This window comes from Ochlerotatus camptorhynchus, unplaced genomic scaffold (assembly GCF_037179485.1).
Source record: "Ochlerotatus camptorhynchus isolate MF236.1 unplaced genomic scaffold, CSIRO-AGI_Acam_v1.1 ptg000094l, whole genome shotgun sequence".
Lineage (NCBI taxonomy): Eukaryota > Metazoa > Arthropoda > Insecta > Diptera > Culicidae > Ochlerotatus > Ochlerotatus camptorhynchus.
The window spans coordinates 4,126,065-4,250,608 of NW_027040584.1; the positions used below are offsets into that span (position 1 = coordinate 4,126,065).

At 40.5% G+C, this 124,544-nt stretch overlaps 2 protein-coding genes across 2 annotated transcripts; one reads left to right on the forward strand and one right to left on the reverse strand.

Annotated features, from left to right (window-relative positions):
• The first annotated feature begins 2,727 nt into the window (after window positions 1–2,727).
• On the forward strand, window positions 2,728–101,862 carry Sox100B. The gene is made up of 3 exons (XM_065218879.1): window positions 2,728–3,355; window positions 64,066–64,212; window positions 99,797–101,862. The coding sequence occupies exons 1-3, from the start codon at window positions 2,961–2,963 to the stop codon at window positions 101,127–101,129; spliced, it is 1,875 nt and encodes a 624-aa protein (XP_065074951.1). The 5' UTR covers window positions 2,728–2,960; the 3' UTR covers window positions 101,130–101,862.
• Window positions 101,863–111,257: 9,395 nt separating this feature from the next.
• On the reverse strand, window positions 111,258–113,798 carry LOC135698790 (syntaxin-1B-like). The gene is made up of 3 exons (XM_065218923.1): window positions 113,704–113,798; window positions 113,297–113,651; window positions 111,258–111,655 (listed from the first exon to the last, which is right to left on the reverse strand). The coding sequence occupies exons 1-3, from the start codon at window positions 113,785–113,787 to the stop codon at window positions 111,258–111,260; spliced, it is 837 nt and encodes a 278-aa protein (XP_065074995.1). The 5' UTR covers window positions 113,788–113,798.
• Between the last annotated feature and the right edge of the window lie 10,746 nt (window positions 113,799–124,544).

Below are 124,544 nucleotides of genomic sequence, written 5' to 3' on the forward strand. Positions count from 1 at the left end.
TGATATTGCGAGCGCATGAGAGCGAAAAAATATCAATTGATTTCTGATTTTGCCAACACTGATCAACATAAAGGACTTTAAAAAATCTTTGTTGGTGGTTCAATTTTATTAATCACTGATAAATAGTAGCATTGAACTTAAGCCTGAAAGAATACCAGTGAGTCAAAAACAAACACCAAAAATTCTGGAGGGGGTCTAGATAATTCTGGAGGGGCCTGGCCCCCTGACACCGCCCTTAGCTACCCCAATGGTTAAAAGTGACATTTCGAAAGTTATTTCTTATGTTCAAAAATCCCTCTGTTACCAATCGGAGGGTTTTCGAGTAGAACTCAGCCACGGTTGTCAAAATTTAACTTCTTGTCTGTCAGAAATAACCACGCTCGGATAGCAGGGTTAATCAATAACTTTCCATCTGTCAAATTTTAACCAAAGGTTAAAAAATACACCAAATGGTTCAGAGCCTTAAAGTAGCAAAAGTTGAGTTCACGAGGTTTCCTAGATAAAAGTTTCCTTAACGAAAGAAAGGTTCCAGCACGAGAGCTACAAATCTTCATAGATTTATCATTGCTGTTATTTTATGCTGGAGATTGATTTATGCTATCTTAACAGTAATCATAATTAATAACTACTCACAGATGCACCATCTACAGCATAAATTTAACAGCAACGTAGAAACCAAATTGGTAATGATCTGTAAAACGCCAGAGGTACTCTGAGTTGAACGCATAAAGCGAATCCATATAGGTACATATGTATCTTTTTATTGGTATTTTTTCTTTTTTGAATTTAAGTTTCATCATATCCATAATTTTGCTCTTATCTAGCCTCGTACTTGAGACTTAAGAAGGGCGACCGAGTGCCTCGGAGAAAGGAGAAAGGTGGAGGTTTTGATTTGGTTACTTACTAGAAGTTTGGGAACTTCGTTTGGCCCGAGGTTTTGCCCGCGAATGTTTAGAATTTTTTTTAGAAATTGTTCAGGGTATTTCCTGAAATTTGGGAAAGTAAAGTATGATATGAGATAAATAAAAGAACAAAAATTATGGTGCTTGGAAAATATTGACAGAACTTTTGGAAATGAATCGCATGAATGTAGATGTTCAGCTGTAGAGTACGGTGCTGCTCATAATGCAGCATCGATAAACTTCAAATGTTTTCCAACGTACCATATCAACTAGATTAGCAAATAATAGGGACCTAGAATGAGGAACTAGAAATTGTCTCTTGGGCCTGGTTTTGACCAGATCAGCAACCGATTATAGATTAAAAAAAAAACTCCACGGAAAAACAAACGTCAGGTTCGATCACACGCATAGCCTACTCCTCCAAACTCGCCAGAACTTCGCCCAATAGAAAAATTCTGGGCGATTATGAAGGGCAAGCTCCGGAAAAAAGGGAAGGTCTTCAAAAACGAAAAGGATTTGAAGAAAGAGTGGATGAACGTGTATAAGAAATATGGCGCCAGTGTTGCACAGGATTTGATGGGTAGCGTTAAGTTCAAGGTGCGTGCAAAAATATAGCTAATATGTGTTTATTTATTCCCTGAGTGTTTCAAAAATATCCGACTTCAAATGAATTTTTTGAGATCATTTTTGTCTGTTGGTTTTTTTTTCAAGTACAGTCTTTAATCATTATCTAGTCATTTTCGCCCGAAAACGCCAAGCGATTCCCTTCCTTCGCTTCTATCACCAATCTCTCAGTCAGTCAACGCAATTTTTCTCTCTTTTCTTCGTCTGTTCCTACCTTAGGCAGGACAGAACACCTGGATTCTTTTTATTCATCTTCGCAGGATCTTCATTCGCTCCTGCAGTCATTGTTGAATATCATCCACGCTGAATCAATAGAAACAGTTCTGCCAGTAATTTTGTACACATTCAAAACAAAAATTAAAACAATCACAAACTTGAAAATCAACCAATCAGCGACTGGATCAAAAACTGGATCCAAATCCCAAGTTGTCTCCCCCTAGGTTCCTCCAAACTAAGCCAGCTACGGTGGACGATTTGTATGACTACTTGTACACTGCGTATCTCTTCAATGCTAGGTATATTCGCGTTGCCGCGGTTATGCGGCAATTTTCAAACGAATTGCGATACTAATACTCAACTCTCGCACAAGAAGCGGCGATGATGGCGCAATTGGCACATGTTTAGCAATAAAATTAATACTTGGAAGGATGATTTTTTAAGCAATGCATTTTGTAGCATAGCATCTGTAAGTGCACACTTAGAATTAACTAAATTACTAATTTGGAGTTTATTAAACTCTTCTTTTGGATATACTGACCATACGTGGCATGAATTTATACACGCAAATCAAATGGCATAAATATATGATCCAAGTGTAGATTTCTTACATCTGCTGCAATCTGTAATAGAATCCTACATTTTCCGGCTGGGTGCAGCACACACTTTTTCAACTTCTCAATTTTTAAAATTTAGATTTAAATATAAATGCTCAAACACCATCAGCTTATGTGCTCAATCCCATACATGATTGTTCATAGCAATCAAGAAAACGGAAAGACGCCTCAAAAGCGATTCCGAATTTACATACACTCACACACACGCACATACCATCTTACGCTCCCTTCGTTAGTAACCCAGCCCGCGCGGGTCTATCGGATCGCCTTCGCGCAGCTTCAGCGAGCTCAGTTTCGTTCGAGACACTGCCCGGATCAAGACGCGGTGTGCGCGCGTGGTTGTAGGATAGAAATTGTTTGAATCAAGCGATTCTTGTAAAATATCACCACCGAGGGGCTCGACGATTCACGAATATATTGCGGGTTGTGGTTCGCGAGTGACGTACACACGCTAGGATCGTCGCGTTGTGACAAGTGTCTCGGTTTGTGGGGTGTTTGTGCATGTGCGATTCAATTACAATAGAATCCAGTGTTCTTGGAGTGCACATATAGTGAGTGACAACAGCCAAACTAGGCGACGACGAGAAGGCGAAAAGAGAACATGAATAGCAGCACCACGACCACCACCATTCGCCACCATCAGGATTCGCTGACCTTGGATGACATGAAGGCGTTGGGGAGGCGGGAGAATCTCGTCGCCAAGATGTCCAACAACGGTAGCAACAGCGGTGCTAATAATAACAATGTTGCGTTAATTAACAATAACAACAACAATAGTACAGCAAGCAATAATAACAAAGTGACCATCGGTGGCAGCAATGTGACGTTTGCGACGGCAGCGGCATCGGCTACTGCTGCTGTGGCGGCTGCTGCGGCGGCAGTGGCGTCGGAGATCGAAGACAACAAGCTCGGCGCCAACGATAAGGAGAAGCTCACCAAAGCGGTGATGAAGGTGTTCGAGGAGTACAAGTGGACTCCGCCTACTAATGTTGTCAAGTAAGTCAGTCGGGGTGGGGGAGGGGATTTAAACGAACGATCGAATGATCGATCGCTATTGGGCCGTGTGTGCTGATCGATGGAAGCGTTCTCCATTGGTTTTGTTTTGTTTCATATCAATTTGCTGACCGTGCGATGATTATTAATTAGATGAATTGTGATTGACATGCTCAATCGTTAATAACAGAAAGCAGAGAACAATTTACTGTGTTATCTTATTTTTTGCTTACGGTTAGAAATAGCGAGGTGCGCTGAAACCAAGGAATTATTAAATGCAACGGAAGTACTAGCGTACGCAGAAGAGGAGAGAGAGCAACTCCCTAACTGATTCCACCGTTTGTGTATTTGTATCTTTGGGACAACGCGTTGCGTGGATCCGTATGCATATAAGCGACTTTTAATAGTCTAAAAGCAATCTACTGCAAATTTTGCTCAAACGATTAATAGATTAGCAGAAGGAGCTGGTGTCTTCGAAAAAGTTTCTCATCGTTATTTTCTGTACTGCCTATAATCGATAACGCTAATCGCATATCAGTCCCATCCTTAAATGCAATCGTCCAGAGGTCAAGTTGCAGTTCTGCTTTAAGAATCGTATAGCTAGTGTACCTGGTAAACATGAAATTTGAAATAGTCTGCGACCCTGATATGATCATTCTTCTTTGAAGATTGATCATTCTTCTTGAAGTGTGTAGGATAGGCCTACATTTTGCCGAAGACATCATATCAAGAAGACTGGCAACTTTGCCAGACAGCGACAGATACAGTAGAGCAGCACTTGAGTGAAGGTGGAAGTAACGTATAGAAAAATAAGCTAATACACAAACCTTTCTTCTGAGGATGTAATAATTGCTATAAAATTCGTTCGAAGCATTTACTTTTGAGCGACAGATGACGCAATTGTACCTGCCTCATAGCGGTCGTACGAGAAAATGGGAAAGTTGCCAGTCTTCTTGATATGTTGTCTTCGATTTTGTTCTAATTTTTGAACAATTCGAAATTGACGACCTTGTATAGAGTTTTTTGACGTCGTTTCTCTATCTACAGTATGTCCACTCATTTGGCTGAATAAAGTTCCCTGAGTTTTCCAGGTCTTTCCATAACTTTGGCGGATAATTCCCAAGTTTACAATGAGAAAGCTATTTATGAAATGCGTTTAAACATTTCATTTGTTTGCTGAGATTCAGCTAAGCATTATCCGAGACTCAGCAAACAAATGTCACTTTTGTTAAGATCTCAGTACCGAGATTTGCACAGCCGAGCTCGGTAGAAAAAACTAAGTGTGTAAGTCTAAGGTTTAAAGGTGTTCACGAGAATTCCATTTATTTTAAAGCAAAACCGAGATCTTCATTAGAATTGAGAGCTTTAGGGAAGCTCCGAGAACATCAAGACAGATCGTAGAATTAAAGGGCAGTTGAAAAAATTGAGGAGCCTCATAGCCTAGTCAGTAAAGGTACGGTATTACCAAGCCGGAGGCGGTGGGTTCGATTCCGGTTCCGGTCGATGGAATCTTTCGGGTTGGAAATTTTCTCGACTTCCCTGGGCATAGAGTACCATTGTGCTTGCAAATATATTTCAAATATATTACAAATTCATGCATTGGTATTGGCATCGAAAGCTCTCAATTAATAACTGAGGAAGTGCATTTAGAACACTAAGTTGAGAACACGTAATAAGCTCATAAGCACTAAGCAATAAGCTTGAAATTCGAATAATAAGAAGAAGAAGTAAAAAAAAATCAACGAAATTGCAGAAATCTTAAAGGTTTCAAGAAAATTTGCGGAAACTTCGGTTTGCTCAGAGAAAATTTCTGGAACGCAATAAAAATTAAATTAACATCCGGAAAATCTAAGAGCATGTCAAGGGTGTAATATCATAGAAATATCAAGATCCAAAAAAATCCCAAAATTTAGCTAAGTTGATTAGAGTACATCAACGGAGTTCCATTAATTAAAAAGATTCGAGAACTTTTAGCAAGCACCGATATTTTCAAGAAACTCCAGAAAACTACTAAGAAAATTTGATATTTTTAGATTGTTTTGTTATATTCAGTGAAGTACTTTGAGGACGATCAGATGACATCAGAAAAATCCCATTAACTTAAGAAAATTAGCAGCGACTTACAAGGAGTTCCTTTGAATTATGGGATATTCCGAGAATTCTATGATTGATCGGAAAACTTTAGAAGATGTAGGGAATTATAAATATATATCAGAAAATTTACCGGAACATTTGATCAATTAAGGAAAATTAAGGTAAGCATAGAAAACTTTAGGGCTGGACTTTTCAGGGAAAATTAGTAATTTATGGCTCTAGAATTTCAGGGGAGTTTAATTCTATTAGTTTTACTAAATTAGTGGAAAATTTCAATAAGTTCCCAAATTTTCGGAGAACTTGAGAGATGTTAAGAAAATTATTTAGGTTTTCATATAAGTCCAAAAGTTCACGGAAGCTTAAACATTTTTAGAACAGTTCAGTTAAATTCAGGGTAGTACAACAAGCTTCATGAGAACTGCAAACACTTTAGAGAAGTTTCGAGAACTTGAAAAAAGATATTGAACGTCAAGAAATAACCGATATCCTCAGAGCAGTGAATTGTTAAACTTTAGAGAAGATTCATGATCGTTAGGAAAATTGTGGAAACTTTAGGAAGTCCGAAAAAGTTTAGAGAAGTTAAAAACAATGATGAGATGTATTGCGAGCATCAGGCTAGTTTCTCAAACTACAAGAGAACAAAAGGCAGTTTCATTAACTTCAGGAATATTTAGGGAACTTTCAAGTTGTTCAGAAGACCTCAGAACAGTCGATTGCATATTCAACGGAGATTTATTATGCAAATTCGCTTGGAGTTCTCCTCATCATTCGCTCGTATTCTCCGTGTTGTTATATTGTCTCCTATAACTCCGCAAAGTGTCACCAAGTGAGCCTAGTAAATAAACGAACTAGTTAAAAAAAAAGACAATATCATACATTTCTGGTCAGGATAATTGCACGCGAACTTCAGGAATGGTCCAAGAGCAACATAAACAAATCTTCAGGGCAGTTCCATTTATTTCAAGTCAATTGTAGTAACTTAATAGTAGCTCCGAAAACCTCAACAAACAGCAAAGTTACGAGAGCATCTGGAAATTGGCGGAACATCAAGAGAATGCGGGAACAGTTTTAGAAAAGTTCCGAAAACTTCAGAGCAAGTTCGAAAACTCAAGAAAAAATGCAAGTCCTCAGTAAAGATCATGGGAGTCATGGGTGCCCGCGCTACGACGGACCAAATTTTCGCGATTCAGCAGGTTCTGCAGAAATGCCGCGAATACAACGTGCGTACACATTATTTGTTCATCGATTTCAAATCCGCATACGACACAATCGATCGAGATCAGCTATGCATGAGTACGGATTTCCGGATAAATTGACGCGATTGGTCAAGGCAACGATCGATCGAGTGATGTGCGTTGTACGAGTATCAGGGACACTCTCGAGTCCCTTTGAATGTCGAAGAGGGATACGGCAATGTGATGGACTTTCGTGTCTGCTATTCAACAACGTGTTAGAAGGTGTGATCAGAAAAGCTAGGAGTGGCACGATCTTCAGGAAGTCCATCCAGCTTCTTGGCTTCGCCGATGACATCGACATTATGGCACGGAACTTTGAGACGGTGGCGGAAACGTACATCAGACTGAAGGCTGAAGCTAGGTGGATTGGATTGGCTTTGAACATCGAAATTCTAGGGAAGACAATGTTAGCCTCCCACCCCGAGTTCTGATTGACAGTGACGAAATCGAGGTGGTCGATGAGTTCGTATATTTGGGCTCACTGGTGACCGCCGAAAATGATACCAGCAGAGAAATTCAAAGACGCATTATGGCAGGGAATCGTGAGGACGCTCCGGTCAAATAAAAATCGCCGCCACACGAAGTTGACTGTCTACAAGACGCTGATTAGACCTACGGCCACGAGACCTGAACTGTGCTCGTGGAGGTTTCGAACGGAAGGTGTTGCGTACCACCTACGGTGGAGTGCAGATGGATGATGGAATGTGGAGGAGGCGAATAAACCACGAATTGCACCAGCTACTAGGAGAATCATCCATCGTCCACGCTGCAAAAATTGGGCGACTACGGGGGGCATGTCGTAAGAATGCCGGACGATGAACCAGTATTTTTTTTCTAAAAAGTGACCCAACAGAAACAAGAAGAAGAGGCGCGCAGTGGGCAAGCTGGATCGACCAAGTTGAAGGGGACCTGCGGACCCTTTGCAAACTACGAGGCTGGTGACGTATCATCAGCATCAAGGCCTTAGTCTGATTGGTAAGGTAAGTTCAGCAAAGTTCAGAAAATTTCAAGGCAGTTCTATTAGTTTCAGACAACTGAAAAAACCTTCGAGGTAGTTCAGTAATTTCCTGCGAAAGTTAATGGTTAATTTTATTAACATTAGATACGTTTAATGCACTTTGAGGGAAGATCAGATAACTTTAAAGCAGTTACATTAATTTCAAAAAGTTGCAGGTACCTAGTAGGAACTAAGGAAATTCCAGAGAATTTCAGAGATATTCCGAAAACTGGAGAACTGCATTAACTCCAGGAAAGTTCCATAAATTTCAGGATGATTGCCGAGACATTAAGCTTCTTAGACATTCATCGCGCCTGAAGTTTTACGAACCTCAAACCCCAATCTAAGCTAATCCAACACCAACACAGCCAGTTCTTGGAAGCACCATGGAAAATGATTGATATGCCTCAATCATTTGTCTTGTCTATTTGATATATGTTGCACATCAAAGATGCGTCACACATGCCAAAGCCGCCAGGCCTACTGTGCAGCATTTAAGGGGTAAGATGACTCAGAAAACATGGGGCCTGTTTATCGAAGATTTAAACACGATACTGCAGAATCGTGCACATCTCGTACCGTAAGCTCCGTTTTTGATTATTATATGATTCGTTGGTCGTTGGAAGCATCTAAGCTAGAAAGGTGCACTAAACTAAGGACACGGGATATAGATCAATAGATCAATTTACTGGTCGCAGTAGTGTTTGTTCCCGATCAGAGGAAAAAAAAGCTATTAAGGTTAAGTTATGCTCCATTTTCCACGGACGGTTGGGACATGAGCACTAACCCACTAACTATTGTCCTAGCCTTTAATGGTTTATGGCTTTAGCGTCATTACTCGCTTTCTGAAAAGTTAAGAGGAAAAGGAAAGGAAAAGAAGAAGGACAAACGAGAAAGATTATTTATACTCTATGAACATAAACAATATTTTTGATTTGAAAATACAATAGTAAAATTCATAACGGGACCACTACCTGAGTCTTGTCACTATCAACAAGGCATCATAAGTAGCATTACCTCTCACCCCAGCAGGCCTGGGTTCAATCCCAGTCGGCGCCGCCGGGATGTTCTGAGGCATAACATCTCTGATCACGCCTTCCTTCGGAAGGGAAGTAGAGCCGTTGGTCCCCGGTTCATGAGTTGATGGGTCGATAGGTAGAGTCCAGGTGTGGGAGCTGCCTCCCTGGCGTCGGTAGCATTGATGCTCAGCATGGGAAACAAAATCGACGGAAAACAAATCAAGGAAAAAACTAAAATGTGTTCCTTTGATTACAGAACTCACCAAGTGTTGTCAATTTAACCTAAAGGGGGCTTGGCATGGGTTGTTGTAGAAGTCTAAATTGTAGGTGGACCGCTTGACGAAGACCAACATAAACTAGTCCGGTTTGTGGCAGAGCTTGCACGGAATGTCCTCGATATGAGATAAAATATGTTAGGATGTAGTCGATTTTTGATGTGCATTAGCAATCTTTTTCGTGGTGAATAGTCAGGTTCAGCGCTGCGAATCAACGATTATGGGACAAATGATGGGACGTCGAGAGCCCCATGGTGGTTCTACTTGGCTTCGGAACAGCATTTCAGCGGCAAATAACAGTGACGTAAAACTAGATAGATTGAGATGCAGCTCTCGCAGAACTTCTCCCGTCTCTGAGGAACTGGGAATCGTATCCTGGGCTTTGTTTTGACCAGATCAGCAACTGATTATGAAAAAGAAACTCCCATGGAGTCACGGTCGATCACACGCATAGCCTACTGTCACGCCAAAACGGTCGTTATATCAGTGGAAGATTCATGTTTTCTCCTGTCGAAAACATAGACAAAGTTTAGTTTATATCGAAAATTGTTGCGTTAGATTTCACCTTTTTTGGACGGTTTCACATGGAACTGCCTTAGGCGCAGCTATAAAGCAAGACCATGCTGGAGGCAGCTGGGTTCAAACATCGGTCCAGTCTAGGATCTTTTCGGGTTGGAAATTTTTTCGACTTCCCTGGGCATACAGTATGATTGTTCTTGCCACACAATATATTTATAGACAAATTTTCAGTGGGCGTCAGATTAGGGGCTATTCATAAACTACGTAGACCGATTTTTAGAGGTTTTAGACCCCCCTCACCCCGTATAGACAGTCGTCCATACATTTTTTTTTTGGAAATTTGTATGGAATGTAGACATTTGTCAACCTCCTCGCCCCCCCCCCCCCCCCCCAAGAGTCTACGTAGTATATGAACAGCTTATTATTAGTTTTAATAGGCTGCTGCGGTTGTCAGTTGCGTTGATTTTTTTTTCTATGAAATGGAAATTCTCACAGAAACTAAGTCGAGAGCCGGCATTTCTAGACCAACAATTGAAATAGGCGGAACAACCAAACGTAAACAATGGCTTTAAACGCTAATTGCTCGAGAATCAAACCACATCCAAGCAATCTAACACCATCATCTGATAGAGCAAACTTCCTTTATCGAATGGCATTGTTAGTGGCAAACATACTTTTGAACATAAAAACCAATAAATGATCCATAAAATATTGGAAAACGTTCCATAAAAAACATCCAAATGATCCATAAAACTTCGGAGAAAATCCTGTGAATGAACCATAAAAAATATCAATATGATCCATATTTAATGTAAAATTTAGCAACACAATTGTAAAAATGTACTGCTAAATTTCTAAGCAATGAGCATTGAAATTGTACGAATTACCCATAAACATATTGAAATTGATCCATAATACATTCAGCAGTGAACTTTAATCTAAAGAAAGTGATCCATAGAAAATCATGTTTGGGCACTTAAAAAAAAAAAACCATGCCATGTTCGGATTAATGAAAGCAACTTCCTCAGAGCAGTCTCGTTTTGGACAGCTTGAAGCTGAAATAGGTTTTATTAAACTAAAATCTAAACCAATCTTAATGCTTATAATAAAACCTATTTCAGCTTCAAGCTGTCCAAAACGAGACTGCTCTGAGGAAGTTGCTTTCATTAATCCGAACATTCTTGAAGAACAACATCGGATATAACCTCAAAATGTCAGAGGGATCAACACCACCGTTGAGTGAAGGACAGAACAGCGATAGAAGTAGATGATATGGTCCAGTGTGATGTCTGCGATTTCTGGACCCATTATAGTAGTGCTAGTAAGACAACAGCTATAAAGGAGGTTCCGTAGACGTGCTCTAAGTGCACAAATATGCTGAAGGTGGCAAAAGGAACCAAGAAGTCTGTCCCAAAGAAACCACCTAGCAGAAATAATAGAGCGAGGAGTGATGCCGCAACCGAATCTGGAAAAGGAAGTACCAATGAGGTCAGCCTGGAAAAATCCCTAGAGCAGTTGCTGCAGGAGAAAAGCGCAAATAAGAATGCGCTGGAGGAAGAGAAAATCCTCCATGAAAAGCGATAGGAGGCTGAGCGGGAGATTTTCAAACCTAGAGTTATCTTCCGTCACTCTTTCAACAAAGATTTGGCTAGATTTAGCATTTAGGGATTCAATTATTATTTTAGTTAAGCACGCAAACGATGTAGAATGAGCTACTTACTAGTTACTTAGGGTAAATCATGTATATAGCGTTTAGGAACAAATTGTAGGTTACCAGATTTTAGGATCAAATTGTAGTATCTAGATTAAGCAAATATAGGGTTATTAAATTCAATAATTGCACGAATTCCACCTCCAACTAACCTACTTCAGTAGCTACATAGAGGTAACTTTAAGACCAGAAGGTCCCGAAGAAATGTGCTCAACTTTTTGACTAAGCTCTGGTACTATCTTCGGTCCCAAGCTTATCGATGCACCCCTATAAAACACGAACCCCTCATTTTACCTGTCAAACTTTCATAGCGAATCAAAACAAACATTGTGTAGTACTAGAATTTTGACTAGCATGGGGTACGTTAATCGATTTGCTTGGGACCAATAGGCAAGTCAAGTAGTGAGCCAATTTAAAATCGTTAGTTTCGTATTGATTGTTGGTAGCTAGTTCACTACAAATAACTATAATTTAATTAAACGATAGGTATATTAACAAATTTAGGCAATTAAAATAATTTAGCTGTAAAACGTTTTTTAGATGGTTTGGAATTGTATCTTCTTTTGCTCTTTTTTTCTCGTTCATACTCCGACCTATCTAAGGTTTGGTTCAACGGAACTGTGAGTTCACAGTTCCGTTGAACCAAACCTGACGTCTGTCATTTCTGACAGCGACCGTTACCGTAGCTCTCTGAATCTCCCACAGGGTTGTCACTGGGTTTTTCGGTACAGGGTTATCCCGATATTCCGTACAGCGATGATCCATAAATTAGACGTATATTATTCACGTTTTGGACACTGTATTATTAATTTTGATCCATAAACCATGAAAAATTGCTCCATTAATGCTTAACTACTTAGATTTACTGTCCTGCCGTGTTTTTTGGTAGATGTGCGGAGCGATGGTCAAGCGTCTAGAATTAGCTTCCAAAAGAAGCTTCTATAATAATCTTCTTAAGAAAAATGAAAAAGAAATGTTAATTTTATGGATCATACCTAGGGTAGGTGTTCCAGTTGTTGGTAGACGTGCTTATTTTGGTGTGTTCTATTTATAGTCTATATCGAGGGGGGCGACACATCCAAATCTCAATTCTAGATGCTCAACAGATCTACCCCTAGCGAATCAATCTTCGAAAAATATTCTTTCATTTCTCGCATCTACTTGCATCGCACCTCATCTTTTTACAGGAAATCTTCAGAATCGTCATCAATCTTCTTTCTATCTACTCAGCGTGCGCGCAGCTAGCCGAAACAAAACACAATTTTTCCTGCATCGTAGCCAGAGTCGCTCCCCTCGGTCTATAAACATATGTTTTTTTTAATTTGATCAAACTTTGGAAAATTGCTACATTACTGCGTAGCTACTCAGGTTTACTGTTCTGCCCGTGTTTTTTTGTCAGAAGAGCAGAACGATGGGCGAGTGTCTAGAATAAGCTTCTTAGTTTCTAAATGAAGCTTCCATAGGAAGCTTCTTAAGAATATTATTGTAGAATCTTCTTTTGGAAGCTAATTCTAGACGCTTGCCCGTCGCTTCGCACATCTACCTTAAATACACGGGCAAGACAGTAAATATAAATAGATAAGCAGTGGAGCAATTTTTCAAGGTTTATGGATCAAAATTTAAAAAAAAAAATAGTGTCCTAAACATGAATAATATACGTCTAATTTATGGATCATGCCTATATTTTTAAGTGTGCAAACTTGATTTTTTATGGATCACTTTCTTTAGTTTAAGGTTCATTGCTGAATGTTTTATGGATCAATTGCAATATGTTTATGGGTAATTCGTACAATTCCAATGCTCATTATTTAGAAATTTAGTGGTACATTTTTACAATTGTGTTGCTAAATTTCACATAAAATATTGATAATATTGATATTTTTTATGGATGATCCACACTTTTTTAGGGATTTTCTCCGATGTTTTATGGATCATTTGGATGTTTTTAATGGAACGGTTTTCAATATTTTATGGATCGTTTTATCAATTCTAAAGGTGCAAACTTAGGGCTGCCATTATTAGTTTGCGGGGGAGTGTTTTGATTCTTGAGAATGTTGTGCCATTGTTTACGTTTGATAGTTCTGCCTATTTCAATTGTTGGTCTAGATTTAGTCCCAGTGAGGACGCAAAGAAACCAAAATTAGAAGGGACAACATTTTTTTTAAATCCGATTTGATCTAAAACGGGAACAGTGGTGAAAATAGGCGGTAGCATGATTTGTCTTCCAAATAACACCCAACAGGTACATTTAAGATTCTCTCTCTGTATTTTTTTATAAATAGCATGCGTATTCTGTAATCAACATACATTTCAATTGATAGGGGAAATGGCTCTAATTTTGGCCTATAGATCTAATATTGGGCCCATCGCTAAAAATCAGCTATTTATCAATTTTATCTAGATTAACGCGTCATTTGGACGGTAGTAATGGATATTTTTGGTTGCTATTGAAAATTTAGTCGATTGCTGAATTTATGTATGGGCCCAAATTAGGGGCATTTAGGCCGACATAACCTCCATTTCCCCCTAGATTTCCCCTATACTTACTTGCCACATGATTTCTATCTATAAAGCTTAACGTGTTCGTCCAATACCTTCAAGAACACCGAACGCAGTGTAAACATTTCACTTCTTCTAACAAGGTCCAAATCATCGTCACAAAAGGTGCCAAAAACTCCATACCCTCCAATTAAGGTAAATACAAAACTTACGCGGAGAGAGCGACTTGTGCGCGAGTGTCGAATCGAATTCCCCATCAATGTGCAATGCGGGAGGTACAGCATGATCCATGGACCCCAGCCATTCCCAAACCTGTCCCGGTTTTGCCAAGTCATGACCGAAATCAGAAACCCTTTTGCACTGTTGCTTGATTTCGGCTCGCCGGACCGGTCAGTCACTGGCGATGCTGTTGTTCGTTGGAGTCACCCTCACTCTTATCTGTCAATTCAATCACCGCAAGGTGATTAGCGTTTAATAGATTGAAATGTTTTCCTAGGTATTTATCCGTTGCGGAGAATTTTCGCCGCTTTGACTTCAGCTCAACAACAGTCATCTAATCAACAAACATTTTTCAACGGCCACGGCTGGATTAGATGTTTGTTTTTCTCATGATCCCCTGCCGTAGGCGCACAATTAAGCGGAATTAATCCGAAAGGCACCTGCATCCTAAGTAAACATGGCCCACATGGATTACCGGGAAGTCGTCGTAAATTTGAAGGATAAAATTGATAAGCATTTCAAATGAAGCTGTTGATTTTGGTACAATATTTGCCTCTAGTCCGTGACGATCACAGAGCGACGACTTCCGTCTGGGCTCATGTTGATCTTGTTTGGGCAAGTGTCTAAAACCGAAAAAAAAACGGCTTGAATCACCAGCCGCCTCGCACTAGTTTGCATTTGAAAGGCCTTCGAGTTCAGCGCTTTCGGAAGATTCTCAAACAGAATCCACCGGTGACGTGGAAAAAGCCCGGTAGCAGCATCAAGGCGCCTAAACTACAACCCGACTAGTTGACATGCTGCTCACGCGCCTGGCAGTATTTCCTCTCAAACATGCCGCCGCCTTTGTCATTCGAACAGTATTGATTCGGTTCGTGTGTGTCTTGTTTACCTTCAATGGCAGCGGTGCGTCTTGTTTTTTTTTTTTTGGGCAATTGTCAAACTCGGAAGATGGATAAGTGTGCCTTGCCTGATGGAGAACGATCTGCCGGCGGCGAGGATGTGGAACATTCAAACATGATCGACATGGTGTAAATTGTGCAATTCAGATGCAAATTGGGATAAACAGACGTCTGGGGGAACTTATCGGGAGTGGAGCTTTGGCAGCGGAAACCCAAAAGTGGGACGTGGGAGCTTATGTTATATAGATTTCACAGTTTGCACCAACTTGTGTCAGTTTTTCTGTCGCGTAAAAAAATTGTGTTCCATCGGTGACGCGGAATTAAGCGTTGAATTATTTTAATTCGTTACAATATCTATAATTTAATAGAATTAAATGCTATGCTCTAATCTCTTCTACGCCTCATAGAATGTTGACGCAGCTCCATGAATTTAACCTAATTAATTCAGTTTTGGCAACTATACAACCTTCACCTTCAATTATGCGTTATGTTGTTTGAGAATGCGGCAAGTTTAAAAATAGTCAAAACATAGAAATTACATCTGCCTATATTAATTTAACTTTCTTTTGTCGTCTCTCGCGGTTCTCAAACTTGTTTTTTATTTAGTAGTTTTTCACAAAAGGAAATGTTTTTACTGCAGATGCCTTCTAAATGTATTGTTAACAAAGTAGGCGTTGGATTGCTGTCTTGAACACTCCAATCAATTTTCTAGCGTTATTCCATATCAAGGCACTGAAGAGAGCAGTCATACCAAGATTACTTTATCGTTAATAAAACTTGTTCATTGTTAAGTGTTGTCCTGGTTATTTCCTGTCCGCCCCATCCGCACCGTATTCCTTTAGGTTATGGGCTCGTCTACGAAGGAAGGCTCTGGAATTCCGCAGCTAAACGGATCGAACTTTGAGAACTGGCGTTTTCGCGCTCAACTCTACCTGGATGCGGCGGAAGTTTCAGAAGCGCTTACGGGGCAAGTTCCTGGTGCAACGGATGCTGGAAGAGCGAAGTTCATGCAGACAGATCGGAAAGCGAAGTCACTACTGGTCGGATTCCTTTCCGATGAATGTCTTGGCATAGTACGGGACAAGGAGACGGCTCGCGATATGTGGAAGGCACTTGAAGACACCTTCGCGAAGAAGTCTGTGGCAAGTCAGACTCTGTTACGGAAGCAACTGGCAAGACTTCGGATGAAGGAGGGTACTTCAATGCGGCATCATTTCCAGCAGTACGACGACATCGTACGGCAGCTCAAGACCGCTGGTGCGAAATTGGAGGAGAACGATACGGTATCACAGTTATTTTTGACCCTTCCCGACAGCTACGACTCCATGGTAACAGCTTTAGAGAATATAAACGAAAAGGACCTGACGTTGGAAACCGTGAAGCAACGATTGTTGGCGGAGGAATCCAAGCGGTCTGATCGGATGGAAGATTCTTGTGAAGATAGGAGTGCAGCGTTTGTCGGAGGACGAAATAAGAAGACCAAAAAGTTTACCGGAAAATGCCATCGTTGCGGAAAGGTGGGACATATGCAAAAAAGATTGCTATGTTAAGAAGCCAGAAGGTAAGGTGAATGCGGCCGTTAACAGCAAATCAGTTTCATTCATGGTGAACAAGATGCCGACGAAGACGGAACATAAGAGGTCAGTATTCGTTGTGGATTCTGGATGCAGCGACCATCTGGTGAACACTTTGGAATGCATGCAGTCGGTGAGGAAACTCAAACAACCGTTCGGGATCGATGTAGCCAAAGATGGTGTTTCAATTATCGGAAACTACGAAGGTGACGTTACTGGACTATCAAGAGAAGGTGTGAAGTTTGAAATGAAAAATGTGATTTTCGTGCCCGAGCTGAGAGGAAACCTGCTATCCGTGAAGAAGATGTCCCAAGCGGGAATCGACGTACTATTCACAAGCCGTGGTGAAAAGCATCAAGCGATGATGAAAAAGAATGACACAGTAATTAGAGTAGCGCATCTACGAGGTAATTTGTACGAATTGGATTTAAACTTGGACGTGTCAGGAGCTACCGCAAATCTATGCGCATCGGACGCTGGAAAACTCTGGCATCGTCGTTTGGGTCACGCCAGTCAGACCACGATGAACACGTTGGCCCGGTATAGTGTGGCGGAAGGATTTGGTCCGAAGGTCAATGCTATCGGGTTCTGTGACACTTGCGTGCTCGGTAAGCAATGCAGAGAACCCTTCGACGGAACTCGTGAAAGAGCTAGTCGTCTACTAGAGCGGATTCACTCGGACGTGTGTGGACCAATCAATCCTCCGGCCTGGGATGGATCGAAGTATTTTGTTTCATTCATCGACGATTATAGTCACTTTGCGTGTATCTATGTGATGAAGAAGAAGTCCGAGGTTTTTGGTCGTTTTCAAGAATACGAAGCGATGGTGACCGCCCAGTTCGAAAAACGAATCAGCAAGCTAACCGTGGATCAAGGGCGTGAGTACGACTCCAAGGAACAAGAAGCATTCTACAAGCGAAAGGGGATTCAAATCCAGCCAACCGTAGCATATTCTCCGCAACAGAACGGAGTTGCCGAGAGGTTCAATCGAACGCTAATTGAAAAGGTAAGGACATTGCTGATCGACTCGAATATGCCCAAGTACATGTGGTCGGAAGCAGTGCTTACCGGTACGTATATATTAAATCGTTGCCCTACTGCTGCTCTATCGGACAACCGTACGCCTGCTGAGTATTGGACCGGTGTGAAACCTGATCTATCGAAATTGAGGATTTTCGGATGCAAAGCATTTGCATGGGTGCCAGGTCAACTCCAGAAAAAGCTGGACAACAAGAGTCGCGAGGCGGTGATGGTGGGCTATGCTCCCAACGGATACCGCCTTTTTGATAGAACGTCAAGAAAAATCCTCGTAGCCCGTGACATCAAATTTGACGAGATTTCATTACCGTACGCTTTTGAAGACAGTCAAGATTCGAGGGTACCATTGGTGATTCCAATGCTGTATCCGGCCGTCGAAGATGACCAGCAAGCTGAATTGGAAGAGCAGCCAGATGACCAGCAAGTTGAGTTCGAAGACGCGATGCCTGTGCTAAGTGATGACGAGGATGAGGTTGAACTAGACGAACAACCTGAGGAGCAACTTGAAAAACCTGGGGCGCTCCCTTCACAATCAAGAGGTGACGACTGTTCAGAGTCAAACACTAGGCGTGGTGAACGGGAGCGCAGGCTCCCAGGTAAGTTTCTTGACTTTCTAACTGGGTTCAGAGCAACGTCTGCTGGAAAAATTTCAACATTCCCAGATTTCCCGGATTCGTACGATGAAATCAACGCGCGGAATGACCAAAAACTGTGGCTGGATGCAATCGATGAAGAACTGAAATCCCTGGAGGCCAACAAGGTATGGGAATTGGTGCCATGCCCAACCGGCGTCAAACCGCTGCAGTCAAAGTGGATCTTCCGCACGAAAGAGGATGAAGAAGGAAACCCTGTGCGCTATAAAGCAAGGTTGGTCGTCAAAGGTTTCTTGCAAAAAGCCGGTTTGGACTACAATGAAACCTACGCACCTGTGGCAAAGCTGACGACAATCCGTATTGTGCTGGCTGTCGGTGTTCAAAAAGGGTTCCATTTCCACCAAATGGATGTGAAGACGGCGTTTCTTCACGGTGAGCTGCAAGAGAAAATATTCATGGCGGTTCCGAACGGTGCCAAGGCGAGAGCTGGCACGGTGTGCAAATTGAAAAAGAGTCTGTATGGCTTGAAGCAGTCCCCTCGCTGCTGGAACGAGAAGTTCAATCAAGCGCTGCTGAAGTTAGGTTTTATTCGTTCCAAGCACGATTATTGCCTGTACACCCGTACCGACGAGAGGGGGGAAGATGCCATTTTCGTCGTACTATATGTTGATGACCTTCTCATAGCGGGAGCGAAGCTGTCAACAATTTTGAAATTGAAGAACGAATTATCCCGGATGTTCGCCATGACCGACTGTGGAGAGCTTAGCCATTTCCTTGGCATGAAGATACGCTACAATCGACAAGACGGAAAGATGATGCTGTCTCAAGAAGCAAGCCTAGAAAAGATCTTCCAGAAGTTTGGCATGTTGGAATGCAATCCTACAAGGACCCCGATGGAGAAAGGGTTGCAGCTTTATCGTCAAGTTTCCGAAGCTAATGGAGTACCGTATCGTGAGCTACTGGGAAGTTTAATGTACGTGATGGTATCAACGAGATCGGACATTTGCTATCCTGTCGGGTACCTGGGGAGATTCCAAGCTCAACCCGGACAACAGCACTGGACCGCACTCAAGCGAGTAGTGCGTTACCTGAGAGGGACGATGGATCATTGCTTGACTTTAACCCGGGATGTTCAAGCAAAACCACTAGTTGGGTTCGCGGATGCAGACTGGGCTACCGATACCGAGGACAGGAAGTCAGTGAGCGGATTTGTCTTCCAGGTGTTTGGATCGACTGTTGCCTGGTCTAGTAAAAAACAAACGACGGTCGCCACTTCATCAAGTGAAGCAGAGTATGTGGCGTTAAGCGCTGCAGCATCGGAAGCAATATGGTTGATTGGTGTCCTAGGCGATACGTAGATCGAGCCAGTTGCCATATATGAAGACAATCGTGGGTGCATCGGCATGGCTAAGAACGTGGAGAGCAAGAGAGTGAAGCATATTGATATCAAACATCATTTTCTTCGGGATCTTGTCACCGCTGGGAAGCTGCTGATAGAACCAATTGCAAGTGAGAACCAATTAGCTGACTTCTTTACCAAGTCCTTGGACGCTGGCCGATTCGAGGTATTAAGGACGAAGCTAGGAGTATCCAAACGAGAGGGGGTGTTAACAAAGTAGGCGTTGGATTGCTGTCTTGAACACTCCAATCAATTTTCTAGCGTTATTCCATATCAAGACACTGAAGAGAGCAGTCATACCAAGATAACTTTATTGTTAATAAAACTTGTTCATTGTTAAGTGTTGTCCTGGTTATTTCCTGTCCGCCCCATCCGCACCGTATTCCTTTATGTATTTACCTTTCGGTATGTACCGTAATATTTGATAAATAGTAACACATTGTTGAGATATTGTTAAAAATATAACACAGCTTCTTTGCTTAGCTTACCTTAGCTTAGACTGACTGCACATATCAAATGGTTGCTACTCCGTGATTGATCAGAACCAGTGAACTTGCACAATGAATCAACTGAATGGTGCTGGGAATGACTTTGCATTTCCATTGTACAAGTTTCAGTGACCGGCGCCGGCCACGTCCTTGCAATCATGTGGAAGTAGGGAAAGAATGTTAGAGCGACCTTCGTTTACCTCTGCGTCCCCTCAAAGGTCACAGGAGGGATCTTTTGTTAGTAGGTTGGGTTCGTTGGATCAGGATTCACCTTGATAAGGATTGGGATTTGAAATTTCATTCGTTTTCGATTTCAAGCAGCAATGGACGTGAAAATGGAGCATGCCATAAATCTGTATAAATTCGTGTGTTATCTTTTAGAAACTGAAATCTCTTCGAAGTAATGAAACATTTATTTGTCGCATCATTATAGTGGTAAAAAGGAACCATGCGTGGACAATCCGTTCAATATCAGAGCTTAGACTTCAAAAGTGCTGGAACTAAAACGTGCGTGCCAGCTGTGGTTCGTTTTCGTGACAAATGTAACTGGTAATTTAAGGTAAAGGGAGAGAGGTTTTAATTAAAGTATGCTAAGTTGAAGGTTATATATGTATGTAGTATATTTGGAATATACTGATATCAAAAAATCATGCAAGCGTTCAATCGTTATGACCATTGACCATTTTTTAAAATGACAATTATTCCGAATCACCCTGTAATGTATTGATTTATGAAATTTATTGCGAATAAGACTGTGGTGGTGTAGTGGTAAGCGTGATTACCGCTCACCCCAGCTGGCCTGGGGAAGGCAAATTAGTCGACCCTATCAATTCAGTAATGTAAAGGGGCTTGAGTTCTAACCCACGGTCTTCTGCTCGGTAAGCAAAAACGGCCGCTCTAAGGCTACCGTGCCCCTGACACCACAACAAGCTACGGCCGACGATCTTGTAAGTCCGGATGAAAGGAGTTATACAAATGAAATTACGTGACCTCGAAGTCATCATCCAAGCGTAGACATCATATCAAGAAGACTGGCAACTTTGCCAGAATCCAAGCGACAGATACAATAGCGCTGCGCTTGAGTGAAGTTGGAAGCAACGCATAGAAAAATGAGCAAATACACAAACCTTTCTTCTGAGGATGTAATATTTGCTATCCAATTCATTCGAAGCATTTACCATTGAGCGGCAGATGACGCGATTGTACCTGTCTCATAGCGTTCGTATGAGAAAATGGAAGAGTTGCCATTCTTCTTGATTTGTTGTCTTCGATCCAAGCCTTTAATAGATTGGTGGTGGTGATTATGGTGTCTCCTACCACCACCCAACTACACATGTTCAAGCTTACCAAGTTCACGATCTTACTATGTTGTAGTGGTATCTTATGCCAATGAAAACCAATGGCCAATGTACCACCGATGAAAACCATCAAACCAGTGTCAAAATTTCAAAGGGGCGTAATTGCTATTATAAAAAATGACTTAAGCCGTCGATTTCTCGCGTGAGAATAACACCAACAGGTAGAGGAATGTTTTCTCTATCAACCAACGTTGTTAATTTGGAGGGGTGAACTTTAATTTGCCAGAAAACAATGGCTAAAGTCATTGTTTACAAAAGCAATTACGCCCCTATTCAATGCAAGCACTGAAATATCCCCTACTCTAGAAATGGTTTGTGTTCTAGATAAGCTTCGCATCTGCAGTTCTACAGTTCTACTGCAGGCAGGACTCTGCGGTCGTTGTTGCTCATCTGCACGCCCATGGGCTCTTGCCGAACAGCAAATTGCTTAGTTTCGTAATGCGGGAACCGTTGACCCCACCAGATTGAGCAAGGCCTTACTGGCCTTACAAGAACTGATCGGTAGGCCACCCAGATGGATGATGACAGATATGCACCTGCAAAATGGCCGGATTGTTTATGATGGGAATGGAATGTAATCGCACTGATTATTCTATTATCATATGATACTATTAATCCTATACTATTGTGCTAAGGCAATCTAGGCGTAGGTCCAATTCTGATAGAATATTTGAGGTTAATACGTATCGACATACCCTAGAAGTAAAGGAACTTCTATGGCCATCCCTATAAAGTTCTATGCATTTCCCATCGAACTCCATACCCAATTGAAAACAGTGACTGACAAGAATATCTGAGGAAAAACGCAGGGAAAAACGTGAAAATTTCCATCCCGAAGACTCTTGGCAATACCGGGATTTGAACCTGCAAACTGAAACGGATGAGATTTGTTGGTTTTGGCGAGGTTCATGGTGCAGATTGTACTTACAGATTTTTTCTTAGAATTTTTCGAACCAATTGTAAAGTAAATAAAGTAGTCATTCTTAGCAACGAGTAGTCACACTTGTCAACGTGTGCCCTAGCGTGCCGACCAGTGTGCCATGCTGTGTTTCGGCACAGTGTGCAGAGTTGATTACCCCTCGGCTCTTGAACGAGATAGAAAGATGCAGTCTTGAGCATAGTTGTTCAGTCGGACAAAACCCGTGTGGCAGTGGCTAGTTTGGCTCAGAATTAATTCACTGGTGGCGCTAGAGTGCAAATAAACTACTTCAATTTATTTCTCAGGATTGAGACTAGATAGAAGTTTCCTGTTTTCAGCAAAGTTTTTCAATTGGAGGAGACCCGTTTAGTAGTGCCTAGCAGAGCGTCACAATATCAGCTTCAATCGACCAAATCGATGCAACGAAGAGACTGCTGGCTTTCTTTTTCTGTTAAAGTCGAACAGCTTCGCAGCACTCTAGAACCTCAGTCGGCGTGCACAAACAAATGTTCAATCGCTTGTCTCTCTTTCTCCAGTCGCTCCATTGGTCTTCCTTTCAAGCTTCGTCGAAACGGATGAGCGAAAGAGCGCTCAACTTTGATAGTTTTCTCTTTCATGAAACACATCAACAATGACGTATTTGAAGGAAAATGCATTTCTCACGTCAAAACACTTGAAGATTACACGTCATATTTTTAATTTATCTTCCATCCATATACTTATCTAAAAAAAAACGATCGAAAACGGGACATAACGCATTTTAAACAAATTGAAAGAGCGGTGATAGAGTGTTCGTGAAAGGGGATTGAAAGCCATAATGAGGTTTCGTTTAACTAGAAAATCGACGTTAGTTACATTGGCAGCGATGAGCAAAACAACGACGAGAAGTTCCACAGCCAGCCTTTCCTTCTAAGCGTCCTGCTTTATTATTTTCGTTTCTTGCTGATAGTCTAGCTAGGCGTTATAGAAATGAAGCGTCGAACACGTATGTATGAGAGAAACAAAACACGAGTTTATTTTAGAGCTTGGAAATTGTAGAGCCCTGCTCCTCATAGAATTTTGACAGTTCCACGAAATTAGCTTGATAAATTCAGTTTCGGTTACAGCGATAAAAATATTTTGTAAATTTCAACCATTTTTAAATTTGAAATTACACGTTTAACGATCTGAAATTCTATGAATCAAAGCTGAAATTTACACGTTCTTGAAAATTTATATCGTTGCTCGTTGAAAATTAAATCAATTTCAATTGAAATTTTGACTTCCATGGAAATACCTTGGGAAAAATACACATGCATGTAAAATTCAATGCAAATGAATGTATTATTAAATACATTCATGTAAAATTTAAACTAAGGTGAGGAAACACATCAATGTGCCCAATCATGGGAAAAATCGTTTCATTTTGTGTTTACTACTCGCTCACACGCATACAACATCAGAAACGAGCAGTAGCTTATGCGAGCCACACCGATTTCAACACAGAATTGAGCAAAACAGACTGCTGAGGCTTGACTGATTTTAAGATTGATATTTTGAATGATTCCTCACCTATTATTTTTGCATGCTGAGCCTTGTACGATTGCATTATGCTGAATGAGCTGAGTGAAAATTTAGCAGAAAGAATCATTTGTTATTTGCTAGCTTTAAACCTAAATTGACACATTTAAATTGGTATTAACATGGAGAAAAGCATTATATTGTAACACATAAAAACTGCAAAACTGCTGTTGCCAATTCAACTGGTACAAATTCCTGAGCCAAAAACCATCTCACTCGCCTATTTAAATCGTTAGGGCATCTTTAGCGGTGGTCTGATCTAGATCCAAAGTTATGTCACATTTGAACCAGCGAAAATGAAATAGATCAAGCCAAAATAGATCAAACTGTGTGTGCACGCACCGGTTGGTCTAGATTTGGCCGATCTGCTTCAAATGTCAAAACCTACTCACTCCCTGATTTCGGGGTCAGCCATTTTTTAATCTCGTGCGCGTTCGTACACGGTTTTTATCAGGGCAATTACCACGAAATTGACCTCCGATGGCCATTTCCGGGAAAGATGTTTAGCTTTAGCAAAAAGCGTTGAACTGCAAGTAGCTCAAAATGAGCAAGAAATTTCACATTTTGCTTTGCTACATATGAATAAACATTCTTTTATCTATGGACAAAAATTATAAAATTTTCAGATTCATCACATTATCTGTGCTTTTTCATAAATTTTTCGAACGATCTAAAAATACTCGTTCTTTTTTTTTGACAACCATTGCACAAAATTGGACGCAACAAGCACCCCATGAGCAAGCATGGGAAAATTCATTCACTCGCGCGAGCACCACAGAATCAAAATAGCCATCCTCGCCTACAAACAGATTGCCGAACGAATGTAAATTCTTCCTACTAAGTGACTCTGCAGCTCGACTCAGAACTGACAGCAGTAGAAGAAAATAAGGATAAACTGAAAGGCAGCCGAACAATTTTCTCTAGCGAGGGAGAGCCAGATTGAATGCGTAAAATCCGTATGCTAACGATTTAAATAGCCGAGTCAGATACATTTTGGCTCACTGATTTAAATCAGTTGAATTGGCCGCAGCAGATTTATGTTATTTGCGTGACGCTTATGTTTATGTGTTACAGTATAACAGTTTTCTCGATATTAATAGCGATTTGTATGTGTCAATGTATGTTTAAAGCTAGAAAATAAAAAGTGATTCTTTCTGCAAAACTCTCATTCAGCTCACTTAGCAGAATGCAATCGTAAAAGGCTCAGCATGGAAAAAATAATAAGAGAGGAATCATCCACACTACTACACTCAGAATCATTCATATTACGCTCAGCTGTCTGTTTTGCTCAATTCTGCATTCATCGAAGAAAATAGAAGCAATGCGAATACGAACGAAATCAGTGCGGCTCGCACAAGCTGCTGTTCGTTTCTGATGTTGTATGCGTGTGAGTGAGTTGAGAATGCAAAATGGAACGATTTTTCCCATGCTTGCCCATGAGTGGTACTTTGGACATATAGATCATACATTAATATCTTCGGAATCGGTCAACTGGTCCCACAGATATGGCCGGAACAGGTTCCAGTGACCATAAGTCCTGTGAGCACAGGTCTAGAAATGATCAAAAACGATACAAACCTATATTGTGACACATCAAATCGTATGAGAATTAGAAAATATGATCAATAGGAGTCATATTGTGTGCCCAAGGCCTCATTTTCTACACCATGACATTTTCCGGGTACCCCCTTTTGGCGGCCAGCGGACAGAGGAACAAACGTCGGGAATCGGTTAAAAACGCGATGAGAAAAACGTACCGGAGAAATACTCGTTACAACGTGTTCGTTTTATTGCGTGTTATTTACTTGGATGAACAAACATGAATACAAAAGGAAAATTATAACTGTCACTCGCATGTTAATGATGTTGACAATGATGATGACGACCAACATACCAAAAGGCTGTATTCGCGCATAAAACACCGAACTTAGCAGTACTGCCAACACTCCTCCTCGCGAATTCAGCCTTTACCTTCTTCATCCGGTTTACCAACCAGACCCAGCTCCGTAGCGAATTTCTTGACCTTTGCAGCACCTAGCGGTTTTGTCAAGATATCTGCCACCATCATCTCCGACGGACAGTACCTTAACTCCATAGTTCCAGATGACGAAAGCTCACGAGTGTAGTGGTACCGCGTATCGATGTGTTTCGTTCTCTTCTTGTGTTGATCAAGAGCCACAAAGTCGAGACAGCCCTTGTTGTCTTCAAACACTACGGTCGGTTTGACCTGTTCCTCGTTCAACTCCTTCAACAAATTCCGAAGCCACACGACCTCATGCGCAGCCTCGGAGAGCGTGACGTTACTCCGCCTCCATTGTGGACAGAGTCACGCAACCCTGCTTTATACTGGCCCAGCTGACGGTAGCTCCTCCTATACGGAACACATAGCCGCTGCAAGACTTTCTGTCGCTGGTATCGCCTGCCCAGTCAGCGTCGCAGTAGCCCACCAGCTCGAACCTCTCTCCTGCACTACCCAACTTCAGCCTGTAGTCCACTGTATTAGCCAGATAGCGTATGATCCTCTGACTCTCCGTCCAATCAACCTCCGATGGACAACTGACCTTACGGCTCAGAATCCCGACACTAACCGCAATGTCCGGTCGACTGTTCGTTGCGAGATATAAGAGTGAACCGATGAGACTATGGTACTCTTCATTGTCTCTAAGGTTCTTCCCGTCCTTGCTTAACTTGAAATAGCCCGGGTCCATCGGGTACTTGGACCCCTTTACTTCTTCCTTTCCGAAATGCTTGAGTAGTTTCTTGATGAAACACTCCTGGCTGAGACTGTAGAAGCCGCTCTCGTCCTTCTGCACTCGAATCCCCAGAAAGCAAGATATTTCACCAAGCTTCGTGATCTGAATCTTCTCCTGCAGCGCTCGTTCGATGCTTGCAATATCCTCCTCCTGCGCACAAACCACCAAAATATCGTCTACGTATAACAGCAGATAGATCCATCCTCCACTGGCTAGACGCTTCCGGTACAGGCACGAGTCGCTTCCACACTGACTGAATCCAAGTTTCATCAGGATTTGGGTTATCGTTTGATGCCAAACCCTGGCCGCTTGCTTAAGGCCATATATACTCTTCCGCAATCTGCAGACCTGGTGCGCCTTCTTCTGAACTACAAAACCCGGCGGTTGTCGCATGTGGATTTCCTCACTTAACGATCCGTAAAGGTAGGCCGACTTGACATCCAGGTGCTTGACTGTCATTTTCTGCCTTCCTGCAACAGCCAACAACACACGAAGGGTCGACTGCATGGCAACCGGAGCGAAAATCTCCTTATAATCGGTACCGAAACGCTGGGTAAACCCTTGCGCTACGAGTCGCGCTTTGAATCTTTCAACTTCCCCTTCGGCATTCAGCTTCTTCCGGTATACCCACTTGCTGCCAATGATGTTGCGATTGGCCGGTAGGTCTACCAACTCCCACGTACCAGTCGAGATCAAAAACTGGTATTCTTCTTTCATGGCTTTCAGCCACTCCTCCTTTTCGGGTCCACCAATGGCTTCCTTGAAGGTTGCGGGCTCGTTCTGCTCCATCGCTACGAGACCCAACTCGTAGTCCCTGAATCGAACAGGTAGTACATTTCGTGTTGACCTTGGATGCTCTTCCGGTCGCACACATCTCTGTTCTTCACTACCGTGCACTAGTTCTTCTTCTTCTTCAGAATACTGTTCTTCGGCACTTTCATACTCGAGCATATCGTTTTCATGAACAGGCGCTTCGTCGATCCTCACTAACGGTATTAGTTCCACAGTTGATTCAACTGGCTCAACGTTTTCGTCACGACTCACTTTTTCGTCCAAGTTTGTGTTCATTCGAAATTCTTCCACAAATTTCACATCACGACTTATTGTGATACGATCACTACCCATATCAAGAAAACGATACGCCTTATGCTGGTTTGAGTAACCAACAAACACCATTTTCTTCGACTTCACTTCCATCTTCTTTCTTCTCTCCGCTGGAATCTGTACCCATGCTTCGCAGCCGAAGATCCTGAAGTGCTCCAACGACGGCTTCTTGCTGTACCAGCGCTCGAACGGACTCATGCCGATGGACTTGGATGGCAAGCGGTTCTGAATGTAGGTCGCCGTTAAAACTGCTTCTCCCCAGAATCGCTGATCTAATCCTGCCTCCAGCAGCATACACATCGTCATCTCCTTCAGGTGGCGGTTTTTCCTTTCCGCCACCCCGTTTTGTTGGGGGGAATACGGAGCCGTGAACTGACTCACGATTCCCTCGCCCTGGAGGGAAGACTGTAGCTCCTTTCCGGTGTATTCACCGCCCCCATCGGACTGCAAAATACGCGGGGTCTTCCCGATCTGCGTTTTGCAAAACTGCACGAACTGCTTAATCTTCTCCGCGGCTTCGGATTTGCACCGCAGTAGATAGACGAATGTCATACGAGTGTGGTCATCGATCAATGAGAGAAAATACTTATTTCCGCTGGGCGTACTAGTCATCGGCCCACTCAGATCGGTATGCACTAGATCAAGCTTGTCTCTAGTGCCGCGATCAGCCTGCTTTGGGAACGGAACACGGGACATTTTTCCCTTGAAACAACATTGGCAAACCGACTTATCACCACAATCAACCAACTTCATCCCCTCCGCATGACCGTTTGTCGGAATTGCCCGGACTACATCGAGATCCCAATGGCCTAGCCGGCGATGCCAGGTATGCTGGCAGTTCGGAGTGTGGATTGATTGGACACTTAGCAAAGCTTGCTCTGGAGTGCACAATCTGTACAGGCTACCGTGGCGCAATGCCACCGACGTAACCCTTCCTTGCTAGTGTACTTGAAACCCTTACTTGCAAGTGTACTTACCGAAATCAATCCGCTTGCCAATTTCGGAACGCAAAGCACATCATGCAGCACACTATCAACAGGTTCGGCCCGTTCTCCATCTGCCAACATCACGCTTATGCCCTTGGTTTCACTGAATGTCTGGAAGAACTTCCTGTCACCAGTCATGTGACGGGATGCTCCGCTGTCGACGAACCACCACGACGGCTCTCCGTTGCCGACCATCCAAGCAAGGGGTCCATCCGCAACACTCGCTTTCTTTGCTTTTGCTTCATCGTCTTTCTTCGGCTGACTCGATTCATCCTGCTTCTTGCCGGAATTCCCAGCAACCTCCTTCTTCCAAGCGTGACAGTTCCGCTTCAAGTGGCCACTCTTCTTGCAGTGAAAACAGGTACGGGTTTCTTTATTTCCGTCACTTGCACCACCGCGCTGCTTTCGGAAATCCGTACGTAAAGCCTTTTCACCACCTCCGCCACCAGCAGCAGATCCGCTTCTCACTCGCCGCTTTTCAGCCTCGGCGAGCAGCTTTGACTTTACCAAATCAAGAGTCAATTCGTCGGCTGGCCGCTGCTCCAACGCCGTTGCCAGCGGGTCATAAGAGTCAGGATGCGAACAAAGAAGCATCGCCACCTGCCATTTCTTCGGGATCTCTTCTCCGGCATCCGCGATACGTTGCAGCAAATCCGTGAATTGCTGCAGATGTTGCTCCATATCGCCTTCTTCTCCGAGCTCCAATCGTGTGAGCTTCTTCAGAAGGTATACCTCCGAACCTTTATCGTGGTAGTCCTTTAGTGCCCGCCATACTTCCTTGGCACTGGCGCAGTTGCGGACGATGCTGGTTTGGCTATCCTCGATGCACAAACAAATCGTGGCTCGGGCTTTCATGTCGGCTTTGGTCCATTCAACTGTTACGGGTTCCGGCTTTTCGTCCGTAATAACGTGCCATAGATCATCTCTAATAAGCATCATCTCGATCTTGAACTTCCAGGACTGATAGTTCTGGTTGTTCAGTCGAGGAAGCGAGAAACGTTGGTGCTCCGCCATCTTGCGAAAAAAAAACTCCTTCGCTCACGGGATCACACCGATCACGCACTTCATAAAAAAAACGTAATTAACTTTCCGGCACAACGAAAACTTTAAAACTTTTATCGTGGTTATCACTCTGGGCCCATAACCTTTTGGCAGCCAACGGACAGAGGAACAAACGTCGGGAATCGGATAAAAACGCGATGAGAAAAACGTACCGGAGAAATACTCGTCACAACGTGTTCGTTTTATTGTGTGTTATTTACTTGGATGAACAAACGTGAATACAAAAGGAAAATTATAACTGTTACTCGCATGTTAATGATGTTGACAATGATGATTACGACCAACATACCCAAAGGGTGTATTCGCGCATAAAACACCGAATTAAGCAGTGCTGCCAACACCCCCGAGGAAGTGGTCAAAATCATATTAACTCAAAATCCATCATGCGACGCGTCAAATCACATGAGAACTCTAAACAATTGTCATTGGTGGTTAAATTGAGTATGGTGGACCACATTTGCCCCTCACGGACAAGTTCCGGATACCACCCGGGAGCAAAACAATAACTTCACTGTTTGAAACTAAACTTACAAATTGACAACTCGCCAGGGTTGCCAAAAGGAAATCTGTGTTTTTGTTCAAAAAAATCTTTTCACAGAAAATCTGTGATGATATCTGTGTTGATAATTTATTAATTGAATCCATAAAAAAAAGCATGCATAGATATAAAAGTTTTTGATGATATAATAACACTGAAGTGAACATAATTGTTTGATATTAAACATACCAAGTTTAATCAGTGTTCACTCGGCTGTCGACAGAAGCAGACCGCTCTCAATGTGTGTCACGCGATTGTCTGTTTACTCGTCAGGAACCATTGTGTGGTCCTCCTCATTGTTCTTCATCAGCAGTTCTTTCGGTCGATGCGTCGTCGACTTTGGAAAGCAACTGTTTCGTGATGAGTGTGTGAGTGTTGACCACGTTTTGCTTCCATTGCTGCAATGGAAGCGCTCTGTCCCCGATGGCGTAGCTGCCATACAATGAAACCACTTCAAGCGGCTCCAGTTCTGATGGAGGAGCCTTTTTCGATAGCGGAAGATAAATTGATTATTGTGTTGTACATGTTGACTATAGTTTTAAGATGTATTGTGTAGTGACCAAGAATCCTCGATTCTGTAAAGTTAATTCCTTTGAGCCTTATCAAATAAATAAATAAAAAAAATCTCAAGTTTAATTTATTAAATGTTTGATCATATTTTAAAAATCTGTGTAATCTGTTAAAATCCTAGAAATCTGTAATCTGTGAATACAGAATGTTGGTTTTAAAAAACTCTGGAAAACCTTTAGAAATACAGATTTATCTGTAGTTTTATTAACCCTGCAGCTCGCTCCCATACAAAGTCCCACCTAGGGGCGCTAAGATGGTATTTTTTTCCCAATGTAATCGCATTTATTTAAAATATGAAATTCTGGATTTCGGTTCCATTTGACATGCAGATTACGAATATGAAATAACCGCAAAACCCCTAAAGAACCCAATTGCCGACGAGTTCCGTAACCCGCTATGCCTCAGGTCCCTCTACTGCTGGCTTGTGCGATCCTTATTGGAGTCAAGTTTAGTTGTTTGGTGCCTTTTCCATGCTAGTTGGATCACTAGAATTGAATCCGTTCAACGCAAGTTTGTGAGATATGCTCTTCGTTTCCTCAACTGGGGTGACCCAACAAACTTGCCACCGTACTGAGTACCAATGCTACCGACGCCAGGAAGGCAGCTCCCACACCTGACCCTGCCACCTATAGACCCATCCACTCATGGACCGGGAACCAACGGATTTACTTCCCTTCCCTCCCCCGAAGGAAGGCCTGATCTGTGGTCTAAAAGTCTACCAATCTATTTGTTTATCTTCACGAGGGGTAAACCAAATGAAAATGAGTGTAATAATTTAAATTTATGTATTTCAGCATATTATTTTATTTGAAGACAACAGTGACACGTCAGACGAATTTTCATGTAATGTACAAAATGTAATTAATGAATATAAATTGACTGTTATTTTTGTAATAAGCTCTAACTTCGCACCCCTCGATTGCTGATTGAATTATTGATGCTCACCTTTTTCAACGCTAAGTGCTGCTTGAAGCAATATTTTTCGGGTCACCATTAGAATGTTTGGAATATTTGATTTAGGATAATACCGGTTGGAGCTTACGTCAACAAATTCTTGTAGAGTCTGAAGACATTAATTATTATCTGTAACAAAAGGCTGTCTAAAAGTAAACTGGTATGCCCCTCGCGCGCCGCTAGCACGCCTCTAGTATTGGGAATCGAGAATCTTTGACAGTGGTTTGTTTACACTTCTAAAGAGAACAACTGTTGCAAGTTTGATCAAAGTAGTCGATCGCGTTCAGAAATAACGTCAAATGAAACTCGAAAGAAGAAAAAATATTGTGCACAAACACCTGGAAAATCCGGAGTGGTCCGGTTCCAAGCGACACGGAAACCCTGAGTGTGAAAAGGAATCAGCGGACCTACGAAAAAAGTGGAACCATGGATCGTCAGCTGCGCAGTAAGGTGTTGAAGTGCTTTAAATCCAACCCCGGTCTTTCGATCCGAGATGTGGCCAGAAGCTACAACGCCAAGTTTCAAACGGTACGGAACATCCTTGCTAAGGAACGATACAAGTCGTACAAAGCCAGTAAACATCCGAACCGGCACATGAAGCAGAATTCCGTGGCCAAAAAGCATGCAAAGCTCTTGTACGACCGTGTTTTGACGAAACACAAGGGCTCCACTTTGATCGATGACGAAACATACGTCAAACTCGATTTTAAGCAGCTTTCTGGTCAAAAATTTTACATCGCGGCTGGACGTGGGGATGTGCCGGGAAGATTCAAGTTCGTGTTTGCCGACAAGTTCGCGAAGAAGGCCATGTTTTGGCAAGCGATTTGCAGTCGTTCGTTCGTCACATCCTCGACGATGACATCCCAAGTTTACATCGAAGAATGCCTGAAAAAGCGCGTATTGCCGTTCATCCGCAAGCATAGAGGCAAAGTCATCTTTTGGACCGATTTGGTCAGCTGCTACTACTCCAAGGTGGTTCTGGAGTGGTATACTGTCAACAAGATCGATTTTGTCCCCAAGCTAATGAATCCTCCGAATTACCCGGAATTCGACATCCAGCAAATGCGGACAAAATGGAAGAAATGTCCTGATTCCGTGTCATTTTCCACTATGCGGGCGCTGATGGGCTTCATCAAGAGAAAGGTTCGAGATTTCGTTCGAACTGGAGAAATGTAACCATCTAATGCTGTAACTTGGAAGTTTTAATAAAATTACCGTAAAGCAACCATTAATAGATTTTTTAAACTTATTGAATCACGAATTTAAGGTCTTTTTGTGCGTACCAATTTACTTTTAGTTCGCCTTAAAATCAGAAATTTTTAAATAAGGTTGGGGTGCAAAGTTAAATTTATTAAATTTCTTTATTAAGGCTGAAATGCGAAAGCTTTACGGGGCATCATTTTACTTTTTACAATGTTTCTTAATACTACAGTTGACGACTTGAGTGAGAAACAATCGATAGAACTGTTTCCGCACATCGAAGGTACGTGAGAACATCGGCAATCATCTCTTTTGCCAGATACCCCTCACCATCCTTCCCCAACAGGGGAGTTTGATCAAGGAGATGATCAACCCGACTCGTGCCTTCCTCAAAATTGACCTTTGCTCGCTTCCTACTCTAAAGGGTGATACGGTCAAAATTTGGTCAAGGGAAAACGCGTGTAAATCGGTGAAATCGTTTATTTAAAAAATCAAATTAAATTTCTTTTTCAAGTTCAATTAGTATAAAATTCAGGAAAAATATTCAGTTAGGCTTCCGCTTTTCCAAATCCGAATTGCCGGGCCTTACGCTTGACCCCTGCCATCAGATTTTGTACAGCCACCTTGTCCACCTTCTTCGCCGCAGAAAGCCAGTTTGCCTTGAACTGCTGCTCGCCCTTAGCAGTTTTTTTGGTCTTCTTTAGGTTCCGCTTGACAATAGCCCAGTATTTCTCAATTGGGCGGAGCTCTGGCGTGTTGGGAGGGTTCTTGTCCTTGGGAACCACCTGCACGTTGTTGGCGGCGTACCACTCCATGGCCTTTTTACCGTAATGGTAAGATGCCAAATCCGGCCAAAACAGTACGGAACAACCGTGTTTGTTCAGGAAAGGCAGCAGACGTTTATTCAAACACTCTTTCACGTAAATTTCTTGGTTGACAGTCCCGGAAGCTATAAAAATGCTGCTTTTCAAGCCACAGGTACAGATGGCTTGCCAAACCAGATATTTCTTTGCGAGCTTTGACAGTTTCATGTGCTTGAAAACATCTGCTACCTTTCCCCTTCCTTTTGCCGTATAAAACTCCTGTCCCGGAAGCTGCTTGTAGTCGGCTTTGACGTAGGTTTCGTCGTCCATTACCACGCAGTCAAACTTCGTCAGCATCGTCGTGTACAGCCTCCGGGATCGCGCTTTGGCTGTCGTATTTTGTTTATCATCACGATTTGGAGTCACTACCTTCTTGTAAGTCGATAGTCCGGCTCGTTTTTTGGCTCGATGCACGGTTGTAGACGATACACCCAGCTTATTTGCGGCATCTCGGAGAGAGAGGTTAGGGTTTCGCTTGAAACTACCGGCAACTCTCTTTGTCGTCTCAGCGGCTTCCGGTTTTCGATTTCCCCCCGATCCAGACTTCCTGGCTGTCAACAAATGTTCCCCAAACACTTTAATTACATTTGTAACGGTTGATTTGGCAACTTTTAGCGATTTTGCCAACTTTGCGTGCGAGTAGCTCGGATTTTCGCGATGCGCGAGCAAAATTTTGATACGCTGCTCTTCTTGCTTGGACGGCATTTTGACAACTGAAGAGTGAATTCCAAAATCAAAATAGGAGCAACATTCTACACACACACACCTTCAAAATGAGGGGTGTTCAGGTTTTTTAAATGCAAAATTGAAAGAAATACGTCAAGTTGATATTGACCAAATTTTGACCGTATAACCCTTTAGAATCTCCTCGTGCATCGTACGCGTTAGGCAAAAAGTGTGCGTTTGACTTGCAATGTCGCATTAATGGCCATTCGCTCATTTTCAACTTCTATTCAATTTTCATACTGCCGTACTCTAACGGAACTATCTACCTACCCTCTTCTAAGACCATTCTTTATCTAATGAATGATCACACTAAAGCTTCATTTTAGATAGCATTTCCAGCCAACTCTGAAAATCTCAAATTTCGCGTATGAAGTAAAATAAAAACATTTTGAATGGAACAGAATAATGGTAACTCTAAATTGAATACTGTAATTGATCATATAAAACGTAAACAGTTCGAAAAAGTAGTGCACATTTTTTTTAATATAATGCACATAAATGTAGCGTCAAGTATCACATAAGTTTACATTAAAGATCGTGTAAAGTTAGGAGTCATATTGTGGATTATTCCACATATTGTATGAAAATGGCCATATTTGTATGCAACATTTCTTGCAAGTTGCTAGTTTGCGTGAAATGAAACACAAATTTACACGCATGGATGTTTACATCACCAGTAATATTCAGATTTTTTTTATCTGTGTAAATATGGAAATTAATTCTTACATGAAAGAAAATGGACAAACTATAGTGTCGTTCCCATGATTACTTAGTATATTGAACTGATATTGAACTGATATTGAACTGATATTGAAAGCTGATATCGTCCATTAAATGAAATTGAAAATAATTCCGAAAAATCTACTTTTTCGTAAAGAGAAACTTTTAAAGCTTCCATTGGAGTCTCATAATGAAATGCTATCAAGATTTCTCTTGAAATCTATTAACAACCAACCAATTTTACACTGGTGATCAATGTGCCTCCGAATCACAGTATTTTTTTTAAATGTTTGTGGAGAAATGTAGATTCCACATCTTTATTTGATTTTCTTCTGGTTTTTCCAAACATTTTTTTTTCATATCAAGATGGTAAGAGGAAAAATACGATTCAAACTTCGATGACAGATAATAGGTCACCTCTGATAATAACTGCTGCCCTGGGCCCCCGGATTCTTAATTCCAACCCTGGCTAATCCTAAATAAAACCCTCTTTTCATAAAACTCAATATCGGATTTAAAACATCGATATTGGACCGATATTCATTAATTTAAAATAAACTGTTGTTTTGAATATTAATTCCCTTGATAATGCCAAAGATTTACGATATTGACCACAATGATAGGGTAAATGATAGCATCATCAGGTAGTGACGTCATTTATCTCACCAATTTATCTCACCCCGGACAACGACGAATTTTTTCATCAATCGGATAAAAATTATCGCTAAAAATACACCGCAACTCGTGTAGCTGCAATCAAAGCCGCATTTCTATAAATTATTTCCTATTCAACCACTTCTCGTAATCTGCACAAAAGCCTTGCCTCCGAGAAAGCCGAACAAGCCGAAATCCCAAAACACTCCACGTGCCAGAATGGGTATTGTGTGTTTAATCATCACCCGAATGCGCCCATCATCATCGCCTCCTTTGCTTCGCCGCCGTAGTCAAAACTCAAGTGTCAAACAACAAATATCTAGAGCAATAGGCTAACAACTGGGCTCAAGTTGATGATCAACAACAACAACAACAACAACAACATCAACAACTTGTCCGCGGGATGAACACCGACAATAACATGTGTAAACATTTCGTTTATCTCTGCCTCGTCCAGACCGACCCTTCTCGTGGTCGTCATCGTCGTCTTCGGTATGAAATCATCGATCAACCCAACTGCCATTGCAGTCCAGCATCATCCTCTGTTGGATCCCCTTGGGGTTAAATTGAAATAGAGTGGCCGCTCCACCGCCGCCGGTCATTGTCATTGTGCCGCCGCCGCCGCCGTTGCCGTCGTCGTTGATCAGCACCACGAGATGCCGCCAAAGTGTGCGCCAATAGATCAAACTCGACTGCGGCCGACACCGACGCGACCGACCGACTGCGCCGTCATCTTGGGAAGTTTCGATCAGCGTCGTTGAATCAGCGCGTGTCAGCGAAATCACAATATTTATTACAAATCATTTCGATGCGGGAATTTTCGGAACGATTGCAGCAACCAAGGCGACCTTTTCGAGCCCGAACGGAAATTTCGGTCAAATCCCAAACAGTGCACATACATTTTTGACATGCGAGGCTGAAACCTGTTTATCTCGAGGGAGCTTTACGATTTTCACATGTCTATAAGAAATTTCAAATATTTACCAACCGGCTCTCGCAAAACATGCGGCTACTGGATTTGCTGCAGAATCGAGCAAGGGGTTCGTCGTGCGTCCAATATCGAAGTCACCGTCGCTGTGGACAGGTAGATGAGGTGATCCTTGTCGAGTTCGTGTGTGACAAAAACGATTTCCAAACACTCTTCTCGTGCTGCTTCCCCTGCGCACATGACTCAGCAAATGTGCTAGCCGGGCACACATGTTCCAAAGGGACGCAGCACGGACACACGACCGAATCCAAAGTGTGGTGAGGAGATGCTGAAAACGTCGAAGGAGACACATGCATAAATTTGAACCATTTAGCGCCGAGGTGCTAAATGGGATAAGTGCGGTGGCGATGCGATGCGATCCGACGACGACGACGACCGTTGTGAACGTGATTTGTGCCGAGATGACCTCTCCTGCGAACAGGTCAACCTAAAAGCAGATCTGATTTGTCAGCTTGTTTGAGAGTAAAGGCCCACGCACAATGCATCCGGATTTGATACGTTGTGGAAAAATGCCAGCTGGGTTTACTGTTGAACTGCAAGATGTTCTGCAAATTCATAGGGTGCACGGTGCGTGGGCTTTAAAATTTTAGGCCTATCTGGAATAAGTAAGATTCTCGATCACAGATGAATATATTTTGTAATTTACAACTACCAACTGAGTAGATCCAGGCCAAATAGCGAAAAAAGTAAGCAAATTTTAGATTTTACTTTAAGAATACCATGAAACTTCGCATAATTGTTCGCTAGGGACAATGAACCAAGTTTGTGCTGAAATTCAGACATTTTGACTCACACCTATTTTTCTTTAAATGGCATATTCGATATTTTTCAATAAATCTTAGCACGAAAACGCAGCGGCGTAGCGTGACTTGGTGACACCCGGGGTGGATAGTTTTGTTGTCACCCCCTAACTGACAACCATTTTTGTTCACTGCAAAAAGGCTACTTATCATTTATACGATTATATTTAAATACTTTTTTCCATTTATGATTTTTTTTTTAGAAGTTGTGCTAAAGGTAAAAGAAAGTTATCAGTCCTAATTTAGTAAATGTTAAACATTGAACATCAGCGGTTCCAGTCATAATTGTCACACATTTTCAATTCATCTAAAGACACCACAATATTTTCGAAATTCTGAACCGAAAATGCATCAATTTTATTTTACGATAAATTATTGAAATTTTTGATTGATTTGAAGTGTTTTGAGTTTTATACCGCTATTCAAAGAGTTTTCATGTAGTTTTGCAGGTTTATGAAATTTATCAAGGAATGTTTCAAGTCCTGTAGCAACGATTCAAAAACAATTTCAGGTATCAATTTAACTTTGAGCTGTTTAATTTGTTATTTTGTTTGTTAATTGTGCATTTGATTTATTCTTTTATGTGTAAATTATAACGTAGCAGCGAATGTCCCTTCCCCTTAATTAATTAATAAAATAAAATTTTCCTCGTTCAAGACATCTTAAGATATTTTTTTCCAGTTCGAGGTTTCGAAATTGGTCAAAGCCAAAGGTTTTTAAATTAATTTTGAGTTGCAAAACCGTTTAATTTTTCAAATATATTTATGCTGATGGCTATTAGACTGAATTCCGATGTGATCCGAAGGAGTGATCTAAGCAACTGCGTAAGAAACAAGGGGTAAGTCACTCTGCCACATTGTGCTCAAATCCACAAAAACACACTTCGACATACTTCAAACACTCTTCCACCACATGAAAGGCAAGTTTTTTAATCAATTCTGGCACCACTGCTAATAATAGGTTTGTTTTATAGTCGCTATATTTATAGTCTGGCGGATAAAATTTCGATCTATCAAAAAGCGGAACCAATTCAATATACTGTAGGCCATCAATTATTGAAAAAGTACTATCAACTTTTTTAAACAAAACGTAGATTATTCTTTCCTCGCCAATCGAATGTAAATTACCAGCATCATCGGATAGGGGAAACTTTCCCCAACCTAAATTTTGCGTAGACGAGTCTTGAGTCACGAGAAAACGGTTTCCGAAGTTTTGTTCGCAATAGCTGATGTGCTCTTTTCTGTTGTTGCTCGTGATTTACTCGATTGGTTCCGCTATTTGACAGCTCAATTGGTTCCCGAGATTCTATCCGCCAGGCTATGAACACAGACAAACAGACATAACACTCACAATCACATTCTTCGCAAATAAGGTTTCAGTTCGGAATGTGCTCGCATTTGTCATGGTGGCGCCACTAAACCATCAAACAAGTCAGCACATTTTGAACTTATCAGTGGTGTCAGTTCGTTTTCAGGTCAATTTAGTAGATGTCAGCTCTTGAAATAAGGAGGCAACGCATCAAATCACCTTTCATTATTTCTTGGGAAGGCATCCCACATACTAATCTGACGAATACAGACGCTTACCCGTACAAAGATTTGAGCGGGACGATTTATCTTTAAGATAATTAAGTATAACATTTAACCAGATTAGCAAACAAAAACGAACTGGTTACAGTTACAGATATAAATTCCTTCAACACTTTTTAGTTGCTTCACAGCGATTTAAATGTGAAAAATCTTCGGCGTTCACTTCTTTGTTCACTCTTTTGTCTTCCTCAAATATTCACAAGCATTCCCAGCAATCAAGAGTTCATGAATAATCAACAAAGCATTATAATACACTAGCAACCCCGGAATATGATGCTATCGTAATTTTCAGCAACGTCAGGAATGCATTGAATATGAATAAATGCTGCGTATTGCTCGTTCCGCTTGAATTGCAATATTACGCTACACATTCGTACGTACGTACATCAGATTTTGATAACAAATCATTTAATGAGTGTAATATTGTATCCACTTTTACCATCAATGAGTTCAATAAATCTGATTGGTTGACACATATTATTTTTTTTTGCTGTGTACATATTACAGTGATGGGCGGTGCTAGAAAGGTGTTACATTATCACGATTAAAAGCTTGTTTCAAATTTGAGTAAATCGCATAAAGTAGTTTCCATCTAACGCCAGCAAAAAAAATACTTACTCTTAAGTATATTCTACCCACAATTAAGTTTAATTCACGTAAATTTGAGAATATGCAATTTACCCAAAAGTAGCTTATTGGGCTGAACTATATCGTTGGGTCGAATCTTTCGTTCCTTTTTTTGACAACAATAAAGAGTGCAAATGAGAGGCTGAACTCAATATTAAGTAAAAAGAACTCAAATTTTGGTAAGTATTTTTTCTCCGTGCAGCTTTCCATGCTCGGTAATGGCGGACTGTTTGTATGAATAAATGTATCCTTCACTGTGCTTTTTGATACTAATTGGAGGACTTATTGCGTTTAGCGCTAATCAACAGGATACCCTTTAAAGGGCTTGAGTTCTTTTGAATTTAAAAATTTGATAACCTACATACTTGAGCACAAGAACCTACCTTACTACTTGAACTAGGTTGCCAAATCACGAATGATCTGGTGGTTTGATCGCAGACAGGCGACTCTGAACCTTTCCAGCGTGGAAGTCTTTCGTGGACTGTTAAGGATCATTCTGAAAATCTTGTTTTGGATCCTCTGAATCTATAAGTGGTGGCACTTAGCACAACTCTCCCACATGGGATCGGAATAGCAATTTGCTATCGAGGGTGAGACCAAGGTACTTCACTCAACCATTCAATGAGAGTGCTATCAAGATGGATCTTGACAAAGGCAAACGGAACAAGCCGAGGTGAACTCGAGTGTGGTAACAGAATGGTTTGTGTTTTAGCTGAATTGATACAAATCTTCCAGCTCTTGAAATAGTCGGACAGAACATCCAGGCCTGATTGTAGTTTACTTGCCAGAGCACGGATCACTCGACCTTTATAGATGATGGAGGTGTTATCTGCGAACATTGACAAGATACCACCACCCGGCAGGGGAGGAACGTCTGACGTGAAAATGTTGAATAGGATAGGCCAAAGCAGGCTACCCTGAGGGACCCCTGCATCAACATTGTTCAAGTAGACCTGGAATGATCTGCCCGACAAGTAGTTTTTGAGTAGTTTTATGTCAAACACCTTCTCAACGTCCAATAATGCCACAGCAGATGTTTTTGAAACGGACTTGTTGCGCCTGATGATGTTAGTAACTCTACTTATTTGGTAGATCGTTGAATGACCTTTCCTAAACCCGAATAGCTGCTTGACTTCTTCTTCTTCTTCGCATTTCAAGCTTATTGCATATCGCATATTAGCTTATTGCGTGCTCTCAACTTAGTGTTCTAGATGCACTTCCACAGTTATTAATTGAGAGCTTTCGATGCCTGTACCATTTTTGCATTGATATGATTGTGTGGCAAGTCCAATCATACTTCTATGCCCAGGGAAGTCGAGAAATTTTCCAACCCGAAAAATTCCTAGACCGGACCGGGAATCCAACCCAGCCGCCTCCAGCATAGTCTTGCTTTTGTAGCTGCGCCTTTACCGACTGAGCTAAGGGAATAGCTGCTTGAGTAAGATGTTATTTTCGTTGGAGAGCTCCAGCAACCGGCTGAGTATCAACTTTTCGAATAGGTTCGAGATGGCGAACAAGAGGCTGATGGGGTGATAGCTTTTGGCACTAGTAGGATCTTTGCCAGGCTTGTGTATTGGAATCACTTTGGCTAGCTTCCAGCATGCAGGGAAGTAAAGCCAAGCTCCAAACATTTGTTGAAGATGGTTGAAGAAGTCAATACTCAAGTTTTTCAACTCGAGGTTGACTACACCATCCGCGGCCTTCATGTTGTTAGTGCTTCTAACAGCTGCTATCACCTCATCATGCACTACTACGGGGCTGTCAGCGACTCTAGACATTGCCTCCAGTACGGAAGGCCCATGGGGGCTCACCATGGTTTGGCCAAGATTATGTGAAATCATTGAGCATTGGTCTTTTCAACTTATTTTTAAAAATGTTGGTCATCTTCCAAAATGGTTTTGCACAATCTGGGAGAGAGCGAATCCTGTTGGTAAAATCGTTATTTCTGAGTACCACCATCCTGGCCTGGATAATTTTGGTTGGCCTATTGACATTGGTCGTCTTCAAGTGGGGCAGCCCAGAACGCTGGAACTGCCTACGAATGGTGTTACGGAGCCTGATAAGATCTTTAGTTGGGCTGTCAAGGTTCAGAGTATGACTCACCTGTCTGGATGCTGGTACGTGTTACTCCCTGGCACGGGATATTGCCTCTTCGATGGTTTGCGAACACTGATCGACTTCTTCGAACGACTCCGGTAGGACGTCGTAATCGATTGCTGTGTCCACACAGCGCTGATACTGCTGCCAGTTGACACGATGGTAATTTCGCCGGGAAACTTGAAACCTATTGGCCGAGGAACCTACTTCGACCACCACCGGATAGTGGTCCGAGCTCAGTTCCTGATAGGCGATAGGTTGAGAGATGTTATCGCCAATGTTGCTGATGAAGATGTCGATGGTGGCATGAGCTCTGGATCGACTCAACCGGATGGGAGTGTCCGGACACAGGATGTTGTAGTGGGCTTCCAGCAGATCGTTGTATAAGATTGTGCCGTTCTGGTTTCGCCGACTATTGCCCCAGGCTTGATGCTTGGCGTTCAGGTCGCCAGCGAAGACGTAATTTTGCCGCCGTCGTGTTAGCTTGATGATGTCTCTTCGGAGGTCTGCGGCCGAGACGTACCTAATGTTGGTTTGCTTAGGGCAGTAGACCGCGATGATGGTGATTCGACCAAGCGATGTGCTCACCTCAACTCCGATTGCTTCGATAATTTTCAGCTGGAAGCTTGGTAGTAGCTATGTCGATGTGCCGTTCGTTGAGAAAGTCAACAAACTCGATGTTTTTGCTCTTCAAGGAGAAAGCATTCCAATATAAGATCTTGATGGCTTCACGGTCCATACTTAGTGACAAGGGACAGGGCAGCATGTAGCTGTTCAGATCATTCTCGGCCACGAGCGTCACAAGTTCCTCCGAGGTGAACGGAGAATCGTCGACAGGTTCACCTGAGACAGCACCAGCGTAGGATAAACCAGGGGCGGTGGATGAACCTGGAATTGGCTGGGCCGCAGCAGCAGCGAGACGATGCTGAACTGTCCGACTATTGGGAACCATTTGGATACTCGCAGGATTGGCTTGTTGGTTGTTGAGCGGAAGCGGGGCTAGGTTCGGAACATGTCGACGGGGCTGGAGGTGACCAACCTGGTTGTTGATTGTAGCCTTCCGACGGATATTAATGAGCTCCACTCGCTTGGGATATCCGCGATTGGAGGCTTGGTGGTTTCGACCGCAGTTGACACACGTTGGCACGATGTCATCATCTTGCTCACAGGACGCAGTTGAGTGAGCTCCAGCACATTTGCCGCAGTTTGTCTGCATATGGCAGTTTTTGGTGCCATGGCCATAGGAGAGGCAGTTCATACACTGCGTAACATCACGATGTTGGGGTTTGTAATGCTCCCAACTGATGATGACCTGAAACAGATCCCGGATTTTGGATCTCAGAGTCGCAAAACTGGTGGATCCCTTCGTGAAGTGCACCAGGAACAACTGGTCACGGAAGCTGGTATTGTGGATGGAACGCCGGCTCATCTGGAACACGGCCTCAGGTTGGAGCCCAAGCCGCTCCAGCTCGGACTTCACCACAGCCGCCTCGAACGACGGTAATCCACGCAAAACCACCTTCAGTGGCTTGCTCAATGTCAGATCATGTGTGAAGAAGTCCCCGTTGTTGTCCTTCAGGAAACATCCTATTTGTTTGTACTCCTCCAGGCTGGAGCATATGATTTTGGTACCGATGCTGCAGAGCTTAAAGCGAGGGAGCAGCTTGTGTTTTGCCAGTTCGGCACCCAGCTTGGCAACATCCTTCATCGGCGTAAAAAGCGGGGGAATCCGCTCTCTTCTTGCAATGGGAATGGCGTCACCATCGCCATTTTCTTCCGGGAGTACTGCATACTGGTTAGCTTGCAGTACCTGTTTTCTGGCGGCATCCTGTGACGTGCTGGGCTTGATTAGTACCTTCCTATCGATTGGTGAATATTTTTTTAAATTTCATCTATAAATGACAAAGTTATAAGCGGTTAAAACCTTACACCTTTTCGTGACGGTCGCTATTTTAGATTTTCGATTTACCCCCAGTACCATCCCGTAAGACGTAGTCCTCGTCAAAAAAATCATATCTCGAAAACATCACTCCCAATCAAAATGCTGTCTGAGAAAAAATCTGTTGGAACAATTATGTATAAATGAATATTAAATTCAAGTAATTTTGATAAAAAATAAAAAAAGTGTTTAAAACTTTTAAAAAATACCCTCTTTAATACTTTTTGAATATTTTTCATTTAATTTTTTTTTTTCAAAATATAGGTAATTGTCTGAGAAATTTTCATGATGGTCGCCTAAAAATTTACAAAAGTCTTTAATCAACAGCTGTGACCAAAAATTTAATAAAAATTAAAAAAGTTATAAATTTATAAATTATAAACAAATTACCGACTAACACTTTCAATCAAATTTTAGGACATAGCTTCAGCAAAAAAAAATAAGAAAAATCGAAGGGGACCTCCAAGAAAATGAAGATTTTATTATTATTATTTTTTTTACAATAATTTACTGATTTTTTTCTTTCAGTGTATTTTGTACTCAAAAACATTTAACTACCACCTCATTTTAATCGGATGTTTTCAAATTATGATTGTTTGAAAAAAATTATACTGTTTTTTTAAATACGCCTTTTTGAAAAAGATACCCTTGAGAGAAAATAAAACATATTTAAATGGATCATTTTAGATGGCTGAGTTTTGAACCCACCACAGCTTTCATTTGGCGCTACTGTATACGGACGAACCAATGTAAAATACTGTGGTAGCCACAGTACGGTGCTGTCAAAACCTCAGCATCTTCAATGATCCATTGAAAATGCAACCTTGGGTAGCAGCCATCACATTTCATTGATATTTTCCCTAGTCGGCATGTTGATCAAGAATTACTCAGAAAATCGCCAGCTGATCAATGATTTGTTGTAATATTTTGAAGATCTCCAAATTGAGACTATATATCTGATTACGTTAATGCGTAACCATAAGTAACCACCATTACAGGGCTAAAATAAGCTCAGAAAAATATTTCTGTTGCGCCTTATGAACTCAAAATATTTGAAAATATATGATTTCGTAACTGAGCAGATCCACTCCAAATGACGAATCGAACAGACTCGACCTTCTTCGATTTGCATGAATCATTGTATAATTGTTGGATTTAAGAACATGTTGATGCTACAATTCGACTATTTTAATTTTGAAACTATTTTCAGAATGGCGTGGCAATAAATTGCAACACAAAAAAGTAGCTTCTAATCGAAATAACGTCTGAGAAGAATTTGTAGAGAAAATAAAGTTTTTCTATGAAAAATATACTCAGTCAATTTTGTTTGGTTATTTTTAGTAAATGTCCTAACAAGTGTTATAAACTTTAAACACTCAAAATGTGACTGTTGGATTTTTATGATTAAAAGAAAACCTTATAAAAAATTATGCTTTTGAAACATTGAAAATATTGGACACTTCAAAATTGACAAAAATCGAAATGAAACTGATTTAAAAGATCTCAAACATTGATATCTGTACAAAAATTACATTCTAAAACTAACGAATAAAATATTTGCAAAAAATTGCCAAAGTTTTTGTTCTATGTTTGTAAATTTCAAGGGGCAAGACAACTTTGTATTTAAAAATAAAATTAAATATTTCTAAATATCTACGAAAATATTAAAGTATTTTATTACATTGAAAGGAAGAGCTTTTTGTGCTGTCCAACGGATAAAATTAAAATGTTAAAAAATATTTTGGTAGATTCAGTCAAGGTGTCCCGCTTCCTAGAAAATTTGAAAGTGTCCAAATCATTTAATTTTTAAAAAGTTTTGAAGCAAGAACATTTTGAATTATTACAAAATAACAAAAAAAAACTTACTGTGTATTTTTTTTATCAAGAAAGACTTTTATTGCTCTCTACAGCTTTGTCATAGACTTCATTTAAATTAGATTATTTCCATTTTCGTGTTACGATTTATTGAAAAATATCAAATAGACCATTTTAAAAACAAAACAATGCTAGATCCATTCAGATCAGTTCAAATTGAAATTGCTCTACAATGACGTCTCGTGAATTCAAATTCACGCAACTTTTTATTTTACAAGTACCTCACAATCGGCAACTAAACATCAAACGCATTTATTTACTGTCATCCACTGGCTTCGCGATACATCTTCCACTTCAGTTCGACATTGCTCGACAAATCATTGACCTATCCCACAAAGTTTCATTGCAGTCACTTGTATGTCTGTACCTACATCTAAAATACAAACCAAACATAGCATCGACACCAAGAGCCCAGCCAGCTTCCCAGTAACACTTGTCGTCCGTTCGAAGTTCATAAAGCCATCACACACCGTAAGCGCGCGGCTCGAATTTCAAGTGCGATCGTCCCGATCCAAAATTCTTCCGTAGCATCTCCTTTCTGATGTAAATATCGTTCTGTACATACTTGCTCGCATCTTGCTGTGTCATTATTTTTTTCCAGCTCGGGTCTGGCCTTTTTCACCAAATCAAGTCGAATAATTTGTGTAATTATGATACGCATAGGTCTGAGGCGGAGAGGGCCGAATCGGATAAATTATTACGACCCGTCACCAATCGAGGTTACGACGACAAAGTCGTATTCTGTGTGTGACGTTAGTCCCTAGATGTCACGTTTGATGTAATGTTGAGTTGAGCCACATAGGCCAGTCCCATTTACGAGCGTTGAGTCAATTTTTTGGATAATTTATTGCAGCATTTAGATTTAATTACCGTTTTGGAAATTTGTTTACTCTAATTTATGAAGAATTAATGTCAAATTCAGGAATTTTCAAGCGACTACGTACGATTTCTCTACTCAGCATCAGATTTTTCAAACAAAGTAAGCGTTTTACAAGGATTATTTACATCGACTTGTTTAAGTTTGACAGTTAGGCATTCAATCGTAGCAAGCATCGAGTTTTTTTTATCTCTCTCGTTGATGGGATCAATGTCCTAACACCCCTAGCTGCAGCACTAATGATGGTCAATTTCGTTCACACGGAACGAACTTGCAACACTTCACTTAAAATCCTGGCCTAGGATGGCGATCGTGAGTTTGCCAAATTGATTAGCCAGTTGGCGACTCTCGTTGGGTGGGATCGGCGGTTGACAATAGCTGTCACAAGATGCCGCCTCACCGGTAAAACTTCGTCGCGGTGCATTTTAGTGCACCAGTGCTAATAAGAGCAAATACCACCATCTGCAAAATCCTGTGCACGCAGGTGTGTGCTGCTACTGCACTGACGTTGTGTCAATATTGACAAGTTTGTCAACGTTTGCTCTACCGCTACCGGACGTTCTTTCACAGCTGGCTTAAACAGCCAACTAAGGAATCTAATTTGAATTCTTCGTACCGGTTGTGTATTTGTTGTAATTCTGTTCAAACAGTTTCGTCATAGCCATAACTTTTGCTCCCAGCCATGATTTCACCACTCCATTGTGTTGTGAACGTTACAGTGAGGTGGAAAGTAGGCGCTAGTGAGCACTTTTTTGGTTAAACAAAAACAAATTAGCGCGAAATTGGACGTGCGACAGGGAGCCCCGGCGTGGACATTTACATAAATCACCGCATGGCCATGCATAACCTCACTAAATTTACACCGAATATTTTCATCCGTACGAATAACGTGTCAGACGGGTGGCGGCAAGTGTCAAACGTCTCAAACAAAACAAAGTGCCGGGAGATTTAATGCCACTTTCAATCGGTTGGAACGCTGGCTACGGAAGGCGCGTGTGAGCAAAGTTGTAAACGCCGAATTATTGGGAGAAAATTTTCGACGTCCATAAAATAAACAGCAATAACGAAGGGGCCATCCAGGTGCGTGTGTTTGTATGCGGAGAAATTGATGCTTTTCGAAGGACCGTAAATACCGACCAGATTTTCACGAAGCAGATGCAGGGCGAGGGAGAAAACGTGCTAACGAGAATGTTAAACGTGATTTCTGTTGGTTTCGTTTCTTTTTGAAGGGGAAGGCATTTTCCCACATCAATTTTGCCCTTTTCTGATTACCGCTAACTCTTGAGTCGTTTTCGAGTGTGTATTTTATCACCAGAGGCGCATGAGGCGCAAGTTGTCCTAATTGCCAGAGACAAGTGCTCAATGTTTATTAAGCATGTGATAGATTGCGGTGATTTGTTTACGAAAAATAATGTTAGAGTCACTGGTACTTAGAAAATATAACAGCAGAATTTTCAGTGAAGTTTGATCTTCGTTTTAAGCCTTTTATTATCAGTTAAATTTTTATTCTAATATTCGAATCATGTCATTTGATAGGACTTTTCGTTTTTTCAAGTTCTGAGGATGTTATAAGGCATAACATCTCTGATCACGCCTTCCTTCGGAAGAGAAGTAAAGCCGTCGGCCCCCGGTTCATGAGTTGATGGGTCGATAGGTAGGGTCCAGGCGCGGGAGCTGCCTCCCTGGCGTCGGTAGCATTGGTGCTCTGCACGGAAAACAAGACCAACGGAAATCAAATAAAGGAAAAAACTACTGGTCTTGTATAATAAATGTTATTTGTTAACTGCAGCCACTGCAGCAGGAGCTGGGGGGAGAAGTCGTCGATTCTTCCAGTTCGCCTCCTAGCATCGTGCTATAAGGTACCAGGCGATAACCAGGCTAGTTGATCGATAGCTCGATGACGTCATTTCGTTGGCGTCTGCAATGGGGAATTCTCATAGCAGGCGTTGACGATGGGACGTTGTCGAGTTGTTGAATAGTAACTATCGTGGTAACTCACCGATTACCTGTAGATCTACCAAATTTGGAAAGACGTCTGCATTCAATTGTCTCATATAATAATATTCCGCCCACTATATCACATGAAATTGCGAGTAGCTGAGTGGAATGGAGATAAGTTAAGCATTGGGTACAGGACCAAGTCTCCCCTGGGTGGTGCCAAAAGATGAGCGCAATAGAATCATCAAATTGTCATAAGGCACGGAATGAGACTATTGCATGGCTGGGTAGTCAAAGTCTTCCATTCGTTAGTCATTTCAGGTGGATTAGAACAGGTTTAGGTGGGCGTTGGCCAGATTTGGATTTTTCAGATGTAATCCTGGATAGGACCCTGTCATTGAACGTCGCGTGAAAGTGGAACTTAATGAAGGCCTAAGTACTTTTTCGTAGTGTTTAGTTTTCGGATTTGAAAGACCGTCGGTTACAGTGGCCTGCTTACTGAGCAGAAAAACGCGGTCCCAGGTCTTTACATATCAAAGAGATTTATGGTAAAATCGCTTGTGTATCGTGTATTTTGCGAAACTCGTTGTTGTCGTTGGTTCCGGGTTTGAATGGATACAGAAATTTGAGCAACGGTATTATGTGATAGAAGGGGCTCGGTGGCCTTAGAGCAACCGTTTTTGCTTACTGAGCAGAACATCTTGAGTCTAATCTCAGGCCCATCCACATTCAAGATTCGTCAATCGTTTTATTTGTTAATATGGTAATAACAGCAACTCGGTGATTAAAAAGGTGCTCGTCTGCCTAGTGGCAAACGTTTTTGCTTACTGAGCAGAATACCGTGGGTTTAGTCCCAAGCTCCTTCGCGTTATATGATCGTTAGGACATCAATTCAGCTTATCGTTTACCAAAACGAACCCTGCTGCAAACCCAACCCCCTTGTCCAACATCCCAGTGATTCCTCGTGGAAGTGCAGTGGTGTTCTCGGCTTCCATCAAAGCGAGTGTCATGTCAACACAATCCTTCCCATTCCTTTCTTGACCTGTGTTCGGGTGCGGCCGGCGCTGGTATTGCCTAATTTAAGATCACCAGTTTTTACACATTGAGGATGATTGCTAGTCCCAAGCATCGTCTATTGGTTCTCTGTGTAATTACAGCTGATCTGGCAGTAACAGAGTAGCAACCGTGGGCGGTCAATCAAGCTCAAGCTCAAGCTCAAGCTGCAGCCACTGCAGCAGGAGCTTGTGTTTTGTGTAGGAATAGGAATTTGAGCGAGATTCTCTCTGTTTATACTCTTTAGTATGACGCGCTTGGCATAAATGACCCACAGCGACTCACAAAGAGCTACTGATTCCAATCAATGGCGGTGCGGCTTCTTCCTCCTTCTAAGGATGCTCATGTTGCATGTTGGATGGGTTGTTGCTGGTTCTATCGATGAGCCTCATGTTGCACAGCATTGTTACTCTGTAGGTCTGCAAAGTCTTGCTGATTCTATGGAAAAGTTTTGGTCGATTGAATCCGCGGATTCATGTAACCCTTTCACCAATGAAGAACAGTTGTGCGAAGAAATTGTCTGCTCCACAACCCATCGCAACCAGGATGGTCGTAACATTGTTCAATTGTCCCTGAAAGATTCTGTTCATCAGGTGGAAGACAATCTTTCGATTGCTCTTCGTCGATTCTTCATGCTGGAACAACTGTTCCAGAAAAACCCTGAGTTGAAAAAAAAATATGTAGAGTTCATCAATGAGTACAAATCCTTCGGTCACTGTGTTGTGTTTGATGCTTCGTCGAAGGGTAATGGACCTTTCCTGAATGATGTCTTGATGATCGGACCGGTGGTCCAACATGATATCTTCTCGATCAACCTGCGTTTTCGAAAGCATCGATATGCCTTCTCTGCTGACGTTAGTAAAATGTACCGGCAGATAGCGCTTGCCAGAATCCACACTATTTTGCTTCGAATTTTCTGGAGAAAAATTCAAATCTTCCCTTACAAGTATTGGAATTAACGACAGTAGCCTATGGTACATCTTCTGCGCCATTCTTAGCTTGTTATTGATGATGGTGATCAATTTCCGATCGCTGCCAAGATCGTTCTTGAAGAGTTTTATGTTGATGATGTCCTGTATGGGTCTGAATCCATAGAAGGAGCCATCCAATCTCGAGCTCACGGAGGTTCTCCGTAAAGGGGGATTTCCCATTCATAAGTGGTGTGCGAATAACCCAGCGATTTTGGAGTCGGTTCCAGAAGACGACAGGGGAAAGGTTCTTGTCTTTTGAAGATGCGAATATTAACCAGGCCATCAAGACACTTTGATTTCTTTGGAATCCGACGGAGGATGTCTATCGATTCCACGTGGAACTTCCTAGTTCTCTAAACTATTTGATCCTCTTGGTCTTGTGCACCTGTCATAATAGTTGCTAAGGTGATAATGCTGCAAATCTGGATGAGTAAGCTGAATTGGGATGATGTTCTAGATGGCCAGTTGTTGCAAAATTGGACCATATTTCGTGATTCTCTAAATCAAATTCCCAGGTGCCGTTTATGTTGAAGTTCATGGCTTTGCCGACGCATCTGCCTATGCATATGGAACATGTCTTTATATCCGAACCATAACCCAGGATGTGGTAAAGGTCTCTCTTCTCTAGTAGTAAGTCGAAGGTTATTCCAATCAAAGGATTGACGATTCCCCGATCCGAACTGAGTGCTGCATTGTTGCTAATCAGATTGATCATGAAGGTTCTTCCGGCAATCAAGATTAACTTCCACTCAATCCATTATTGGTCGAATAGTCAGATCGTTCTTGCATGGCTAGAGAAGCGCCTATCTCAACTTGACGTTTTTGTTCGGAACCGAGTTGCAGAAATTCTTGATTATTTTGTTGGCCGAAACAGTCCTTTTCAGGGCTATGAGTTAAGTGGAATTTTAGTCGAGTTTTTTTGTGTGTTCCTGTTGGCATTCCAACAGGGGGAATTGGCCAAATCAGCTGGAACCCTCCGAGCCGAGGATTGCCACACAATCTCCAGTGTCCATGATTGGACACGGTGATTATTTTAATTATCATAGTAACATTTGCACATTCGTGCAATTTTCAATAGTGACATTTTGAAAAATTACAAAGTCTTAATTTTAGCAGATGCGTAGAAATATTTCTGGTCGATAGGTGATAACATTATTGAAATTGGTCCAAGGACAGCTGAGTTATTAACGTTCAAAATCTTTCATAATTTCGTTACAAGTTCCATTTTCGCTTTTCACAAAGTATACCCCTATATAGAAACCACAGACGTAGTCCTACGTCAAAACATAAACTAAATACGTACCAGGTTTTGAACCTGGAACCGTGTATGTAAGACCAATATCCATTTGATAACGGTGATGCATACCTGGGACGGGACTTGACAATCGGGTAGCGATTTCGAGCCAGTTTGTGATTGGTCGATTTGACAGTAGCAATGGTGGAATAAAAAGGAAACAGGGATCGCATCCATCTGGCTGGCAGTGATGCCGGGATCAATGCTGACGTCAATGGCGTTGTTAATTGTTTATATTTGCGAAAGGAAAATTGAACAATCGAGTGCACTGCGTGTTTTAAGCGATGTATATTGTTGTTTGTTTATGGTTGTTTTTATTGTGTTGAGCAAAAATGATATAGAAGCTGCTAAACTGCGGTAGAAACTTCGAATAAAATCCAAATTAAAATAGAAAAATATTTTACATTCCCGGCATCATTGGTCAACTCCGTCAAACACCACGCACAACTTTCCGAAGGGTATTCTTCAAAAACATTAAGAAGAGTGAGAAGCTCGATTGTCAAGTCCCGTCCCGGATGCATACATGCGTGGCTTATTAAAAGTGAAAGTAACCTCGGAATGGGCGTGACTCTCCAGACATTCTGAAATGGGTTGCTGGATCTGCAATAGAACTATCACTTTCTAGAGAGAGTTCTTCCATAATAAGACGGCCGGCCACACACACACACAAGCCCCCCAATGGTTCCGCAAAACCGGGTACAGATAGGCCTTTTTAATTCATCACCAACGTAGAGGACACCACACGAGTTCGAGAGAAAACGCTAACCAAACCGTTTGTTTACACCAGAAGAAGGATTTATCAAAAACGCAAATTTGAGTATCATTAATTGAACATCTTGCAAAATTCCATCAGTAATTGTCTTATTTTACGATTTTCCACACATCTGAACTGATTTGCACCTAACCTGTTCACACACAAGAAATCCGGAAGATCATAACCTCTAAGGCACTATTGGAATTTTGCATTTTTCTTAAAAAAATATTGCTGAATCCTTGCAAAAATGATACAGAATTAATTTTTTCAACTATAGATCTAGTAGTACTAGAATTTAGACTAGAATAGGATACGTTAATCAATTTGCTTGGGACCAATAGGCTAGTCAAGTAGTGAGCCAATTTAAAATCGTTAGTTTCCACCAGTTTGTGGTTACAATTTCAAAGTATGTGACAGATGATAATGGTTCCTGATCTGTCAAATAATAATAATAATAATAATTAAAAAAAAACTGCTTATTTGAATCCAAGCAGCCTGGTGAAGCACTTTCCAACACATCATTCAACGGTGGTGGTCCACGCCGTGGATTCATTCGTATGAAGCTTCTTAATCCTTCTTGATCACCCGTCGAGCCTCTTCAGAATGTCACTCATCGCAGTCTGCATGAAGGTTCCAAAGCTCACCCAAGCAAGGGAACTATAGGTGGCGCTACTTGCGTTGTTATCGTCGGGTTGCTTCTCCTCAAGACGAATCAAAACTGAATGGTACTTATGCGCGGCCACACAGTGTTTAGGTCGCTGCGTGCGGGGCGCGATGGAAATACGTTTAGAAATTATCCTAATTAAAGAAGTACAGTACCGACCGTACACTCATCGTACGGTATAGACCTCTTTCGGTGGATTATTCGTCGGAACCGTGTAGTGATTGAAATGCCGTACCGTCCGCTCAAGGACACAACAGGTTTGGGTTACCGTGGGAACCATATGGATATGGGGCTTAGTTGATATAACGTTTCCAAAATGCTGAGATATGACAACATTGCAAAAATACAATTGCAATTTTACGTACACAGATAACAATATTTTGTAATTTCCAACTACAAACTGGAGCAGGTTTTAGAATATCAAATTTCACGTTTAACGATCAGTGATCCAATGAATTAAAGCTGAAATTCAAACCGTCGCACGGTGGGATGAAATCAAAAAAGTGGAATTTGACCGTATGTTACAAACTATTAAGAGAGCATTTTGATGTCTTCTAGAATGTTTCTTCATTTTTTGAGTACTTTATTTGAGTGGTGAAAGTTTTTGGATAAGGTGGATATACACTTAGATAAAATTGAAGAACATCTACATTGAACATTGTATATGAAGTCAATTAAAGAAACTTTGTCCAAGACGAAAATTTTCTATCCCTCAAGTGGACGAAGTTATATCAATCGGTGGAAACTAACGATTTTAAATTGGCTCACTACTTGACTAGCCTATTGGTCCCAAGCAAATCGATTAACGTACCCTATTCTAGTCGAAATTCTAGTACTATACTATATTTGTTTTGATTTGCTATGAAAAATTGACAGATAATATGAGGGAATATATTTGCCATATTATCATATTAACAATATGATCCACTCTTCAGGGCTGGTAGTGAGTCACTTTTTAGTGACTTGGTCACTTTTTTCAAGCCATTCACTAAAAAGTCTCTTTTTTAAGGTCAAGTCACTAAAGTCACTTTTTCTTGTAATCAATCACTATTTTCAACTTTTTTAGTGTGAATTTATTTCAATATTGATCATTCTTTGCTTTGTGACGTTTAATCGTCTTTCTCTATCTACTCATTTTTCGAAATCAAATTTCCAGAGTTTTTTAGGTTTTTCCAGAACTTTAACGGATAAATTCAAGGCTTATAATAAGAAAACTATTTTTAAAATGCGTTCAAAATATGCTTTTTCTGAAAGATCCAAAATAAAAGTGATTAATTAAAAAAAAATAATCAGTTTTAAAGAAACAACTTTATAATCAAATCCATTGAATGTTGAAGTTTAGCGCTTACTTAATTTACTTAAATTAACTTCACTTCAATAAAGTTAAAAAAAACCTACCAAGATCTAAAAATATTCAATGTCTTGTAGTTTCGTTTTCCATGTACATGTTCAAGATATTGAAAATTTTCAAAGTGCCTGAATTAAGGAAAACATTAAATGATTTATTTCAAGTTCGTAATTAACTTTATGAAAGATTAGAGATCTTCATTGCAGTCCCATTAACTTCACAACAATTGAAGAAAATGAAAATGCTGAGAATTTTAGTAAAGCTCCATATACAAACTACGGTAACATAAGGGAAGTTAACTCACTGAAATTATGGGGAGCTTAACATACTAAAATTTTCAGGAACTTTTATGAAGCTCATAAAATTTCAGAGCACATCACAGGTGTTAAAAGCTAGATCTAGAGATCTTTGGGGAATTTCAGGTCCTAAGAGCAGTTCTTATGACTTTAGTTCAGAAGAGTTCAAACTTGTTGGAGCAGTTTAAATATCTATAATCGTAAATTTAGAAAAATTGAGAACCCTTAAGATGTTCCCAGAATTTCAAGGATGTACAGAGACCATCAAAGAATTTATGAAAACTTCACAGTAGTCCAAAGAATGTCAGGGAAATTTGAGAACATCAAGACAGATCAGAGAATAAAAGGGCAGTTCAATTAATTTCGAGAAAATTGTAGAAACCTTAAGGAAGTTCCGGAAACTTCAGCAAAGCTCCGATAGAACTTCTGGAACGGGATACAAATTATATGAACACCTGGAAAACGTGAGAGTATTTTAAGGGTTTTATGTCATGGAGATTTGAAGAACTTTAAAAAATGCGAAAATTTAGCTAAGTTGATTAGAGAATATCAACGTTCCATAAATTTAAAAAAAATGCGAGAACTTTTAGCAAGCAGCGATAAATATCTTTAAGAAGCTCCAGAAAACTTCGAATTAAGATAGTTTCATTGAGTTTCAGCGAAGTTCCGAGTACTTCGAGGACGATCAAATAGCTTCAGAATAATCTCATCAACTTAAGCAAATTTGCAGCGACTTACAAAGAATTCCGTGGAATTATGGGGTATTCCAAGAATTCTGTGATTCATCCAAAAACGGCAGGAAATTTTGAATATATATATATCAGAAAATTTGCCAGATTATTAAACAAATTTAGAGAACTTCAGGTAAGCATAGTTCAGGGAAAATAAGTGAGCGTTTTTAATGGTTAGAATACTTATGGAAAATTGTAGAAACTTCAAGGCAAATCAATTAATTTCAATAAAATTGCAGGTTTTTAAAATATACTGATCAATTCAGGACTGTCTAGAGAACTTAAATTCACTAATCGTGTAGGTAGTTTTAATAACACCAAGAAAGTCTAGACTATTGAAGAAGTTTTAAATTAGTGTCGATAGTTTAATGAAAGTTGCATGAACTTCAGAAAAATCATGAGAACTTCAGTGGAAATCATAAAACTATATTAATTATTTCGTTCTAATTCCATGGAAACTGCAGGAGCACAAAAGTCCCAGAAATTTAACTTCATATAAATCTATGGAGCTTAAGAGGAGATCCGCGAACTTCAGGAATTTTTATGAACATTAGCAAAATGCGGGAGCATTTGAAAGAAGTTTAGTAAGCTCCGAAAATTGAAGGAATTTCAGGGAGAGTCATTAGTCATTAGTTTCAGAAAATTAGTGGGAAATTTATTGCAGTTCCCAGATTTTCATATAACTTCAGAGACGTTAAAAATTTAATTGAGGTCTTCGCATAAGTTCAGAAGTTCACTAAAGCTTAAACATTTTAAGGACGGTACAATTAAATTCAGCGCAGTACATCAAGCTTCATGAGAACTGCAAAAACGTTAGAGCAGTTTTGAAAATGTCAGAAAAGAACAGAGAACCTCAGAGCAGTTCCATTATCATAAGAGAAGTCACAAAAAGTTTAAAGAATTTAGAGACCTTCAGCGAATTGTTAAACCTTTAGAAGAGATTCATGATCGTTAGAAAAATTAAGGAAACTTTAGGAAGTCCTATAATGTTCAGAGAAGTTTAAAAATTTGATGAGGAGTATTGTGAGTAGGCTAGTTTATTAAACTAGAACAGAACTTCAAGGCAGATTGATTAACTTCAGGAAAAATTTGGGAAGTTCTCAGAATAGTCCATTCCATATTCAATGGAAATTTCGGTGAAGCTTTCCTCCTAATTCAATTTTCTTTTAGTTTTCCTCGAAATTACGGAAAGGTTATCAGAATATTCATTGAATTCATTTCAGATTTCCTTTTGAATCTCACTCCTTCCCTTGGAATTCTACTGACATTGAAAGTCTCCTAAGAATTCATTGACATTTCTACTCACAAATTCCTCAGATTTCTTCTCATAATTTGTTTGGCAAACTCTCCTGAATTTATTTTCCGAATTCTTTTGAAGATGTCCTGGAGTTATTCTCAGATTTAATTGTGATCTTTCTATTAGTATTTTCAAAAAAAAACCAAGGACTTATGCTCCGAATTTATTTGCTCCCACAAACTTTATGAAATTATCCTCAGAATGCCCTTGAAATTTTCCTTTGAATTTCACAGGAGTTGTGCTCCTCAGAAATTCCTAAGAGTTTGCAATAAAATTTACTTTTAATTCAATTCAGCGTCACTTTTTAGTCACTATTTCTACAACTATAAGTTTAATATTTCAAATGAATGTATTTCAGCATTTTATTTTATTTGATGACAACAGTGTCATGTCAGACAAATTTTAAAATAATATACACAATGTTATTAATGAAAATAATTTGACTCTTACTTTCGTAATAAGTGCTATATTCGCACCCCTCGAATGTAATTGAATGATTGTTGCTGACCTTTATCAACGCTAGATGGTGCGTGAAGCAATATTTTGCGCGTCGCCATTACAACATTTGGAAAAGGCATGAATGGATCATATTGTTAATATGATATATTTGATGAGGGGTTCGTGGATTTTCCTATGTTTCGACGGATGTATCGATTAGTTTGGGACGGTCTTGACGATGCTATGGCGTCGGTAGAATTGCAAGTTCTGCATGCTATTTACAACTGGTGTCGTTGATTCACAAGGATTCAGCAAATCTAGGGTTGTAGTGAAGCGATGGCGGTTTTGTTTTGGTTTTGGTGACGTTGTGAAAGGCGTGTGATTTTCCTGAGAACAAGCTCATCTCCTATTGGGAAGATTTCCCAAACGCGTCGCGAGCGCAAGTACGCATCTTTCTAGTGCACCGCGAGTGAAAGCCGGCTCCGTAGCTGCGAAAACCAAGTGAAAAGGGTTGCTGGATCGCCATTGTGGGGAGCAGGAGCTATTTGCTTCCCTGGCTAACCAAAAAGGATCAGGTAAACACCCGCCGTCCTGACTGCGGTGGCTCAGCCAATAGGCCTTTTTAATGCACCACCAACGTAGAGAGCGCCACGCGAGTTCGAGAAGAAACGTCAACCAAACCGTTTGTTTACATCAGAATAACTATTTTTCACAACACAAATTAGAGCATTTTTAATTCAATATCTTGCCAATTTCCATCGGTCATTGTTTTATTGTACGATTTTCCACAGATCTGAACTGATTTGTACCTTAACTATTCACACACAAGAAATCCGGAAGATCATAAACACTAAGGCACTTTTCTAATTTTCCATTTTTCTCAAAAAAAAAAAAAAAAAAATATTCCTGAACACCAGCAGGATCTTTGCAAAAACGTTACAGAATTAAATTTTTCAACTGTAGATCAAGTTTTGGAGCATTTCTGATAAATCAATTTATCAGGAAAAGTAAAAACAGTGTTCCGTTTCCTGTCTCACGGTAGAAATTTCTGCTCACAACACTCTTTTTGACGTTTTCCTATTCATCACCAGAGGTTGAATCGATCGTTTCGTTTCTATTAAAAAGGCGTATAGAGCCAGTCTCGCCACCGCAGTTAATCGTCAAGCAGGACGAAACAGGCAGTACCAGAGGTGGGTTCGCCTGAGCAGAAAACACTACGGTGTCTGCCGGGGTTGCCTACGACGTGTAGGCAATCCGGTGATTCGTCACCAACGTCGCCGGGGGGGTTCCAATAGACGAGCCCCGCTCATCCCCCCGCTAATTGTCAAGGACCGCTGCTAAGCAGCCGAAGAACAAGATCGCTCAGCACAGGCCGTGCTTTGTAGCAGCAGAACCGCCGCCAGACCGTCATCGAAGGGCCCCACCGAACAGCAGCAGCAACAGCGAGGAGAAGGACACAGATAAGTGGATAATAGACGTCTAAAATTGCATTTTCCTTTTGTTGTTTTGTTTCACCCAAATCCGAACGTCTTTGGGGGAAGTACCCTTGCTCGAGGCCGCCGGGGTAAAATCGGGCCAGCTATAGGCTGGCAGGTAAGCCGCAGCTTACAGACTCTATCACCGAACATGATGCAATTCTGCACAACTTGAAGACTGCCTTTTTGAACAACTGGATCATCGATCACCTTGGAATGATTGGGCCATCCTTCATTAATTTGTAACACCATCGATTGAAGAACAGGATCTTTTGAGGTTTCAGCAGTAATCATTTCAGACGCCACTGGGAGACTTGAAGTACAATCGCTGAGAACGGCAGCTTCCATTTGTTCTTACATGGAATTTCATCAAACGTGAAAGGAATTCAGCGTGTCCAAATTCCTCAGTCGACACAAACTGGATGTCAAAGTTGTACGGCATCAATGTGAGAGCCCAGCTTAAAGCATCCTTTGGAACCGTTTTACTGCAAAAACTAGAGCCAAGGCTTCTTTCTCGACTTGACCGTAGTTCTGCTCTGCAGCAGTCAGTTATCTTGATACAAGCGCGAAAGCCTTCACTGATCCATTAGAGAAGCGATGCATAATAACAGCGCCAACCACATCTTTGGATGCGTCACCTGCTTCTATGATTTCCTTGTTCGGGTTGAAGTTTTTTAGTAACAAGTCAGAAGTGAGTAGAGCTTTGAACTTCTCGAATGACTTTTGACATTCCATTCCTACATCAGGTTTTTCTTCAGCAAGCTGTCCATCGGTGCCCTAAGCACCTTCATTTGCTTGACAAAACGTCCATAATAATTGATAGCCCCAAGGTACGATCGAAACCATCTTTGTCGATGATGTGGCCTCGGAACTTGATTTGCGAGATACCAAAACGGCACTTGTCGAATCTAAGGTGGAAAACGTCGTTCCAGAACTTCATTGAGGCTTCGGTCAATTTGTGATTCTTCATCAACCGCGACTTGCAGGTCAAGTTGGAAGAAATACCGGCAGCCAGCCAGGTCAGCAAAAATATCATCTGGATGTGGAAGTGGGTGACCTTCCGATTCTACCGAATAGTGGCCACGAATTCCAACAGAAACGTTGTCGGATTTCCGGACCACAACTATCGGAGTTGTTCAGTCAGAAAACTTCACTGGCGAAATGATTCCGTTTTCTTGCAGTCGTTGAAGTTCGGCATCGACCTTTAGAAGTGCTGCATAAGCCACCGGTCTTCTTGAACAGTACACGGGACGGACGTTGGGCTTCAAATAGAGTTTTACCTTCGCTTTAAACAGTGCATCGACCAAGTGTGCTATGGACAGTGTCTTCCGGTCCAGCGAGTTGAATGGAATCGAACACAGATCAAATAACTTGATTGTTTCAATTCCCAGGATATTCAAATCAGGGTTGATGACACGTAGGCAACTCCTGTATTCTTCACACCTCGGATGGTAAATTCACACCAACAATGCTGATCTTGTCTCCAGAAGCGCTGATTGCCGTTATCTCAGTTTCCTTGAAGCTTGGATTCCGATTGCTTCCCACGTGTGTGTTGATATGACCGTGACATCGTTGCCATTGATTCCAACAGAAACGTATTTCCTCTTGCCTTGAAGATCGATACGCTCGATGGAAATTCCTTTGAACTTGATGAACTCCTTGGGCTTGGATTTTTCGAACTTCTTTCGAGGTTTTGGTTTTGATTCGGAAATTGACCAATTTACCCTTCTTTATGCCCCTTGCGTTTGCACTTATTGCAGTTGTGGTCTTGATAGGGACATTACTTCACAAAATGCATAAACGGCGTTAACGACGGATTTCTCTCTGCTTTAAGTTGTTGAACCGATGGCACTCTTCGACGAGACTTTCCAAGGTGAGCTTTGAAACTTCCGCCGGCGGAGCATTCTCTTCAGCTTCCAGCTTACCGATTGATCGGGTACGGATGGCTGCATTTCGCGGAGACTGTAGACCACAAACAAAACGTTGTGCCGTCCGATAACTTGGAGAGCTTCGCAGTGTTTATCTATGGAGGCAGCAAAGTTTGAAAAATCGTCAGCATCAGTCTTCATGTGTTAAAGGCACAGGAACCGATCGTTGAAAAGGGAGGGCTTGCGACCGTAAAGCGTCTTGAGTTTCTTCACCGTTTCGTCCCGGACAAAATCGCGTGGATGATTTGGCAGGATACTATTGACGTGCCGTTCATCGAACTGGGTGCCAATCTTCCTCAAGAGTAGCCTCAACTTCGCGGGGTCGTCCAGATTCTTGCCGTCGATCTTGAAAACATCTTCGTAGCGGGTGTACCAAGCGTCGAATGATACTCCACCATCAGAATCGTATTAGAAGCATACACGCTAACTTGAATGTACCCATTAATGGTTGAAAAAGACCCATTTTGAAGAAAAGTGGCTTAACTCATTAAATGAGTAAATTTTTTACGCATTAATGAGTATCTGTTACCCATTAATGAGTAATTGTTAATCATTAATGGGTAACAGATACTCATTAATGGGTAAAATTGTTTAATCATTAATGAGTTAAGCCACTTTTCTTCAAAATGGGTCTTTTTTTACTCATTAATGAGTACTTTCAAGTTAGCGTGTAGAGGTAACTCTAAGACCATAAGGTGTCGAAGAAAAGCTCGGGTACTCTGTTCGGTCTCAAGCAAATCGATGCACCCCTCGAAACATAGGAAAATTCACGAACCCCTCTTTTTATATGTCAAACTTTCATAGTGAATCAAAACAAACATAGTGTAGTACTAGAATTTAGACTAGACTGGAGTACGTTAATCGATTTGCTTGGGACCAATAGACTATTCAAGCAGTGAGCCAATTTGAAATCGTTAGTTTCCTCCGGCTGGTAGAAGTCTTCAATTCCTGTGGCCAACGGTTCGTCAACTCTTCCTGGTTGGTTGACCTGACCGGTCCAGTTGATGCGTTGGATCTGTTCTTGTTGAAGGGCTCGTTCAAATCCTGGTTTTACATGATCTGAATTGATTTGAAGTGACTCGAACTTGTCCTCGTCGCTGTTGGTTAACTAGGTCTACATACTTCGAAGGTCCGAACATTAATGAATGTAGAAGATAGTTGTGCCAAATACCTTGATTATGCATAGGCTTCTAAGATGTACGTTTCATGTGATTACTATGCAACAGTTACGAAGATTCTGACCACGTAAAAAAACCATCTCCGGATAGAACAGTGGTTGAGGGTTTGGCTTATCATGGTTAGGATCTGGATTCACATCAAGTTTCGATAGCTTTCGTTTGATTGGATTGTATAAATGACTCTCTTCCCGGTAAGTATTTTTAATTTGTTTGGCGAGTTGATTACAAACAAACTATACACATTCCTCAGTGTCTACTAGATGGAACTCAATTGTTCTTTTGGGCTGTTGATAAACTACGAAGACCGATATGGATGTTTTAAACCGATTGTTAGAGGTGGTCGGGGGCGCACATATGAAAATTCAGAGAGTAACCAACTCTCATTTTAGCAGCACTGACGTTTCGTGCCATTTTTAGAATGTTAAAATTTGGAATTTACGAAAAGCCTTTCAACGTTTTCTAGGCTGTTTGGGGTTTGCCAGCTTCTAATGTTTTAGAGATCTCTCGCTTACACTACTAAGCAATCGAATCTACCTCAGTAGCATAAAGATGCACTTTTTGTAACAGCATAATACAAATTTTCATTCGGTTGAATCGCCAACCAAGCTATCTGCCACGAATAGCCAACCAAGAAAAATTCAATGAAGTTTCATTCCAGCTATTTCACAATGAACCTAAAACCCTCATTACCAATTTCCGCACCATCAACGAATCCCAAACGGTGGTGCCAGATAAGATGGAGTGTGTCTTTATTCCGCTCTATTTACGACGCGGGTCGATCTCGAACCGAGAAGAAGTCGCATTCATTCCCGGCTGATGCTGACTGATGCTGCTATAACCAAACATCAAACCCAGCACAACAACAAGTGTGCCATTCGCATCCGCGTGTCTTCTGCGTCTCCGATGCTATACGTTCACGGACAACCGGGACCTGCATCCAACCGAATCGACCGAAAACAAGTGCATTTTTTGCGGCCCAAACTTCGGGATCTGACAGATTGCTCGCATTTCCTGGGAAGCCGAAAGTGATCAGCGATCGAGAGCAGTTGGCAACACTGGCAGCTACGCAGTTTGATGAGATGAGATCCATTCCGATGATGATGAACACGTGCACCTTCCCGCGTCCCGTCTGACTTCGGCTTGGATTCAGTTCACTTGGGATTAAATGTTGACGATATCCATCGAAGCATTACATACGAACGATCACAAACTCAGCACTTAATTAGCGCACTTCTTTCGTCCGTTTCCCTTGCTACACTAATGATGATGAATATTTCGCCGCAGAAACCACACCGCGCGTAGTATTCCTTTGGATGAGCGAACTAATGATTGCGAATGTTGGTAACTTGGCAGCGACTATTTCTTATTTTCTTTTATCAAACTTGTTCAAAAATAAGTTCAGCTTTGACACCTTTCCGGCTGCAGCGGCAGCCGGTTAAAAGTGAAAATGGTTATTTTTAAGTTGGAAACCGCAAAATAAGCGGAATCCTGCTCGGCTGGGAATGATTTATGATGTAAACAAATGGCTGCCATGGTGATAGTCGACCGCGCGGCGCCATCTTCTGTCGATTTTCGGAACGTTGATTTTTCCAAAGTGGAAAGCGAACACTGACGTGCCACCAATGCCAGATGCGCCGGGTTAGGTCAAGAAACGGCACTAATAAAGTTGATATTAAACATTCACATCGTCATGATCGCCGCCGTCGTTGTGCGGCATTCTTGACAGAATCAGGTCTAGATGGGAAACATATGATCGCCGGCAGCGACAAGACATCCAATATCGTTCGCGGAACGGCTCCCGCTCTCTCTCTCTCTCCCATTTGATATTTAATATTTTTTTTTCTGCTGCGCCAACGAACGTCATCGTCAGCATCGTCATGACCATCGTGATGTGTCCCTTAAGGAGGGATTTTAATTATGCAGGGTACTATTCTGCCATATAGCACGACATTATAATTGAATTTGCCCAGTTCCATCAGCGGATGATCCATCTTCACGTCTACTAAGTAGTTTCATTTCTCGTTCCGCAGATCACCAACAGATAAGAAGAAAAATCACATCAAACGGCCGATGAACGCGTTCATGGTCTGGGCCCAGGCGGCACGACGCGAAATGTCCAAGCAGGAACCGAAGCTCCAGAACTCGGAAATTAGCAAGGATCTGGGCAAGATGTGGAAGTAAGTGTTGGTTTTCAGGCTTTTCGTAAACTGCTGAATATTGTAGAGTTAAGACGATCTTGGTTTCAAAGAATGGGCGGTCGATTCACCATTAAATGTTTAACTATAAGCAAACGTAACTCTTTGGACAACCTAACATTACGGAATTCAGCAATGGCATCTTGTGAACTGGTTTACAAAGTTACAAACAATGTAGCATACCTACACACTTGGAAAAATTGATGTAAATTTAGGAGCTCGAAGACTGAATAGATAATAGATGCGAAATTCAGCTCAATCAAACGTACTTTCGAACTTTTCAGTTTCGGAACACTTAATTTTACAAGACATGTTTGTTTACGTCTCATTCTTTATGTCAAAGATGGATTCCATCACGTGTAAGATTAGGTATTTCTAAGTGTGTATAAGAAAATTGGATTCTTAGGAAACGTCAATACGATCGGATACAGCAAATTTGTGTATTATTCAGTATTCAGTTCCAACCAGGATCGGGTATCACGACCGGGTTTGCTTGTTTTCTGATCTGACAAACGTCAGTTTGCTCGTTTGTTTATCAAAATCTTGGAAGTTTGCATTAAACTACACAATAAGATATAACTAATTTTACATGTGAAGGAATCCATATTTGAATAAGATATAACTTATTTTACATGTGAAGGAATCCATATTTGAAATAACACTGAAAAGTTCGATATTCGAAGGAAAGTATGTTTGATTGAGCTGAATTTCATGTCTGTTATGACTCAATTTTATGTCCAAAATTGACGCTTGTATACCCGCATAAACGCGAACCATCACATGACCTTACCGATAATGGTTATAAATTGTTTATAATCCCTGCTAAACTTCAACTGAAATGGTTATGGAACTTTACATGAACGTTTGTGTGATAAAGTTTTAACCTTATGTATTATGGTTTTTTGGAAGCGGACCTTACACATAATGGGTTGTTAAGAACCATTACCATTCCAAATTCTTGTTTTCTCCATACATTTTCGGAAAGAGAACTATATTAGAACGTTTTTACTTATGGTTTGAGAACATTAATGGTTATGGTTATGGTAGTCAGTAAGGTCTATTAATGGTTTTGTATTATCACTCAACTTTACGTGAAATATATCGTGAATTGGCAATCAGTAATTTACAGGCAACCAATTCGCGATATATTCCACATAAAGTTGATCGATGTTACAAAACCATTCATGGACCTTACTGGCTACCATAACCATTACCATTAATGTTCTCAAACCATAAGTTAAAAGGTTTTAGTATAGTTTTCTTTCCTAAAATGTATGGAGAAAACAAGAATTTTGAATGGTAATGGTTCTTAACAACCCATTATTTGTAAGGTCCACTTCCAAAAAACTATAATACTTAAGGTTAAAACTTTATCATTAAACGTTCATGTAAAGTTCCACAACCATTTCAGTTGAAGTTTAGCAGGGATTTTAAACAATTTTAACCATTTTAGGTAAGGTCAATTTATGGTTCGCACTTATGCGGGTATGCTAGCCCTAATAAAATTTGTATGGTTATTTTGCTTAACGACGTGTTTGGGGTATCATCCAAACCATTTGTGGAAAAGTTCAACAATTTGGGTTATCGTTCGTTTATGGTATTTATTTATTAGGGAGTCTCAGAGCGCCTAACAATTTGCTATAACGACTAGTATTAATTCATTGTGACCCTCTGAAAGCAAAATTGACTGGTTTTATGTGTCAAAGAAATATACAATTTGCCCGAATCTGAAACAGATGACTAATGAGGACACATCTCTATCTAACCACCAGCATATAAAACTCAACAGCATATTCACTATCTTTCGGAGAGTGCATCACTAAGATTTTGGATCACAATTCTTTCTGCATGATGGGTTTGACATTTTCACTCCACAGTGTTCGGACGGTCCTGGATTGGGTCCTGATTGGCCTCCCGGGGTTTGGACTCGCTTGGTGAAGGACTGGCTTGGCGCAAGCCGTTGGAGGTTTGTATGGGGTTGCTGTGGGGTATCCGAACTTCTTGTTCATTGCCTTTTGGCCTTTTCCGTGTTGCACTGTTCAAAAGTTCTGTGGCTGAATTTTCTCAGCTATAACTTTGCAGAATATAGTTTTTAAGTCTAACGTCAATTAAAATAGTTGTTAATTGTTTAAGGGATTGATAGTCTTGCGGCATGATCAGGCTACTGTTTTGTTGGCAACACTGTGTTCTGCAGTGTGACATAGTAGCCATGATTTTTGTGCTCTATTGGCGTTGACGGCACCGTCAAAAAATTTGCTAGCAAATATAGACAGTTCCGGAGTGATTTGAGATTTGGGCGTAATTGTATTTTTAAACAACACGTCAATCTCCGATTTATCGCGAATAAAAGCTCAATTTTGAAAACTAATAACACTATGAGGTAGAGGTATAATTCCTCTATCATTTGGTATAGTTTGTTTATAAGATTGAGCTTTTATTCGCGAGAAATCGGCGATTGACCTGTTTGTTTACAAATACAATTACGCCCAAATCTCAAATCACTCCGGAGTTTCTTATGGTAATAAAAGTCCGCCATGTTTCACGCACAGTCTGACGTTTGCTTATGGATTTTCTCATAGGAGGAAAGAGCTACAGAGTCGCCGTTAACGCCAATTCTACGTGCCGGAAACACCAGTGTTGCCTGCTGGACAGTTGATTGAGCATAATCATGGGACGTTAGTTGCTTGGATCATTAATAGCTGTTGATGCTTATATTCTATCGAAAAGTGGTCTTACACAGAGTTGTGGCTGAGAGAGTTTGCATCGGGCTCAGTTATAGTTTTTGAAGTGGAGCGATACTGTGGATTGATGGATGGATATGAGCAGAATGTTTGGTTTTCCCATAGTAATTTTAGATTTTGCATAAGTCTAATAGCCACTGAGAGAGTAGGTATATCCCATTATTCAGGTTCGTCTGACATACGACAGGTATAGATTGGACTTCGTCTTGTGTATTGATTTTACGTTAATCGGCTGAGCGGCCTTTGATGATTCGAGCAGACGTTTAATATTTTGTGGACAAAATTTAAACGTTGGTTCCAGTCGTTAGGGCTGCTGGGAAGATTACCGAAATTACTTCTATTCAGGTCAATGTCAATATTAATGCTCTTCTGCTAACCAACGATCCTGTCAATGTCAATGTCAATTAGTTATATAATAAGCTTATTAATAGAAATGAGTGTAAATCGATTCTAAACTTTATCTAACTTAACCCAAAAATCACCTTTAAAATACTATACTAGTTTGTAATGTGTTTTGAGTAGGTATCAGAAGCATAAATAAGAATAGTTAATAATAATTACCAGAAATCACAAATGATACAAATTAGTTTCCATAGACTTTTGATAGGACGGTCTTTAATCATTTGTTTGTATGTTGGATTTTCAATCTTTTCAATAACAAGCCTCAAATTTAATGCACTAAAGTTACGTCTCGTATTGGATAATTTTCTATAGGAACTTACATATTAATATTAACAAAATTAATTGTTAAATAACACCTTCTTTTCTTGGTGAAATTTTTCTCTTCACATGATTACAACCTATCTCACATCACATTAAATCTTAATAAGGGTCCTTATATCAAATCCAACGGCATCGTAAAAATGAGTTCAGAGGAGGCAGCTCCTACACCAGGACCATATCTATCGACCCATCAACTTATGAACCGGCGACCAACGGCTTTACTTCCCTTCCGAAGGAAGGCGTGATCAGAGATGTTATGCCTCAGAACATCCCGGCAGCGCCGACTGGGATTGAACCCAGGCCTGCTGGGGTGAGAGATAATCACGCTTACCACTACACCACCGGCGCCGCTTACGGTTGAGAATTAGTTTCTCGAACAATTTGAACAGCGCTGAAAGGAGGCTGATTGGCCTGTAGCTGGAAGGTAGTCATGGATCCTAAGCGGGTTTGCGGATTGGTATGATTTTTGCTACCTTCCAGATACTTGGAAGGTAGTGCAGTTCCAAGCATCTGTTGAAGATATCAGTCAAAAGAATTAGAATCTTGGTGTCGTGGCAGTGAAGATGGTGTACTCAACTACTTCTGCATTACCGATGGATTAAAATATGGTTGCTTCCGTAACATAGTTTCCGCTTGACGATAGATACATTTTGTGATTGGGTGGATCTGAGGACAATTGGGTGGGTTAATGTAACCTGATTGAAGTGCATTTTGGCAAACTTCTCATGGTATATCATCCTTCGAACCTGGTTAAAACATGCGTATACAGGTTTCAAACACATACATAGCCATCTGATTCAGATTTAGCGACATTTTTGGATGCTGCAGGTACGAAGCAAACGAATTCATCGAAGGAAGGATTCGGTTTGTCTTTTCCGTAATAACAAGATGGACGGAATCCTTCCACATCCTGCCAGTTATAGCCGTTCGATCCATCTTTCCATCGTTCGATTGCATCTTTCAAGTTGCAAATGTTAAATAACAATCCTTTTCCTCCCCGATGACCGTGAAGACGTGGCTGGCACCGTTATTAACCTTGAAAGTAATGATTAGTCGATTTGTTCATACTGAGAATGGATTGGAAATCTCAAGCCCCATCTACCCAATGAGGTAAATACAAGGTGGGGAGCAACGCATATTGCCAATGTGTTAGTAGGGAAACAAAACAAAAACAAGTTTAGGCAGGTTTGGTGACGTCACTACTTGAAACTGCACAGCAAAAAAATAATTTTGATATCACGTCAAAGTGGATGCACTACAATCATGTCGAAAATATGGTGTAATATTACTTGCTAAAAAGGACAAAATTATCATTAATACAATGCATGAACTGACATTACATTGCTTTTACTGCATTTGTTTATTTATGTGGTCATAAAAATTACATGAAATTTTCGACATAATTGTAGTGCATCCACTTTGATGTGATATCAAAATTATTTTTTTGCTGTGTGGTTATTCTGTTGTTGTGAAGGAAATTGTGTTTGCTGGTAGTTATTCAATTAAATGTGATTGAATATCACTCAAAATGTTGCAATGGTTCCAGAGCAGCGATTATCAGATAAACCATTTGTGGAATAGTTCTACCATCGGGGTTGCTGCTCGTTTATGATACCTATTTGTTTATTAGGGTCCGTGTTCACCCAGGGGGTGTGTGCTATGAATCTGCCATAGAAACCTGTTTTTATAAAAGTAAGAAAAATGTCATTCAAGAAGAGGTTACAAAGTATGCGTTTGAAACATAAAACCTGTAAATTTTACTTTCTATTAGTCACAATCATGGCATCTAATTATTTCGTAATTAAAAAAAAAACATTGTTTTAGCTGAAATGAGTATTTGCAACCCTGTATATAGTAGTTACAAAAATGCTTCAGTCTTTTTTAATTCTTACTCACTAATGCACTTCTTTGATCCACGTTTGTGGAACTATTTGCATCATTTTGATTTACTTCACCGTTTATTTTTTGTGATTTGAGCCACTGAAGGCTTGACTTCGCCTACGGTTTTTACCTTTTTGTAATTTGCTTTCCAGTATTTGTTTCTTAATATGACGTACTCGAATTGCAACAAGTACATCTTCTGGCAACTGCGGAATCTGATTTCTGCATTGATTTTCGCAAAGTCCTTTTACTTATTTTTTTTTTTCTTTTTAAGCCAATTTCATTTTCTTTTGGTCTAGTTTTATGCATGTACAGGGGTTGTGAGAAATATAGGGTACTACCAAAATTTTGTCCAACTTATGACTGTTGAAACTTCGTTTAATATAGTTCGATTTTTGATCTTCAAGAAACATTCGCCTAGAAAACTAATCAAGTTTTATGGTGAGGCAATGGAAGTGACCATGTTTATCGGATACCGGAGATATTCTGGGTTTCCTGAGGGCATGTCTAAATTGCTAAATTTGTGATGAGTTTTTGTCAGAGTATCCGTTACTAATATGTGTTTTTTGTTCATACGCCAAAAATAGAACCATTTCCAAACCAAATGACGTACGAACAGCTAAAATCGACTCAGAATCAACCGAGATATGGCAATTTCCCTGGAATCGGTCCTGAGGGAGGGTTCTGAGTGCGGTCAGTTCTTTCATTCACTCAAAACATGCCATGTGACACCTCTTTCTTCATGTTTTTTTACCAATAGGCTTTCTATAGACTTTAAATGGAGCATCGACCACATTGGCCACTTCCGGAACCACCGGAGTGCCCTCGGGGGAACCTGTAGTAGGGGACAAATTCATTTTTACAAAAATCATGCCGTGTGACACCTCTTTCTTTATGGTTTTTCATCAGTAGGATTTCTAAAGACTTTAATTGGATTATTGACCACATTGGCCACTTCCGAAACCACCGAAGTACCCCCGGGGAACCTGAAGTAGGGTACAATTTCATTTTTATGCCAAAATATGCCATGCGACACCTCTTTCTTCATGGTTTTTCATCAGTAAGCTTTCTATAGCATTGAATGGATCACAACAACTGGAAAACAGGTTATCAGCTGATTTTCGAAATACTAATACAGATGCAAGTCAACATCAAGGCTATGCTATGATTATCTTGGTCGCAATGTTCATTGTTTACATTTTTCATAACGAATCGCAAAGAATGTATATGCATCTTTGTCTTTTTCTCTTTTTCAATCTAATCTTACTACATACTCACAGCGTGTGAGTGTAGTCACATGAACACAGACAAAAGCAAAATTTGAATATTATGTAAGGATGAACTAAAATGCACCCCTGGAGTAAAATGCGTTGTTTTCGTTGCTTTCCTATTTGAGTGAGGAGCGTGTTCCCACCATCGACGTCTGTAAAAAAGTTGGAAAAATTTTTGATTGACGATTGGTATTAAATACCTATTGAAACAATTCATAAACCGTACGATTCAATTCCCAGACGAGTCCAAGACCAATTCTTCCTTCCGAAAAAATCTTTCTCAATGTTATTATTGAATTTTCAATGTAATAAATGTAATTAATGATCCAATTCAACTTTATAGAAAGCCTACTGATGCAAAACCATGGAGAACGAGCTGTCACATGGCATGTTTTGGTGTAAAAATGAAATTGTCCCCTACTTATGGTTTCCTGGGGGCATTCCGGTTGTTCCGATAGTGGTCAATGTGATCAATGATCCATTTAAAGCCTATAGAAAGCCTACTGATGCAAAACCATGAAGAAAGAGGTGTCGTACGGCATGTTTTGATGTAAACATGCAATTTTCCCCTACTACAGGTTCCCCGGGGCTACTTCGGTGGTTTCGGAAGTGGCCAATGTGGTTAATAATCCAATTAAAGTCCCTCCCTCAGGACCGATTCCAGGGAAATGGCCATATCTTGGTTGATTCTAAGCCGATTTTAGCTCTTGGTGCGTCATTTGCTTTGGAAATGGTTCTATTTTTGGCGTATGAACAAAAAACACAGATTACACTAGTTTACAGCATTTTTGAACTCGGTAAGATGATGATCATTTCCAATGCAAAATCCTACGCTGAATTCAATGCCGTAGTCAGAAAAAAATAAAGTAGAGCCATTTTTGAGATATACAAAAACTTTGATTTTTTGAATTTTGGACAAAAGTACGATTACTAAAATGTCAATATCTTTGGAATTAGTGCACCAATTTTAAATCTTTTTTTTTATGAAAATAAATCTAAATAAATTTGCTATCGTTCACTAGAATATTATGTCTTATTTAAAAATTTAATTTGAAGTCATTTAAAAATTTAAAGCATTTTTTTTTATTTTTCCTGCGAAATTTCCATAAAAATCTTGTTTTAATCAACATTTTTAATGGGATAAAAAGATTCAAAAAATCATTCCATAATTTATTCTTAAAGTCCATTCCAAACCGGAGAAAAAGAGCCTTTAATGGATGAAATCGGTTGGAAATTGTCGAAGTTATGAGCATTTTTGTAAAACACTTAAAAATGTTGCTGAAATACAACAGCTTTAGAGTTCCTTTTCTGGGTGTCGTTGTAAGCATCCAAATCGCATGTAAAGTTTTCATGGGAGATTCTTTTCTCTACATATCAATTTGATTAAGGCATATCAGGACTTAAAACCGAGTTGATACAAAAGAAATTTATTTAGGTTTTATTAAAAATGATTGAGAATCGAATGACTTTGTCTTCGATGTTTTGAACTTGTTTCTCGAATCAGAAACCAACAATAGTCACCCATCATTGCTTCATCCCAAAACCCTTGGTAACGACGTTCCATCATCTTCATTTGTTGGTGAAAACGTTCGCCGTGCTCATCACTCTCGTCACCAAGATTTTCCGGGAAAAAATCCATGTGAGAATGTAGGAAATGTATCTTCAAAGACATATTCACACCTGTGTTCAGTGAAATAAAAGGATTTGAAATTAATTATATGTAACAAACACAATATTTTTGATTTATACCTATTTTCTCATAATTTTTGAGCAATTCATCGACGGCTTCCTCATAATCTGGGCTTCTGAAATTTCCTAAAAAGGTTGTGACAACACGCTGGAACGATTTCCACGCTTCTTCCTCATCTGGTGTCAAAACTGTATTGAATGCGGAATCATTGAGCAGTTTTTTGATCTGTGGGCCAACAAATACACCTTCCTTTATCTTTGCGTCAGATAAATTTGGAAATACTGATTTCAAGTACTGGAATGCCGACCCTTCTTTTTGCAACGATTTGACGAAATTTATGAATAGCCCAAGTTTTATATGTAGTGGTGGAAGTATTATGCGTTCTTTTACCACAAGAGGATCATTTTTAACGTTGTCTTTACCAATAGTGAAATTATCCCGTTTTGGCCAATCTTTTCGGACGTAGTGTTCCTTACGAGCTCGACTGTCCCATTTACACAAAAAACACATATATTTTGTGTATCCCTGTTGCAATCCAGTCAACATGGCAACCACTTTAAGATCGGAACAAATTTTCCAATTGTGTTGATTGTAATTTATCAAATTGAGCAATAGAGCCATTGATTCATACGTTTCCTTCATATTTACGGCATGAGCTAATGGAATAGAAGGTTTCTCATACCCTTGATGCAGTAAAACGGCTTTCAAGCTCAACTTGCTGCTATCGATGAATAAACGCCATTCAGCTGGATCATATGGCTCATCAAACTCTTCAAACAAGCCGTTTACGTCATGGCAAAAACATGCCTTGTCCTTTGTAGAATAATATTTGTCAAATTTCTTGTGACGATTCATGTGACAAGAAATTTTGACCTCCTTGCTCAGCATGTTGTGTTCTTTCAAGCGTGATGCCAGCAATTCGGATTTCTCCTTCGATAAGTCGAGATCTCGCACCAAATCATTAAATTCGGATTGTGTAAACAGTTTTGGGTTTCTTTCCAATTCCACCTCGAAGTCTTCCTCGCATTCCTCCTTGAATTCCTCCACACTTTTTGTAACGGTCGATTCAACAGAGGGCGCTCGTTTCCGCTTTGGATAAACAGGATACGGGACCGAACTTGAATGTGGAACAGGTTTTGTCATAGAAGCCACTTGTGGATACTCAACTGTTTTGTGACGTCCTTGTTGCTTAACTTTTGTCAAGCAGAAATAACAATCCGTTGCATGACAAAACGATCGATGCCATATGGTGGGCATGCCAAAGGACAAATAGCGACTGACAGATAACAAATAAGTGAGTTAGTAAGTAAGACATTAACACTTATCAAAAATAGATGAAGTAAGATAATGTCGATCAGGAAAGAACAAAGCACTACCATGCTGTACATAAATTGTTTATATGAAAGTTATTCAAAAAATCAATTTACCTTGCGCCTGACATCCACCTAGCCAAGCACGTTTTGCACGAACTACATAATACTTTTGGAATCCACGATTCGTCAAAGTCTCCAGGATCAATTTTAAAATAAAGCCTGTATGCAGTTTGCAACGAAGCAGTGAAATTGACCGATTTTGTAAATATATAGTTGCCACACGCGTAACAAAACTTTTGAGGATCATTTTTACACTTGAATTCACGTTTTGTCGTATGCATCGTTAAGCAATGTTAAAGAAAGAAAGCTGTCAAATTGAGTTGGTTGCGTTAAGTCACCCCCCGAGCATCTAGACAGAAAACCTTAGTTTCACGTACCCACTTGCAAATTGTAGATGTCTCCACCGTACGTAAACAATGGGGTCAGCCATCGTTGGTGGCACAATTTTTTTCACATCAGAAAACATGTTTTTGTTTCACTTCATGTGGACGTCGAAAGCAAACCAAGAATAAATTTTGAGTGAGACGTATTACTGGTGTTGCACATTTTAGATCATGATGCTGTCAACAACCATCGAAATATGTTGATCAAATTATGCATTGATTTCTATCTTAAATATCGACTGGAGCAGTACGCCAAAAACTTCGGTGGGATCAAGATTTCACTACGTAAAAAACTTACTAAACTGATACTGTTCCGTGGAGAATGAAGGAGAATTGATTACTGTATAGTTCAATAAACGTCACAATAAAAAAAACTTTATTTATCCACCAGTGGTGTGATCTGGCACTTCTTATTTCTGTAAATTCTGATATTCTTTTTAAAAATTACCCCGAAAGCACCACCCTAATAAAAATGTTCCATACACGAACCATAACCCAAATGGTTTAACCATATGACACATAGTTCGGAACCTGCACAGGTTTTTAAGCACTTTTTATGGTTATTTCCTATGTGGGCACTGGGCAGTAACCCGATTAAAGGGTTTCGTTTATTTCGGTTATGTGGTTGCCGACAAACATCACTTAGTTCCCGGATTTTAGGGTCTTGTTCCGTCCATATATCCGGAACCAGTTAATCGATTGAAAGTCTATTAATTAACATTCTATAGAATCATGGTAGCTTTCATTTGGTTGTTGTTGCGTTCAATTCGGTAGAGTGGTTACCGAGAAATACATGTAAGAAAATTGTCTAACGTGCTCTCTCACACACATAGATAGACAAGACATTTTCCGATCCCGTCGTGCTGAGTCGATTGGAAGACTATTAGAAAAAAATATCAATGTTTTTATAAAAAGTTAAAAAAAAAAACAAAAAACTTAAAAACGAGAAAAAAAAAGTTGATAAAAAAATAAGACCAATTGTAAATTTACTCCACCATTATTCGATTTGACAGAACCAGAGTACCAGAATTTTCGGGGTACATTAGCATTACACTGGAGCTGTTTAGTTGCTCCCGGGGTGCGTTAAGTTCTCGCCGAGCGGTCTCACAAACACTAGCGTAAATTATATTGTTGAAAATATCCCATTTAATTTTGCGTGACAGCTGGTAGTGTTAGTGAAATGCACCGTATGCGTACAAGTCCGCAGAAAGGCTTACTGGAAGTGGTGCATGAACCTAGGAGCGGGACAACGGCCAATCTTAGAACATTCAATTTCCATGATTTTACAAAAAAAATTCATAACTTCGACAATTTCCAACCGATTTCATCCATTAAAGGCTAATTTTCTCCAGTTTTTAATGGACTTTAAGAATAAATTATGGAATGATTTTTTGAATCTTTTTATCCCATTAAAATGTTGATTAAAACAAGATTTTTATGGAAAATTCGCAGGAAAAAAAAAACCATGCTGTAAATTTTTAAATAAATTCAAATTTAAATTTTTAATTAAGACATAATATTCTAGTGAACGATATCAAATTTATTTAGCTTCATTTTCATAAAAAACGAATTAAAATTGGTGCACTAGTTCCAAAGATATTGACTTTTTAGTAATCGTACTTTTGTCCAAAATTCAAAAAATCAAAATTTTTGTATATCTCAAACATGGCTCTACTTTGATTTTTTCTGACCACGGCATTGAATTCAGCGTAGGATTTTGCATTAGAAACGTTGGTCAACCACTAAAGTTCACACTTTTTATGTTGTTTTGTAAACTAGTGTTACTAACGGACAACCTGAGAAAAACTCATCACAAAAAAAGCAATTTAGACATGCCCTCAGGAAACCCGGGATATCTCCGGTATCCGGTAACCATGGTCACTTCCATTGCCCTATCATAACATTTGATTAGTTTTCTAGTCGAATGTTTCTTGAAGATTGAAAATCGAACAATATTTAACGAAGTTACAACAGTCCAAAGTTGGACAAAATTTTGATAGTACCCTATATTTCTCACAACCCCTGTACACTGAAGTCTTTTTTTACAAGGTTTTTCGCGATTCACACGGTACGTTTTTAACGATTTCATTACAACATATCGACTTGATTCCAATCACATTATCCGTTTCAAGCTATAGGTAATCGAATGGCATACTTAGAAAAAAATCACAATTTTTGGTGTAAATACAGAAATTTTTTAAATATCTCTATATGGACCATAGCATGCTATAATTACAAATGGCATCAAAATCTGATTTTTTAAAAACATTTAAGCATGTGAAAAATCAAAAACTCGTAGGTTTTTTTTTACACGGTACGTATCCCCCGTGTAAAAAAAGACCTGAGTGTAGTTGAAACAAGAATCGAGTTGCTCTCCAACTTCTAACCATTACACAACTCATGAACAAATGGATTTAATAGTATGGTTCGTGTCTTGCTTGCCCAGCAAGCATAACCACATTTTTGATGGTGGCATTATTTGTAAAGTATTCATTTGAAAAAATGCTTTGATCCATTGGGACCGTGCTTAACCGTCCATCGGAAACACATGAAAGCTCTCGGTTCTTTCACTTATTTCAACATCCACAGAAGAAACCAAGCACCACCGAGCGGCGATGGAAAAACTGATAGAATCAAAACGTAAATACAAATGGTGACGTAGGAAAAGCGAGAGGAAAAAGTAAATAACACTAATAAGCTGATCGATTTTTGTGTTTTAGTGAGGATTTCCTCACCTTAGTATAGAGCTCATTGCCATCTACCTACGTAGCACTACGAAATGCCAAATGAAGAGCATGACATACTAGGTGGGGTGAAAAGTAACTTCCTTGGGAATTAATTTTTAATGTTTTTTTTGCCTCCGCTTAGCTCGATACACTTATTCCAGCGATTTTCCAACTTCATGATCCCGACCGAAAATTAATTTTCCGGAAGGTCTGCAAAATACTCCTCCGCGGCGTCGATGATTTCCTCACCTGAGCTGAATTTTTTTATTGATAAGCCATTTTTTGAGGTTTGGGAAAAAAAATAATAAACTGAGGTGAGCCAAATCGGGCGAACACGGTGGATGCGGAAGCAATTGGAACCGTAAGTCATTGATTTTAGCCGTGGTTGCGATGCTCTTGTGCGCCAGCGCATTTTCTTGCAAAAAGAAACATTTTTTTCGCTTCATGTGTGGCCGTATTGCAGCGATTTCGGCCTTAAATCGCTCCAATAATGCACAGTCATACTCGCTGTTGATGGTTTTTCCTTTTTCCTAGTTAGTCCACTCGTGCCGGCTTCAGTTCATTGCCGGGCACTCATTCTGTTCTCTGGGGGGTGTAATAGTGGATCCAGGTTTCATCAACAGTTACCAATCGACGCCAAAAATCCACCCGATTCCACATCAGCAAGTCCAAACACTCGTTCGAAGTGCTCTCGCGTTCGTATTTTTGGTCAGGAGTGAGCTTACGCGGCACCCAGCGGCAGGATACCGTTTTCATATGAGGAATCTCGCCCAAAATATGGTGTGTGCCCTCAGTACTAATCTTTGCGGTATCTGTTAGCTCGCCCACCTTCACTTTCCGGTCAGCCAACACCATTTCATTTATTTTTTTTTTTGGCATTATCCTCTATAACCGCATTGGAGGGCCTGCCGCTGCGGACTTGATCGGTAGTGGAAATACGGCCACCACGAAACTCTCGAAACCAATATTTGACGGTGTAATCTGACGAAGCATTAGCCCCATAATATTTATCCAACTTTTCTTCGCCGTTTTGCCTCTGAACAAATAATGTTTTATGAGAGAACGGAAATCGGTTTTAGGTTTTTGGCATGACGAAATGCCAAATGAAGAGCATGATATATCTAGTACTGTGTCTTTGGAAAAGCTACTTCTTCTTTCCTTTATTTAACGTCGGTCTCTGTTCCGCAATCTAGTGCCAATCACCGACGGACATCGATTGCCATCCATTGACGGCAATCGAATGTGCAGGAAGGCAGCTTCCACACCTTCCACACCTGCTTAGGATATCGCACCCATTGACAACAACACACATGGGCCGGGACCAACGGCTTTACTTCCCTTCGTGACCATAGATTTTTATGCCTCAGAAAAATCCCACCGACCTCGGCTGGGATTGAACCCAAACCCAATGGGTGAGAAAGCAGTCACGCTTACCACTACACCACCGGCGCCGGCTCAGAAAAGCTACTTGAAATTATTCAATTGTTTTTGAGTCCAGCACCGCTGTACTAGAGTCGGTGTATAATGAGTCACGCCAAGAGTGAAGCCAAGTCTACCTATTGAACTGTCAAATCGGCTACCTATCGTGCAAAGTAAATAAACATTACGATGCTATGAAAGGTCTACGAAAGGTATTGCAATGAAATATAAAATAAAATTGAAGAAATCATCATAAACACGCTGCGAGCATTAAATGGTCATGGGATACGTTTGGTTTTGATCAGTAATGAGAATTTCTACTATTTTTTGTTAAGATAATTTGACAAAATCACTGATATTATGATTCACTACAGCCGTTATTTTTGGTTCTCGCTAGAAGTCATTTAAAGTTGATGTAGAAGTCCTCTGTTGCCAAGTGAAAAGAAAGGGAATCCTTCGGAAACCGTGATGCGAGTTCAACTGTTTTTCTCTTGGCGTGACTCATTATACACCGACTCTACGCTGTACAATGTCAAGTACACAAGCGCAAAAACCCAAACACGACCGATTGGAATATTGGAAACTACCACAACAACGACCGCCGTTGGCTCTGCTCCTGAACTTGAAACTGCCGTCGTCGTCAGTTCGGCGACGGAAGTACCCAAATATTGTCCCGAAAAAGACCAACAGAAGAGAAGAAAAAAGCTCTGTCAACAATGTCATACTCTGCAAACGTTCTAATCTGCCCGCTCATCAGTCGACATTGAATTTTGGCGACCAGCACGCCACCAAGTGTCTACCGTTAACGACCCAGTCGCTTGAATTGGGTGGGGATGCAACTTTAACTTCAATTTCCCAGCGTACACAAACAGACTAATTGTGCTTCAGTTGGATTTATCCTCCTCTCGAAAAAGCCGGGTGCATCCGTCGCCGTTATATAGAAGAAGATTCACGCCAAGATTAAACTGTAGCAGTTGGAGAAGCGCATACTGCAACAGCCTGGGAAACAAGATAAGATGGTTCTGGTTTATGTTGGGTGGTATTTTATTTCGTTTTGCTTTCTTTTGCTCCGAGTTTGCTTGCTGAGAATGTGTATCAATGTCCAACATCCGGCGGTGGATTACTTTGTTGGGATACTTACATGCATATGCTGCAGCTTAGGACGAGAGCCATTCCAGTGTAAATGGACTGCAGCAACAAGTTTCCTCTTGAGCTGGTGTTGCATAATTCATGCTTTGGAGTCAAGAAAGGGAAAGCAAACAAGAGCCCGATTTTCATTCAAGACTTTTCATGGCAGATGATGCTTATTGCAAATTTGAAAGATAATTTATGCTGGCAAATATCTGAAATTTTGGAAATTCAGATCGAAAAGGCGTGTGTGTGGTCTTCGCAGTCAACAGTAACAGCTGACCATAAATTTCTAAGGCATAAACCTATGTACTAAGTATGCATCCGTTGGTCACATCTGCTTCGATTTACGCTTCTGCCGATGGACATGTGATATGGCTACGATGTGCAAATAAGCAATCTAAAGGAAAATGGAACACGCGACCCGCAGTTGTGTTTGCATTAGCTCTATCATTTGCTGACCATTTTTTTCCGTAGTCCAGAATGTTTGCATGTAATTTATGCCTCTTGCCATATAAACAGTTTGAAGTCCTCACAGTTAAGTACGTTCGCTGGGAATTCTTATACACACCAAAAAATTCTGAATTTTACTGGCGATGTAAACATTCATGCATGCGAACATTCATACATGTAAACTTCCTTTTCACGTAAACTAGCAGCTTGCAAGAAATGTTGAAAACAAAAGTGGACAGTTGCATACAATATATGGAATATTCCTTGACATGTCTCATTAATTTACACGATCTATAATCTAAACTTGTATGATATATGACGCGCCATTTATGTGTATCATAGTAAATTTACACTACTTTTTTTAGCTGTGTATCTTTAACTACACGTAAAACTATTTTCTCTTACATTCAATGTAAGCTTGGATTTATTACATCCTCTGCATATGTTTCATACAACAAATGTGATGGCCGTTCTGGCAATGAACTGCAGCGTACAAGCATGTTTTTCCAGAATTCATATTTTTGCATAAAACCTTCACGAGGTGATTTTCTAAACGCAATGCATTTGGGGAACAAACGTTGTTCGGAAATTAAGCATAAAATTTACAAAATTACTCAAAAAACCCTTCCGGCGACCACAAAACAGGATCATGTCGCGAAACATTGTAAATTCTGCATACTTTTCCTGGTTGGAATCATTGGATGAGATGATTAATGAGATCCTAAAATAAGAGTTCTCTATCATACTAGTTAGCAATATTTATGTATCCAGGGCCTGTAGTGCCCAAGTGAAAAAAAAATCCATTCTAGGCAGCTGTCAGTGAGCAAAACAGTCAGGTTCAATGAGAGATTTTCATATGAATTTAACAGCCTTACGCCTTTACACTCACTGCCCCGCAACAGTCTGAATGATTGGAAAGTAAACAAGTCACTGACAGCAGAACACTCATTTGATTGCACAGCCTGCACGTTTATTATTACCTGTTGCTAGCCACAGATCAACTGATATGTAAACAATGGCTTTAAACGCAAATTTCTCAGGAATCAAAGTACATTGACGCAATCTAGAACCAACATCTGATAAAGCAAACTTCCTTCATTGAATGGTATTGCTAGTTGGCGTGGGTGTGTTTTGATTCTCAAGAAATTTTAGTTTAAAGCCATTGTTTACTAATGGTTGATATGACCTTTTCAATTGTTTATGTAGAATTTCAAAACGGGCGTCTGAGTCGAAAGAGTTAGAGTTTTCTTAACCTTCGTGAGACACCAAAGCGCAACTTTAAAGTGCAATATATTCTTCATTTTTAAACGGATCGGACTGAAATTTTCTGAATTTTAATATTTTAAGGAAATCTTTCCATATAAATATTATTGATAGATTATGTTTCAAGTAGTTGTACAATAAAAAGTGACACTTGAGACATTAGGAACATATCTACCCGGATTTCACTTCTTGGAAAAAATATGAAATTTAACCGACACGCAGTATTCTTCGATACAATCGATGTAAATATTTACATTATTTGACAAATCTCAGGTAATCATGACAGCAGTTGGTCTCTTTTCTTCATTCATATTGCTTTCAATAATCAAACGTCATGATTGCCTGGGTTTTGAAAAAAGGGTAAATATTTACGTTGTTTGTACCAAAGAATTTATAACTCATTTGAAAGGAAATACAATTAAAAGTGCATTGCTCATTAAAAAACCCGTTCCGGTTACACCGAAAACCTACCACCAAGCGAAAGGTATGAATGTGTGGAAATAAGTATATACAAAGGCATAATTTCACTTGTAAAATCATACCAATTCAATGGTTATCGATCATATCAGGCATTTGGCATTTGTAAACAAACTTTCTAAAGCCCTTTACACGCTAACCAATACCATTTTCGGAAAGGTGATAGTTGCCCCTATCCGATGATGTTGTTGGTTTGCGTGGGCGTACTTTTTATTCGCGTGGAAAGGGCCTAAGAAAGTTTGTTTACAACTGAGTACTGCGAACTCAGCCGATTTTATTTTTCAAGTGAGCTGGAAAATATCTTGAAAATCTTCCGAAGTTTCAAATTGTTTTACTGAAACAGCTCACGAAATTGTATATACATGCTGTCAGATGAACTCTTGGCTCCTCCTCCTCTGTTAAAGAAATAACATATACATGGTGATGGGAGTAAATCTGCCCACAAAGCTCACATGACTCTTATAAAGTTTGATTACATTCTTGTTTCAGCAACCCAGTTTATTAATATCAAATAAAACACTTTTTCAAGCATCACTCTCGATGATTTACATTATCCGCCTTCTAAGGTTGATGTTTCGACAGTTTCATAATTATAATTCTTAATTTGTTTTCAGTAGGTGGCAACACCTTTATTTGTGGTTCAAACAGTAACTACCTACGTGACTTCTGAGCTCTTTTGAATGTTTGGCTCCCGTTTGACAGTTTGACTCGGCTCCCAGATAACAAGCATTTTGAGTTAGTTCGCAGTACTCAGGTTTACAAATGCTTTTATGCCGTTATCAAATGTTATGCCTGATATATACTCGAATATAAGTGATTTTGGCCAAGACAGTTGTAGAGAGTTGCCGTATTTGATTGTTCAGTTGTTCAGTATGTCAAAACCGTCATTTGCAATTATCATATTAATTCAGATCAGGCCGCAGAGATGACGCTGCGTCTATCTTTGTGAAACACAAAGCTCTAGAGAGTTGCGGTTTTCAGCGAAGTTGTACAGTATGTGTGATGCTGTTCTTCAGAGATCGAAATTCTCACTCAGCTGTATGATCAGCATTTCCTCACTTAACCTACTTTTCGATGAATTGTAAACCGGTCAAACTTTCATCTTACTTTTTTCACCGATAATTCTCGCATTTGATTCTAAAAACTTGCAATTGGCGTTGACGGCGTTACCATCGATGAACTAAGGGAATTTACGTATTCTCGGCAACCTAAGCAGCGACCTTCTTTCTATAGTCTTTTTCTCTATGGAACGCACAAATGTGCAGTATTGGTTTGTTTACAATCTTTTGCTGCCAGCTGCTCTAACAATTTCAGTCGAAAGAATTGTCAAAAACTGTTTTGAAACGCTTTTACAAAGCTCCAATCTTCTCTAGTGAGAGCGAGTATTGTCGGCAACCAGTTTTTCTTCGGCAACCGTTCCATTTGAACTGCATGTAAATCTGCTGTTCTATTATCGGCAACTCGAAATCAGCTACAATTTGTAGTGCGTGTGTTTCATTTCAAGAAAACCCTGCTAGATTGCTTTTTCTCAGTGGTAAAAATATAGTCAAATTGAAGCTGAAAGCATAAAGAATCGTTTGCATGCATTCAGCGAAGTGTTTTCGTAAGAAAATCCAGTGAAAATAGTGTTTCAATTTGGGTTGCCGAAAATAGTCTGTCATGCCGAAGCCGTCATTTTCCCTATTACATACTCGTATTTATTTTAGTTACCGTGGGGACTAAATTTTTTACCAGCACCGGCTTCTTTCAAATTTACATTGACTTCGATTGTCAAAATGACGTTTCACATTCATCTCATGTTAACGATCAGCTCAAGCTTGATCTTTCTCCGAGTCTTTCTCAGGGTCAGCTGTTTAACATCGCCATTGGATGAAATCTGGAACCAGTCTTGGGTGCAGTGTTGCCAGATTGTTTTCATGATTATCTGTATCAAACAAGGTTGCAAATACTCATTTCAGCTAAAACAATGTTTTTTTTTTAATTATGAAATATTTAGATGCTATTATCATTTTTGAATTGGTAAGATAAAAGAAGAGGTTGCAAAGAATGTGTTTGACATATTAAACCTGCTTATTTCACTTCACGAGAGTCACAATCAGCGATTTTTCACTCACTCACTCACTCACTCACTCACTCACTCAGCGATCAGCAAATCGCTGATTGTGACTCATGGAAAGCAAAATTTACAGGTTTTATGTTTCAAATGTATACTTTGTAACCTCTTCTTGTAAGTTAAAAGTAATACATGTCATCATACCATCTTTTAGTTTTATTATTCGGAAAAACATCATTTTAGCTGAAATGAGTACTTGCAACCTTGGTATGAAATGATTAAAAAATCGGTATTTATCGGTATTCACTATTCGGTATTCACTATTTAAATCGACAGTGAGCAATGAGCATGCATAAGGGCGTAAACGCGATGATCGATTCTCTTCGTCGATTTTCGCCTTTGTTAAGGCTTGGATTGGAACGATTCTCGGTGCGTTTGCTGGTGCATTTGAAAGCCAATACAATCTGTTACAATCTGTGTCCTCGTGTGTGCAAAAATGTACTTCAGAGTTACATTTTCCTCGTGTGTGCAAAAATGTACTGCCGAGGCTCTCAACAAACCGTCTCCCGTCGCAACGAAAACAACATGTGACGAGAGAGAAAAAGACACGCGAGAATAAGATACGAGCGAGAAACAAATGCGACACCCAAAAATCCTGGCGTGCGCAAGGCTCGCGCTGATCTCATGTGCCTCATCTCATGTGCTACGATTAATGCTAGAACTGCAGAGCTCGAAGTTCTGGAAGGTGTAGGTAAGCGAAATACAGGCTGTTGAAACTTGGTTGGTTTGACCGACATTTCATTTGCGTTTGCACAAACCATTCCTATTTTAGAGGAAAGGTAGCATATATTTGCAGTGCTTGAATTCTTGAAATCCTCTAACAGCCAAAGCCATTAATTTGCCGGTTAATTAGAATATTCTTTGTTTATTTTTTCCGGTTCAACACTTAAATGCACTTGCATGACTAACATCTTTCGACACGTTATTTTCAAAATATGTAATGGACAAAAATTCTACAAAAAGTGTATCGGTATTGTTTAGTAAGGGGATTTGACCGTGGCAAGACGTTCACACATTTTCAACGTAATTTAACCATTTAATGCGTTGTTAGAAGGGATGCTACGTATTTTGAATCGATTGTATATCGGAATGTTAAGAATGCAGCAATGTTATGATAAGTCAATGGGTCAAAGAATTTTATGCAGAACATTTTTTTCTTGGCGTATTACCTTTACGCTTTCACTTTTACTTTGTTACCATTACGTTAAAAATGTTCAGATTTTTTTAACGTGCCTCATGTGATCTAGTATTCAGATAATTATATTTCCTTTGCATACTAACAGTGAGTATCGGTACCAATTCCACAAAGCGACCACCAAGCGCCACCATCTACAACAAACTGACCCGAAAGTCGTACAGCCATCGCTACAACCTGCACCAGATAAACCAATCAAATCCAAGGGTGGGGGGAGTTGGCTGTTAAATACGAACAATCGTCACCTACCTCGCATAACTGATTCCAAACGTAAACAAGCCATAAGAAACCTACAGGGTTTACTTACGTTTGAAACCAATTTCATACAAGAATGATCAGTAAGTTGATTTGACAGCACGTCTCCCCCCAGATCAAATCACCATGTTTCCACCAGCATCGGCGCAGCACCGGAATATGGTTCTAAATCTCGTCGCTTCCACTCGCTGGATTTCCATCTATGGTTTAAATTTGGAAAATACCGTGTTGAAAGTTGATCTATCCATTTGAAACAATATGATATTCAAAAACTTAAGGACATTCTTAAGTCATCCTTTTTTTTAGCAACTCTCTAATTCAGATCAGAAGAACATCAGCCAATGCTGGTCTTTTTATATTTAAAGGTTATCTTCCATTTAATTCCACTTTATTAAAGTTGTTATCCAAGACAGATACGTATTTCGACTACAATGTGCAGTCTTCATCAGTGTCATTCCCACAAAAGAACTTATCAAAATCTAACCCCTTAAGTACTCATCCCATAGGTAAACAAGTCAAGATCACAGGTATAACTTGTTTACCTATGGGATGAGTACTTAAGAGGTTAGATTTTGATAAGTTCTTTAGTAGGAATGACACTGATGAAAACTGCACATTGTAGTCGAAATACGTATTGAATTAACTAGTGATAACAGCTGGATGTAGTCACACGAATCAATTTCAACAGCGAAGACATTTTTTTAAAGGGCCTTCTGAACTATTGGTTCTCTGCCAGCTGGAAAGTACCTATTATGTTATGATGGTTTCAATTTGATCAAACAAGCTCAATTGGTTCCAAATCAGGCTGATCAATCTCCCAAAAATTGAGCTAATTTGATGGCGAACTCATTCTGCACTGGCTCTTTGAAGTTTATATGGGAAGTTTATATAAGAAGTGTACTTTTTGTCCTCATCGTTCTAGCCCTACACCATAATGATTTACGTAAAAAGTTGTCCATCGGAGGCAAACCCTCCCCCCCCCCTACGTGAAATTTTCCCAGCAACAACTTTGTTGAAAACCACGTTTTAATTGAATGTCTAGAAAATTAGTTATTAATTAATTTCTAAGTTGATAAATTTCTGGGAGGATTAATCGGCTGCTTTCAGGGCAACACTGCATCTTGCCCTTATGAAATAATAGCCTAGATTGTTTTTCCTATTATTCCAATATTGTCTGCTGAGTAGTAAATGGAGCATGTCAGAAGAACACCATCTTCCTAATCAATTAATAACTAATTATCCTACCGTTCAATTTTTCAATTCCCACATAAACTTCAAAGGGCCAAGTGCAGTATGAGCTCACATCCTAATGAGATCAAATTTTGTGAGAATGATCAGGATCTGATTTTAAATCGTTTGAACTTGGTGGAGCAAAATCATGAACCATGAAAATTCCATTTCCATTGGATCGGTAAAAAATAACACCGCCGGTAATTGATTTGTAATCGTTTAACTCATCTTGTGTGTGTGTGTGTGTGTGTCATCCTCTATCCCTCACCCAGCCGGGGGCGTTGGACAAGTACACTGAACCAAAACATCCGCAATACTTCGAATGATTATTGCATTGCTCGAGCCCTTTAACAATATACATTCGAATTTCGGATGATTTTCTTATGGTTGAATTCGTCGTCAGATGATGAACATCCATATGACTGTCATCCAAATACAGGATGATTTTCGTTTTAAAATTAGCTATAAAACATACGGCACTCAGAGGACAAACATTTAAGAATAGTGTGACATGCAAGTGCTTTTAATTAGATTTATAATTTTATTATCTACAATTCCATACTGAATAGCCATAATAAGCCATTCCATTATGGACACAAAAAATTTTCGTGGTGGAGAAAACCTCCTCCACCACGAATTAGCCAAACATTGGTTTTCATCCTTTACCTATGTTCGTAACAGCTCTGATAGCGATGCATATCCTTCCACCTAGTTTGTCAGCTCCGATCAGCAAATGACGCTCGATAGAATTATTTACATCATCGTTTTGAATGATTTTCGTTATGGGGCTGAACCAATACCATATGCATTTCCATTTAGTATGACAGTCATTCTTCAGAGAGCATTACGCATTTCAACTGAAGGCCCGGTTTCTTCTCATAACAATTTTCATCCTGTAGTCGAGAGGAAAATCATCTGATTTCAAATCAACCGTCATCCGGTAGCAGCTATCATTCGAAAAAGCGATTTCGGTGTTTTGTTTTGAATGGTCTGAGGTTTCATTCGATCAGAGGATGATGTTTGTGTACAGTGTAGAACTGCAAATAATTTGATCAAATCTCATACTCCGTAATGGTGCCCTTTATGTTGTGAAGACTAGTACTTCAAAAAGGGTAACTTTTGAGGCGAGACAGGGTGTCCTCAACAAGTTAAGGGAACAGGATGCACTAGATGTCCACAACAGGTACAGCAAAACATCACATAGACGCCCTTATTCACACTAACTATTCAGGGGATAGAAGGTCAAGAAGAGCCACCGCCGCCAACTATAGCTTGAACCGGGTACCTGGGACTCTCACGATATACCCGCGGCAATGGTCAGCAGACGATGCCCTGTCGGTATTTAGTATGTAATATGTTTTATTTGGATACACAAAATGTTTGAAGTCATGCGTCATCTAAACCATAATTTGCATCACCACAAATACACTTGTCAACAATCTTCAACTGGAACGTAGTCACCAAATCACTTCAACCGCATAAATAAACAGAAATTAAAATTTTCACTCGCGATGCCACAAATTTTTGGTCCGGGAGAAACAATCAAACCACGTAGCGCCAAATCTTCTGATGCTTGCAATTTTGCAAACATGATGAATCATGTTTTCTTTCTTGATTCTAAAACTTCTCGGAAAGCGAGAAAAGTATAACCGTCCGGGAGGCAGAGTGCCAGCGCTAATCCGGCAAATGTAGCCGAAAACTATGAAAGAGAATGCACGCACCAAACAGAGAGCAAATTTAGACACAACCGTATCCAAAGGCGTTCGAAACTCGACTCTTGTAATCGTTTAGCTCATCTTCCGCTTGAAATACTTCTATAAAACCATAATCTCTCAACCCTCAAAAACTGAATACCATCTGGTTCAAATCAATCAGCTGTACCAGCAGCACTAGAGTGTGACAGGACTACTCGATCAACCCAACTAACATTTTCAGCTTTGTAAGCTAACTTTTCCAGCGTTGTGCTGTAAAGTAGCTGAAAAGAAGCTGCAGATACAGCTACAAGCAAAAGCTGGCAAATTAGTTTTGGAGAGCGTTTACTCAACTTTCTCACAACCATTATTCAATTTGTCAGTCGCACTAAATAAAATCAGCCAATAAACGCTAATGTCACTTCTATACACACACTAATCAACTTTCCACTTGTAGCTGCAAAACAAAGCTAACAAAGTGAATATATTACTCATTTGATGGCTTCTACACAACCAACCACTCTTGCTGAATAATATAAACATCAAAAGTGCTTTTTCAACAACTAAACAACCTGTACTCAGTTGATAAACTGTGTTAGAGCAGCTTCGAAAGCATTTTCACAGTCAACAAGGTTTATTTTTAGACGTGTGCAGTTTTACAGCTTTTACTCTGCTCTTTTATAACTAGTCGAGAAAAGTGATTCATGTGCACTATCATAAAGCCTGTACTCAGCGATTTTGTTGTAGAAGGGAACGTAGATTTGTTTACATAAGTTCAAAGTGTTGGCGTAGCACAGTTGGTAGTGTCAAGGTTTGCCAATGAGGTCGTCTCGAGTTCGATTCCAGGTTCCGGTGCAGAGTAAATAATTTGGTCATGACTTGTAACTAATTTCGATTAATTTGATTCACAGCAAAATAAATTTAAAAAATTCCTTCATAAAAAGCGTAAACAGTATTTAACCCGGCTTCAAAAGAAAGCTGTGTAGTGATTATTAGATAACCGGGAAAAGGTTGAATAAGCGCCTTTAAAGTTCACACACAACTAAACAGCAGGATAACAGCTGTATAGAAGCGTTAATGGATATGCAATAAGAGCTTCTCCCGACCGTTCCAACAGCCATAAGTAGCTGACTAAGTTCGCCAGATTTGCTTGTATAGAGGTTGAGTAAAGGTTTCCTCATATCGTATAACGTTTGAATACAGCTTGAGACTGTATAAATGAAATGACTAAAGCGTTTACATTGTGAAAATTGTTAGTTGGGAACAGTTCTCCGTTGTTTTCTTTATCACCAACCAGCCACTTTTAGCTGCACGCAGGACGTAGGTACGCTGCCGATCTCCCTGGAGCTCGTTGAGCTTAGCTCATGAGACACAGCACATGTGACACGAATGAGGCACGTAGGAATAAAAAAGAGACGCGAAATAATTCGTCTCGAAATGTACCAGGCACCTAAGATCTGATTGAAAGCGTGTCTCTATCACGCGGGATGGATGCACGTGTACATTAACTCTGTCTACATTGAACAAATTACAGAAAATTGTTTCGCTTAGCTGTAGCAATGTAAAGAGAAAATCGATGAAGAGAATCGATCATCACGTATACGCCCTTATGCATGCTCACTGACGAATTGTAATTTTTAACAAACTTTTGGACTAAAAACGAAATATGTACTTTCCATGTAAGTCGGAAGAAACTTCTGGGAAATATTTGAATTAGTTTCTTAAGGGGTTACGCCTACATGCAAGACCGAAAAAAAGCGAAAGTTTGGATTTTTTTTTCTCGAAAACGACGCAACATATTGAAAATCGGTTTTCTGCCGTTTATTGAACACACATTAAATGGTACATTTATCAGTCGATGCTGTAAAAACGAGGTCCTGGTGCTCCGCACGGTCGCTCCCCGTGGACGATGTTCTAAAAAACGCTTTTTGCGGTGGCAACTGCGGTTTGTGATGTAATCATCTGAAATAAAAAAAACATGCCAAATCGTTAAGCATGTGTTAAACTAGTCCTTGATCGTTCGGTTTTTTTTTAAATTTTTTTGACAAAATGGCGGCCTTGCAAAGTTTAAGTGCTTAAAATTTGTCTTTGATCGGCTGTAAAAAATCGAAATTAAATGATAGACGAAATCCGAACGATCGTGGACTGCACAAAATAGAACTGAACAGAAATCAAAACGAATCGGACAAATCGAATGCATACATTTCGAGAAATTTTTGGCACCGGTTTTGAAAATATGATTCCGAGATAATCGCGTTATAAGTTTCAACCCAACTAACAATTTTCACAATGTAAACGCTTTACTCATTTCATTTATACAGCCTCAAGCTGTATTCAAACGTTATACGATATGAGGAAACCTTTACTCAACCTCTATACAAGCAAATCTGGCGAACTTAGTCAGCTACTTATGGCTGTTGGAACGGTCGGGAGAAGCTCTTATTGCATATCCATTAACGCTTCTATACAGCTGTTATCCTGCTGTTTAGTTGTGTGTGAACTTGAAAGGCGCTTATTCAACCTTTTCCCGGTTATCCAATAATCACTACACAGCTTTCTCTTGAAGCCGGTTTAAATACTGTTTACGCTTTTTTATGAAGGAATTTATTGAGTTTATTTTGCTGTGAATCAAATTAATCTAAATTAGTTACAAATCATAACCAAATTATTAACCCTGCACCGGAACCTGGAATCGAACTCGAGACGACCTCATTGGCAAACTTTGACACTACCAACTGTGCTACGCCAACACTTTGAACTTATGTAAACAAATCAACATTCCCTTCTACAACAAAATCGCTGAGTAGAGGTTTTATAATAGTGCACATGCATCACTTTTCTCAACTAGTTATAAAAGAGCAGAGTAAAAGCTGTAAAACTGCACACGTCTAAAAATAAACCTAGTTAACTGTGAAAATGCTTCCGAAGTTGCTCTAACACAGTTTATAAGCTGAGTACAGGTTGTTTAGTTGTTGAAAAAGCACTTTTGATGTTTATGTTATTCAGCAAGAGTGGTTGGTCGTGTAGAAGCCATCAAATGAGTAATATATTCACTTTGTTAGCTTTGTTTTGCAGCTACAAGTTGAAAGTTGATTAGTGTGTATATAGAAGTAACATTAGCGGTTATTGGATGATGTTATTCAGTGCGACTGACAAATTGAATAATGGTTGTGAGAAAGTTGAGTAAACGCTCTCCAAAACTATTTTTCTAGCTTTTGCTTGTAGCTGTATCTGCAGCTTCTTTTCAGCTACTTTACAGCACAACGCTGGAAAAGTTGGCTTACAAAGCTGAAAATGTTAGTTGGGAAGTTGGGTTTAGTCCACTATAAGTGAATATTTTTGTACGTCGCATAACTTTCACAATTTTCATCGGATCAACTTGATCTTTTGAGGAAATATTCTTGACTTTATATACTTTCGATTAGGACAATAAAAAAAATCGATTTTTTGAAAGTTTGCAGGTAGGCGTAACCCCTTAATGGTACCGACAAAACTTCCAGACCAAGAATAAAAAAGATTTTGTGGAGGTAGTTTGAAGGAAGTTCTAAAAAATGTCTAAAAAACATCCGATGGAGATCTTTGAAGACAAATATTGAGAAACTTCTGGCAAAAATTTTAAGAAACTTTCGGAAAAATTCCAGAAGCCAGAAAAGTTTGGAAATCGGAAGCCAATCCCGGAGGAGCCATTTCCAGGGGAAGTTAGGAAAAGCTCGGATAGAGAACTCGATAGTTACATCCGGTAGAACATTAATTGAACTTCTTGGAGAAGACGGAAGAAACTTTCATTAGACACTGGGAGAAACTTCCTAATGTAGATTGGAAGAAACTTCTGGAAAAAGTCGGACGCCAGAAGGCTCACGGAACAGTTGAAAGATACTTCAAGGAGAAGATGGGGAAATATCTGAAAGAAATAGATTTCTGGGGGTTGTTAGCACAATATTCTCTGAAGTTCCTCACATTCTCTATTGATCCAGAAATTTTTCCTGATATTCATCAAACATCCCTGAAAATCCCACAATGTTCCTGATGTTTTCGGAACATTCCTGAATTGCACTTCGGAATATCCCATAATTCTTCGGAACTTCCTTGAAAGTTCTTGCAATTTTCCTAAAGTTAATGGGGCTGTTATGAAGTTCTATGATCCTCCTTGAAGTACTCGTAACTTCCCTGATTATTATGGAACTACCGGAAAATCTCTTATCTTCTTCAAAAGTCCCTGGATCTACTTTAGCGCTTTATTTTTTTAATTAATGAACATCTGCATTAAATTTATCTGATCTTCCCGTTTTTTTAAGTTCTCGAAACTGCCGATAAAACACACAGAACTTTCCTTAAAATGTTCTCATAATTTTTTAATGTTCATGTAACTTCCCTTCCGTTTCCAAAATTTTCATGAACCTCTCGGATCTCAACTGAAGTTTTCGGACATTCCTGAGCTTCTTAGAACTCACTTAAAGGTGCAGAAATTTCTTTGAATTTAAATGTACTAATGCTTCCCTAAAGTTAGCTTAATTCCCCTAAAACAAATGGAAGTATCCTGAAAACCATTATATTTCTTTGAAGTTCTTTGGGCTTGTGAAGTTTCCAAAATATTTCAGTTTCCTTAAGTTCATTGGAGTTCTCTGGGCTTTCCTGAGATTCCCGGGTTCTCGGATTTGAACAGTAGTCGATGAAACTGTCTAATTTATCGGAACCTACCCAAAAGTTCGAACTGTTCTGATGTTTCAGAACTTCTGAAAAGTTCCTGAAGTTTTCCTGAAACTAATAGAACCTCAATAAAACTTTGGAAGCATTTCTGAAGTATCGGAGAAGTTGAAAAAAAAACTGACTGGAGAAGACGGAATAACCTTTCGAGCGAAGCCAGAAGAAGCTTCCAAGGGAAGTCGAAATAGCTTTCCGGAAAGAATCGGAACATAATTTACAGGGTAAGGTAGACAGAAATTTCGAAGGGAAGTTTAAAGAAATTTCAGGAAGTTCAAAAATTAACGTTTTTATGGATCTATTTTTCCACTGAATAAAAGTATTTCCCGATTTCCAGAAATTACTGAGATGAGCCATCATCTGTTTCTCGACTCCTTGGTAAACAAAAACTGCGAGGAAATTAAAGCATTAGTTGAAAGAGTATCAAGCTTAAAGAATTTTTGAAGATGATATTTTGTTAGAGCAGGCTCGAACATTTTTATTTTCAGAAAGTTAAAAGTCTCTCACAATAGTTTCCACTAACAGTGCGGGCAAGCAGTAAACATTTTGATTATTAATAAAAAATCGGTGTAAATCGGTATTCTAACTCAAAAATCGGTATTCTGAGCAACACTATCTGTATATCGGTATCAAGTTAGAAAATCGGTATATCTGGCAACGCTGCTCGAGTGTACTCCTAATTGACAGCCGGGCCTCGGCAGCAGGTTTGGGTTCACACTATCTGGCAGTAACTTTTTGTTCACTTCGTTGCAACGGAACCGGAGTACGTCGAAGACATTAATTACACTGAAGATAGTGTCAATGTCATCCAATCCGGTGTTGTATGCCTCCTTGATGGCCAGCTCGATGTACTTCTTTCCCACTACCGATAATTCCAGATTCTGACCCTGCACGTGGTTGGTGATGTTGTGGCGCCATCGTTTGTGGTTTGCTTCCTCTAGGGGACGGTGATCTGCTGGGAAAGGTATTCAACCAGAACGTAAGAATTCCATAAGAAACACTTATGAATTTTAGCCATAAGAAATGAGTGTGAATCTCATTTATCTGCCTTATGAAAAATAATGTTGACAAAAAAAAATAATAAATCGGAGCAGACTGAAACCGGAATATGGACGTTGAGGCTAGGGGGCCCGTGTGTTGACCACTCGTCTTTCAACGCTTGAAAAAATGAAATGGTTAAAGGCGTATAAGAGCAACCTCATATTACCGGAAAATCATTCATAAGTCACGCCTATGAAATTCATATATGTTGTTCATAAGTCGAGCCTTATGAAATTCTTAGGTCTATTTTCCTCAGTGCAAAGATCTTGGCTCATTGGCATCTGAGCAAAGCCAAAACTGTTTATGGGACACCTAGTTTTAAGATCCGCAATTACAAAAATGATGATGTACTAAAAAAAATGGCATGCGATTTGACAGATATCCAAACGTCATTACCATTTTTACCCGCTCGCCATCTGTGAGTCAATCGTCACTTTGATTCTTCAATTGCTTTGTTTGCATTTGATTTTGTTTCTAAAACAATAGAAACGTGCAAATGTCAATGACTCTACCGAGAGGGCAGTATAGCCGGCGCCGGTGGTGTAGTGGTAAGCGTGACTGCTTTCTTACCCCAATGGGTCTGGGTTCAATCCCAGCCGAGGTCGGTGGGATTTTTCTGAGGCATAACAAATCTCTGGTCACGTCTTCCTTCGGAAGAGAAGTAAAGCCGTTGGTCCCGGCCCATGTGTGTTTGAATGGGAGCGATATCGTACGCAGGTGTGGAAGCTGCCTTCCTGCACATTCGATTGCGGTCAATGGATGGCAATCGATGTCCGTCGGTGATTGGCACTAGATTGCGGAACAAAGACCGACGTTAAATAAAGGAAAGAAGAAGAAGAAGAAGAAGAAGAAGAAGAAGAAAGGGTCACGTCTAGAGAGTAAAAATTGATATCCAATGCCATTTGGAAATCGATGTTCAACTCCATTTTGAAATCCAAGATTCACAATTTCAGAAAAAGTGGGACATACTGTAAACTACCCATCAATATTGTACTTTTTCTGTAACCCGATGGCCAGCATCTTGGACTCCAAAATGGCATCGGATATTGAATTTCAGCATCAACGATGTTCCCGTTCCGAAAATCCCATATTGTAGGGTATTTGACACTTTTCTGAAAACCGATGACCGCCAAATTGTATTATCGGCATCTACACTGAACCAAAACATCTGCCATACTTCGAATGATTATTGCATTGCTCGAGCCCTTTAACAATAAGCATTCGAATTTCGGATGATTTTCTTATGGTTGAATTCGTCGTCAGATAATGAATATCCATATGATTGTCATGCAAATACAGGATGGTTTTCGTTTGAAAATTGGCTATAAAACATACGGCACTTAGAGGACAAACATTAAAGAATATTGTGACATGCAAGAGCTTTTAATTAGATTTATAATTTGATTATCTACATTTCCATACTGAATAGCCATAATCTGTCATTCCAATCATGGATACAACAATTCTTCGATGGTAGAGGAACCTTCCTCCACCACGAATTAGCCAAACATTGGTTTTCACGCTTTACCTATGTTCGTAACAGCTCTGATAGCGAAGGCTATGCTTCCACCTCAACTGTCAGCTCAGATCAGCAAATGACGTTCGACAGAATTATTTACATCATCGTTCTGAATGATTTGCGTTATGGGCTGAACCAATGCCACATGCATTTCCATTTAGTATGACAATCATTCTGCAGAGAGTATTACGCATTTCAACTGAAGGCCCTATCCCTTCTCATAACAATTTTCATCCTGTAATCGAGAGGAAAATCATCTGATTTCAAAACAACCGTCATCTGGTTGCAGCTATCATTCGGAAAAGCGATTTCAATGTTTCGTTTTGAATGGTCTGAGGTTTCATTCGATCAGACGATAGTGTTTGTGTACAGTGTATGCGTCGTTTCCGTTAAAGCCCTACAGTAAAAGCAACGTAAGAGTATGGACGTCTGTCAAAAGTTGTTCCAATCGAACCATCAAAATGCACAGCTTTGCTCGATTGGAACAGCTTTTTTTTTCAGTTTTGTGATGACAGTCGTTTCCGTTCGTTCCGAAAAAAAACGACATCTTAAAGGGCTGTTCATTAACTACGAAGATTGTTTAGAGGGGGGGGGGGTGCTTGGAAATTTACCACGGCCTATACTAATTTTAAAAATTGTGTATGGTTAATTGTCTACGCGGGGAGGGTGCAAGAATCACAAAAAAACTGTCTACGTAAATAATGAACAGCCCCTTAGGGTATTTGATACGTTTTCTGAAAATTGCTGGCTGCCATCTTGGATTACAAAATAGTGTGAGCCCGTTCAAGCGATTGAAACCTCAGCAGAATCTTGCTGCAGCGGCTATGAATTTCGAATGCCATCAGATGCGTTTCGATGTTGTCTTTGTTGGGCGTTCGGAGAACCTTGATCTTCCGGTCAGGCCAGTTTGTCCGATATGTCCTACTGTAGTGCCTCTGGATCATTGTATCTTGGTTTGGATTCCACTGCAAGTTGTGTAGTTGCTTCAAAACAAAACATTTGAACTGTCAAATTCATCGGGTTGCCAAACATGCCAATCAATTCACAAGCAAACAATGTCAGTCCGATGACTGGCACCCTCAGTACAGTTGCGGCACACGTGAGACACACTGAGAAAAAAAGTTGACGCAAAATGAGTGAGTAGATTGACCACCATAAGAACATATTTTGGAATCTGCAATAATGTTTCATGAAAACATTATGAAATTTATGATTATGAAATAAATTATTTTGAGGACCCCTTGTACCAACAATCAACACGAAACGACGAAACTATCGATTTGAAATTGGCTCACTACTTGACTAGCCTATTGGTCCCAAGCAAATCGATTAACGTACTCCATTCTTGTTGAAATTCTAGTACTACACTATGTTTGTTTTGATTCTCTATGAAAGTTTGACAGATGAAATGAGGGGTTCGTGGATTTTCCCGAGGGGGGCGACACATCTAAATCTCAATTCTAGATGCCCAAAAAATCTCACACTAGCGAATAAATCTTCGAAAAGCCTTCTTTCTTTTCTCGCAGCTACTTGCATTGCGGATCATCTTTTTGCAGGATATCATCAAAATCGTGATAAATCTTCTTTTTATCTACTCAGTGTACGCGCAGCTTGCCACAGCAAAACACAATATTTCCTGCATCGTAGATAGAGTCGTCCCCCTCGGATTTTCCCATGTTTCGAGGGGTGCATCGATTAGCTTGGGACCGAAGATAGTACCAGAGCTGAGCCAAAAAGTTGAGCACCTTTCTTCGGGACCTTCCACATTCCACAAAGCACCGGTTGTAATTGGTTGATATTGAAAAATTGCCGAAATTGCGTCCGTTTTACTGTAGAATGTAAGAAAGGAAAAGAATTGGACCTATACAACTAGGTAATCTGCATTGTGTTTCAGTTTTTGAAGTTCGAAAATGGCTTGGCTAGTTTTAGGTGGCATTTATTGTACTATGGCCGCGAGATTGCTACTTTCGCACATGATTGTTTCGGTGGCACTGGTAGCGACCTGCTGCTTGGTAACACCAACCGGTGGAAACTAACGATTTTAAAATGGCTTATCACTTGACTAGCCTATTGGTCCCAAGCAAATCGATTAACGTACCCCATTCTAGTCAAAGTTCTAGTACTACACAATGTTTGTTTTGATTCTCTATGAAAGTTTGATGGATAAAATTAGGGGTTCGTGGATTTTACTATGTTTCGAGGGGTGAATCGATTAGCTTGGGACCGAAAATAGTACCAGAGCTGAGCCAAAAAGTTGAGCACGTTTCTTCGGGACCTACTAGTCTTAGAGTTACCTCTATGGTAACACCACTGAAGAAGCGGAACACTTTTGTCGCATGTTCCAGTGTCATTTTAACACTGCCGTTTTCACATCCACGGATAATCAGTGAACAGATTCGTCTCGTTTTTTTCTCGTCCAGTTCGTACATGACATTGGCCACCTCAAACCGTGCATCCGCGTTGTCCTGGTTCGCTGCCAGGTATCCAACGTTGATCTCCGCAGCCGATTTCGATCCCCGGCGACTGTGGATTTAAAATGCAATCAAATGCCTTTCGATATTCCTTTCGCCAAGGTCTTTGCTAAACAGCGGCCTGAGGACTCGGTCCGTTTGTACAGCTGGGTGTTTCAGGATCATTGTCTTGGTTCTCGTCTTGGTTTGGATTCCATTGTTGTGTTGTTTCTTCGCCTTTATAGCACAACATTTGAACTGTCAGAATAACTGAAGTCCCAATCTGATGACTGGAACTCTCGGCACTGCCGGCACACTGATCAAAAGAGTAGGCACAAAATAAGTGTGTAGAGTGACCTCACCTTGATCGGCATCACAACAAATCTATAATTTTCCTGTTCGTCCGTGAGTTTCAGCTAACGAAAAATAATCCAGAATTTGCATGCCTTACAGCAGCTTTTTTCAATATCAATCGAACTGTTTTCATATTGCAGCATAATGAACTCAATTTTAGTTCAGTTTTTTTTTCAAGTTTGGCATTTTGATGTGCACTTATACCATAGAGGTAACTCTAAGACCAGAAGGTCCCGAAGAAACGTGCTCAACTTTTTGGCTCAGCTCTGGTACTCTCTTCGGTCCCAAGCTAATCGATGCATCCCTCGAAACATAGGAAAATCCACGAATCCAGACTTACTTTAGGTGTTGCACAAGGTTCTTTAGCTACGCCAATCTTCATTTGCTACCGATTTAACTCCCACTAAGTAAGAATAATAAGTCATACAAAACTAATCTACATACCATTATACCGATCATCTAACTCCCCCATGTATTCTAGAGATGGCTATCGCATACCTACTTCTTCATCCAAGCAGCTCTACACAGCAATCTCAAACGCTCCAATTACCGTAGTCATTAATCACACGCCTTGGTTTATTTTTATTATTCCTAAACCAATTAACCTTCTACACATTCAATTAAAAAAAAAACATAACGAACAAACTGCCCAGCTTCTGAATTTCGATGTCACATCCACCACCAAGCAGAACGATGAATGTGTACAAGCATGGCGATGATAACGATTGCCAATCCCGATGATCCACGACCGGAAGGTTATGCCACTCAACCGAACAGCATAATCATGCCACATTTTCGCTGTAACAATTAGCCGGAATTGGCTGTCGACGACTGTCACGCTTCGTCGTTGATGATAACAATAATGTTTACATCTCGTTTAGTTTTTGCCATTCCCTAATGATTTAAGCATTGCTGCCCGTTCAATGAGACGTTAAATTTCGATTCGGTCAAAAATGAAGAACAGTTCCGAGTAAGAAAACGTCTTCCTGTCGTCCGTCCAATTTTATTGCATAGCGATTTGTTCCCCTTTTATTTACAAGGCTGTTAGCCAGGGGCTGGTTCACCATTGCATAGCGATAAATGTCATTAGGTAAACATAAACATAGGTAACCCCACAGTGGTATTTTAAATACGATTTAGTTAGTTTGTTCAAACAATTCTTATCGCATTTATCGACTCGCTAGGGGGGAATCCGTCGGCATTGTTTACACACGTGTTCGTCCCTCGGAACCGTGCAGCGAATTCCGTCGCATAAATTAATCAAAAAAAAAACTCTAGAAAGGGTAACTCCAGTCTTGCTGACTCGGCTGGAATTTTTCATGAGATAAAAAGTACACAAAAGTTCCACGTGGTTCTACTCACCGAAAAAAAAAAACAGCTGAAAGCTGCGCAAACAACGAGTCTTCGCGTCTTTGTTGAAACAATATGTCCGCCAACTTGAACTTGTCACACATCTAAACTGACACTTTCCTATTTCGTTCAATTTCAGAAACCTTGCCGCCGAGGACAAGCTGCCCTTCATCGAGCAGGCCGAGAAGCTGCGAATGACACACAAGAGCCAACATCCGGACTACAAGTACCAACCGCGGCGGAAAAAATCCAAAAAGTTCGGCAAACACGGTAAACACTGCTGCGACGACGAATGCGAAGAAACCACCAGTTCACCTCCACCTCCGAAACCACGTGCCAAGAAGAGCGGTACCGCTGGTACCGCTGCAAACAAATCGAAAACGTCAAACCAGCAAAAGCTTACTGCGTCCGTGATGAATTCCGGGTATGATTTCATCAACCAGCAACCGATCGTCAAAGTTGGCCAGACATCGGATCTGCTGACTCCCTCGTCTTCGACATCGTCCGTGGAGCAATATCCGGGCTATTCGACGGCCAGGGACAACGCGACGAAAATGAACCAAAACGAACTGGTTTCGCGCTACTACGGAGTTGTCCCGTGCGAAATGGAGTCATCTTGTAGTCCACAAAGCCCAAGCGGAGCGTCTATGCATTCTTCCACGGAAGGTCAACCCCTCACCCCACCGACAACCCCGTACACCGGACTGACCAATGTCAAGTCCTTTTCGCCACATTCCCGACTGTCCAGCAATGATTCCCCAGTCGGATACTTCACCCGAAACGACTACATCAACGGTACCGTCACGGACTACCGCACCAGTGAACAGTGGAGCTATGCAGCCAATTCCCTATCGTCAACCTCTGCTTTCACTACGCAACCATCTAGCAAAGAGTTCTACCGCAGCTACCCGAATCAGGTTCACCAGCTGCACGACTCCAGCTCGTACCATCTTCCACCCTCATCCGTCTCACTTCAATCCACCATCTCATCCTCCCCCATTCCCACACTCCCACCGGACTACTCATCCTTAAACTCAATCCCCAACCAAAGTTACCTGATATCTCCGCTGGACCAGGATCAGGTCGACATCGAGCAATACCTGGACAGCCAAGCCGTGGTCAAAAAGTCTCTCACCGAGTCGCTGCTTCACCATCACTCTCAACAGCAATCGTCACCCTCACACCAAGCGGGTCCATCGCTGGACGCGCTGGGCTCCGATCCAACCATGGCGATAGATCCCAGCAGCCAGGCGAGCTCATCAGCACTGTACTACGAAACCGCTCATGGATCTTCGCCGTCGACGGCGACGACGACGACAACATCGCCGCAGCATTCGCATCACATGGCGCATCATCTGCATCATCCCCATCATCCGCACCATTCGCATCACCATCATCCGCACTCGATGGCATCGCACCTGCCGTCCTACTACAGTAGCTGGGGAACAGGGAACTACGGGACGAACTCGTAAGGGGCGAGGGCGTTAGCATTAAGGTATAATTGGTAGTTTGTGTAGCGCTTAAGACAGGTTGAAAGGTTGCACGAAGTTGATTCAAATGGAGTTTAAAGGAAATTGTGAAAGATTAGTTCGAATCTAGAGAGCAGGTGTTTGGAAGTGGGATTAGGTGTTCTGAAAATGCTGAAATAGTTCCAGAAACTGCTAAAGGATGAACACTCGAAAATTTGTAGAAAGTCACAGAATAGTTCGAAGGTTCTTGGAGAAAATCAGGAAGATTAGACCACTTCCTGATTTAGATCGGGGAGTCATTAAGGCAAGTTTAGAGGACCTCCAGGTTTGATTCAGCGGTCTTGTAATGCAAATGCCGATAATTTTAAGCAAAGACGATGATTCCGAAGAACAGTTTAAAGCTGCCAAGAAAAGTTCAGAGTTATACTAAGGAAACGGACGAGAGAGCTTCTGAAATACCTTATGAGAGTTTAGAGCACGTCTTTAAAAAAAATGAGAGGCCTGATAGAACATGCCCAATAGACTTCCACAGGCGTTTCAGAAGTCAGGAGATGAAGCTTAGAATGGTCGGAAATAAACTCCCAGCACGGACCTAAACAGATTCTAGGTGAAGTCAGAAGGGAGTCCTGAGTTTGTCGCTAAACTGCCGCTATTCGCATAACAGTCTCATATCCTGTGGATTTCCTATCTACATGGAACTGTTATGCGAATAGCAGAAGAAAATGGCTTGTATGATAAAAAATCAGCGGACCGAAATCCGGAGGCAAATTGATCTTTTATTAACGTAATTAAGGAAATAAATTTCTACAAAAATCAAACCTGGCATTCATTTGTTTCTATTCAAATGGGTAAGATTTACTCAGTTTCCAAATGTCATTATTTGAGTAAACATTACCCTATTTCCTTAAAAAAAAAATTAGTTTTAAAATGTCACTACCTGAGAAAACCTTACTCTGTTTCCTCCAAAGGCACGATTACTCAAGTTTGAGTAAAAGCATGTTTACCCATTTTTGGGTAACTTCCCTTTTAACTGGACTGAGTGATTTTCGACTCAAATGAGTAGCCTCCAAATAGCGTGTCTTCACAAGAGCACAACCCAAATGCAAATTTTCGGTATGAATTCTAATAAAATGTCTGCAATTTGAAAATTGAGAGTAGGAATAAGAGGGAGATGAGAAAGTGATTTCTGAGCAAGGTTGCAAATGCATGTTCGCGTAACCTTTTTTTTCGTTTTCGTAATTACATTACAGTCACATTCAATGAGAGAAGCACCAACAAATCTGAAATCTGCGTTGGTTAATTGCGGAGTTACGAGAGATTTTAAACATAATACACTCCGAAACACAATTCAAAGGTTTATAGTAAACTTTGGTATAAGAAATTTTCAAAATTCAAGAAGTTTCTCCATTATTTGCCAGACTTCTGTAGAGTTCACTAAACTCCTCTGAAATTCATCCAAATAACTTAAAAGTGATCTCTGAGCCTTTTTTAGATTTATGCTTTTCTAAAATTCATTGAGTTTCTTTGAAGTCCACTGACCTTCTTTCAAATTCAGGAAGTTTATCTAGCATTTACTAGACTTCCCTGGAGTGCTCTAAACTTCTATGAAGCTCTCTGAGCTGTTATGAAATTATCTGAACTAATCAGAGAAATTCCTAAATAATCAGGAATAATGAAAAGAAGAAGCAGCGAAACATAAAGAACTTCTGATACATTTGGAGAACTACTGATAGGTTCTGTGAACTTCGGAGAGGCTCAGAAATCTTTGGAGAGTATTCAGAGAACTGATAAGGTCGTGGAAGTTCTGAGAGGTCTTAGAGATTTCAGTGTTATGAAGGGCTACAAATACTCAAATTGGAAATACAAATTCAAGTGAAATCTGCGAAGTCTCACTCGTGACACCCGGGTAGTCGTAGCAGCTCTGAATTTTGGAAAATATCTGCTGGAAAAAAGTATGTTTAAAGCAAGTAAATTCTTTACTGAAAATTCTTTACTTGTTACCAATGTCTGTATTGACGAATTTACGCGAAACTGCACCAGTGCATGCGACACCTAGGTTTGAAATCCAAAACCACAAAAGTGATGATGTACTAAAAAGTATTCCATACGATTTGACAGGTAGCAAAACGTCATTATCATTTTCACATCATTTCCATCTGCTGGTGGACCGTAACGTAAATTCATCAATAATGTACTCTGTATGAAGTCTGTATCCATCATCAAATGTCTTTATAAATACAGACATGTCTGTATGACTGCATATGATATTCCCAAATAAAATCAAAATCAAGCTGAACATTGCATTAGGTCCTAAGTAATATTGATTGATTCTCTTCGTCGACTTTCTATTTCGCTAATAACTTGACCACAAAACCATTTCTTGTTCTGTTTGTCATATTAGATGCTATAAAAAAGTTTATTTTACCGATCTGTGTGCTGAAAATACAAGGGAATGTTTTTATATTGCCGTGAGGATACAAAAAGGAAGTCGACAAAGAGAATCTGTCAATGTTACTTAGGATCTAATGCAATGTTCAGTTTGAAATGTTTGTCTCTGAAAGGTGTAACAAATATTATGTCTTATTCCGCATTTATGGGAGCTGTTTGAAAACCACGTTATTTTAGATGTTTACAGTTAAATTTTGAACAGTAATAGATGGGCGTTCAAAAAATAGCTAATGCATTTTGGTGCACAGTTTTTACAAATGAAGCGCATATCGATCGCCATGTCTGCACTCAGTTAGTTTTGATTTTTTTTAAAAAAAAAACGGCCTTCGGAGCTGGAGTAACCATGATGACAGACCTAATACGGCCAGTTTAGGAGATTTTAATTACCTCCTGCAAGTCCCTCTAACCACCCATAGAAGATCTTCATCTTTTTTTCCTTTATTTAACGTCGGTCTCTGTTCCGCAATCTAGTGCCAATCACCGACGGACATCGATTGCCATCCATTGACGGCAACCGAATGTGCAGGAAGGCAGCTTCCACACCTGCGTAGAATATCGCACCCATTCACAACAACACACATGGGCCGGGACCAACGGCTTTACTTCCCTTCCGACCGAGACGTGACCAGAGATTTTTATGCCTCAGAAAAATCCCACCGACCTCGGTTGGGATTGAACCCAGACCCATTGGGGTGTTAGAAAGCAGTTACGCTTACCACTACACCACCGGCGCCGGCTACCCATAGAAGATATTTGATCAGTTTTTTTAGAGTTCTCGCGTAACACGAGAAAAGGGGCTATCGTTGTTGATCGATTCTTTACATCGATTTTCTCTTTGCGCGAATAAAGCGCTGTGCAGACTGAGCAGTTATAACATGTTATAACGGTTGTCAACTAATTGCAACACAGAAACCACCATCAAGATAGCACTATGTATGTGGTAAACTATGTATGGAGTGACAAGTTGACAAATGAACAACGTCGATCGGATTCATGTCAATGTTGTTCATTTGTCAACTTGTCACTCCCAACACAGTTTACCTATTTTTGGGTAGGTTCAGTTTTGACCGATCTGGGTGGACTCTACCCAAATTTGGGTAGTTTTGAAATAGCGTGCATAACATCATCTTCTGTCGAACTGTGCTGTAAGCTTAGAGCACCTTCTGCTAGTTTGACAACTTTAGCCATTGCTATTTTAGTTAGCAACTTGTTTACCCACCGGTCGTTGCTATCACGATTGTGAATTTACGTTTTCGGCCTTTGCACCGATGGTTGCTAAACTTATCGTCGAACTTCGAACTGAAATTGATCACAGAGTTTCGGTATTGGTTTTTTTTTCCACAATATTGATATACTTAACCACGAAGACTGAATATTGAAGGTTAAGATCCAACTACAGACCCAGGTACTCAAGAAACGGTCCTCCTGAAGATCCGAATAGCCAGCAATTTTTTTTAAATCACTTGTTGTGATGTGAATGTATTTGAATCTGGGACCAGCATGCGCACACTGGTGGTCACGAAACTGTCCTCTGGGAGATCCGGAACATCGATAAAAGTGGTCAATTCGTAAAAATGATAGAAATATCGATCTTCGTATGCTCATCTTATAAAAGTTGTGCACCAAAAGGCATAAAGGCATTTTCGGATGCCCATCTGGATTACTAGATTCCATATTTTAGCTTGTGAATGCACAAAAATGTTGAAAACTTTAAGAAGTTGGGATTGATAGAAATTTTCGAGAACTTTATGGCAGTTCCATTTATTTCAGTAAAATAGATGAAACCATCAATAAGTTCCGAAAATTTAAGGATAGTAAAAAAATTCAGGGAATGAACTTAGAAACATTAAGAAAGCTACACAGAAGATCCATGTTCTATTAATTTCTGAACAATTCCAGGAACATCATCAAGAAAACATAAGGGAAGTTCCGTAGACTTCAGGAAACAATAGAGATCTTCAGATCTCTGAGAGTCTGAGGAATGAAAAGAAGTACTGAGAATTTCAGGAAGTTTTATTGGCAAACTGTGGGAACAAAAGAAAAGGGGTCTCATAGCCTAGTCAGTAAAGGCACGGTATTACCAAGCCGGAGGCGGCGGGTTCGATTCCCGGTCCGGTCGAGGGAATCTTTCGGGTTGGAAATTTTCTCGACTTCCCTGGGCATAGTGTATCATTGTGCTTGCCACACAATATACAAAATTATGCATTGGTAATTGGCATCGAAAACTCCCAATTAATAACTGAGGAAGTGCATTTAGAACACTAATTTGAGAGCACGCAATAAGCTAATATGCACTAAGCAATAAGCTTGAAATGCGCATAAGAAGAAGAAGAAGAAGAAGGGAACAAAAGAAAAGTTCCGAAAACTTCTGGAAATTTTGGTGAACTTTAGGCAAACTTCAGGATTTTCAAAGTGTTCAAAAAACTGCAGGTACTTTTAAGAAAATTGGAGAAATTCAGGGATATCCAGAAAATTTTAGAGAAGTCAAAATAATCTCAGAGATGTGGAGTTAACTTGAGGAAAATTGACATTTTAAAGAACTTCCAAGTACCTCAAAGAAGTTAGACTAGAGAGCTTTAGGGAATTTCAGAGATATAAACTTCCAATCCAATAACTTCATAACTTCATGAAATTCAAGATATTCCAGACCTTCAGGGAAGCTCGAAGATTTGTATGGGTAAGGTCCGATAAATTCCGGTCAATTCCATAAACTTCAGAAAAACTTCGAGAATTTTTTAGACAGTTCTATTTAGTTCAGGGTAATACTAATAATTTCAATAGAATTGAGAGTACTTCAGGAATGCTTCGAGAGCAGAAGGACTGATAAGAGAAACTAAGGACAGTTCAACTCATTTCAAGGAAATTGAAGAATGTTTAAGAAGTTCCAAGAAACTCAGCGAAACTTCATCAACGTATATACTTTTATTTGAATTTCAAAAACAGGAGAGATGTTACATGAGCATCAGGAAAATTTGAAATCATTTTAAAGGAGTTCCATGGTTTTGAATACAGTTTAAAGAACTGCAAAAAAAAATGCAGGAGCTTCAGCGACGATCAGATTATGTTCAACAAAATTGCGATGTCTTTTAAAATGTTCAGAAATCTTCAAGAACGTCTAGAGACCTTCAGACCTTTGGTAGTTTCATTATATTTTGGGAAGTTCTCGGAACTTCGTAGATGATTAGAGATCTTCATATCAGTTTCATTTATTTAAGGAAAACTGCAGGTATTTCAAGGAATTCAAAGGAATTATGGGATATTTCAAGAATTCCATGAATTTTGCGATGCTTCAGAAATAATGTGAGGTCTTGAGGAAATTTTATAAATATGATTAAAATTTCCGGAACAATAGAAAACTTAATGCACTTCAGGAAAGATTCAAAACCTCACGGAAGTCCAAATTGTCTACTTTTGTGGATGTTCAAAATCTTCCAGAGAACCACACCGCTACCTGATTGCATATGCTAGTCCTAGATCCTAATTAATAACAGAATAAGTGAATCGTGAAGTTCTTGAATCTTTTTTATGAATTGATCACTTTTATGCATGGTCCGGACCTCCCGAAATACCGGGTTGTGACCAGCAGAGTTTGCATGCTGGTCTCAGATCCAAATTCATTAATGTAGCATCAAAATAAGTGATTTAAAAAAATACGGAGCTCTAGGATCTTTTCTATGACCCTTTACGGATGTTCCGGATCTTTCGAAAGACCGTTCCATGGCCCCCAGAGTGCACATACTGGTTTCAAATCCAAATTCATTCATGCAGCATAACAACAAGTTTATTAAAAAAAATCTAGATTTTTTTTTACTAATTTTCCACATTTATGAATGTTCCTGGTCTTTCAGAGGAATGCTTTGCTGTCCCTAGGGTCCTCATTTTTGTCCCAGCTCCAAATTCATTCATATATCACAATGTTCAAATGAAAAACAAAACAAACATTTCATAGATATCAACGCTTGGGCTGGTTGCTATCGCGCTGCTATATTTGTCAACCCGCTTTTGCGCTTTTCCAAATCAAATTTGACCTCGCTTCTCGTAATCCAAATTCGACTGCGCTTTTCCAAGTCAAATTAGACTTCGCTTCTCGTAAGCCGAATTCGTTTGCGCTTTTTCAAGTAAAATTTGACTTCGCTTCTCGTAAACCAAAGTGAGCTTTTCCAAGTAAAGTTTGACTCGCTTCTTATAATCCAAATTCGTTTGCGCTTTTCCTGATTAAAATAATAAAAATAGTTTTTTTTTTTGGGTTTTATCCGAGACTACCCACAACCACATCACTGCCAGACGCTGGCTATTAAGGCTTTGTGGGGCGATTCAATGTTATTTTTTGCGTTTTCAAGACATTATTGGCGTTTTTAGGGTAATTTTGGTGGATCAATTCCTTTTTTAAAATTATTAAACTTTCAATGTTTTAGGAGAGATCGAAGTAGGCCGCGCTGCAAAAATGACCTGTTTTTGTTTCGCTGCTTTTAAAGTTTTATTAAATACGCGCCAATCAAGTATTGCACTACTGCTTGATTGAAAGTTTCAGTACATTATCAATGGTGTATATTTGCATCGATATTGTATTGGAGCGGAGCTTATCATGTGTGAAAATAGCTTCGGAATGCTTACGTTCTTGAAATGGGCTATTGTAGCTGCGGTAGAGCTGTCACCTTCTAACTCCCGGGTTCAAGCTTCTTGCATTCATGAGAGCTTCTGAGTAACTGCAGGTTATTCCAAATCTGAGTAAATTTCGTATGGAAAGAAAATTCTCTGAGTCAATTAATCTCAGTCGCTGAGTTGGTATGATTGGTCGCGTATACACAGTACATAACCCAACTAACAATTTTCACAATGTAAACGCTTTACTCATTTTATTTATACAGCCTCAAGCTGTATTCAAACGTTATACGATATGAGGAAACCTTTACTCAACCTCTATACAAGCAAATCTGGCGAACTTAGTCAGCTAATTATGGTTGTTGGAACAGTTGGGACAAGCTCTTATTGCGTATCCATTAACGCTTCTATACAGCTGTTATCCTGCTGTTTAGCTGTGTGTCAACTTGAAAGGCGCTTAATTCAACCTTTTCCCGGTTATCCAATAATCACTACACAGCTTTCTCTTGAAGCCGGGTTAAATACTGCTAACGATTTTTTTTTATGGATGAATTTATTGAGTTTATTTTCACATCAAATTACACAAATCACAAATAAAATTAATCGAAATTAGTTACTAGTCATCACCAAATTATTTTACCCAGCACCGGAACTTCCAACTAACTTACATTGTGAAAATTGTTAGTTGGGCTGGCATCGAACTCGAGACGACCGCATTGGCAAACCTTGACACTACCAACTGTTCTACGCCAACACTTTGAACTGATGTAAACAAATCAACATGCCCTTCTACAACAAAATCGCTGAGTAGATGCTTTATAATAGTGCACATAAATCACTTTTCTCGACTAGTTACTTCAGCTTTGTAAAGGAGCAGAGTAAAAGCTGTAAAACTGCACACGTCTAAAAATAAACCTAGTTGACTGTGAAAATGCTTCCGAAGTAGCTCTAACACAGTTTATTAGCTGAGTACAGGATTTTTAGTTGTTGCAAAAGCACTTTTGATGTTTATGTTATTCAGCAAGAGTGGTTGGTTGTGTAGAAGCCATCAAATGAGTACTATATTCACTTTATTAGCTTTGTTTTGCAGTAACAAGTTGAAAGTTGATTAGTATGTGTATAAAAGAGACATTAGCATTTTTTGGCTGTTGTTATTCAGTGCGACTGACAGATTGAATAATGGTTGTGAAAAAGTTGAGTAAACGCTCTCCAAAACTATTTTGCTAGCTTCTGCTTGTAGTTGTATCTGCAGCTTCTTTTCAGCTACTTTACAGCACAACGCTGGAAAAGTTGGCTTACAAAGCTGAAAATGTTAGTTGGGAATCGAGAGTTTTCCGGCACGTTTTGATCGAGAGGAACACGACAGAATTGAACCCACTTTGTTTGTTTGTTTACTTCGAGTAACTTTTAATTTGAGCGACTGTCGTCTGCTTCAGAGTCACGGTAAAATGGATAGTTTTTTAACCGTATCGGTAGTATCGCTATTCAATGGAATTATTTGAAGACCTAATTTTTGACAACTCTGAGTGAGACCACATATACCACATTGGATGGTATATTCTACAGAGCGTTGCACAAAATTAATCAATCTGCGATTGTAGCTTCCTATCATATAGGGGAATGTCCGTATTTTCGTCAATCTAAGCAGCGTCTGCACTTCTACTAGCATTTTCTCAGCGTCACGCACATATATGATGTGTCTGTTTGTTTACATTCATCTGCTGCTTGCTTCTCTATCCATTCCAATCGACAGAATTTTTCAAAACGTTTTGAAAGCGTTTTTACAACGCTCCAAACTTCTCAGGTGAGTGTGACTATTGTCGGCAGTCTCTTTTTCTTCGGCAACCTTCCCATTAGAACTGCGTGTTAACCAGCTGTTCTATTATCGGCAACTCGAAATCAACCTCATTTTGTAGTGCGTATGCTTTATTTGAAGAAAAATGTAGCATTACTGGATTGCTCGATCGTTCAAATATAATCAGATTGAAGCTGAAAGGCTAAACAATCGTTTGGACACATTCAGGGAAGTGCGTTGATGGGAAAACATAGTGAAATTAACGTTTAAATTTTGGTTGCCGAAAACAGTCAATGGGTGCCGAAGCCAACATTTACCCTATTAGTGAAATCCCTCTTTTGAAATCTTTCACAAATTTTACTACCTTGAAAAATTTCGCCGGAAACGCCTTGATGACAACCAATCCATTATTCATTTGACAGGTCTTCTGCTTGATTGGAATGACTTTTCCTATGACTTTGACAGACAATCGATTGTTCCTATTTTGACAAGACTCTGACGTTCGTCGAAGTGTGATTGGTCATCTCTTTATAAATTCAGGCTCTTTAGTCTACAGGAGTATACTGCTTTCTTCCAGGAGAAAAAAAACGAACAGCAGTTCAAGACACTTCGACGAACGTCAGAGGCCCTGAACTTCTATTTTTGCTTTCATCAAACTGAGATAATTTCTTTCCTGTAATACGGAACTGGAGAAAATATCAAACATTATTAACCCTCGTAAACTGGGAACCATTTGAATCAACTGCCTTGCAACCTTAGTCATGACCTTAGAAACATTTCGTAGGCTTCGGATTAGGATTAGTTGAGAATATATTTTATAAAACGCATTCGATATTTAAAAAAAAAAACTTTCAATGTACTTCAAGCATAGGGCGTATTTCTCAAGATTGTCAGCAACATAGGGCAGTTAAGCAACTTTTATACGTTTTTAAGGCCCGATTTTCTGAGGAAATAATTGGATAGTCATATCATCAAATAGCCTCAATGGAAAGTTGCTCAACGTAGATGGAATCGGTAGTAACAGGGCACAAGTAAAATTAAGGGTGCGCTGAAATTATCAATACATGATTCAATTAAGTTTTGAGACTTTTTTTTTCCTAGAGCACACTATAAATTTAACACGTATGATAAGTTTAATCTGAAAACAAATTGAGACCATCAATTGCCAGTAAATTATTTTCCTCAAATAGTTAGTTACAGCTGTAAAAATTTTCTTCAATAAACATAAAATAAAGTTTGTAGATCGGATTTCTTTCCCACATAAAACAAAGCCACTACCATTTGCTTCAAAGATTTAGTTGCACTGCTATAAAAACCGCAATCAAAATCAATTTCACCAGCACCACCAAAAATATCCGGGTGTAGTACTTTCGACCCTCCTTGACATCCTTTGCCGCTGTGACCACATGTTCCAAGGCCACCTGAACATGACCCTCGGCCAAATTCAGCATTTTACCGTTGTCCGTCCCCAGGGTTGAGAACATGACGAACAGGTCCCGCATTTCGAGCAAGGATTGTTCCATCGATACCAGCTCCTGGTGCCGATCCACAACGGCGTCCAGAGTGCCACGGGTCTCGTCGACTGTGGCGAATGTTTGATCAGTCAGCATTGGATCCGTGGTGTTGCCGTCGTCATCGTTGCCACTTGGCGGCGGTAGAGTGGTAAGGTCCTCGGACGGTGACACTGACATTAGAGAAGATTGTAACCAGTAAATATACTACATTAACAATAGGAGATTAAAAGCAATACGAACTGTATTGTGGTTACACCTACGTTCCGGTTCAGTGACTAAAAACGTGATGATGGTTCTGTTTTTATTGAATGGAGGTGATACGGAACAACCACAGAGAACAGACGGCCAACTTTGGCCAGAAACTTGTTTAAAAATAAGTGGGAACGTCGCCGTTACGTAGCGCTAGCATCTCCTGATTTTCTCTATAAATTTTCCTCTTTTAACCAATTTGGCGCTAGTATCGATACATTTTCGGTTGAAAATTACCACTTGGCACTTGGTGTCTAGTGTAAGTTGTGCAACGCCAGCGCCATCATGTTGTCAAAGAGGGTTTTTAAGTGGGGAAGTCGGCGTTGGTGGTGCGTAAGTCGAATAGGAATCTTTACACAAGTTTTTACAGAAATTTAGTTTGAGCCTCGACTTGTTCTATTGATTTCTTTCTCTCATGTACCTATATTAACTCGACAGTGAGCATGCATAAGGGCGTAAACGCGATTCTCTTCGTCAATTTTCTCTTTTGTTAATAACTCGCTAGATTTCTCGGTGCGTTTGCTAATGCTTTTGAAAGCCAATACAACCTGTTACAACTCTGCATTGAACAAATTCTAGAAAATTGTTTCGCTTAGCGTTAGCAATGCAAAGAGAAAATCGATGAAGAGAATCGATCATCGCGTATACGCCATTATGCATGCTCACTGTCGTAACTGTCTGAGAACAAATGGGAACACGGCCAGATGTTCAATAGGGGGAAAAAAGCGAGAAAGCGAGCAAGAAAAGAAGAATTAAATAAGACATGTTGGGGACAGCCAATTTATACTGGTCTGAACTGGTAAGTATGATAAGAATTGTGAAATGTGTGTGCATGCTTGATTTAGCTATTTTACGGGGGGTTAGACCCTAGATAAGCCAACTGAGCGGTTGGCATAGCTTATACACTAGACTGATGCAAAATTTGAAATTTTCGCTCAACAGTGCTCAAACGGTTCCAAATTGGGTCCTGATTCTACTATTATAGGAACACTACAACCAAGCATAACTATTCAATTCGACGTATCTAATGTTGTAAACAATCACTTCAATCGACGATTTGTGGCAACTGCAAGCTCACTCACAAAAACTAACAACACCAGCTTGTAGAGGAAAGATACCCCTACCGGATGATAATGTTTGTTTACGTGGGTGAGCTAGCAGTTAAGACAAATCGTCGATTGAAGAGATTGTTTACAAAAGCAGATACGTCGATTTGAATAGTTACGCTTGAATTAATTGTTTCCGTGCTTTTTTGGACATGGCAAATCTACTTTATTTTACGAGAGCTACCTATGATAAAAAATTGGTTTTCTACCATACCGCAACTATTATGCCGCTCATGGCAAGTCCGTCTCATAGCACAAATCAGCAAGCCGACACAAACGCGTTTAAAGTTTGCTTCATTTCCAGAACAAGCTGCCATCTCCATTGAAAAAGAAATCAGTTTTGACAAAACGCAAATGGGACCGACTTGCGATGAGTGGCAGTATAGATACACCACTATTACTGGAACACCTACCCTATAGTTGGTAATCAAGAAGGGATGTTTGTTCGATACTCACCGACCAACCTCTTATCATTGATTTTATCCTTGTAGCGACGTACCACCGCATTGTACTTCCAGTACGCATCAATGTAGGCAGTCTTAATGCTACCGAACTGCGTGCTTCGCACGAGATTCGCTAAGCCATCTTCCTTTTCCGTGTCATCGTTCTGCTGCTTAGGTTTGTCCAGATCCTCCTGCAGTCGTTTGACGGCATTGGAAATTTTGAAGCACAATTTGGCGTTCTCATCTAGCCTTTGACTGACATTGACCGAACCGGTGTCGCCGTTGTCGTTCTCATCAGCGAAAAGGTTCACCTCTATGTCGAGGATGTTCTGCCGCAAGTCATCAATCCATCTGGAGATTTCTGAAAACTACAACGGATTTGAATTTCATCGTTAGAATATCAATGTCGGAACCACCAACTTGCAGGGTCTGCTTCTGGTTGCGCAGTATATTGAGCTCATGCTCGTGGACAACCCCTAGTAACTCGTTCGCAATTTCCAACATCAGCCGTCAGTTCACACCCAAACCAAGTCTAGACTACTCACTCTCACGATCCGCAATCGACTGGTGCTGGTTGATTGCTTTGCACTTTCTTGGAGCGCAATGGCATGGTTTGAAAATTCTTTGGAAACATTCTCACACGGTTCGATGTGCGTCTTATCGTTTTGTCAATACGCCAACAGGAAAAATCAAACACAGCCGGCGATGTTCACGGAACCCAAATGCTTAACACAATGCAATCATTCTAGTATCGTCCTTTTAGGATTTGAGACAAAGTGTATGAGCCTTAGTTATGTATTACCACAGACAAACAGACATAACTCTTAGAAGGAAATTCTCCAAAAATATCTTCAAGCGTATTTTGCATGTACACTAGCAAACAAACATTGTGTAGTAGTAGAATTTCGACTAGAATGGGATACGTTAATCGTTTGCTTGGGACCAATAGGCTAGTCAAGTAGTGAGCCAATTTAAAATCGTTAGTTTCGTATTGATTGTTGCTAGCACCCTTTATTATTCACATCCCCAAGTATTGGTTTGCGACCGGATCATCCCTCGTTCATGCAATTTTTCCCTAGTTGCTTTTCCCTCGATCTGTCAACACACCAGCAGTGTTGAATAAAAACAAAACAGTTTCAAGACAGTGATGTCGGTTTGATTGAATTTTGCAGAAATACGGATCCGCAAGGGATATTCACAGAAGCTCAGACTTTTTAAAGGGATTTGTGTTGTTTGTTTAGTGCAATTTTTCTTTTGCTGAAAACAAGCTTTCAAACGTGGTAATGCATCACCAATGAGTGGCATTTCTAACACCGCTCATCACTTTAATGTGTACACAGCAAACAAATATAATATGTATCAATCTATTATATTCATGGTGATCTATTGAACATCAATAACTGGTGAACGTTGATGGAATATTACAGTCATCAAAACGATTTGTTCTTAAATTCTTGCGTAATATTACTCAAGCGGAATGACCAACGTGCAGCAGTTTGGGTGAAATATTTAACATCTTTTTATTCTGTATCCGACAGATGTGGGATGCCTTGGCCACTTATATTTTTCAAGAGCTAAAATCGATCCTAAAAAAGAACTGGCATCACTGGTAAGTTTGAAATATGGTAGCTTGCTTAACGCTTCAGTGGCGCCACCATGACAAATGCGAGCACATTCCCAACTAAAACCTTATTTGCGATGAATGTGATTGTGAGTGCTATGTTCGTTTGTCTGTGGTATTACCTTTGGTACTACCGTAAAATAGGTGTTAGAATCGATTTCCACACGTCGTGCCGTCTGTGACCGATAGCCATCCACACAAGCTACCTCACCTGTATAAAACATTCCCAATCGATAGAACTCGGCTCGACAGTTTGAGTGCGATATCTTAGAATCAAATTGAACATGAAAAATCGACCCGGTAAGATGAAATTTGCTGATATCTGTATGTGCGTCTCTGGACGCGTTTCATCTAGGCAAGCTTTTTTCTTATTCTTAGGCTTATCCGATCAATATGGTTGATACGTGCATGTCGTTTAACTCCGTTTTTTATGTAAGGGGCACTGTGCATTTTCACATGATGAACGATAAACCCCACATGCGACATTTGATTTTACTCTCGTTATGTACGTTAAACATAGCGTCGGACATAGTGCGCACTATATCGCATCTTTGTGCAAATACAGCGCACTATGTCCGACTTTTAACGAGCAGAACAAGCATAAAATCGATACACTGATGATAAGAAACTTTTTGTTGGAAATTAAAACGCCGAATACATCAACACATTCGAAACTGAAATACAGATATTCGACACTTGGTGTAACAAAATCCTGCTACAACTAAATGAAAAAAAAAAGTTATAACTCAATTACCTTTACTAGAAAATGGAACATGCCCAATACAACAATTACCTTAGGACATCGGAATGTTGCTTGAGCTAGAGCTTGGATGACCGTACATTTCCGTGATTGCCGAGAATCAGCAAAATTGCACATAGCTAGTGTAGCCTTCGCTCCATGCTGTAAATATTAAATTAGATCTAAATAAAATTAGCACGAAATAGATCAAATCCATACGCCAAAATCTATGCCAGTAGCGAAACGACACTAGCTGATTTGCATTCAAATTGGAATGCCTCGCGAGTAACGCCACTCGACCTTGCGTAGTTTCTCCCAAGGCCGAGTCCAGGGAAACCTTCGGGAAAGTTGGGGAAAGAGAGAGTGTGGCTACACCCGACTTTGAACGAGTGGCCAACGATCAGAATAATCTCTCGCATTACCGATCTCGTTCGAAGAAGTCCGCGGGAAAATCGAACTTCCGTTAAGTTCGGCCGAGGTCACGGTTTCGCTTCACTTTCGTTCGAAGTGTGTCGTTTTGTTCGCGTTAAGGTATAGTTTTGTATAGTGAGTGAAAACAACGTGGTTTTACATTGTTTTTAAATTCTATTTTATCGTTGATTGTTTAGTTATAGCAAATCATAAGCTAAATGTAAAGTGCGGCATAGATTAGATTTTGTGTGCATAGAAAAACAATCTAGGCCAGGTAATGTGCTCGTCCAACAACATCTGTGCTTTGTGCTTAATATTAATTTCAACAGCCGACGACTACATCCAACTTCCGACGACATCACCTGCTTTCCCGGGGCGAAAGATCCCGGCAACCGTCACCTTGTCCGGTGGAAAGCGATTAAAATTCTCATCGCGTATCGGGGCTTGGTGGATACCAACTGCCATTGTTGGTTAGATCACCGTCCACCCACGTGGAAATCGTTGGCCGTCCAACGGTCGAACATCATCGTCGCTGCCGATAACAGCAGCGCAGCGAACTCACCAACTGTTGAGTCCGTTCCAATTTCTTTGTTGAGTGTGGCGTCTGGCGAGGGCGCCACGGAGGACCTTTTTTGCCGACCATAAGGTCGAAGAGCATATTTTGCTAATATGTGGACAAGTCCAATGATTTAATGATTGGATGTAGGCATATAAATCGTGCGCACGTATCGTCAGATATGGACGCCCACCCAACCCATTAATAATAGACACCCGGGTGCCAAGCTTCGTCGTTTCCCGCTTGCTGCATCGTCGTGGGATTAACCGAGAAGACAGAAAAGAGCACAGCACAGATAGGAGGTAGTTGTACCGAACGCACACAAGTATAGGGCTAGAAGCACAGAGAAGTAGAATAAAGAGGAATAGAAATACAAACAATCACAACAAATTCGCAAAAGCATGCTTTAGTTTAAATACAATAAAAATCAACTTACCGTTTTCCGTTCGTAAATAAATGTTTTGATTTGAAATCGATGTAATGTTGTTGATCAGTCATATCAAATATTAGAATGAGAGGAAGAAAGTATTTTTACGTTGTTTCGGGTCCGTGTAATTATGTTGTTGTCTTCCGCGTGGTCGGAATTTGACTGTTATGTTGCGTACCTCTTTTGCTGCGGCTGCGCCTCTGGCGGAATTTAAGTGAAGCTACCGATGAGGAGAACTTGACGTGGAACGTCGTTTAGGGTTTGTGTATTCTCTTACCGGGAGATTTTCAGAATTATTTCGATGTTGTGAGAGATTATGCTGTTTCGCAATAGGGGTTTCTACTCGATCAAATTCGGTAGTAGTCAAGCTGGCTCGATCTCTTCTATCTATGAAGATTTTCACTTGGACTCGCCCCTGAGGCAGTCTCATCCGGGCAAACTCAACGTGGCCTGCGGTCTCCTTTACCGGAGTGGCGCTTAAGCCGCAGGCTTAACCTAGATCGGCCAGTGTCGGCTACACTAGAAACGAATGGGGCCTGGGATGGGCTACCCAACTAACAATTTCCTCAATGTAAACGCTTTACTCATTTAATTTATACAGCCTCAAGCTGTATTCAAATGTTATACGATATGAGGAAACCTATACAAGCAAATCTGGCGAACTTAGTCAGCTACTTATGGTTGTTGGGACGGTTGGAACAAGCTCTTATTGCATATCCATTAACGCTTCTACACAGCTGTTATCCTGCTGTTTAGTTGTGTGTGAACTTGAAAGGCGCTTATTCAACCTTTTCCCGGTTATACAATAATCACTACACAGCTTTCTCTTGACGTCAGGTTAAATATTGTTTACGCTTTTTTTTTTTGTTAGAGGAATTTATCATGTTTGAATTAATCGAACTTAGTTATAAGCAACACCACCAAATTATTTACAATGTACCGGGACCTGGTATCGAACTCGAGACGACCGCATTGGCTTTGAACTGATGCAAAAAAAAATCAACATGCCCTTCTACAACAAAATCGCTGAGTAGAGGCTTTAAAATAGTGCACATGACTCACTTTTCTCGACTAGTTACTTCACCTTTGTAAATGAGCAGAGTAAAAACTGTAAAACTGCACACGTCTAAAAATAAACCTAGTTGCCGGTAAAATAGCTTCCAAAGTAGCGCTAACACAGTTTATTAGTTGAGTACAGGTTGTTTAGTTGTTGAAAAAGCACTTTTGATGTTTATATTATTCAGCAAGAGTGGTTGGTTTTGTAGAAGCCATCAAATAAGTAATATGTTCGCTTTATTAGCATTGTTTTGAAGCTAAAAGTGGAAAGTTGATGAACGAAATTTGATCTTGCTGTTGATTGGAGCCGCAAGCAGGGCAAAACCCAAGCTAGGATGGTGGCTACTTACATACATACATACATACATACAAAAGTGGAAAGTTGATGAATATTTGCCTAGAAGTGACATTAACGTTTGTTGGATGATGTTATTCAGTGCGACTGACAAATTGAATAATGGTTGTGAAAAAGTTGCTAGCTTCTGCTTGTAGCTGTATCGGAAGCTTTATTTCAACTACTTTACAGCACAACGCTGGAAAAGTTGGCTTATAAAGCTGAAAATGTTAGTTGGGAAGGATTGTTAGCTCGACATCCGTTACTACAAGATGATATAGATAGGGGTTTACCACCCATTGTCCGACAGCAGTGGGCTCTCTTCTCTGTATGAAGTAAAGAGCGGCGCAATAGGTTATAATACGCGGAACGAGGAACTACCGATTGCCAGAGAGAACAAAAAAAACACAAGTTTATCGTTCAGAGTACTAATAGCGAATGAGATTTATTTATCTGTATTTGAATACAAAGGTGCGCCAAAAATGCATGGCGTTCAAGATCAAAGTATGTAATAAAGAAAGGTAAGGCGAGGGATGGTTGGTTACTTGTATGCACTCTTATTACCCCCCGTTAATCCAATTACCCGAGCAAATATCTAAGTTTTTCAAACTGGATCCTAGGCAACCCTTTCGTCATAGCGTCTGCTACTTGATCCTCCGATGGCACATACAATAGACGAACAGTTCCAGCATCTATTTCGTTCTTCACAAAATGAAAACGCACACCACTGCGTCCTAGCAAGAAGTACGGTCGACTTGTTTCGCGCTCCGTTGTTTTGGAAGTTTTCTCGGTATTCGCTTGATATAAATTATCAGTTTTTTCTCACTAAGTGACTCCTGGCATAGTTCCCGGTAAATTGATCGAAAAGTGAGTTTTTTTTAAGTAGAAAGTGTCATTTTCGGAACGATTAATCCGTGCTATTGGTAATTCGCAAACCAATTTGGGCATCATCGTTGCGTGGTCACGCATACGCGCTCACGCATACCCGCTTACGTATCATCATCATCGAGTGTGAGCACCCGTTTCTACATCTACATCGTTCATCAATCATCGTGCGCCTGTGTGCGCTGAGTACCGAGCCTCAATCAAGTGCACCACAACGAAGGTCATCCACGCAGCGCGTCTCTTCCAGCCATCTGTGTAAACGCCTACACATATAACGCTCGGTGGTAGTAGTATAGGATTATCAGATAAGTTTTTGTTTTTTTCTTGTTTCTTTTCCTCCCCCATTAGTTAAATTTTCATTTTGTATTTCTGTGTTTGTAGTGTTTTCTGTGTATTGTGTCTGTGCGTTCAGTGGGAGAGCGTTTTGCGCTCCCACTAGTTGAACAAAATGGATGTTTTGTCAGAAGACGACATGGATGACCATTCATCTAAGAAAAATGATGATGTCATCCCTGGTTCGTCGTCTCAGTCTGTCAATGGGCAGGCTGAGAAAAACTCCAGATTGCGGGCCTACCCGAATGACTCGACTGGCCCATGGGTTGTCTATTTTCAGCCCAAAAACAAACCCTTGAATGTTGTTCAGATATCTGATGATCTGACAAAGCGATTCTCTGCCGTGACCGAAATAACGAAGGTTAGGCACAACAAACTTCGTGTGACCGTCGCTAACCTGAAACAGGCTAATGAAATTGCTGTTTCCCAGTTTTTCACACTGGAATATAGGGTGTACATTCCAGCCTCTGATGTGGAGATCGAAGGCGTGGTCACTGAGGCGAGCCTGAACCCCGAGATACTGGAGAAGCAAGCGGTTGGCCGATTCAAGAACCCCTTGCTTCCTCCGGTAAAGATACTGGCCGTTCATAGAATGAAGTCAGTATCGCTCAGCGAGGGTAAAAAGAGTTTTACCCCCACAGACTCGTTTCGGGTGACCTTTTCTGGATCTGCCCTTCCTCAATACATCGAGCTGGGAAAACTTCGTCTTCCTGTGCGGTTGTTTGTACCTCGGGTCATGAACTGCCAGAATTGTAAGCGGTTGGGACATACGGCCTCCCACTGCGGCAACAAGGCACGCTGCTCCACATGCGGGGAGAAGCATGAGGATGGCGCCTGCGCAGCTACTGCACCAAAATGCGTGTACTGCAATGGAACTCCTCCTCATGCTCTCTCGTCGTGCCCGGCGTACAAACAGCTCGGGGACAAAATGAAACGCTCCCTTAAGGAACGTTCCAGGCGGTCTTTTGCAGAAATGCTTAAGACAGCCAAGCCATCGACCAACGAAACAAATCCCTTCGCTCTTTTGTCAGATGACGAGTCTGGCTCTGACTTGGCTGAGGAGGGAGTTTCTTTCAGTTTTCCGGAAGGTTCTGCCCGGAAACGAAAACGCATCCGTTCGCGGAAAGTTGCAGATCAAGAACCCCAAATCAGCTTGCCCAAATCAAGGAGTGGTGGAAAAAAGGAGACTTCTACTCCTCCTGGATTCCGCAGAACTGATTATACCCAGGATTTTCCACCTCTTCCGGGGACATCCAAAACCCCTGATGCCCCAATTTTAAGAACAGAAACCCCTTCTTCATCTGGGCTGTTCTCATTTGATGACATTGTGGACGGTATTCTCAAATACCTCAACATTTCTGATCCTCTGAAAAGCATTGTCCTCACATTGCTTCCGACTGTGAAATCCTTCTTGAAGCAATTGACTTCAAAATGGCCCCTTCTTGCAGCTATCATCTCCTTCGATGGATAATTTTCCAAACGAGGTCGGGGATTTGATCACTGTTCTACAGTGGAATTGTCGAAGTCTTATTCCGAAATTAGATTCGTTCAAGTATTTAGTCCATAACAATAATTGCGATGCATTTGCTCTCTGTGAAACATGGCTCTCTTCAGAAATTGATCTCCCTTTTTTTGATTTTAACATTATTCGATTGGATCGTGAGGATTCACGTGGAGGAGGGGTACTTTTGGGGATCAAAAAGTGCCATTCCTTCTATAGAGTGAATCTTCCCGAATTCCCCGGTATTGAAGTTGTCGCATGTCAGGCTACCATCACAGGAGTGGAACTTCGGATCATAAAGTGGCTCCAATTGTCATTTGCGAACACTAGCGCACCTAGCGGTAGAAGGCATCTTCTGCCTGCAGTTAAGATAGGCAGCATGCTATGATAGTGTGAGTGCACATAGAAAGCCCGTGTGGAACGCTACCACAACACATCGCTTGTTGAACAGAAAAACGAACACTTTTTGATTCACTGATTTGTTTGCACTTCCCCTTCTGTTCTGTGCTACCATTAAAGGTAAGAGCCTTTGTATTGCTTCTGTATATATTGCTCCTAGAGTCTCTGTTAATCGCAAACAACTTTTCGACATATGTGCGGTACTTCCCGCTCCATGGTTGATCATGGGAGATTTTAACTCCCACGGTACAGGCTGGGGGGAGCTGTACGATGATAACCGTTCTACTTTGATTTATGATCTCTGCGACAACTTCAACATGACAATACTTAACAATGGAGAAGTAACACGTTTGGCTGGTCCATCCTCGAATGGTAGCAGATTAGACCTCACCTTTTGCTCTAATTCACTATCGTTGGATTGCACTTGGCATGTAATCCAGGATCCGCACGGTAGTGATCATCTGCCGATCAAAATTTCGATTGCCAGTGGGTTCAACTCGTCAGAATCCGTTAACGTCGCGTATGATCTAACCCGTAACATTGATTGGACTAAGTTCCAATCCGCGATAGACGATACAGTATCGTCAGTGGAAGAGCTTCCGCCGTTGGAGGAATATAATTTCCTCTCTAATCTCATCGTCGACAGCGCACTTCAAGCTCAAACACGACCGGTGCCGCGATCGTCTATTCGTAAGAAAACACCATCGCTCTGGTGGGATCAACAATGCACGGAGGTTTACCGTAAAAAGTCCGACGCGTTTAAACTTTTTCGGAAACGCGGAACACGCGAGCATTTCGACGCATACACATCTCTTGAACGCGAACTCAAGAGCCTCATCAAGGCCAAAAAACGGGGTTACTGGCGGCAGTTTGTAGACGGATTGTCGCGCGAAACGTCTATGAATACGCTTTGGAGTACGGCGCGAAGAATGCGTAACCGGTCTACTAACAACGAAAGCGAGGAATGCTCGGATCAATGGATTCTTAAATTCGCGCGAAAAGTGTGTCCGGATTCCGTGCCGTCGCAGTTGATTCCTCGCGAAACCGCGAATTCGGTAGACGAAATCAGTCACCCTTTTTCAATGGTCGAACTTTCACTCGCTCTCCTTTCGTGTGGCAATTCTGCCCCGGGATCTGATAGAATCAAGTTCAACTTGCTGAAAAACCTCCCAGACGTCGCTAAGAGGCGCATGTTGAACTTGTACAATCAGTTCTTGGAGCTCAATATTGTTCCCGACGATTGGAGACGAGTAAGGGTGATAGCCATTAAAAAGCCTGATAAACCCGCGTCGGATCACAATTCGTATCGGCCCATCGCGATGCTGTCGTGTATTCGGAAATTGATGGAGAAAATGATCCTTTTTCGCCTCGACAAATGGGTTGAGACGAACCACCTTCTTTCAGATACTCAATTTGGTTTCCGTAGGGGTAAGGGAACGAACGACTGTCTCGCGTTGCTTTCCTCGGAAATTCAGTTAGCTTTTGCTAAGAAAGAGCAAATGGCTTCTGTGTTCTTGGATATCAAGGGGGCTTTTGATTCAGTATCCGTTGAAGTTCTTTCAGAGAAACTCCACGCTTGTGGATTGTCTCCATTAATGAATAATTTTTTGTACAATTTGCTGTCAGAAAAACATATGAGCTTTTCTCATGGAAACTCTACAGCTTTTCGATTTAGCTACATGGGTCTCCCCCAAGGCTCATGTTTAAGCCCCCTTTTGTACAATTTCTACGTTAGAGAAATTGACAATTGTCTTAGTGACAATTGCACGTTGAGACAACTTGCAGATGATGGCGTAGTGTCTATCACAGGGCCAAAAGAGGTTGACCTGCAAGGACCTTTACAGGATACCTTGGACAATTTGTCTACTTGGGCTATTCAGCTAGGTATCGAATTCTCCACGGAGAAAACTGAGTTGGTCGTTTTTTCTAGGAAGCATAGCCCAGCACAACCGAAGCTTCAACTTTTGGGTAAACCGATCACTCATTCCATGTCTTTTAAATATCTCGGGGTCTGGTTCGATTCCAAATGCACCTGGAGATCCCACATTGAGTATCTGAGACGAAAATGCCAACTAAGGATCAATTTCCTTCGATCAATTACCGGAACGTGGTGGGGAGCCCATCCACAAGATCTTCTGACGTTGTACCGGACAACGATTTTATCGGTTTTAGAGTACGGTAGTTTTTGCTTCCAGTCGGCAGCTAAAACGCACATCATCAAGCTGGAACGGATCCAGTATCGTTGTCTTCGTATCGCGTTAGGATGCATGCACTCGACTCATACTATGAGTCTCGAAGTGCTGGCGGGCATGTTGCCACTATCCGTCCGTTTTTCAGAGTTATCTCTGAGGCTCCTCACCCGTTGCGAAGTAATGAACCCACTGGTGATCGAAAATTTTGAGAAGCTTCTGGAGCTAAATCCTCAAACATGTTTTATGACTTTATACTACCTATATTTAACACAGGATGTCAGCCCTTCAAGAAATATTCCCAATCGTGTAATCTTCTCCGATTTCTGCAATTCAGTGAATTTTGATTTATCTATGACACAGGAAATCCGCGGAATTCCAGAGCATCATCGTCCTATGATTGCTCCGTCATTATACGCTGCAAAGTTTGGCCATGTTGATTCTGCAAGAACGTTTTTCACAGATGGATCTCTAATAGAGGAGTCCGCTGGTTTTGGTGTATTTAATGAATTTCATAGCGCCTCTCGAAAACTTGAAGCTCCTTGTTCTGTGTATGTGGCTGAACTGGCAGCAATTCACTACACTTTGGAAACTATTGCTTCACTTCTTCCAGCCCACTACTTTATTTTTACGGATAGTCTCAGTTCTGTCGAGGCTATCCGTTCCATTAGGCCGGTAAAGCACTTCTCGTATTTTCTCTTGAAAATACGAGAACTGCTTAGTACTTTATCCGTGCGCTCTTTCATCATCACCTTCGCGTGGGTCCCTTCGCATTGCTCAATTTTGGGCAATGAGAAGGCGGATTCACTT

Excerpts from the sequence above, each read along its gene's own strand:
- Sox100B (XM_065218879.1), top strand. The coding sequence starts at position 2,961 with ATGAATAGCAGCACCACGACCACCACCATTCGCCACCATCAGGATTCG. Across the intron at positions 3,356-64,065 it reads CCGCCTACTAATGTTGTCAA|ATCACCAACAGATAAGAAGA; the intron begins GTAAGTCAGTCG and ends CTCGTTCCGCAG. Across the intron at positions 64,213-99,796 it reads GATCTGGGCAAGATGTGGAA|AAACCTTGCCGCCGAGGACA; the intron begins GTAAGTGTTGGT and ends GTTCAATTTCAG.
- LOC135698790 (XM_065218923.1), bottom strand. The coding sequence starts at position 113,787 with ATGTTGGAAATTGCGAACGAGTTACTAGGGGTTGTCCACGAGCATGAG. Across the intron at positions 113,652-113,703 it reads ACCAGAAGCAGACCCTGCAA|TTTTCAGAAATCTCCAGATG; the intron begins GTTGGTGGTTCC and ends AATCCGTTGTAG. Across the intron at positions 111,656-113,296 it reads CAATGATAAGAGGTTGGTCG|TGTCACCGTCCGAGGACCTT; the intron begins GTGAGTATCGAA and ends CTCTAATGTCAG.